The sequence below is a fragment of the Candoia aspera genome, chromosome 6, assembly GCF_035149785.1.
Source record: "Candoia aspera isolate rCanAsp1 chromosome 6, rCanAsp1.hap2, whole genome shotgun sequence".
NCBI lineage: Eukaryota > Metazoa > Chordata > Lepidosauria > Squamata > Boidae > Candoia > Candoia aspera.
The window spans coordinates 53,177,719-53,321,897 of NC_086158.1; the positions used below are offsets into that span (position 1 = coordinate 53,177,719).

The 144,179-nt window shown below is 38.1% G+C and overlaps 1 protein-coding gene across 4 annotated transcripts; it reads left to right on the top strand.

The window, feature by feature from the left end:
- Positions 1-12,036: 12,036 nt before the first annotated feature.
- ADD3 (adducin 3) lies at positions 12,037-108,186 on the top strand. Of its 4 annotated transcripts, none has more exons than XM_063307136.1 (15): positions 12,037-12,139; positions 84,752-84,960; positions 92,005-92,143; positions 92,814-92,965; positions 93,114-93,194; positions 93,428-93,577; positions 94,416-94,559; positions 94,642-94,740; positions 95,142-95,315; positions 97,277-97,534; positions 99,646-99,765; positions 100,886-100,975; positions 102,778-102,901; positions 104,777-104,872; positions 105,609-108,186. In XM_063307136.1, exons 2-15 carry the CDS (start codon positions 84,766-84,768, stop codon positions 105,902-105,904), a joined length of 2,118 nt encoding a protein of 705 aa, XP_063163206.1. In that variant the 5' UTR covers positions 12,037-12,139; positions 84,752-84,765; the 3' UTR covers positions 105,905-108,186. The 4 variants fall into 4 exon arrangements, with proteins under 4 accessions (XP_063163206.1, XP_063163209.1, XP_063163205.1 ...); XM_063307135.1 differs by lacking the exon at positions 12,037-12,139 and adding an exon at positions 14,430-14,564; XM_063307137.1 differs by lacking the exon at positions 12,037-12,139 and adding an exon at positions 81,850-81,946.
- The last annotated feature ends 35,993 nt before the right edge of the window (positions 108,187-144,179 follow it).

A 144,179-nucleotide genomic window follows, 5' to 3' on the forward strand; every position in this document is an offset into this window, starting at 1 on the left:
TTACAGAAAGTTATAGAGAAGAGAGACAATTTTTTAAGTTAATAAAAGTATATTTACATTGGAGAAAGGATTTAAAAGTAAGCATTCACTGCAATATATACCATTCATAAAAACAACTAGAAATAATAACTTTCAAATCCAAATTAAGGGGAAGAAACTAGTGTTTTTCTTTCCATATTCACAGATTACAATTGCTAGTCCAATCTAATGAAAACAATCTAATGAAAAACCAACACTGATGTAAATTCAAGATGTACAGGTTTTTAAATGCCCTGAATGCATATACTGAATGAAAATTATGCTATGAAAAAAAATAAAATATCACATTCCATGATCCTGGGAATCATTCCATGATCCTTAGATTCCAAAATATTTATTCTCTTTTAGCTCTAGTTCTTTTCATTCCTCTGGAGAGAGCTTTCCCTTCCCATCAACTGAACTTATGACCACACAATGTAGTTATCTCCTTTCAAATTCTTTAGGCATTTACTATTTAAGAGTGATCTCATTTAGAAAAGATTAATGAACCAAGAACTGACATTCTACAGCTTGAGATCATCTCAAAGCTAACAATAAAAGCTACAGCATGGAAAGCAAAAGAGGTGAGGTTTTATACTGTGAACAGTTGTCACAGCAACCTGATATGTTTTAGTGAGTAAAACATGCAGGGTGCACATTGTTAAGAGACCTGGACAAGTTCAAAGCTGGTGCCTTGCTGTAAAATCTTGTTGCCAAGGCAATGCACAGAAAGCTAGACCTGAAATGAATACTGCAGATGGCGCATGACAGTACAGTCACGTATTGGTTGAAAGAAATGTGTGTTCAGAGAAGTAGTGAACTAATAACTAATAGGGAGCACTAATAGACTTCAGAGTAAAAATAAGGCAAAGTATTGTAAGACAAAACAGGGTCTATAACCTAGCATCAAATGATTGGGTTCCTATTTTGCTGGTATGATCATTTTGTGTTTTTAATGTCAGATGATGCATTAGGGGGAGGAAGAGAATTAACAGATTCTTTTAAAACATTTAAAAGAATGTTTTATGCAGAATTCTACATTTATCTGAAATGTAGTAATTTTTTTACATTTGAGGTATGATATGGGTATTGGGAGGAATACTCCTTGATGTTTTTTTGGAGAACTTCATCCTGATAATTGTTAAGTACAAAAAGAATACTGTAGGTTTTAGGTGTACAATAATTGGTAGAAAATGCCAACTCAGTTTTGCTTAATGAGCAAATCTGAACAGTAAGGCCAAAAATTTTTACAGTAAATCTGGCTCTTTGTTTTAATTAATTAGTCAAATTAAGGTACTAGACCAATGATGGCAAACCTTTTGGACTCAGTGTGTCAAAAATTCGGAAAATGCCTAACCTGACTCTGCTGGTGTGCCTCAAACACACCCCTTCACTCAAATGTGCCCCTTCGTGCCAAGGCATGCCCCTTCGCACAAATTGCAAGCCGCTTCTCCAGGAACCGGCTTTGCACGAAGGGGCAATAACAACAACAATCAGTAGTAGTAGTATTGCCCCCTCATGCTTCTGCAGGAACTGGCTTCACACAAGAGAGAGCAAGAAGATGGCAAGGTGAGCTGGGGCGGCAGAGGGAAGGGCAGCAGGGGTCTCGGAGGTGGCGCGAGCGACTGCGGCTAGGAATAGGCTGAGGCAGCTGCGGCTTCCCGGGGCATGGCAAGATGTACTAAGCTGTACTAAGTAAGCTAGTTCAGTGTGCCAGTGAAGTTCATTAGCAGTCTGTACTGTAGAACGTTTCTCCTGCAACTGTTTTTAGTGGCCACCATTGAAGAGTGTGATCATCAGAGCTGGTTGTATAATGAAAGAGATATTTTGTCCTATATAAGCTAAATCCAGAGAGCCAGTGATTAATGATAATGAGGAAGAGGACAAAGCAGCTAAAGTAGTATACAAGTAAACAATATGAATAGTTCATGGAAATTCTGTTAGACAAACAATAACTCCACTTTTTCTGTGGCTGGGAAAAATAAAATAATTGCACATGGAAGAGAGACACATTCTATATACACACACACACACTTTTTATTGGAGATTTTTATGTAAGTAAAAGATAAACATGAAAATATATAAAGAAAAGTTAAGAAAAAGATAAAAGAACAAGTGCAAGGAATACCGAAGTGACTGTATTAAAGAGGCGACTTCCAATCTTCTTTACAGCAGTTACAAACTTACTCTCTCTCCTCCCTCTTTACAATTACATTACGTGATTCCCTTCTTCCTATATTCAACCCTTTTTAATCAGCAAATCCAAAAATCAGCATTTCATGTTTTACATTTTCAGCAAAAAGTCCATAAAAGGTTTTCAGTCTTTTATAAAAGTACTTATTGTTTTATCCCTGATCAGACAGGTCAGTTTTGCCATTTCTGCAAATTCCACCATCTTAACAATCCAAGGAGAGAGAGACATTCTTAACAAAGTGAATCCCAATAAAATAAATTGGCAAATAATAATATACATACATATAAATACATAATGGCAGTGGCAGAAGTTGTGAGCTGCATCTGCTTAGATCAGCTATACATGCAGACTAACAAACATTTTTACAGAGAATGATAAACTTTTGCAATATGCGTACTCACAATTCATGTTTCAAAAATAGCATTGTTTTGCCATCTATCTCCTAAACATTATGTGTGGAAGTAGTTATTTTAATCATTTTAATTCAATATACTTCCATATAAGTAATTAGGTTTTTATTCCAGAATCATATTTCTAGCTTTTACAATTTAATATTAAATTTTATAATTGCAATTGCTATTATTAAAAGTTTCATACATTTTCTATCTCACATTTAATATATATACATGTTTCAGCAAGTGGAGTCCCAACCAGTGATCCTAAAAGTGCATTTTCCCCATCATTGGGCATCTTCTGTAGCTACAACATTGCAAGAATTATCCAAAAGTTTCAAATGACTTACCTAGATCACTCCCTCCTATTATATGCAGATAAAATTAATTGCAAATTCAATAAGCTGTTTAGTTAAAGATTCATATTGTATGGGTGATCCTGGATAATTTATCCTTTCTTTTGTAAACATGGAAAAATCAGAGAACTGGATCTTCAACACTTCCTCTAGGACAGTAGTTCTTAAATTTGTGGTAATTTGGGCATATCCTGGGAGTAATGGAGCAAATTGCAATTGCTTGTTTGTCAGTTGAGGATGCAGTTTGGGACTACCAAGATGCTTATGCAAAACAGCAGAGTCTGTGTTTTTTGTGGAGGTAATGACATTATTTGAGCCTGGGAAAAAAGGCAATCGAGTCAAACATTTTAAGAACTACTGCTCTAGGAAGTTACAGAATTATCAGAATTACAGAATTATCCAGCATAGGATTTCAGCCTGGAACTGCTGTTTCTATCTTCACTTTCATACTATAACTGCATTTTTCACTCATTAGATCTCTAGATGAAATATTGCATAAAACACACCCTAAACTGTGGGTGTTGTCTTCTTTCACTACCAGAGATAACACCAGACTATTTTCACTGTTGAACACATATTAACTCTCTGCTAAGCTTCTGTGATGCTAAGGGTTATAAACAAATTCAGAAAGACCTGTTTTCTTCTTATTACATTTATGTAATTCAAATCCATGATTAGAATTCTTTTCTTTTTATACCCTTCCAGATTGATACAAGTCCCCCTCCCCAGTATTTGTTATTCAGCTTATATTTTTTTAAAGAACAGGATGTTCTATCCTAAGGGGGCTAGCAGGAAATGAGAACTAGTCTTTCTGGCATAATATAAGATGTAATACTATTGGGACAATAATAAGGGATGATATATGCTTTATTATTTTCATCATCCTGGAACTTTATTTTCAACCATTTTTGCTGCCTGCATTTCTTCTGTGGAAAATGGATAGTACAATCTCAATAGGGTATAAATTGCAAACTGAACCTTATCAAGCTGAAAAAGATTTAACATTACACCAGTGACTTCTGCTTTTCAATTGCACATTGACATCTTTAGATTTCAAAATAAGCAGCAGATGCTTTTCCTGCCCACAGGAAAGTGATTAGAATATAAAGAACAAGGGAGGTCTTTAACCATTGCAGTGTAGCTTAGTGGTGGGCAACTTTTGGTGGCTAAAACCACACTTACCATTTATGGGGGGCTTAGGGTTCACAATGGCCGGGGCCACAATGAAAAGGTGGAAAGAAGTGTCATACTTGAGAAAGAGGGTTGAATGCTTCCATTTTTCTCAAACATTAGGAATGTCTGTATGTATATGAAACTGTGTTAAGCCATTTTTGTTAGAAAATTACTGTGTATAATTTCCAGTTTAGTTTACTCTTAGCACACTCCCAGTCAATCTCTATATCCAGATCAGAGCAAGCATGCATGCTAGTTAGTTCAGCTAGCAAAAATATAACTTGATGTTTATTTATTAAACATCAGCTAATGTCAAAACGGTTAACTGGCAAAATGAAACAAAAGGCAGGCAAAAGAAAAAAGAGAAACATACATGTCAGGCAAGAGATAAAAGGGCATAGGACTTAACAATAACAATCTACATTATCTGTATATCTCCATATAACAAAAGCAGAGAACTTTCCAGAGCCACCAGAAACAATACTGTGAGTAATTAGCATGGATGTGCCAAAGGGAGTGGTCTTTGGTTATTCCAGCCTTAACCCTTTTATGTACATAACAGTAGAAGAATAGAGATGGAAAAGAGAACTTCAGGTGATCCCTCCTCTATTCTGCACCATGAAGGAAACAATTTGGTGGATGGGGATGATGCATCCAACAATTTTAAGACTTACAAAATAATTCCATGTTCCATGTATTAAGGATCTATATTACTGACTTTTAGCAAACTTTAGTCAGAAGGTACCCTGGGACCCTTCCATGCACTTATACTAGAAGGGTTCTGGGGCATAAGGGGTCCTGGGCTAATGATGATCCATTCTGCTGCTGTTTCCTTTCAGCAACCCCCACCCCTGCCCTTAATCTCAGTGGTACTTGGGATCCTAATCCTCTGGCCTTGAATTCATGGGGTATATTGCTAACTTTTGCCACAACTGATCTCCCTTTCTATAAAAAGACAGTGCAGAGAACCAGAATTAAGAATCAGAATGAAAGAGACAGATCAGAACCCAGGAAAAGAAAGATGGGAAATAGATCTACACCAGTGTAATACCTACTTCACTCAAGGAACCAATAACTTGTGTCAGTCTTTCTGACACAAATGGCTTCCTTCCCTTCCTTTCGGTAAATTAGATTTACTTACTGGATTTTATCCCTAATGTAACTTAAGAAAAAGAAGTTTCACCTGTCTGGCCATGATGGAATCTTAAGCTTTTTGTTCACAGAAGAAACAATATTCTTGTAATATTGTCTTCATGATTTCAGTTACAATAGGTATTTAGAGAACTGTGATGGCAAAACATTGTGTTTCAAAACTGTGGTACGATCAGTTTAATTTATGGGACAATGGTAAAGGAAAACACATGCTATTTGCATAAGCAGGAGAAATCAAGTCAGGTGTTTTTCATCTGGCATTGTGAAATTAAGGCGTTATAAAAATTGACTAGTATTTACAGATAAGATAGGCTCATGAAATTGCTTACAGAACAGGCACAGCACTCAGGGAATAAATCTGCCCCCAATCTCTGCTTTACCCAAGGACTGGATAGGCAGATAAGATTTATTTTTTAAAATGTACAACAGTGAAGGAGCCCATGCTTTATGGCAGGTTCACAGAAATTGCACTAAACAAGTAAAGCCTGCTGCTCCAGTACTTTGGGCTGCCAAAACCACATGGCATTGCTAGCCCTTTCTACTTCTCCCAGAGTTATGAGAGTCTTGTGTACACATTCTAAATGTAGTTGTATACCTATTGAGATGAAATTGTACTTTGTACCTTGTGCTGTGCCTCACAGATGAAAGGGATTCTAATATAGATCCTGTCAGGAATCCTTTTCTTCCATGTATCACTGTTCCTTCTCACCACGGGACAGGAAGATGGAGGTAGAGGAACATCCAGCTGAGTTGTACGCATCTGCATTGCCTGACGTAGTGGCAGGAGCTATGCTTCTCAGGGTACGAAGGCTTAGAAGAACCCTAACCATTTTTTTCCTGCCCATGGAAAAGAACCAGTATTTAGGAAAGGCTTGTGAAGACTGCCCCAAGGACGAGGACACACTTGCATTTTATTGATAGTACCTTCCTATTTAGTTTCCTCCTCTTCCTTGCAGAAGATTCTATCTGTATGTTCCATTAAAAAAAAAGTAAGGTTCACTTAGCTGTCTGACCATTATGGAGTCTTAAACTGCAGTCGTGTATTCCCCTAATGCTAAACCTTGGGATTTATTTCTGAATAATTATCTATAGCGTTGTTTTATTAATCAGCTAGCAGTGGACCTTCATACCTCCAGCCAAACCATAATATAGTTTGGTTGGGGCTTCACCAACACATGAACTAATCTATGAGTGATAGACACAAGGCCTTCTAGAAGTCATTCCTTTCCAGGGATTACTGTATTCTCCCATGGAGCATACTCAGAGGCCCTGCGTATACAGTACATGTTGCATATAGGAAAGGAGAACAACAAGTACCACTTGAAAGAAATACTAATCAACTTGCTCCATTCACAAGCTAACAAACAGTTCTTCTTACCATTGCTTTTCCTCAGGTCAAGAAGAGAGACAAAGAAACACTATTTCTCCTCAGAGAACATGTAAGGCATTTTCTTTTTCAGCATAAGCTTAATAATCAGCTGCTTGTAACTCAAATGGTTTGACAGGCAGAACCCATTTCTTTGGATGGGGAGGGCAGATCCTGTCTCTCAAACCCCACACCACTGTGGGCATTGTCCTGATTCACTGCCTGTCTAAAACTATGGCAAAGGATGAACAGGTAAAACAACGTAAAAATTAACACACATGAAAATTGTTTTATTACTTACATTTAGGTGGAAGTTAGAAACTATTTCTCTACGTCAGATGTACACACACACAGCTCACCCAAGGGAATTCTATTAAAGAAAGCTATGGATGAAGGAACTTGCTCCAAATAGCTGGTGCCCAGAACACATATAGAAACTTACACTAAGACACATCCCTATAGCTCTATCTTCATTCCTCAATTCCTTCAAAGCTGTTTGAAGCAGACCTATCATCTTCAGTCCTGCTGACTTTGGATTAGTATGCTGAGCATACAGTGAGCCAGTCAGTGCCCTCTCCAGCTTAATTAATAGTAACTTGCATAACATAAATCAGTCAATGCTCTGCCCAGGCTATTGCTACTCCTCAAGCCTGAAAAATTCTTTTATCTCCACTCCATGCAAAAAAGAAATAATTTTTAACATATATACTACATATTCAGTACATGTTATAGTGTTTTGTCTAGTGCAGTGTTTCTCAACCTTAGCAACCAGAATTCCCCATCCACACATCTTAAAGCTGCTAAGGTTGAGAAACACTGGACTAGTCAATCACCATAATATCTGAATGGCTGTAATAGAATGAGACTGCCTGACTACTCAGCCACCATTCTTCATGTATTAAAAAGTCCGTTCAGAGCTGTGAAGGTGACATGAGAGCCAATTAATTTTCAACCAAGCACTTTTTCCAATGCATCTAATCATGTTTATAAGCTGCAGAAGTGGTTAAAGTGATAGGGGCAGCAGGTTCTTACCTCCTGCTCCCTCCATCACTTTAACCACTGCTTAGTGATTAAAATGCATTCTTTTTAGGCCGCAGCAACTGGAATGCATTGTAAGGGCACTTCCACTCTACTAGAGTAACCCTCCTCAGTCCATGCAAAAGAAAAAAAAAAGAGGAAATAAAGAACTAATGCAAGATCCTGCACATATATCCTCTTCCTCAAGAAGAAACAGAATTCTTGTCAATTTCACACTTCATTAATCCAACCCAACATTTCTTTTTAAGAACTTCCCAATGGCTACTTTGGTTGATAAAAAAAAAAAGGCTAAGCAGAGTCTGACCTAGTTAACACTTAAATGGAAGAGCACAAAAATTACCTGGACAGGAGGCTAGACTGGAGAGTTTTAAAAAACATGGAAGAAGGCAAGTTATGTATTATTGCCAATAAAACTACAAGGCTATGGACATAAAGGAACCAGAAACTGAAGGAGACTTTACCTTTATTTTTTAGAGAAGCTGCATCTCAGAACGCTAGAGAAGCGATGAGGCAAGAGTTCCCTCCAAAGGGGCAAGAGACTGTCCACAAACTCAGTAGTGTTTCACTCTTGCCAAACAAAGACTGCTTTTTCCCCAGTAAAGGTTACAAATGTACATAATTTGAAAACTGCAAATGTCTTCTCAATGGTTAACATACTCCTCAATCCTTAAAAAAGAACATCTTGTCTCCATATGCAAACACCCAAGTAATACCTGTTTTAAAACATGACATGCCAGGACATCATAACTTCTGTATCATTCAACTGTGGTTGGATTTACTCATCACGCTAAACCATGGTTAGTTTTAGCTATGGCATGTTAAACTACAGTGGCTAAATTTGTACATCATACTTTTCTGTACATCGACCCCCCAAGGTGAGGCTGGCTCTGACCCTATTAGCCTCCTGGAAATCTCTCAAGATGTGGTTTTTTGAGCAGGCCTAGGGATCCCTTGGATACAGGGATCCTGCAAGATGGATTTGAGTACTAGACAACTTGTCACCCATTTGGTTCAGGGTTCAGAGATATTTCCTTACCTAAACAGGGAAGCAGAATGGCCATGGGCAGGCAAAACAGCAGTGGGAGCAGGAGCAACTTCAGACTTCCTGCCATCTTCCCATTGACTTTCCTTGCGGAAAGCTGGGAGTATTAGAAATCTCCCTGCCTGCCTTCCCTTCCTCCCTCCTCTCCCTCATGCACCTCGTGCACCCTCCCCAACCTGCGCCACACCCCCACCCCAACCTGCACCACACCCCCGTGCACCCTCCCCAACTCTCGCTGCACCTCTTGCACACCCCCTTGCACCCTCCCCAACCATCCCTCACACACCGCTGCACACCATTCCTGAACCTCTTGCATATCCCCTCACACCCTCACACACTTGACAGCAGCCACTTACCTGCCTGCTGGCCTTGGACTTGCAACTTCCTGCTGGCTTCCCCACTGACTTTGCTTGTGGGAAGCTTGACAGGGAGCGTCAGCAATTATGGCCAAGTCTAGACTTTCTGCCAACTTCCCTACTGACTTGTGGGAAGCTGTCAGGGAGTGTTGGAAATGATGATCACATGGCCACGGCTGACCGCAGCAGTGCAGCAGCCAAATTTCAATCCCACAGGAGTCATGGGTCCTGGATTTTGGGACACATTCTGTAAGTTAGCCCATTTGAGGTACCTTGGTTCAAAAATTGTTGCCCTGTGATACACCATTTTGCCCAATCGAAGGTTGCAAACAGACAAATAGACACAATAGTTTTAGTACTATATAGATAGGAGGGGTTTTAGCACTCCCCCACATTTTATTACATGTATGTTTTATATTATTAATGGTTAAGATGTGTTTCTTATTGTTTTGTTTTTATTGTATGCTGCCCAGAGTCACATTCATGAGATGGGTGGCTATATAAATTTGATAAATAAATACTTAACAGTTTTGAAGGTATAGGTAGGATTATGTTGATTATGTAAGAGGAATACCCATTTTTTATGTGTTTGGAAGTAATTTGGGCATTTGGTTTCTAAATTATGTTAAGCCTATTTTAGGTCATATGGTCTAGTTTGTAAGCATTTCTTATATGGCATCTAATATTGTACTATCATTTTTTGGTAATAACAGTCAAAGGGACTGCAAAAACAAAGGGTTCAGAGGCTGTGTATGACTCTGGAGCCACTGGTTACCCATCTCTATATCAGTCATAAACTAGAATTTGCAAACCATAATGGCTGTCTTTACACAATACATAAGCACAAAGAACTTTTTGGCTTAAAGACAGCAGTGTTTGAATTCAGTTTTAACTCAGTCTTGTGTTTTGTCTCAGCTACATTGCTCTAACAATTTTCCTCCCTTTTCCAACAATATGCAGTATTTCTCACAAGCAGCAAAGTGCTGCCTCATCCATATTATTAGCTGATCCAAAACAGAGCATTCCTCCCAGGCATGTAAGGGAGGAGGAAAATTTGTAGCAGGTTTTACTCCATGTGACTCTAGTTGTTTCTGAATAGAAGACTCCTAACTCTACCAAAAGTCACTCTGCAGTATTCCTCCTCCTCCTCTCTCTCTCCTTCCTTCCTAAGTGTCCAAATTAATAATATGGAGAGGGATAATGGATTGCCTTCATAGTTGCTACTAACATTCTGGACATTTGGGAGGGGGCGCGATGTTTCAGAACACTATGCTAGAGACTGACAGCCAATAATATTGAAATGCTCTACAAATTTTGTGTTGTTTTATAAAACACTAGCAGAAACAAATGTATCATCTCAATAATGTCTGACAAATGGTCTGTATGTAAAACTTGTCAAGGGAGCACAGTCAACAAAGCAGGAAGGAATAGGATTGTATAATACCCAAGGTCAAGAAGATTGAATTACCTAAATATGTATTTTAAAAGGCCTCTGTTGCAGAAACAGGGCCAATTAACACTAAATGCTGCTTCCAGCTGCTTCTTAAGCCAACTTCAGAAATTTCAGTCCTGATGGCAGTGGGTTGGCAACTGGACCAGGCTAGTTCTCAGCCCAGACTATGGCCACCACAAAACTTGTCTGGTCATTCCCCTGCTTCTGGCCTTTCCCATCTCTGCAGCCAAAGCAAGTCTCACTGGCTGGCTGTTGTGTGGAGTGGTCTACCAGTGCCTGCCTTTTCCATTTAGGAATTAATCCCTTCTTGTTTGTCTCCATGGCATTTGCTTTCCCAGATTTGCATATATAGGTGCCTTCAAACTCCCTGCTTACATATTCTCCTTTGACACTAAAGTTTGGGAAACCCTGACTTAGAAGTTTCAGTTAGTCAAGAATGCAGATGCCAGGATATCAGCTGGCATTTGTCACCATGAGCATATTACACCAGTGTCTGGCCCCTGCATTGGTATGGTTTTATGGTTTTAGAATTTTATGTATTTAACTTGCCATCATATATATTTATTACTGAGAACTGCTGAAAATCTTGTGATTGTGGCAGTTTTAAATGATTTTTTTTTTGCATCTCATGTTATAAACATGATAAAACTATTTGTTTGCATCTCTCTCATGTCCTGTTGTCATTAACGGGCGGGAAACATGTATTTCATGTCACTGGAACTATATTTTAAGCTCTCCTTTTCAGCGAAAGACAAAATTATACTGTAGGGATCTGTCCTATGCTGTTTGCCTAGAAAAAGGCATATTGAACTCAGTAGTTGTTTCCAAGTAGGTATGCATAGTTGCCCTGAGCTAGTGTGTATATATAGTTCAGTGCAGATAGCACTGCAGTTCTGATTAGTAATAAGTAATGGAAATCTCACGAGTGGAATGAATTAATTTCCCATTCCCCTCCTTGCTTTCTATATAACTGTTCTAAATCCCACTAGTAATGCACTATGTCCTATTTACGGATTATGTATTTGTATGCTCGCTATACAAGATAATGTGTGAAAACTACATATACATTTGATATTCCCTATGCCTGCACTGCCATGTTTGTTTAGATTAATGCACATTTAATTAGCAGTAACAATGCCTCATGCAGACTTTTAAGGTACAGCCTTATTAGGGTTCTAAACTTATGCACATTCTTAGGAAGTAACTTCCACTGAACAAAGTGGAACTTCAAGTCTGAGCAAACATGCATCAAACACAATTTCCTTCCTTCCTTGATTCATAATCTAGTTCATTCTTATCTTTATAATTAGAATTTTATTATACAATTCTACCAATACGGTGTTCTGACAAGCCTTCCTGGACTCTAGGTGGAAGGAAACAGTGAGAATGACTCAATGAGTTTTAGCAAAAATGCCTTTTGCTTCAGCTGGCACATAGGGGCAATATAGAGCCTCTCTAGGAAGCAACATACTTTCCCGTCCTTTGGCTTTAGAGCTGCTGCAGTCTTTCCCTCCCTCCTTCTCTCTCTCCCTGCAGCATTGTGAGATTTAACACTCCTACAAAAGGAAAAGGCACCGTACAGGAAATCTGGGAAAGCTGGTAAGGAATTTCTATCAGTTTCTAAAATAAGGATGGGAAAAAAGCAAGATTACTTAGATTGGAATAAAATCTACTGCATGCTTTTATGTAAAGGTTGCAGACTTGGATAATTACATGATAGTCTGACCGTAAGAGACACCTCCCCGTTCCTTGCCCTCAAGAGTGCTTTTGTACAGTTAATTAATGCAAACTTTCATGCAAGAAGGAAGTAATTATAACTGTGTATTTTCTTTTTAATGATAGAGAAATATGCAACCTCTTCCTTTCCAGGAACATTCAATCACAGCAAATATCAGACAACATACTGTCATAGTGAAGTTAGCAAAATCCCCACATTCTAAAGCAATACTTCTACTTCTGAATTTAAAAACTTATGAAGATGATAAAATAATTTAAGTGAGTTGAGGTAATGAGACTGCAATCATGGAGGTATATATTTTTTTAAAGGATCACCTTGGTCATTCTAAAAAAATTAAGAATTATAAAAATATTTACATATTGGAGAAGGAAGATATATGTATGTTTATATACACTGTACTCCAGCGTGATATGGGTGTGCCTGATTAGGTGAGTGGCAGCTTGAAGGAAATAGAAAGCATCTTAAGTGTGTACATATTAAAAACCTAGAGGCTGTGTATGTCTAAAAAATAGAGAAAAAAGCTCTTGTGATTTTTGTTAATGAGAAATCTGGAATTTAAACACTGATTTACAATTATCATGGCACAAAACTATACATTTACTTGGAAGTAATTCCCATTCAGGTTAGCATAATTTACTATCAGACACAGTATATACTGATCACCAAAATTGCACTGAAATAGGTGGAATTTACTGTTCAATAAATATGGTTATGATTGGGTTCTACAGCATAGGTGTATTTTTTTTAAGGCTACAGTCCTTTGCACTACATACATAGGAGTAACCCCTTATCACAGTAGGATTTACTTTTGAGTAAACACATGCATGGCTTGGCTTGAACAGATGAAGCAGGTGATTGCAGACACCGGGGATGGGCTAATTTGAAGGAACCTTAAGTTTGAAAGGAGAGATTGCTATATTCAAGCAGTGAAGAGTTAATATGAACGCAAACTGATTGATTTTCAAGTCACAAACTGAAGTTGTCCTCTTGAAACCTATTTGTCGAAATTAGTCATCAGATAGGGAGAATGCAAAACATAGAGTAAGGCTAAAATTATGCAGCATACTTGTAGTTTCCTAAGTATTTGATATAAAAATGGATTTTAATCCACATTTGGATACCAGTTTGCTATCAAAGGAATGCACAAGGCATAGGTAGTAGTTGTTCAACTAAACAGCCCTGAGCAATGACTGCGGAAAGAAAAAGGGAGTTGAACAGATGCAGAGAGCTGCGTGGAGAATATTAAGAGTTCTTAAAATACTTACCAAGACTAAAGAGAAAAAAATATTTTATGGACTCCTTTGCTTTGGAATGGGATTATTTACAGGCACGGTGCTCGCCCGATGGACTTGGGCAAGATGCAATGCAGGCTGGCAAATTTCGGACTGCATGCAAGGCAGTGCAATGCAAAAAAAGACCCAAACTGCATGTGTGAACCCGCCATTATTCTAGCCATTTTGTTATAGTCGAAATCAAGGCGGCAGAACGAGGACATGGACCGCGAGTGCCACGTGTGGTTGAGGGAATCGAAGGTAGAAGGCGGTTTTAATGCGCGCTCTACCTCTGGAAGATTAACGTTCGGCGCAGAGATGCCAGAGCTGCAACATCCACCGCGCTTTAAAGATGTGCGAACATGTTTCCCCACCCCTGGTGGTCGATGTAGACAGATGAAGACCAGAGAGTTTCTGGAGAAAGAGGGCGGGGAGCTGGACTCCACAGCCTGGCGAAATCAGCGAATGAGGGACGCGGCGGGGAAAGACGAGAGACGTTCTGCGGATTCGGCGCGCCCGAAGAGGACCACCCTCAGGTTCGCTGGTCGCGGAGTCTCCGCCTCTCAGGCGTCGTCCGCGGCCGCTGGGAGATAACAAACCTCCGCTCTGGGCCGCTTCCCGCCTCCAGCTGCGGAGCGGGAGAATGTCTTGAAGCCCCAAACCTTTCATCTCCTTCGCCGGCTCCCCCGGTCCACCCCACCCCTTGGGGAGTAGGGCCGAGTCAGGCGCTGGCGGCGGTTCTCCCCGCGTACGAGGAGCCCCAGGCCGGGAACCGGTACGGACGGAAGGGGCGCGCCGCCCGGCCCGGCACAGCCCGCGAGCCCCTTCCGGCCAGACACTGAGCGGTCCGCTCCGCCCCCTCGTGGCTTTGGCCAGGCCCGGCCCTCCCCCGTAGGAGGTGCTGCTCCCCGGCGAACCAGCCAGAGCGGCACAGGCAGCAAGAGGGAAACACGAAGCACCGGTCGCCGCCGAGACGAGGCAGCCTCTGCACCCCTTTCAGCCGAGGGAGCGATAGGTGAGGCCTTCCGAGCACGGCAGGCGGTGGAGCTGGGTCGGTTTGGGTTCTGCTGTGGTTCTCGCCAGTAACCCGAGTGGGAGTTTCAGCGTGACGGTGGTGCTCTTTGTTGCGGTTGATTATTTTTGCTCTGCGTTTTGTTTGTTTTTGGAGGGAAAGGTACCTTAAGGGTGGGACAGATTTTCGGAAGCCATCCGAAGGGCTATGGCAATCAATCAATCAATCAATCAATCAATCAATAAAGATGAGGACAGCAAATAACGGAAGGCGTAGATTGCCAGAAGGAATGAGGATGTACTAAAACGAATGCAAGAGTTTCCATGGCAAATCGTAGGAGCTGCTGGGAGGCCTGTTGCAAAAATAGGAGCCGAACATACGTGGGACTCGATTTAACGCGACCAAGTCTGGTTAATTCGAGTTATATATATCCCAAAGTGATGAGACCTACTGAGTATTGCTTTTTGAGATAATTCCGTGTTTTTAAAGGATGGGGGAGGAAGGAGTAACTCATAAACCACCAGTAGAGGAAGAGCTATTTGCATAACTAATTTTGAAGTCACCTTTGCTTAGATTTTAGCACAAAGTCTGTCACAGCATTTAGGATGGTATATCTAGCAGAGACTCTTCTTATTCATGATTATTCTTAATATTATTTTGCAGAGTTTGGGAGAGTTCAATTTGAGGTCATTTTCGTCCAGTAGTTATGTGAGAGCATGCAGACTTTTAAGACTGGAGATGCTACTTAGATTTGGGGATATTGCTACTGCTGCCTTGATCACTATAATTTGGGCATTATGTGCTAATTACACTTGGAGTCACGTTCATAAGGTCTTATTCTATAACTGTGCTACAATGTTCCATTTAGTGTGGCTGCCAATGCAGCCAATATAGATTAGTGTTGTGTCTCCTAAATAAAAGTGTGATCCATACGCACTGAAACTTCTGTTAAGTTTACAGTATTCATCAGTGTCTTCTATGTTTACCTTGTGAGGTGGATTTTTTGCCATCTTTTGTGTTGATATTACTTCTTTTGTCCTACTGCAGGAAACTCTGGCAATTGATATTTTGCTCCTTATTTGTACAGAGTGCCCTGTTTGTGCTTTTTGTTTTGTAGGCTCTGCCCTGAACTTCTGTTTCTGGAATGCACTGTTAAATAGTGAAGGGTAGGATGCTGGATAATGTTAACAATTCATTTCTGTGGAAAATATAATTGGGCAACATACCACTGCACATATATGGCTGAGGTGCTGAAGCCTTTTTAGCAAAGCAGAGATAAATCCACTAATTGTTAAGTGGAAGCTAGCACATTTTTGTGCCTATCATTTGTAGCCTTGTCCCACACTCTTTCCTTGAAAGTAGGCCCTATTATATCTAATGGAGCATTCATATAAACAGAGCCTTCTGTAAACAAATGTGTCAGTGCCATTTGATAACTGTTACTATACTTCTGATTACAAATTGTGACATGCACATCTTCTGTATTTTTTATAAGTAATATAAGTAAAATATTTCACAATACAGTGTGAAAATGCTTTATAAATATTTTGTCAATTTGCTTGTTCTAGATCTCAGTAGTTGAATAATATACAGTTTCTTTTTTTAATATGTTATAAGGTACTGTACATTTGCTGGCATGTTACATTGGGTGAAATTTTGTAAGAGGCTGTGTTCTGTGATTTTCAAAAATATTCAGTTTTTTATATGCCAGAACTTGTAAGGATTACATTGAATGATGGGTTTGTTTTGTGCAAGAGAGAGTGCCTGATTTTCATTTATTTCCCACTTGTCCCCCTAAAAAGTCATTTTCCAATATTGGGGGAATTTCTGGAATACAGTGTAATATTGTGTACGGAGTTGAAAATAAATATAGAGCCTTAATTTAGGTGATAAAAGAGTATTACGTTCTGCAAAACTAATACCAAATCTAATTTCTCTTGTTTTGGTGAATGCCGAGATGGTAATTAAAAGTCACTGTTTCAAAGAAGCAGAACTCCTTAGTCTCTTTCCTACATGTTATTTAATAAAGAGCTATCCAAATTAAAGCTGCATCAGACTTACACAGTACCTTTCATATACTGTAACTTGCAAAGTATTTGAAATCTTACTTTTTTGCAATCCGAGGCACAAACAAAATTATTGAACATTATTAAATGATAATGATAATAGTGATAAAGCAAAAAAATGGCCACATCATATTTCAGTATTATAAAATACTGTCAAATCATATAGCTTAGCTTAACAATTAACATGAAAAAATAAATCAGTGTTTATCCTGAAGTCAGGTAATGGTTGTTTTAGGCCTCTATGGTCATAAGTTACTAAAGCCTGCTGTATAGTGACTGTGCTGCACTTACAAGATACATCTTAAATGTTTTTATTCTGATAAAGAATTTGCTATTTGCAAACGTTGTTTTTTCGACCATAATATGCATTATTACTATTGTCTTTTGACAAGCAGAATGTACTTAAAAAGTAATTAAGAAATTATCATCCATGTTCTACATTAAATATTATGTCTGTAGGTAAAACAAAAAAAGATTGTGTATATATATGTGTGTGTGTGTTTAATATCATATAGTGAAGCTATGGGAGATCAATTTTTGCACAGAAAACATTTTGGACTACATTTTTTTCCCCTATTGTATGGAAATGAATTAAGTTTGAGACACGTAGTTTTATAGAGTTGAACTTTGCTAAACATTTCCAACTTTTTCAGATGCATATAAACCACATTCATTTATTTGTATGCCTTTATGTTCTGCTTTCTTATAACTAATGCCTCTATTTGTTAAGAAAAATATGAGATTGTAATAAACACTGCCTAGCTGTAGACGGTGGTCCAAATAGGAATTGAGGATGTTGGATTTAAATATGAAATGTTAAGCTTCCATTTAACTGTATTGCATCCCCTACTATGGGACGCGGTGGCGCTGCGGGTTAAACCGCTGCGCTGCTGAGCGGAAGGTCGGCGGTTCGAATCCGCGCGACGGGGTGAGCTCCCGTTGCTAGTCCCAGCTCCTGCTCACCTAGCAGTTCAAAAACATGCAAATGTGAGTAGATCAATAGGTACCGCTTCGGCGGGAAGGTAACAGCGTTCCGTGCCGTCATGCCGGCCACATGACCACGGAAGTGTCTACAGACAAACGCCGGCTCTTCGGCTTTGAAACGGAGATGAGCACCACCCCCTAGAGTCGGACACGACTGGACTTTACATCAAGGGAAACCTTTACCTTTACCTATCCCCTACTTGGTCTATAAAAGAGAAATAGTGAAGATAGTATTTGTTTGCTTGTTGGTTTTCTATTTTTAAAATCAGCAGGCTGGATGATTATTAACAATAAATGTTTAAAGAATAGATAAATCAGTACATTTTCAGAAAAGAAATAGGTAAGAATCTTTATCTGCCAGCTAATATCATTGCTATTTTTTTTTGGTAAAATTTGGCATGCTTCCTTGAGAACAAACAATAATACATCTCCAGAAGTAGAAGACTAGAAATGGGAATTATAAAGAATTGTTGAGAAAATCATTTTGGATTCCTTCATAACAGTGCAGCCTTGTCTTCCCTATGCCTTAGTGGTTGGAAATAACCCATCACATATATCCCCATCACATAAGGATAGTTTTGTGAACCCTTGAAATGAAAGTGACAATATCCAAGAAAGTAATACTTATGTGTACTGGGTTACAATTCATATAATAGCATGAAGAACTCATTTCTAAAGAAAGCATTCATATCTATTGTGCATTGGGGCCTTCCATCATGGCATGGAATCTTGCCAGCAATAGCACATCTTCAAATAAGTCTCTTTAATGGCAGAGAAAAAAAGTGCTTTTAAAAAGAATCAGTGATTGCCATAGTTTCATGCTGCCAGTTTTTGTACTGTGATGAATCCAGATTCTTTTATTTACGTTGCAGTTACAATCGTGCAGATGTTCAGACCCCATGACACTGGCTGCTGGCCAAAATATGGCATTCATCTTTTCTCTGCAGGTGTCCACTATTGTTTGATGGAAACTGGGAGGGAATGGCAAAGGATGAATCATTCTGTGATTGTTCTGTTCCTGACAGGTTTCTTACCAGTATTTGTTACTTTGCTAGCATAAGAAAAAAATAACAGTTAAGCAGCTGAGCAGGCATAAGTGGTAGGTTGTTTAATGCATATCTTTGAACTTATGAAGATGGTTAAATATATATTTCATGGATGATTTATTTTTATATGATCCTGAGAATCTTACCTGTAGTGTGATGCACTAAAATAATTTCAGCCTTAAGGTTGGATAGTCTTTAGAAAGCTCTGTATTTTCAAATAAGTTGTAATATAAAACTTGAAACATTTTCACATCTTAAAGTGTGTAGTGTGTGTTAGCATGGTACAGAACTCAAATGTCAAGGTCTTTCTTAATTTTTTGGAAATCTTCAGGAACAATACTGTGTCAGTTTTACCTGTTACTGTTGTTTGCAAGTGGGTAGTTCCCTTAGTATCTGCTAGGCTTCTTTCCCCACATGACTTCTTACATTTTTAAAAAAAAATGTTTAATGGAGAAATAATCAGTTGGCATATGACTTCTCACTGTTATCTTCCTCTTCCAGTTATTACTTGAATATTTGCTCCCAGGCCAAACCATATTCCATACTCTCCCATCCTTTCCTAGACACATCGCATAACACCAACAAAAAAAGAAGTGATTCCTTTGTAGAGTCCATATTCTTTCCAGAGTTCATTCATGAGACAAATAGGACAATCAGCGTGCAGGTTGACACAATCTCTGTGCAGAATGGCTCCAACTATAAACTTCTTCAGTGACTTAAATTGGGTTCATAAACTATGGCCCGTGGGCCAAATCTGGCCTGCCACATGTTTTTATATGGCCCAAATGCTAAGCATGGATGGGTGGCAGATCACCAGGCCCGAGCTTCAGCCAAATTCCTGGGGTGAGGGGCAGGGCTGAGGCATCCTGGGCAGCAGCCTATTAGCTTCTTTACTGGCAGGCTGGCACTGTCCAATGGCTGCCACGCTCTTTGGTGTGCAGACCTGCTAGCCATGCCTGTGGAGACAGAGAAGGGTGGGATCTGGCTCTTTACAGAAAATGTTTGCTGACTGCTGATCTAAATCAGTTACTGATTTAATGATAGTTGTAGCCTATTGTGATGTTCAAGCAGAGCTACATGGTTTGTCTGTGGTTTTCTCATTTATACTGGTTTGTTTTGTATCCCATGAAAGCTTCCAAACAATCTATAAAAGTTCAAGGCAGTTAAAAAGGAGGGAGATAAATGAGGAATTAGCTGAACTAGCTGTGATTACTCTGCTTGCTTACAAGACTAACTCTGGTGTTACTCACAAACTCTATTAAAATAAGGCATTTTGTAGTATGATAGGTGAGCACAATCTAAAGAAGGACTTCATAATCTTGAATTGGGCTTGAAATGTATAGGCAACCAAGATAATTTTGCAGATGAGTGTAATATTGCTGTACTTAGGCAAATTAGGAACAATTTTAGTTGCAGAATTTTGCACTAGTTTTAAGCTTCTGTACCGTTTTGTAGGCAGGTCCTCACAAATTCATTACATTACAGCAGGGTTTCTCAACCAGGGTTCCATGGAGCCCTAAGGTTCCTCAAGAGGTCACTAGGGGTTCCATGGGAGATCACAATTTATTTAAAAATTATTCAAATTTGGGCAACTTCACATTAAAGAGGGAAGTTTCATTCTTTATTTTTAGTTTAAGAACACAGTGCATATATACAGGCCTACACACAAATTTAATAACTTTGTAACTTCTGGTCTATATTTGAGCCTGAATGTGCAGGGGTTCCCCGAGGTCTGAAAAATATTTCAAGGGTTTCTTCAGGGTCAAAAAGTTGAGAAAGGCTCATTACAGTGATGTAACCTGAAGTTTATCAGGGCATATATTACTATAGTCAGGCTATATTTATCCAAGAAAGGTGGAAAATGATGAGCAAGATTTCAAGCTCAGCAGGGCTTGAAGAAGATGTGCATTCTTTGAATTTGAAGTGAGAAAAGTGCCTTGGTTCCTGCATGGGTATGCGAGTTGCTAATCAGTGGCTCTTAGAGAAACTGCATTTTTCCTGTGCTCTCACAGTAGCTACATGGTCCCTGGAAGATATGTTCATCAGTTAAAGAAGTGTTGACAGCACTGCTAAGCTGTGCACTTGCTTTGAGGCAGTTGTGGCATATGCAGAACACGTTATGTACCAACTTTTCAGATTTGGAACCTGGGCAGCCACAATGTCTTAATCTCACCCGCTGGTATGCAATTGGTTTTGGTGTGGACGGCCAGTCTTTATCAGGAGCCCTTATATGATGTAATGATGAATGACCTCAAGGCAAGATCTCAAGATAGGGAGAAAGAGAAAACTTTTCTGCTAACTTCTTCCACTAATAATTCAGCATTTGCTGTTTCATCTTGGAAATAAAGTTACAATCTCTTTGTGTATTTCATAACTAGACTTGCTTGTGAAAGAAGATAACTTTTTTTTACAATAAGAACCCCAAAATATATTATTCATAATGGATTAGTTTAATAAAATATACTTTACTCATGCAAATTTCTTCTTACCTCATTAACTTAAATAGCCTCTTTTATTATTACAGAGGAGGAGGAAGATACATGAAAGCTACTGTTTTCCATGTAATGCATATGTTTAAGGTTTGATACACTTTACTTACATTGTGAATTTGCTTTGAAAGTTAATTATGCAACTTAAGATATAAAATAGATTGAAAGGATGACTTTTTTTCAGAACTCTCCATGTATGTTTGATTGGAAATAGAAAGTGTAATTCTATGGGAACAATGCCTATTTGTGAAGGAATCTCATTGAGTAAAGTAAAATTCTGGCTTTTTCCTCCTCCTCATGAAAGTGTGTACATAATGGGATGGACAGGAGATTTGTCATCCATCCATATGTCCTCTGTGGGCCAGAACAAGAAGGTAGGGCTGAGTTTAGATATTGTACTTACCATAGTTTAAGGTTGTTGAATAAGATGTAATGGTTTATTTCACACAATGCTAAGCTATAAACCATGGTTTATGAACCATATTGCATGGGTTTATACTTCACATTAAACCAACCCCCCCCCCCACTATATCTTAATGTGAATTATTAATCCACTCTACATTTTTAAGGAAAGATGCGGTCATAAAAGATTGTAGCATTCTATATATTATCCATATTTTCAGCAATATAATATGTTAAAAAGCTGCAAAGATACTTGAAGTGATGTTCATATTATATGTCTGTTATAAGTGTCTAGTAGTACCCTAAATGACATTCATAATTGCTTTTGATCTTTGAGATTTTAAATATCATTTGTATGTGTGTGAAGAAAAAATATTGTGGAAGGCTTTTTATTGTAGAAAGCTGCCTTGAATAAACATTATCAGTGTTTTAGGCTATTAACATGTTTGCCTCAGTATTAGAACAAAGACATTGACTTCTGTAAAATTAAAATGGTAAACACTTCTTTAAGCCCACATAGCTCAGCACTTGGGGACTTCTTGAAGCTTTTTTGCAGTTACACAGAATTAGTTTGCATTGCCTTTTTTTAGTTAAAGACAAAATAGGAACTTGAAGCTTTGTTTCTGAGAGATTACCATCACGTAGAATTCCAACATAAAACACACTAGAGCAGATAATCTCATTTTCCATTTCCATGTAATATAATTATATGCTACTTCCATTGCCTATGGTTAAATAAAATTGTATTGAATTCATGCTACTTGAGCTAAGATTTTTCTAGAGAAAATAAATCTCTCTTTTATACAAGGCGACCTTTGGATATATTTTCGCTTCAGGTTTCACAAGAACCTGCTGTACAAAATATTGGTTAACAGTGTCACCTGCCTGTAATAAGCTAGTGGTTAATTGTCAGAATATGTTTGAAGTATAAAATCAAATATGCTCTCCTTATGTATTAAAGTTTTATATGGAAATAATTCATGCTTTTCACTTTTTATATTTGGGCAATCCTTATTTCTATTCATTCATAGTGTAGAAGGTGTCAGATATATGCCTTATACTAACACATGTCAAGGATGATTTTATGAGTGCACAATAAAAATAAACCCAGATATAATTGATTCTTATTGATTGACTTGAAGGAATGTGTACCTTGCTGATATTTCTAAAAATGAAAAGGACAGTTGAAGATGGTGGTGGGCAGCATGAACAAAAACTACATTAAAGCCAGAGGGCTAGTCAAATTTCCATAGAAATTGTTAAATTCCAGGGAAATCTTGAGATCCTTGATAGCTGGCCGACAATTTCACGGTTAGCCCTTATCTTGAGAAATATTTAGAAATCATGAGATATATTAATATAAAAGTTCTAAGACATATTCATATATATAGATATACTGTATGTCTATACAGATATATATGTGAATGAATGATTAAATGTTGGATTAAGCTGTTGATAAATTAGAACATGATTTCTGGTATCAAATTATTTTTCAAACTGAGTTCTAATGTTTTCATGTTTCAGTTGATGGAGAGGAATGTAGCTTAAAAAACTGGTAGTCTTGTGTTGCTGGGATATTTGTGACTTCTATCATATCATAAACTAAAATCAGAAATGGGAAAGAGGTGTTGTTTAACTGATGTGTATCAAACTGACTTTTTCTCATCAGCCACCTCTTAAAATTCACTACCCTGCCTAAGAGAGAAAAAAGAGGCTCATTTTGTACTTTAAGAACAGACAAGTAATAATAAGCCTATGATAACAGTATTTTAATTTAATAATCAGGCTAACATAAATATTGAAGAAGAGAGGATTTGTAGACTGTGGTGACATAGTAATATTTATACTCATTTGTGTTTAATTTTTTCAAAATTAATACTTTAATTTTTAATACTTTAATATTTTTTTCAAAATTAACTTATATATAAAACACATTTCTCCTAGGAACTGTTGAAAAAAGTCCTTTCTTTCCCTCCCTCTCTCTCTCAAAGATATTTAACTTTTGTGTTTTTTGTAGAATATGAACATTTCAGTCTTGGTAGCATGGATTGCTTTTTGGTGGATTTGAATCTGTACTTAAAGTTTTAATTGATCTGTCAAAACTTGGAACTTTCTTGATTCAGTTACACCAAATGTTTTAATGGAGTAATTTTATGTAATTTGTGTGAATATTGGTTAGTTTCACAACCCTGTTTATCTCACTAGTTGGAAATTATTTTACAAAAATAGCCATTAACAAATAAAACTGTACTTATTACAGGACTCGTCATGTTTGTGCATTTCTTGAACAAATAAAATATTTATTTATTTTTAATTTTTAACCCGCCTTTATTATTTTAATAATAATAATTATATAACTCAATAATTTAATAATTCAAGGTGGTGGACATACCTAATACTCCTTCCTCCTCCTATTTTCCCCACAACAACAACTCTGTGAGGTGAGTTGGGCTGTGAGACTGTTGTGCTTTTAAAATTTTGTATTTTCAGTGCCATGTTAGAATCATACAATTGGAAAGAGCCATTTAGGCATTTGACTGCAATTACTTGGATGATTTATTATTCCAATCAGAATTAGGCTTTGGAGTAGTCCTTTGTGTTGTGGAGAATTGGAATTTCAATTGCAAAAAAAACAAAAGTTTTGGGAAGAAAAAAATGCTTTTTCTTCCCATGTGAGTTTTGTGTGTGCAGTCACAATCTGTGATAACTTTTGCATTTCTTTTTCTCTTTGGAGGCAACAACAAAAAATATTTATTGATGCCAAAACTTTAGGCAGTACTTTCCATTATTGTCTTGACTGAGTGGAAATCTTGTGCATTGCAGAAAATTCATAGAACTTTCAGCTTATGTGGGATGTGGCCAAGCCTGTTGGGTTTGGAGAGTGCATTAAAGAAAATGGCCAATACTAATCTGCATCAATGCAGGAGGGAAGGAAGGGACAATATTGGGAATAATGGGGGTGTGGGCCAGTGGGATATGCCTTGCTGGGATATTGATAGTAACAGTTGATAGAAGAGAAAGAAGAAAAGGCATAGGAAGTCAGGTGGTTCAGTTGAGTATGTCATGCTGGGATACTGGCAGGTGAAGGGAGAGAAGAAAGGGAAGGTGCTTGAAAGATTGGGGGCAGATGGGGAAGTAGGATACACTGTGCTGGGAGCCTCAGCAGGGAAAGAGAGGTAGTGTACATCAGCCTTGCTCTTTTCTCCCTCTCCTAAGCTGCTGCTGATGTTGGTGTTCTTGGCTCTTTTTTTATTCTTCCAGCACCCCACAAACCACTGGAACAGCCCAATATGGTTCATGTATGGACTAAAACAGTTATAACATGCATGTTTTGATTCGAGCACAGACCACTTGAAAATAGCTGTTCCATGCATGGACCATTTTGCACATCCTAGTTTATAAACGTCTTTAAAAGAGAAATTTATTTTTATGAATTAGACTATAAAATTTATGTTGTAGCATCACAGTTGAGCCCATAAGGTGAAAAGCTTGACATCTCAGATGTACGGTCCTAGAAGTCCTCTTGCGTCTACACAACCTATCCCCATCTACTTCCTTGATGTGGAAGCTTGGTAATTGTCATTGTCATCAGCAGCCCTTTATCTAACATCCTCTCTCCTAACCCTTGTATGTGAGAGAGATAGCCTGTGCATTTTACTAGCTAGTGAAAGAGGAAAAGATTAAAAAATGAATTATATGGCATATCTCCTGGCCCTTCAGTGTGTGACTAAAGAAATCAGCTCTTCTTTGTGGAATGATAGACCAATCTCTTGAGATAAATAGAATCAAACTATGTTTCATTTCCTTTTTTAAAAAAAAAAATGTAGAAAATTATTTTAAACTTTAAATACTTACTAGCCAACATTCACTGGTAAAGGACATTTTTTAAAAGTTATTCAAATATCTGTTAGTGATTTAAAAGGATCTCCCATCGAAAAATATACAGGAAAATAAAAGACTCCAAAAAAACAAACAAACCCCATAAGCAGATACCGTACTTCCCTTAGTTAGAGGCAGCCCTGTTATAAGGAGGTTCCAAGTTGCATAAAAGCACACAGTGCTGAGCTTAGATAGAGAAAATAAATGACAGGCAATAAAACTCAAATAGGAACAGATATTCAAAATAAAAAGTAATCCTACACAATATTGCTAACAATAGCTACTTATTTCCAGAGACAGACAGATAACTGCAACAAACATTTCCTCCTTGCTTCCCTGGAGTTTTAAGATTCTTACAAATTACAACCTTAATTCAGAGGCTTGAGAGAGCAATATTTCCTCTCTGCTTTACCTCACCTTAATACCCAACTTCTAAAACAAAACAAAAATGTTCCTTCTAGGAAAAAGGGAGAGATTTGCATGATCTTCCTGCGTTTTGCTGTCTGATCCTTAGCCATGTCTCAGTTGGACTGAATGTTGATTGATCATCTGAGCTTGCCTGGCTTGAGGAGTTCGGACAGGAATATCCTTGCAACAGGTCCATGCATGCATATTCAAAATATGCATATGCTTTTTTTGAGCAAAATACATTTGCTCAAAACTTTTCTCCATATCCCTAGTTTATAAAGGCATTTTAATCAAAAACAGAAAGATTGATAGTGATGTCATAAATTATAAAATTCAAGCTGTAAATCTCAAAATAAAACTTTTATGAATTTCTTCCAAATTTTACTATTATCAGTTAACTTACATATTGGCATACTGTACAGATCACTTGTGGGCACAAGATTCTCAAAAACACGTTCCTTAAATTTGTGAACGCTTTATTCTATTCTTCAGTTTGAATTGACTTGCTAATAGCATGTAATTGTCATAAACTTTTAATAATTGACTCATATTTTGAACCTTCAGGGAAGGAGATTGCTAATCACAACACTTTTACTTGTTATGATTCAAATGTGCCTGTACCTGTTTATTTTTATCATTAACTTCCTTGTGCTTAAAATACTACAGTGTGTTTTTTTACATAGCCTCAACAGGTGGCAGTACCTTGTTGATTGGTGATCTTGGAAGCTAAGCAGGGTTGGACTTTGTTGGTAATTGTATAGGGATCCACCTAACAATTCCAAAAGAGTGGGTTAGACTAGGAATTAGAAATAAACATCCTGGAAGCATCAACAAACCAGTTGTACAGCGCAGCCAAGAAAACTGAACAGATGTGGTCACTAGGAGTTGACTAGGAACTGATACCTTCTTTAACTTGGCAAACTTTTTATTGAAGTAGCTACTGAACCTATTCCTGTTGCCTCTGGAGAGAACTTGCATCTCATTGTTTGATACATTTCTTTCAAGTGTAGTGAATCAGTTTCAAAAAACAGGTGAGGCTGTGTGAAGTTCTTCAAGTTTCAGTGTGGGATCTTGCAGATTCCAAAATACAGACTAGATAGATAGGAAGTTGCGAGGAAGTGCTCGCTTAATGACCCACAATCCTCGCTTAACAACGGCAACAGGGACTGCAGGGATTGCCATCGCTAAGCAATGCAGACATGTGACATTGTGCTTTGTGGCAGCATTGCTTAGCAATGGAAATTCCAGTCCCAATTGCTGTCCTGTACATAGACACAGAGATAGATAATACTGTATGCTTACAATCTGAGGTCACTCAGAAACAAAAAAAAAATTGATCAACTAACATTCCAGTGCCAATTCATAAAGATGGCCTGGAAGTTATCTCATACTGGATTCCACATCTCATATACAACATTTTGTGACATTTTATGTAATAAAATTATTTTTAATCTGACAGCAGTAGTGAAATATACACTTGCTGTGATCCATCTGGAAAAACAGGAAGGTTGGCAGTAGTTTGCAACAATGATGGGAACTGTAATTTAATTTTTTTATTTAGATTATCATGTGTACAATGAAGGCAAAATGGCATTGCTCTAGCAAAAGAAGGAAATACCAGAAACTTTAATTTGAACTTGCCCAAAAATATTTAGGGAAAATTGTGGAATGGGGGTCTATAATAACTCAGTGGCACAAAAACGTGATGTGGGAATATTGAAATATGGAGTAGAATAGTTGAACGGGGAGGAGAGTTACTGAAAACAATCTCACTGGCTACATAGGGATTTCCTGGTTGATTGTAGATAGACTTGGCCTCAGGAGCAGAGTAAGAGGGCTGAGAATGCTCAGAGGTATAAGCATAATACCTAGAGGAGGTGGATGTAAATGGAATGTAGTTGCTAAAACTCTTAAGCAGAAGCTTTTTACACTGCAGCATTGTGTTGCAGAAAACCAGTTGTGTAAATGTTGTTTTCTTTTAGAGAAGACTAAGATTGAAATAGTACAAAAGTATTGTATTGATAGATGTAAATGGATCTGACTGAATATCATTGGAAAAATCCTTTCACTTAGAATTCCTTGAGGAATTTGAATAGCATGGGGGTGCATGACCTCTGGAATCAATGATAAAAAATGCTACATTCTGTGCTTGCTCAGAAGATAAGTGTCCTCAAACAGAGAACTTTATTCATAATGTAACAGAAACATGAAATAGTAAAAATGTGATGGTTAAACCTGCATATAAGTAAATATATGTGCTTAAACATGTTGCAATGAATGGTCTTAAGCACATTTAATACTGTGTAACTTGCTATGTGATAATGTGACACAGCATTGCTTATTATGAAAGTAAAATAATGTCAAGGTTGACTTCTGACTAGACAAACACATCTATGCGGTATATTGGCACCAGCGTGGGAGTAATTTGCCTTTAACTTAAACACTACAAAATACATTTTTCTGCTTGCCTATTCATCTTTTGAATTTGGGTGAGGAACCACTGTAGAAAGTAGAGCTATATTCTTTTCAGTCTGTTATGTCTTTGGGCATCATGGTGCTTATGGGTGCTGCATGGGGAACTCCAGCCATAAGAGAATACAATTTGAGTAGATTTGGGGTGGATTTTTCTTAGTTCCTGTATATGCTGTAAGAGCTTTCCCAAACCTCCAGACTTTTCTAGCCACTATGGCCAACAGTTTTTTTTAAAAAATCCATTCAATCGTGTCCGATTCTCAGAGACTGCCTGAACAAGTCTCTACAGTTTCCTTGCCAAGGTTTGTCAGAAGTGGTTTATGGCCAACAGTTAAAAGGGTGTTAATTCATAAAAATTATGTTCCCTAATAATAGAAAATTGTTATGACCAGAATTGAGAAGATTCTTTGTATTTTGGAAAAATGCAGTTTGGAGGACCAAGAATGAATGAGAATAGGGACGGTTTGGTGAGTATTTGCTTAGAAAAAGATACATGATTTAAGCCTCTGTTCCTGTACAAACATAGCAAAAGAATTAATACAAATACAAAGCAGATTAATTTGATTGTTTGTGATACAAAGTTGAGAGAATTTTTGAAAGATACAAGGCATTTTGAAAAATGAGAAGATCTGAATATGGGACAGACAATTATTTAGAAGTGTCAAAGGTAGCTCTTGGAACATAGACACAAGAAAAGGAAAAAAGTGAAAAGTTGAGTGAAAGTAAAAAAACAGTGAAAGTAAAATGACTGCAGGAAGAGAAAGGATGGATCCTATATGAAAAAGTATTAGAAGATAGATGATTCTATGAAAGGAAAGTGGAAATAATAAAAGAAGACCTGGAAGCTCCTTGGAACAAAATGAAAAGACTTACGTTACAGACTGCCACAGAAGAACATGTGGTTACACTTTGGAAATATGAAAGAGGATGCTTGATGGAATAATGAAGTGAAAGGGGCTGCAGATGATAGGAAAATGTGTATGAGAATGTATGAATCAACACCTTTATTATGATAACTGACTAGAATTATATGTAATTCTTTGACAGAACTTAACAGAGCTTAGATAAAGATATATAAAAATTTCTAAGTAAATTGGGAGACTCAAAATGAAGCAAATGAAGATACTCTAAATACAAGTACTAGAATATTGAAAAAGATATGTGGACTTTAAACTGAATCACTAAATTATAAAACTACTTTGTGAGTAAAATATTAAAATAGCTAAATTACTGAGTGAATACAGCAGCTTACCACTACGCCAAACTATTTAGCACTTAAATACTGGTTTGATAAGGTACTGATACAGATGTGGTAGCATAATTTAGCCTTTTTTTTTCTTTTTAGTTTTTATTGTTATTGAGAGCAATGTATGTCAGACCAGAAACACTAATTCATCATTATATTAATAGAGAGGAAGCTGGTAAAATGTAAACGCCACCAGGTGGAAATTGTATTATTCCCTGTATGCTAGAAAATAAACTTTTAAAACATAATTGATGGTAAAATAATCCTCTGTTCTTCAATACATTGGAACTAAAAGAAATTGAATTTGTTAGAAACATTACTCTCCTGATTTATGAACTGACATTTGATTATCCACCTCCCCTCAACCTTAGATATTTGTAAACAAGCTATGGCTACTTGAAAAATCTTTGGATTAATGAAATTTGCTTTTGTATTCAATAGACAGTTTTACAAATAAAATACAGGATTTACTGAGGAAAATCTGTGATAGCTATACAGAATTACAATAGAAGAGAGTATATGTAGCTCAGGGTTGAACTGTGGAGTCCTTGATGCTCTCTGAGCTTCATTGTTTGCTTGCAGATATTTCATTACCCGATTCGGTGACATCATCAGTGCTAGTGAGTGTGGGGTTTGCTCCCTATTTATATACATTAACTTGCCAGTGTTGGTGGGGATGTGGTTTTCTCCTTGTTAGTTCCTTGATAAGGGTATTGTTTTCTGCTTGATTGTTTGTCTGGTGTCAATCCCTGCTTATCTGGGTGTAGGCTGCTGAAGAGGATGTGTTCTGGTCTTTTTGTTTCCTTCTTAGCCTTTTTATTGAATTCTCTTTTGATTCCTCATCCTCACCAACACTGGCAGGGCATGCTACTGTATATAAACAGGGAGCAAACTCCACACTCACTAACACTGATGATGTTACCTAGTTGGGTAATGAAACGCCTGCAAGCAAACAACCAAGCTTATACAGAGTTAGGACATTAACAGTTAAAATGCCTTATGTGAAATTCTGGTTGGGTTGAGAAATGTATCCACGGTACAATTCTCATATAAGTTGAAAAGAGCAGGTGCATCAATGCTTTCTTATTCTATAGAGCTTGCTGACAATAAAAGAATGGCTTAGTTTTCTCTGTGCCATCTCATTAAATAAAGTATGTTTTCTACATTTGCATGTAGCTTAAAGGGCGGCTGCAGGATATCTGCTGTGGCAATTGAATATTTAATATCTCTCTGGAAGTATGAAAGCAATTGCTCATGAATTCTTGGCATAATGATCAGGCACTATGATGAACAACACATGTGCCCCTCCTTGGTTATATTTACTTACAGCCTAGAATCCATCTTAAATATCAGGCTTCCTTTCTTTCACTCTGTAATTTGTTTGGAACAAAATTAGGATTAATCCTGTCTAGATCACCTGATACATATTGTGATATTAGTCAAGTGGTTTTCTGATAACTAGCAGTATTTTGACTGAGGGTGATGGGAGAATAGGTTGGTAATTGTTAGGCCACTAGCACAGTAGAAACATTTCATTCTATTTAAATCAGTGGGTTTCAGTAGGTTCTATACTTTGCTTTATGTCCATTGTATGAATTGTGTCATACATATGGATTATACTGCTGTGACTCATTCTAAATGTTTAGAACTTGATGTAGTTGAAATTTTATATTAAAGTAGATAATGGTATAATTTCAAATTCAGTCTGACAAAATGTGAAATGCATAAGTAAAAACATGGAAAATTGTATAGCAATTGTGGGGAAAAAACGTAGTGTGGGAAAAATATAAAACTGGTGTTGGTTTATGCTTTCAATATTACTTAAAATTTAGGATCTGATTTTGCCTAATGCAAAAGGGTTGAAAGGACTCCCTCCTGCTGTAAAGCCATATAAACAACCTTCATCAAAACACAATAAGTGAGAGTTTAAAAAAAAAAAAAAGATTAGAGGGAGAGTCAAAGGAGGGCAAAATCATGGCATGATTACAATGTTGCTTGGCTTTGGTTATTTTGGCCTGTGTAATTTCTGTCCATCCATCCCCACTCCTTTCTCAAGGCTAAATAGCAGACTTTTAAAAAACTTGCATATATAAAAAAGAAAAAGAGCAAGAAGAATGCTTCTCTGTGCAAATGAAAGCAGCAACTTCATTTCAGTTACTAAGGGATCTTTCACCTTTTCAAGGATAGTTTGAATTTCAATGAAGTGGAGCTATTGTTCTATAGCATCTGATCTTGTACATCAGTAGTTTATGACCTAGAGTTTGAAGGACTTTCCACTAAAGGGTTGTTTATTGAGATACATTGTACTATTCAAATTCTGGAGAAGTTTCCTCCTATCTGAGGGAAAAATCTATAGAAAATCTATGATCATCAGTTAGGATCTGTCTTATATATAAAATAAAATACATGGAACCTAATTTTGTGGTATGCAGGAGATCCATAATTGAATATTCTGGTATCAGAATAATCCCTTCCTCTTGAGTGTTCTTTGCCTCTTGGCAAACTAGCAAACAGCATCTAGGGGACAGAATTTAGGAAGGCGGGCAGGCAGGCAGGCTTGCATCCAATACAGATTTGAGGCCACACTTCATTGAGATTGAGTATTGTTGGGTCAGAGACTGTGAAATCAATTTCAATAACTTTGCAAGGATTAGGCCAACCATTTGTTCTTATGACTCTTAACATGGCTAATTAGATATACTGGGCAGGATTTGATTGATTGTACCTGGAGATTAATATTCTTGTGATGAAGAATTATGCCCAGCATTTTAAGAATGAAACCCTCTCTAAACCACAAAATACTAGACCAACGCTGCCCAATCACAAATATCCCTTTGTTAACAGAGACATTGATGTTTAGTCACTTACAGTTAGGTTTGGAGGATACAGATTTTCTAAACTCATCTCACTTTGGATTCAGGTCTGGGTACTGAAATGAGACAGCCTTGGTTTGTTTATCTGTTTATTTATTACTTGGGGTTACATGTGACTAACAGATCCCCAACACAGTATATTTAAACAAACACCAAGCCATAATGAGACAGTCTTGGTTTGTTTCACAGTGCTTCATTTCCTTCTAGAGTCACTTTTAGAAAGTAACTTTTTTGTGATCAAAATCTACATATATTATGCGGTGTTCAATAGGATTCCATCACATCTTGTTTAAATTTTAAGCCCCTGGGAGGGGATTTGGATCATGTATGCTAATGATACATGATCCAAATCATGTATCATTAGCATAATGTATGCTCTTGCATGTTCTCTCTCTCTCCTGTTTGAATCAGTAAAAGCTGTCAACATAACATAGCTTTCTTTAACAAAGAACCCCTTGGTTAGTATGTGCTCGATGGCATTACATTTCAGTGCATACATAACTGGCTTGTGAATTATACTGAAAGAATCCTCATCAGTGGTTCTGCATCACACTGATGTGAGGTATCAATAGAGTACTGCAAGGTTATTCCTGAGTCTACAGTATTTGTGTTAATGGCTTACCTGAAGAGGTATAAGGGACGCTTATCAAAATATTGTTACACAGAATTAAGTGAGAGAACAAATAAGGTTGGACAATGTTTCAAAAAGTTGCCTAACTTCTTAAAGCACCTGTACTTTTTTGTGGGATTGCCTTGTGCTGGCAAAAGGCAGCTTCTTTAGTGTGTTGCTAACAGGTGCTATGTTGATGATCTGAAGCACCTTTCTGAGATCAGAAGATCATATCTGAAGTACTACATAGCCCTAATTGCTAATCTTTTAGAAGTAAGAAATAAAACTCAAAACAATTTTTGTAAGTTAAAAAAATGGGCTGAAAATAAGAGAATGAAATTTAACAGAGATAAGTTCTTCACTTCAGAAATCAAGTGCACAGGTATAGATGGCCAATACTTGAGTTAGCAACAGATTTGTGAAAAAGATCACAATAAGAGATAATAAAATGAGTTGTGAGCTTGATGTCACAAAAAAGGTAAATGCAGTTTTAGGCTGCATCAACAGAAGTGTGGTTTAGAAATCACCCATGTCCCATTCTGGCCATCATTCTTTAAGAAGGAGCCAGACAAACTGGAACAGATAAATGAAAAGCAACAAGGATGATCAGAGGACTAGAAACTAGACCTTAGCAAGAGAGGTTGAAAGATCAGAGCATGGTTAACCTTGAGAAGACGATGTCACACTGAAGAAGGTTACAACCTTTTCGGTAGTGTTCCAGAGTGTATGACACAAAATAATAGATTCAAGTTACAGGAAGACAAATTCCAGCTAAATGTTAGAAAAGGCTTCCTAACTATTAGAGCAATTCAAGAATAAAACCATTTACTCAGGTCTCACTTTCTCTGGGTGTGTTCTGGTAGTGACTAAACAGCCACAGGGGATGTTTTAATTTGGATTTCTGCACTGAGCAGAATATTGGACTCAGTGTTGGAACTTTATGATTCTATGACTGGTTCAGCTTTTGCTTGCCAATCTTTTCTTTTAGGTGGTGACTTGGGACAGGGTGTTTTTTGTATAGTGATATGTAATTAAATGAATATAATAATCAGCTAAATACATATTTTTGAATAACTATAAATTGATTAATTTCAGATTAGCTTTGGTTCATTGGTCATAGCTTTAATGAAATGCTTGGATTTAAACCTATAGTACTATAAGTACTTTGTTGATTTTTAGGAAGGAGCTGTTTCTAAAATTTACTACTAATAGATTTCAAATGTAGGTTGATCAAGTGACTATGGATTGAGCATCTGATGCTGGCTTCCCCTCTCTGTGCTCTAGAAACGTGTAAATCTCTCACTGCTGCATCCAGCAAACCATTACTTTCTAATCTGATACTGATGGGAATTATAATCACAACTAGGGAACCTGCAAGTTGGGAAATATGATATGCTTCTTCCTTCTAGCAATTAAAGAAGTTAAATAAACAGATATTCTGTATATATTTTCCCCTTCATTGCAAATTTTGCAAAGATTTCCTTGATTTATATACAGCTGGGAAATGCAGAGTGGTCTGTGTGTGTGCATGCTTTGTTTTAAAGAGTTTTAGTTCTTACTCTCATTGTTTTTACTTAAAACTGAACTGGACACTTTTTTGGAAGTCTGGATACTTTACTAAGATATCAAGCCTTTGCTATGGTTACTCAGTTGAAACCAGCCATGGGAATGTTGAGTAAGCCAAGTTCTAGGGTGGATGTTGAATTTGCACTGGAGAATCACAAAAAACTTTATTGATGGGAGTGTGAAGCTGGCATACCTTTATATAACACCAAACTGTCTTGACAGAATGTTTTTGAGCAACCAAGGAATAATTGATAATAGGAATAAAGTGTTTTAAGCTAGAACCTGTTAATGCTGGAATACAGGCAGTTGATAAGATCATGCAAAATAATGGACATTTATTCTTCATATTTCTGCTTTTTAATCTATCCATGCATATTATTATTAATTAGTGCTGACCAAATTACTATAGGTGTTTAGCTGTGAGAATTGTAGAGCTCTGCATTAAAATTCTTAGTTATGAAGTACTGTATCTTCTTGTAAATTATTTGTAATTGCTTAAAGTAACTGGGATATTATCTCTGCTTCTGTATATTGTCTCATAAATAGTACACAATTTAATGCTGTTTATTTCGTTTTTCTTTCTCAAGAATAATAATCTCAAAATGGCTTCAGAAATTAGTAGGAAATTCTTTAATTTTGATTTTTTTAAAACAATTGTTTTGATTTACAGGTAGTAAAGTGACCACTGGTCACTTAACAACCGTTCCAAGTAATGGCCATGGAACGGGTGCTTTACCACCTGTAAAGCACTTCCAATTGTCGCAAAATGTCCCCCCCCCCCCGTCACGTGATTGTAGTCTGGGTGCTTGGCAACCTGTTTGCAATTATGACTGGTTGCCAAGTGCCCGACAATCATGTGATCACCATTTGCAATCTTCTCTGCTTCCTTTCCTGAAAGTCAGTGGGGAAGCTGGCAGGGAAGGTTGCAAGCTGCTGCTGCCTGCAGAGAGGACTCTCTCTCATGTCTGGGGGCTTCTTTCAAGAGCTCCCTGCCGAAGGATTCCAGCTCTGTGCAAGCATGCATGGAGGATTTAGCTGAATCCTTCGACAGGGAGCTCTTGAAACAGCCCCCAGACAAGAGAGGGAGCTGTGATCGAAGCAGGATTCTCAGCCCCTGAGTGGAAGGACACTCACGAGCATCCTGTGCTGGGCTTCCCGGGGTCTCCCCCACCCCACTGAGGCACCTCGTGCTCCTTACCTGGGACTCCATCTGCTTAATAACCCACGAGATTGCTTAACAACTGCAACCAGGAGTGCTGATATTGCAGTCATTAAACGAATCAGTCACGTGCTGTCTCGCTTAATGACAGCTTTGCTCAACCATCAAGATTCTGTTCCCAATTGTAGTCATTAATTGAGAACTACTTGTATTTTCTAACTGAAGGCGAGTCCTTGTTTTATACGTAACCCCCCTCCCCCTCTTTATTAGGCTGGGAACTGAGAGAAGGGCAAAGAATGACCCTTGCAGTTGTTCTGTGCTTACATGATAACAGTTCAGTTACTGGGGAAAATTTTTGCTTGTACAATGACAGGCTTAGATGGAGGGCTAAGGTTTTCTATATTACATTGTGGTTCATAGAATTTCAGAAGTGCAGCATTATGTGGACAAGCTTCAGTCTTTCTCAGTGTGGAAGAAGAAAACATTCTGGACCAGGCATTACGCTTTAGTGCTCTGAATATCTCAGAAATTCAGGCTTGCCTCCACTGTTTGGGGCATAACTACATGTATGTGGTCCCATTCCATAATTTGCATTTCTTGTTTGTAGATTAAAAGAGTTTGTAAACTTTCTTCTATTACCTTTTCTCTGAAGATTGAATGCTTATTAGCCTTCCTTCCTAGGTTCACAAATCCATTGTACCTATTTAAGGGAATGGCTTTTTGGACACAGTGGTATAATTAGAGAGGCATTTACTAACTGGATTGTGCATAACTGAAGTAAGCAGTGGCATATTTGGCCATAAAGGATTGTTTCAACAATTTATTTGAATGGCCCTTGTGATGAAATGTCATTTTAAAGTATTAGAGCTTTGTATTTTCTTCCAGCTCTGCCTTGGCGTGTTGATAAGTGGGTCCTGGAAAGAAAATGTTGTGCGGGAAGAGAAGGGTGGCAAGGAGGAGCTGCGCTTGACAATTAACAGTGACAGTTGGGCAGGGAGTCTGGCTGGAAACAGTCACATAAAGAAGCTTTGTATAACTCATGATAATTAAAAAAAACAAAACAAAACCAAAACAGACTGGTGTGTAGACTAGGAGATCAAAGGAAAATACCTGTTTTGAATTTTTCTAAGTAGAAATACCCATTGGAACTTAAGTTGAAGTAAAGCATTTCATGTTTGCTTTTTAAAAAATAACTGGTATAAAGTTATTAAAACAAACTGTATTCTGTACAGTAATACTGTAACATAAGCAAGATCATGACCCCTAGCGCTACCTAAGCCTGGGGTGGGTGGATAATCTGCTTGTTTACAAATAAATATTCTTGTTTTATTTGTTACCTCTTTGCCTGAATGACTGCAATTAAAGTCTCCTTAAGCTTGGTGAAGCTATGCTAACCTGTGAGAAATGATTACAGGATCTCTATTACTTGCAGTAATTATGGTGGTAGCAGTTATATGGGTTTTGACATTTTTGCCAAATACCTAAACAAATTATTTCACAAACGTAATTGCCAAGACTCCATTGTCACAACAATGTTCACTTCATTTTTGTTACTGTTTCAATGTAATTTTCATACTGAATTGGACTAATTTGAGAACGGAATGTTTTGTTGCTGAATAGCCAAATTTTGCATATCCCTAATGTTTCAATAAACTCCTGAACATGTAGATACAGCCTCGATGTCTAATTCATATGGAAGCATTGTATCTGTTCTTAGATGCCTAGATTTCATGTAGATTAAAAAACTATCCATATTTTTTTCCAATGGAAAATTTAAAATTACTTTTATATGCATTTTTTTAAACAAATCCTAAATTTCCAATTTTAGAATTTTGGAAAGATGTTACTTTGCTATAGAAAATAAGAAAAAGCTTCTTGATATGGTACTTTTTAAAATAACTGTTCCCTCAAGAGTCATTTGAGCCTGTATTGAGTTAGCCTCATTGTCCTAACTCCACAGAGAATAATATTGGTAAAGTCTGAAAAATTGGCAAGCCACTATTAATACAGTATTCTAGCTTGGTCAGATGGAATGCCCAATTTGAACTCCACAGTGGTGCATTGGAATGGTAGAAAATGTTGTGAAGCCTTAGGTCATCTTTTGGTAAATAGCTGTGTTGTGACTGTTTAGTCCCACCCTGGTAACCATTTTGTGCGTACACCCACTCATGCTGTGAAAAATTTAGAAGATAGCCTACCCTTGTGTTAGACAATCCTTTTTAGCCCATCCACTTATAAATAAGAATTTACATGATTTACATCATGGAGTCAAAAATGAATGCTCCTTAGCTATAATATCCCGCTGGGCTAAATTGGTTTGAAATATATGCGATATTGTCTCTCCAAAGGCTTTCTATATGTGATAGTATAAAAAAGATAATCGAAGTTGACTGTCCTAAATAACTATGTAGATAGTTAACCTATTCTGGGAAATGTAAAAATGCCCAAAGAGTCTATAACTGGATGGTTGAACTCTATGCTGTATTTCCTCCCATAATTTTAAGGATCCAGATGCCAGAGTGAAATATTTTATTATTTATTTTATTCATTCATTCAATGTTGGTGTCAGCTGACTCCAGACAGACAGTCCAAGAAATTTTAGTTTTGCAGCCTAAATTCTTAAGCATAGCAGTGCTGTATTATTATTTTTTAATTATTTTAATTATTTGGGCTATAATGCAATGCATCTCCTTTTTAATCTTGCTATTGCCTTCATCTTCATGTTGCTTATGTCTTTATGTAGTATTAATCTTACAGTTATCTCCTCACACTTGGCACCTAGTATACTATTAGTCTTGTCACTTAAAAACTGGTACAGTTTTCTTCAGTAATGAATTATTGGACTGGCTATTAGAAATCTACTTAGATTTTCTGGGAGATTCCAGCCTTTCTAAATTTAGGTTTCAGATATACCAGTACCAGATTTTCCTTGCATTGGGAAAGAATGTGGCTTTCTGTACCATGCCGTGTAAATTTATGCATATTAAGTCATAAGGCAGTGCCAGTGTATTCATTGAGATTTTTCCTGTATAACAAGCATGAAGCCTTGTTTGCTCTTTTGCATAATAAAACAAGAATTAATGTTATTATAAGCCCCATTGTATTGTATATCGTTTAAGGGCTATGATTAAGAATATCATAAAACTTACGATTTTTCATTGTTAGTTTGACAGTATTCCAGAAAGCGCTTTTCCAGTTTTAAAAGTAGCTTTCTTTATTGCTACAAAAATAATTACATTTAAATAAACAAATCTCATTTTTGATTGAAATGCTAAAATTTTGGGTATATGCCTCTAGTAAGTAATTATATTCTTAAAAGTTGAAAAATAGTAATTGTTTTTATTTTATACATTAGGTCATAGAATGTCATTATGACAATATAGTGACATAGTTACAACTATATTAATAGAGTTAATAGCTTTGCAATGCAAGCATGGTTATACTGTTCTAAGCATGACAGGATCTCTAATCTAGAGAGCAGCTAGGAAGTACATACAGTGTACTATTGTACATTCAGGATACCAGAACGATGCTGGTTTATTTCTAGGGACCTTTAGAACAGTAATTTAAACTTCACTATATCTGTATAAATTTTAGCTTGTGCAAAGAATATGAAAGAAATGCTTGCTGTACACATGGCCTCTTCATAATGTTAAAGAAACAAGTCTCAGAGTTGTTCAAAACCTGTCTCCAATTGTAATTTGTACTTTGGTTCAGTTCTGATTGATTTCAAACTGATATTTGCACAGATATAGCAAGCTAAAAAGTGTCAAAACTGGCATATTTTGGGTTTTTTACTCTTCGTATTGGAAAATTATATCCTGAATTTCCATAAAATAATGGTGACTGAAACCTATACCTATATTCTAGCGCAGGTGCTAGAAACAGATTTATTGTACTTCATTTGCTTCTCCTACTTTGTTTGCTTAGTGACAAAGTAACTAAGTAAGTACTTACAGTGTGAATGATTGATTTTGTTTCTTCACATTAATAAATAATTCTTGTCAGCAAATATTTCTAATTTACCATTTTATTCTGTTTATCGAGTTTTAAAAGTGCTTTATGAATGATTTTTTTAAAACTCTTTCAACTGTACTGCTTATATATATAATGGTTTATTAGTTTTAGACTTAAAAATAATAGCAATCAATTTATTCAAGAGCCAAAAATTCTTTGCTTCTGCTATTTACAAGAAAGTGCTTTCATATACATTGGGGAGGGGGTTACCATGTTAAAAAATTCATTTCAAAAATCGAAGTCTAAAACTATCTCATGCTGCTTCAAGCTTAACATATAAATAAATGGGAAGCTGAAAATGAAGCCTTTATTGTTATGTTTCATAAACATGCAGTATCACAAACTGCTTTCTTACCGCTTGCTTTCTATGCATTCAAAGTTTTGTTTTTTGTAAACCAAGATGGAAAGGATGGAAGGCTTCAGACCATCAAAGTTTCCTCCTCTCCCCCCCATAACCCCCAAAAACTAGTATTGACTGTTTTGCTAGAGGAATATTACCCTGATACAGACTTCAGTTTTAAACTAGCAATTTTTGTAATCAGTATATATCAAGGCATATTATCTTCTGATGATGGCTTCTGCTCTGGGCAAAGTTGAATATTTACTCTGTGGCTTTTGATTTGTTAGTTTTAGGGGTCAGCAGAGAAACTCCTGGAGGCAACAGTGATTACTATTCCTTTGAGGACCAAGCCAGATATTCATAGTTAAGCATGGGTAAAGCTATCTTCATTTCCTCTTTGGTCCAGAAACCCATCCAATTCCAGTTCTTACTTCAGAAATGCTTTTCAAGGGAGTATAATTCAGTAATAGGTGGGGCAGAGACAAAATTCTTTCCTGTCTGTTCCTTTCTCCAATTATTTCCCACATGGCCTTTTTCTTAAAATACTAAAATGTTTATCTAAACATTTCTAGGAACACATCCCTGGGATTCAAAAAACAGAAAAACAAAAGCAGTTTCCTCTTGTGTTCAATTCTCAGTTGCATCTCCCCAAATGTTCCTTTAATAAAAATGAGGAGAAAGGAACTGTGAGTTCTAATATACATCTGCACAAATTTATACTCATCTTTTCAATATGAACAGTTAGAATTCTAGGTCAACAACAAATAGGGTACTCTTCTGAGCTACAGCTTGAGGGGAAATTGGTAGAAAATGTTCTATAGATGGTATATAATTCCATCAATGATTGCCAAGGTGGACAAATGTTGCAAATGCCACAACAAAGAAGAAACATTTTATCATATGTGGTGGCTATGCAAAAAGACTCAAAAGTGCTGAAAAGAAATACACTAAAACATCCATGTTAACTCCTGACAACTGCCTGGGCTAGTCCCTGTAGTTTCTTTGGCAAGATTTCAGAAGTGGTTTGCCATTGCCTCCTTCTAGGGCTGAAAGAGAGTGACTGGCCCAAGGCAGTTTGTGCCTAAGGCAGAACTAGAACTCACAGTCTCTTGATTTCTAGTCTGTTGCCTTAACCACTGCACCAAACTACTTTCAGAGGAAAAGAATGTTATACAGCTAACAGAAGTCTGACTAATTTATTAATAATGCTTACACTCAAATGTCAGCATTAAACAGCAAAAAGGCAAAATGTTTAGATTTTAAAAATTCATTTTTTGAATTAAATTACATTTTTAATAATATTACAAGCTAGAGTGATATAAGATATTTTAGTGATTACACAAATAATTAACACAAAGATGAATAACCAATATTCATGTACAGTAAATTGTTATTAAGCCAATAGTTTACTCTCTTCCATCTGATGTATGAAATAGACAATATAATTCATCATAGTAATTCACAACCCAATTAAGTGCTTTTGTGTGGGAGTCATGACTCTTTTAAAGATATTTGTAACTTGATACAGCTAGAAAGTCTGTACTACTGAACAGGTATGGCTACCCCTCAGAGAAGAATTTTTTGTAGCTAGTATTACTAATGACTTAATGTGTAACATAGGAGTTTATAGTTGAAAAAATAATTTAAATATTTGCTGCATACTGAGACTTTTTTGCAACAAACTGAGATGTTTTATATTGTTACTGCTACCTTTGTTTTTGGAATATCTTTTAGAGCCATGTTCAGTTTTTGAATCTGTGCAAGTACATGAAGGTTTCCAAGATCTAAGAAAAATCCTTAAATCAGTGTATGTAAAAATGATGGCCAACATTTTTTTTATCCCTTGGGTAAAGTCAGGTTTATGTAGGTCAACTCTTGCATTATGCAAGAGCAGTCTATATTGGCCTTTCAGTAGATTGAAAAAACACTTTGGATCAGACTGTGCAAATCAAAGAAGTATCGACATATTACATGGCTTTGAACAATTATAAATATGAAATGAACATTTTCATTTTGATATTTATTATCAGCAGCAAGCAGCTTAATTTGTTACACCATGTGCCATACAATTGTACTGAGAATCACAGTATTCTAGTGTTATGACAGTGTAACTTGCTTCTGAATTAAAATTCAGTTCCTTTGCTGAATCAGGGCCAGTTGAAAATACGACAGAAATATCTGTCTTATTGGCCATGTTCTTCAACACAAGGCCCAAAAACCTATTTATTGTTGTTCTAATTGTGCACATTATTGAGAAACATAGCTAGTAGATTTTTTAGAAAATGTACTGTCTCACTGCCTTGTCTTTAGCTGTCACAATTTGTGTAACAATATATTATTGTCTCTTCTAGAAATGTATGAGCAGTTTTTATATATATATATATTGCCAATTACAGAAAGTGTTTCTTAGAATGATGTATGCAACATCTCTGGCTTATGTTGATTCTGCTCTTCCACGGGAATTAGTGAAAAGCAGAGCTGACCAAAGATGCTGGTTCACAACTAATATGCAACAATGTGAATTCTAATGCAAATATTTTGTCCCTCTAAGATCTTTGTCATTGGACTAGATTTGGAATTAATATTGTATTTGTAAATATAGAGGCATAAAAGAAATATGTTGTAATAGTAAGAATCAGTGGGCTAGCTTACCTTTGGATATAAATGTTATAGGTAATGCCTTATATAGCTGATTATGTCAGACAGTGTAGTCAGTTTGGAACATGAGAAAGTGCAGACTTTTCAGATACCCGTTATAGGTAACAATGCCAGACCCCAACAGCATTTAGTACTGAAGACATGTTTTGACTCCCTGGTCAAAATGCTCAGGGTGATTTTGAGATAGAAAATGAAATAAGGCAAAGTAGGACATTACTATTAAGGGACGCGGTGGCGCTGTGGGTTAAACCGCTGAGCTGGTGAGCTTGTCGATCGGAAGGTCGGCAGTTCGAATCTGCGTGGCGGGGTGAGCTCCCGTTGTTAGTCCCAGCTCCTGCTAACCTAGCAGTTCGAAAACATGCAAATGTGAGTAGACTAATAGGTCCCGCTTTGGCAGGCAGGTAACGGCATTCCTTGTACTCATGCCGGCCACATGACCACGGAAGTGTCTACGGACAGACACCGGCTCTTCAGCTTTGAAACAGAGATGAGCACTGCCCCCTAGAGTCGGACACGACTCGACTTGACTTAATGTCAAGGGAACCCTTTACCTTTACTTTAGAACATTACTAGAGGAATTAGGAAACAGTATCAAAGAAAATGAAATAAGGCAAAGTAGGATATTACTAGAGGAATCAGGAAACGGTATCAAGGAAACTATGGGGCTGAATGGAGGGAAAGGGTCTAGGTAATGGAAGTCTTCACAAACTTCTGTAGATTATTATAACTGAACATATTAAAATAATAGAAACCAATAGACATATGCAGTATTGCCCTGACTAGATTTGAGCATTTGCAGATTCTTTCATAAGCAGTCTGAGACTGGATTTAGAGACTATTTGCCTTGCACTGAATTGAGAAAGAGGTGTCGCCATTATCCTGACTAACATTGGGTGAGCCTTTCTTATCCTGGAACAGGCACTCCTACTTATCAGAGAAAGCAGATGAAACATGGCATAGCAGCACTGAAAACAACAGCTATTGCTCTGCCATTTAGCAGGACAGTGTATGTGCATGGTGCTGGCAGCTGCTTTTCTTTAACATTGGGGAGAGGAACACAAGTCATAAACTAGGTATGGAACCCTGATGTTTCCCATTGTATTATCTGCCATTGAAAAGGGGATCAAGTCCTTTTTGCTCTTTTTGGAAAGTAAGTGTGAATGACTTTAGCTGTCATAGTTGAGAGGAAATATATTTAAATATCCTTTTTTCTTGCTTACAGTACTGAATTTGTCCAAGGGATATACCGAACAGTTACGCACTTATAAGATTCCTAAGCGTTGAGATTGCTCGAAACTATTGCCTCTTGAGGAATTTAAGGGTATTCACTAATGGCTGCTATGTTGCTTCTTAAAGGAAACTAAATGTATATAGTGCTTATGGAGGTTAATTAGGGTCAGAAAGACCAGATTCAAGTTCACCCTCAGCACATAAGCTCATTTAGTGATTATAGGTCATAACTGATTTCAGAATACTGTGTCACAGAATTGTTTGGACATGCAGGGTGTAAGTGCATGCTGGGGTTTGGGCATGGTTTTGCTCCATACCCACCCCAGTCCAGTTTGTTCCAGAAGAGGCAGCTGAGCAAAGTCTTGGAAAATATAACGAATTAAAATTACACAGAAATAATATTGCAGAGAAGTTTGAACCTATTTTTTTATGTTTCTTCCATTTATTAGAGAGTTATGTAGTGTTTTCATTTGTTAGATTAAAGGGAGCTGCTGTTGCCATGCAACAATTAATAATGTGTAAAGTCTGCTGGTAACTACTTGAACAGCAAATCTAAGAGCATAATTTTAAAAACAATTGTATATAAAGTTTTGCATCTCCAGGATGGATTAAATGTACAGTATACTATTTGGATATTGCTCAGAATATTTTTGTTTGTATAAACTAATGCCTACTTCCCATCCACAACAGATTCTTTATGGTTGCTGGTTAGCTTTATCCCAATCAAGAACCTGGAAGCTAGCTTTTATATTATAGATTCTTTGTGATGCTCTGTTCTGAGCACTGCCTTAGTAACCACGGAATCCTGTGTTCTAAGATACTGCCCTTGAGCTTGTTTTCTTTATTTCTTGGAGCCTAGCATCATCATGTTCTTTTTCTCAACTCTAAGACTGGCCCATTTTTTTTTAGTCTTTAAGATGTTCTTTCTTGGCAATTTTTTCTTGCTATCTAATCCACATTTCTAAGGCCAGAGTGTGCTGGTTTTGTTTGTCTTGTTTTAAAGCACTTTGTTGCCTTGTTTATACAAAGAGATAAGTTTTCCTTAAGACTCCAACTCACAAGGAAACATTTTTTAAACAAGATGTATCATGTCTAAAGTCTGATCCAGAATAATTCTGGAGCCCCTACTTTCATTGTTGGTGTTTTGCAAGAGAATGTACTCTACACATTAATCATTTTTAGGCTTATTGCAGCTTTTCTGGGTATGTATGAAAACTACTTCCAAAGTTAAGCTAAAAGCAATCACCGAAACACTTATTTTTCAGTACCAAATTATTTTGGCTCATTGGTTTATAAAGCTTTATTCAGTTTCTTCATTATTGCCAAGTTTCTGTTGTTTCAGAACTGCCTTTGCCTTTGTTCCCAAAAGGCATAATACTCAAAATTGCATAAAAAAAGATTTTAAATTAATAAGAACAAGCTGAGCAACTAGTCCAGCCTTTCCAAATCCCATGCCATTCATTATGTTAGACTGCTACTCTCATTATATATATATATATATATATATATATATATATATATATACATACACACATACATACATACACACACACACACACACACACACACACATACACACACACACACACATACATACATACAGTGGTCATTATATCTGAATAAGATACTATTTGTAGTCTAACTCATCTGGAAGGCAGTAAGTTAAGAAAGGCTATGCTAGAGGGTAGTTTGTGCCTATAATCTTTTTTAACATTGTGTGACCAACTTGGAAATGAGGACATCTTCAATCTTTTATCCCTCTAGTGACTCACAGTCCTCCAGTTCTTCTGATGTACAACACCCATGCTAAATTACATATTGTTGTCTTCTACTCTTTTTTTATCTGTCTTGCTGTAGTTCTGAGTTAGAGTACTGAAGCAAAGACATTGACTCAAATGCTGAGATACTGATGTATTGCTGAAGCTGTATTTCTATTTTGTAGCATTTGCCACAGAATAATAGAATCTTAGACTTGGAAGGAATCACTAGGATCATCTAATCCAACCTTCTCTAGTATGCAGGAAAATCATTTAAACCATCCATGAGAGGTGGCTATCCAGACTCCTCTTAGAAACTTCCAGAGATGGAGAACCTACAAGCTTAATAGGTAGACTGTTCCACTACTGTACAGGGTTTTTTTTTTTTACTATATTTAAATGAGATCTGGATAGCTCAAGCTTTTAACTATTTTTTCTGTTCCTAGTTTCTGGGGCCATGGAAAATAGTTCATAACTACCTTACCTGTAGTTTCCCTTACATACCTGAACATGGCTATAAAGTCTCCCATAAGTTATCTTCAGACTGAACATAATACAGTTCCTTCAACCTGTATACATAGGGCATGTTCTCAAGTTCCTGCATTATTTTCGTTGCCCTCCTCTGAACCTTCTCCAACCAGTCACCTGTTCTCTAACTTCATTAATGCTGATCCCCAAGTATGGTTAGCCAGCCAGTTGTAGTCCACCTTACTATAGTCCTATCCAAGCCACACTTTAGTAGCTTGTTAATGAGAATGTCATGTGGAACCTTATCAAAAGCTTTGCTGAAATCAAGATAGATTATTTGTACAGTATATACTTGTATTAAAAATGAAATATGGATTCAGCCAGATTTGTTATTTTGTAAGCATAAAGTCTCCAGAAAGAGTATTGTTTTTCATATGGATTGGGGGGAAAGGCTTTTATTGATTCCTCTTCTCTGTCCTATCAAAAATGCTCCAAAGAGTTGGAGAGGAAGTATCCTTCTTTCTGAGTGTAACTCTATTTGGTGGTGTTCCTAGCAGCCAGATAAAAACTCCATATTTAGTCTAGAATTTAAATTTGTGCTTGATTTTTTGCTTTAGGTAATTATTTTTATTTTATTATTTATTTATTTATTTTTATCCCACCTTTATTATTATTATAAATAACTCAAGGCGGTGAACATACCTGATACTTCTTCCTCTTCCTATTTTCCCCACAACAACCCTGTGAGGTGAGTTGGGCTGAGAGTGACCGGCCCAAGGTCACACAGCCAGCTTTCATGCCTAAGGCAGGACTAGAACTCTCAGTCTCCTGGTTTCTAGCCCAGCACATCTTTTGAGTCCTTTTGGTCCTACATATGCTTATATATCTGTATACATGCAAGTTTGTCAATACAGATGAAAAGACACACAGTAACAACAGAATTCTTAATGAATCTTAAGAAATCTTATGCTTTATTTAACCTATAAATATATATTCCTGTTCTCTTTCTCATAAAACTACAAAAACTATGTCCATCAACCCTTCAGCTTTAGAGTAATCATGACTAAATAAGGATGGTACATTGCTTAGACCTTACTTTTTACTCATTTACTTTAATGTTCTTGCTAATGGAAGATACTCCTGGGGAGACTAATCTATAAAATAAAGGTTTTTTTATGTTTTAAAAGATTGTTCAATCTACCACTTAACATCAAAGGGTCTAGTTTGTAAGAGGTTGTCTATTTTTAGCAATAACATCTGAAAGGGAAAGTGTAATTCAGACAGTAAGATGTGAGTGCTAATGACTCAATCATGACTTTACTACTGGTTTGATCTGCCCTGTAATGGGATAGTTAGTGGATACATTCAACTTCTGTCTTTGTTCATACTTAAGGAATGCTTTCATAGTTTCTAAAAGTTTTATTTCTATGAAAATGCTGTATAGATGCTACTGAGGGAGCTTGTAATAGTAATCCATATGAAAGACACATTAGGAAAGTTGGAATTCCATATTGTCCCACTGAAGTGTAACATACTGATAATGAGAACTCCTTCTTTTATTTTCTATTTCTATCTTTTTAGCCTCTGAAATACAAGATAGTATGAAAGGAATAGGGTATACTGTAGACTTCTGCATATATTGAGAGTATCTTGAATGTTACTTCAGACTCACCCAGCACCCTTTATGAATTGTGCCAAGCTCTGCCAGCCTCTGGAATGATACAGGGGACACTGAGGATATGTTTTCCATTTTCTTTTAGATATTTTAACAGAGAGATGGAAGGATTACTGTATAGTTACAGAGATCTCTGAAACATGTTCATGTACACAGTGCCAAAGGTCCATAGTCTATCATCAGTCCTGGATAGCTGATTTTATTGTCTTAACTGTTCCTGCTTCACCCTAAAATTTTGCAGTAGAGACAGAATTTAAGAAATGGATGTATTGTTAAGAAATTAATATGAGGTTGAGCTGTAAACTGGGAAGACCTCAGTTTAAGAGCTTCATGATAAATCTACTAAATATCCTTCAACAAGCCATTTTCTCCGCTCTAATTCTCCCTTGTTGTTGTATTGTGGAGTAATTATACTGACCACTCTTAATAAACCTGTAAGGATTACATTAAAATGCCCATGAAGCTACTTCCAAAGGTGAAGCAGTACTAGTTCATAGATATTAAAAACTATGAAGCTAAATTGTTAGTTTTCAACATGGCATAATAGTTTTTTAAGAAATAGCTTTGCTATTTCTTAAACACTATGAATGTTTGAAAATATTTGATACTTATAAAAACTTGGTTAAGGCAGAGATTACAATATGTAACCTATTATTATTATTATTATTATTATTATTATTATTATTATTATTGAACTTGTATGCTGTCTGACTCTCAGGGACTCTGGGTGGCTCATAGCAATCAAACAAATAGCCCAGGTAAACATATTTCTCCTTAACATTTATATTTAAAATATTCAAATTGAGGGTTTTGCCTCATTGCATAGTATATAATGAGAGTTCTCCCCATATTTATTTATTTATTTATTTATTTATTAAATTTATATCACTGCCCATCTCCCCCAATGGGGGACTCTGCAAAATTTGCATATGCAAAATTTTTCAAAAATTTACTAGACAAGATCTAAACATAGATTTCTGAATGTTACCAGGTTATAGGGTACAGCAATAATTATCCTACTTTATAAATTGAATTGTATCCTGAAATAAGTCCTAGCATATAGTTGCAACTATTAATCCTTTCCCTCAGCCACCATTCTGTAAATAGAATGTTACCACCATCATAGCCAGGTTTCTTTAAAGTATGTGAACAAATAGAATCATAGGGTTGGAAGGGACTTTGAAGGTCTTCTAGTCCAACCCCCTGCCCAAGCCAGGAATCCTCATACCATCTCTGACGAATGGTTGTCCAATCTTTTCTTGAAAACCTCCAACAATGGAACGCCCACAACTCCGAGAGGCAAGCTGTTCCACTTCTTAATAGTTCTCACTGTCTGGAAATTCCTCCTTATTTCCAGATTGGATCTCCCTTTGACGAGCTTCCATCCATTGCTTCTTGTCCTACTCTCAGGTGCTATGGAGAATAAATCGATGCCCCTGTGGCAGCCCTTCAAGTATTGGAAGACTGCTATCATGTCTCGTCTCAGTCTTCTTTTTGTTAAGCTAAACATACCTAGTTTCTTTAGCTGTTCTTCATAGGATTTAGCCTCCAGACTCCTTATCATCTTTGCTGCTCTTCTCTGTATTCTTTCTAGGGCCTCAGAATCTTTTTAGTATTATGGTGACCAGAACTGGACACAGTATTCCAGTTGTGGCCTAACCAGTGCGGTATAGAGCAGTACTATCACTTCCCATGATCTTGATACTATCCCTCCATTGATGCAGCCCTGCATTGGCTTTTTTTGCAGCTGGGGCACACTGCTGACTCATTCTTAAGTGGTGGTCCACCAGGACACCCAGATCTCTCTCACAGGCACTATTGTTGATCCAGGTACTGCCTATCTTGTATTTGTGCATCTGATTTTTCCTGCCTAAGTGTAGGACCTTACATTTCTTGTCATTGAACTTCATCTTGTTGGACAGGGCCCAGTGCTCAAGTCTGTCAAGATACTTCTGAATCTTGAGTCTGCCTTCCAAAGTGCTAGCAGTTCTCCTCAGCTTTGTGTCATCCACAAATTTGATGAGTGCCCCTTCAGTCCCCTCATCTAGGCCATTTATGAAGATGTTGAAGAGCACTGGGCCCAAGACAAAACCTTGAGGTACCCCACTGCATACTTCCTTCCACATAGATGTAGTTCCATTAAGAACCACACACTAAGTGTGGATGGTCAACCAACTGCGAATACATCTGGTAGTGGTACTGTGTATCCCACATTGTTCTCTTACCAAGAAGTAGGCTGTGGTCTGCTTTATCAAATGCCTTACTGAAATCTAAGTATAATATATCCACAGCATTCCCCTGGTCCACTAATTTAGTCACTTTATCAAAGAAGGCAATAAGATTTGTTTGACGTGACCTGTTCTTAACAAACCCGTAATGGCTTCTAGTAATCACCTTGTTCATTTCTAAGTGCTCACAAATCCTCTGTCTGATTACCTTTTCCAGGATTTTCCCAGGTATTGAGGTCAGGCTGATTGGTCTGTAGCTTCCTGGATCCACTTTTCCCCCCCTTTTTAAAGATTGGGACCACATCACCTCTTTTCCAGTCCTCTGGGAGTTCCCCTGTGCTCCAGGAACTCTCAAAGATTTCATTCAGTGGTTCCGAGATCACATCCACCAGCTCCTTCAGTACCCTGGGATGTAAACCGTCCAGTTCAGGAGACCTGAATTCTTTCAAAGCAGCTAGATGTTCTGTTATATTTTGACCTGCATTCCTCTTTTGTCTCCACAGTGCTGCTTTTGACAGGTTGGGCTATTTTTTCCTTTTGCGTGAAGGCAGATGCAAAAAAGGAAATTAAGTAGTTCCACCTTCTCCCTGTTTCCCATCACCTTCTTGCTATCTTCTCCCACTAGTGGACCAACCATTTCTTGCTCCTTACATACCAAAAGAAACTTTTGTTTTTGGCATTTGTTACAAGTCTTAGCTCATTCTGAGCCTTAGCCTTGCTGACTGTCCCTGCAGATTTGGACTATTTGCTGGTATTCTGCTCTACTTATAAGCCCATCTTTCCATTTTTTTTTATACTTGTCCTTTTTGTCCCTCAGCTTGTCAGAGAGTTCTTTGTGCAACCACACTGGTCTCCTCAGGTGTCTCAGTTTTCTTTCTCTGTGGTATTTTTTGTTTGGGCCTTTATTACCTCATTTTTTAGAATTTCCCAAGCATCCTGAACTGATTTCCCCTCCAGGATTTCCATCCATGGAATCCTTCCTATTCTTCCTCTTAGTTTGTTGAAGTCAGCTCTCTTAAAATCTAGAACACTAGTCTCACTTGATTCAGTTACCATTGCCTGCATTATGGTGAATCCTAGTATGACATGGTCATTCTCTTCCAAAGTTCCTACAACTTCTACTTCCTTAACCATTTCATCCTTATTAGTAAGTATTAAGTCCAGAATAGCTGACCCTCTAGTTCTCTCTTCCATCTTTTGGATGATAAAATTGTCAGCTAGGCACGTCAGGAACCTGTTTGATCTCCCACCTGCTGCAGAGTTTGCTTCCAAGTTGATGTCAGGGTAGTTAAAGTCCCCCATTACTACAGTGATGTATTTCCTGGATACCTTAGCTAACTGATTTGCAAAAACTTCATCTATTTCCTCTGCTTGGTTGGGTGGCCTGTAGTACACCCCTATGACAATGTCATTTCTTTTTCCCCTAATATTCACCCAAATGCTTTCAAGAAGGCTTTCATCTTTTGTATCATGTATTTCTATAGACATGTAGTAATTCTTGACGTACAATGCCACTCCTCCTCCTCCTCTTTTGTTGGGTCTGTTTCTTTTGAACAAGTTATATCCTTCTAGTAGTATATTCCAATCATGGGTTCCATCCCACCAAGTTTCAGTTATACCAACAATATTTATTTATTTATTATTCAAATTTAATTACCACCCATCGCCCCCAAAAGAGGGACTCTGGGCGGTTTACTATAAAATCAAACTTTAAAATCTCATAAAACCAGACACATTACAATTATTATAAAATGCAATAAATAAATATAAAATCCAAGAGGGTATACAATTCCAAGGTGGGAGGGCCTTTAGGGTGCGAGCCACCCCCAAGAATGGTTACCCACTTTCCTGCCTCAGGCAAGATGGCAGAACCAAGTCTTCAGGGCCTTCCAGAAGGTCAGGAGTGAAGGGGCCTGCCTCACCGCTGGGGACAAGATGTTCCAAAGGGCAGGGGCCATATCATACCTGCCCTCATGTACTAGGACTTCAAGTTCTCCCTGTTTGTTCCCCATACTTTAAACATTAATGTACAGGCACCTGAGCCCTTTATGGCTAACCTTGTGTTTGCTTGCTGCATCTCCTGTCTTATGCTTGAGCACCCTTTCCTTCTCACCACTTCCTTCCCCATTGTCAAATTTGTTGTCACATTTGTTGTCAAATTTGTTGTCTTGGGGCTTAAGGTTTGGTCCTAGAAATTGGCCTCCTTCCCCCCTCCAGGTTTAGTTTAAAGCCCTTTGGATGACTCAAGCAAGATGTCTTCCTGTAGACCATGGTCCAGAAATCCAAGGTTTTCTTGATGGCACCATCTCTTGAGCCAGCGGTTTATCTCTAAAATCCTTCATTCCCTCATTGGATGTAGACCCTGCATTGGAAGTATGGATGAAAACACCACCTGCGCTCCTAACACTTCTGCCTTCCTGCCTAGCTCCTCACAGTCCCTTGATATTTCTTTCAGGGTCTTTTTTGTCATTCATCCTAACGTGAAAGAGGAGAAAGGGATAGTAATCGGACTTGATTAGCTGGGTAAGCCTCTCATGTCTTTGATCTTTGTACCTGGGAGACAACATACTTCCGGTGATAGCTTGTCTGGTCTGCAGATTGCTGATTCTGTTCCTCTGAGAAGGGAGTCACCAATCACCACCACATGCCTTTTCGTCTTCGTTACACCCAGCGGACTCCTCTCCTCTGTGACAGTTGGAGCTACTTTTTTTCCTGTCACTGGAACACTTGATGAAGACCCTTCTCCATGTGTCTGCATGTCTTCTTCCGGGGGGGGGTATGAAATTGATTGTTCAGGTTCAGTGGCAGGGATAATCTTCTTGTTTTTTTGGTCCTCCAAATGACATGCTGCCATCCCTCCTCCTCTAGGGCTCCCTTTTTCCTGGTAGTTGTTTCTTCCTTGCCGTATTCAGTTTGTAGACAGGCTTCTGCCTTTTCCAGGAATCCTCATTTATGACTACCTGTGCTACTGGATGGCCCAGACTTTTATGAAAACTAAATGTTTTAAAAATAGTTTTTACAATATTTGAATACTTCAGAGGCTAAGTATACACTATGGAGAAGCTACCTTAAGTAAACACATTTCTTAAAACCCACTTGGGGAGGAATTTATTGGTAATGAGAAGTAAAAAGATATGTTTAATCTTTTCTCCACCAAAATTTATCTCTCCTGAAGCAGTTTTTATGTGAACAAAAGAGTAGTGAAGCTTTTTAACATTCCCAACATTAAGTAAAAATCAGTGACAGTAACAACGGTGATGAAAAAGTAATTTTGCAACCAATCCTCCCATTTATGAACTTCGCAGGTCTGTAAAGCAAAGGAAAGCTAAAGTAATATAAGCACAGTTGTGGTTTCATTTAGCGACCACTTTGCTTAACAACCAAGTTGCTGGTCCCAATTGTGGTCACTAAACGAAGACTACCTGTTCTGCTTAGGAATACCAAGCATGTACTATAGAAATAAGCACAGAAGCAAATAGTACATGCCACTTACGACTGTGTTCATGCAGTATGCTTAATGTGGTTGCTATATTAATCAATAAGTAAAAGAATCAGAAGTCAAGAAATATACCTAGCACTTGGAAGGATAGCACTGAAGACCATGGAAAAAATGTAGCTATACTTACAAAATAAGAATCATGCCAATGGTTTTATTTTTACATCTGTGGAACCAAAAGTTGGACTTTGAAGAAGGATAGAAAGAGTATTCATGCTTTTGAATTTTGGTGTTGAAGATGACACCTGAGCATACCATGGATAGTCATGAAAACAAACAAATGGATAATAGAACAAATCAATTCAGAGTTCTTGTTTGGGATGCAAATGACTGGGCTCAAATTGGTGGTTGAACTTAATTACAGCGGCAGTGGGTTACCATGAAGGCCCAAGTTGGGGACAGATCATCTAGAACAAGGTCTATCTGTGGTTGCTAAGGCTCAACACTGACTTGATGAAACATTATGCTATTTTAATAAATTGTAATAATGCCTGAAATAAGACTGAAAATTAGTCTTAGTCATTGTCTTCCCCTTTCTATTTCTTTTCACAAGTTGGTACAGTTTATACAAAAATCCAGTTATATTAGATCAAAATAAACAAGTGGGTATAGAATGCTTAAGATTGTCTTTGAAAGCTTTAAATTAATGCTGAAGGTCTAAAGCTTTACGTGACCAAAGAAATCTGTTGAAACTTGCCTTCATTTCTAGCATCATAGTAATTGGGGAAATAGGTATAAAGGTCTTTTGTTTTTTAGGTATGCCATAAATCAGTGAAGTAAACAATAAAATAAATCAGTGAACTAAAGTAAATACTCAAGTCTACGTAGGCCTTTCTTCATCTTTCTTCCTGCTAAGACACTCCTGAACAAATGCACATTAACTGAGCGCTGTTAACAAATCAAAATATGAGAGGAGTTCTGTTCAGGCTGAAACTCTTAAACAAAATAGCAAGTGAAGGAACAAGTTTATCTTTTTTTTCCATTGAAAATATCAGAACAAAGACAGCATTTGTTAACAGGCATTTAGATGATGCCAGAGATGATCTTCTTTGCTGGTATTCTTGCTTGGATGAAAATGAATCAAGTATCAAATAGTCTCAGTCTTTATATTCAGTTAGGTTCACTGATGTCATTTTGATTAATTTTAATCTGTATTATATGAGCTAAATTATATATTCCAGAGACAGCACAAAGTAATGTAGAAAGAAAGCTTCCTTGTAGTAGTTTAATGAAAAGATAGAAACATTTTCAGGTAGATGCTAAAGATAAGCAGAGATTGCCTTTCCTACCTGATAGGCTGCAACTGGAAATAGTTCATCCTCCTATAGGATAGCCTAAATACAATCTTGTCATAGTTTGTTTCTGCTTTCAAAAAGTTATTGGGGAGGGGGGATTATTCTTTCATAGATGATTCTTGAAACTGCATCCCCCTTGTTGGTTGCTGCTTCTGCTGTGTCACTGAAAATGCTATCGTAGTCTAAATGATGCAGTGCAGTGGGGCCCATTTTAGTCATGTCTCTCTGAGTTCTCTTGAGCAATTTTGTACAGACAGTCCAAGGTAAAAGAATATGGAACTTGCCTTAAGTCTCTAGATGTGATGGAATGTTGGGTTGACCCAAAGAAGGGGAGGAGTGTGCAAACTGTTACAGAAAATACATTTTAGTCCTGGAAAGGTAGAAAGCATGACAAAACAAAAAAGCCAAAACAAATCCCCCTCGATTGTGTTAGGCATAAGTTGAAATATAGTAAATTTTATTAGGTTTCAAGAGAAGAATAAAAACTACCAAAAAAAAAAACACCTTACAGAGAAAGAAAAAAACTAAAAAAAAGTGTGGAAACACAAGAGAAATGTTTTTCAAATTTACAAAAAGATGTGGCTTCCTATTTTTAACAGCAAGGATATACAAAAATTTCCATAATTAATCTCTTACTCTATATTAAACCAAAACACCACATTATTTCTATGTCATTCCACTTTAACACATAATAAAAATCACTAAGTACAGTTACTCCTCCCCCTTATATTAAAATAAAGAAAAAAAGTTCATATAAACCTCCTAAACATTTTTCCCCTCCAAAAGATAAAACATATTTAATTATTCCCTTCCTACCACTATTCTACACATTTCTGTCTACTAGAATAAAAATCAAATTAAAAAGCACATAAGTTGTCTGCTATTATACTTAATAGCAATTTTAATAATCCCAATCTTAATAAACCCCCCAAAAAAGACAATTCAAAACAGTAATTCCATATCTTTAAAAGAGAATAATATCAATCAAATCTTTAGAGCAAACCAGATTAACGTTCTTTAACCCTAATACAACAGTGTTAATAATTTTCATCTTAATAAACCCGAAAAACAAAGTAAATTCAAAACAGTAAATCTAAATCTTCAAAGGCAAATAGCATCAATCGAATCCTTAAAGCAAACCAGATGAACATTCTTCAATCCTTATCCCACTTCAAAATAAACCAAAGCAGTTACATGTCCCCACAATGTGCACAGAGCTTTCCTCTTGAAAGAAGCAAACAGCCCAACTGCCCCCCTCAAAGATTCCAGGTTCTTTTCATGGCATTCCACCAGTAGGTCAATTTTACTTATGGCTTGCAGATCACTTTCTCCCTTAGATTTCTCCAACTCCATTAACCAGTCTTCATCCAGCATCTCTATAAAAATCCCAATCTCAGTCTTTAAAAAAAACCTTTTCTATTGCTCTTAAATTCCTCAGTTTCAGCCACCACATCCCCAATCTGATGGCACATTTTAGATCTCATATTTTCCAGTCTCCTGGATATCTTCCATAAAAGTTTGATAGAAGAAATCTGTTTAAAATCCTGGTGAAAGTCAGAAAGAATCTGTTTGAAATCCTCCATGTCTCATGCAGTAGATTGTGGTGCCCCCAGGAGCTTAGCCAACGAAAGTCGAATATATGGAAGAGTTCCAAAATGTGTTTACATAAAGTGAGAGTGAGATAGCAGACAGTTTGCAAGGAAAAGTGAGAACAGAAAACTGAAGGTTCAAATCAGCCAATTCAACATGTAGGAAAATGCTAATATCTTCACATTTAATACAAAAATAATAACAGGAAGACAATTGTTTACCCTCAATCCTCCTTTATATTTGGAAGGAAAACAAAATCCAAAATTTAAGAGAATTTTTTTTTAAAAAGTAATCCCAAAAATAACATTAAGCACCAAGAGAACCAGCTTCTCCTCACTGTAGAAAGCCTCTCTTGGGGTACATATACTTAAAAGAAAAATACACATTGGTGATTTAGAAATGGGATGGCCGGTCTTAGTGTCCCTTTAAGGCTACAGCGCGGCTTGGAAAGTGATGAAGTCCCCACCTCCCAGCTGGCTCTTACCAGTCAAATGCGAAACGCTGTTTGCGATCTTCTGGCTGCAAGCAGCCATCCGGAAAACAGATGGGATGATTCCAGGTATTCTCCTTGATCTGGATAATGTTTCTGGGCTCCAGGAAAACCTGCCTGAGCCTGAAAAAAATTACCATGTTGTCAGCTCTGCCCACTGAACCAGCAGGCACAGCTGTTCAGTCCGCCATTCCCCAGGCATAAGTTGAAATCGAGAGGGGCTATGACAGGCTTTCAGGAGAGGACAATATCCAGGTGTCTCTCCCAGCAGCCTCCCTGGGGAGTGGAGTTTGAAAAAGGCAAGAATTTGGACCTGGCAGTGCAAGGCATGCCCTGCCCTTTTTGTACATTCGTAGAAATTTGTAGTTCCATTTGTGTCAGATTATAAAGTAACTCTAATAAATATAGTCAGATTCTTCAGGCTGTTAGAATGTTCTATACCTTCTTGCCTTTTTTTTTTTAATTATCTGATTCTCAAATGCTGCCTGGACAAGGCAAGGTTTTTCAGAAGTGGTTTGCCATTGTCTCCTTCCTAGGGCTGAGAGAAAATGACTAGCCCAAGCTGGCTTTGTGCCTAAGGCGGGACTAGAACTCATGGTTTCTAGCCTAATGCCTGAACCACTACACCAAACTGGCTCTCTTTTGCATCTTAGACATGCTAATTATAATAAACTTTGGACTGGAAATGCAATATTACAATGCTACCATTTTGATTATGCTTATTGTAAATAAAGCTAAACCATTGAATTAGTGGAGAATTGAGAGGCAGGAAAACATCTATTTACATTTCAGTTTCAATGTGTGGGAGAGAGTACCCAATGAAACTTTGAGAACTATTATATATGTAAACTTTTATACATCATTTACAACTTAGTTTAACAAAATGTATTTTCTGCATGTGGATTTAATCTTCAGATACTTGAAAGGATATCACACAGATGATCAGGACATACTGTTTGTCATTTCAGAATGCAGGACATGGAATAATGCATTTGAGTTACCAGAATATTAGAAAAACTTAACAATAAGAGCAGTGTAACAGTAGAACCAGTTACCTAGAAAAAACAGTGGACTCCCCTTTTCTGGATGCATTCAAGCAGAGGCTAGACAGCCATGTGTCAGGAATTCTTAGATTCTGTCCTTGAGAGTCTAACTCTGATTCTACTTCTGATACCCATCCCTAATATGCTGCACCATGGTACGTACGCAGATTGAACATTTTCTGTTAAATAAGCCATATTCTAGGTAGTGTTTTCTAAAATTAAATAAAATATCATTTAATATATGAAAGAAACATACTATACCTTTCTAGATGATTGGCAAATGCTACTGTAATTTATAAATAAGCAAATATTACTGCTCAGATAATTTTGTATACTGTATTATGTGTGGAGCAGTTGTATTTGTGTGTGTGTGTGTTTAGACAGAATAAACAAAAGAACTAGTAGATTTCATGTTGAAAGTAGTACCCATAATGAAATAGGTATCATTTTTATTTGCCTTTAAAAAAAAAGTATTTCATATGCTTTGCCATTACTTTTTTTTCTTTTTTTTTAAAGATGATGTCCAGGTAGGTTGTTTAGTTTTAGCTCCAGGGGCAGTCAGTTAAGAATGGCTTATTTGTAGGCTTAAAAAATGTGGGTTAGTAGACTAATAGGAATAGATAGAAAAAGGAGAATGCTAGTAAAATTGAGAAGAATATGACTGTCAGTTTATTATTATGCGATGGAATTCAATATCAAGTGAAATTGTATTTGCCATGAATCATCTTGTTTGGTTGGACACTTGGTTCCTATAATTTGAGTCTTGCAAATATGAATGATCATTTTCTAATGGATTGCAGTCCAAAATCTTACAACTTCTGTAAATGTAAATCTGATATTAAGGATTGTAGAATGTTGAATTAGAGCTTGTGATTAGTAATAGTGCTTATTTCTGCTATATTTTGCAATATATGGTTTTACATATTTGCTTTAGGAAACTTAGGAAAAAACATGATTTAATGATTTGCCTCATCTGGAAAGGAAAGAAGCACTGGTTTCACAGTAGATGGTGTGGGCTATTATTTTCCTGATCATCACAGAAAACATCACAGTAAAATTATTCATCTTTTGATTGAGTTCTGTATTGTAAAGACATTATTTATCTGACCTGAAGTTACTCTTTGGTATTGATTGTGCTAAACTTTGTTAAATTAGAACACAGCCTATAGAAAGCCTAGATGTTAATATTTATTATCTTACATTGTAGTTTTACATCAGAAGTAATTTAAGAAAATGCATGAATTCATGAAAGATCCCCAGGGCCTCAAAATCTTCTCTTAGAATATTAGTCAAATCTCCCAGTACAGATTTGGAGGAGATGCAGGAAATATGGAAAAAGTACTTATTATTTTTATGAATTTAGGTTAATTTAATTAATATACCTTTTAATTAAGGACAAAATTTCCTAACTGTCTAAGCAAAGAGATCCATGCACCTTGCAGATGCCATCTTAGAAGGAGGTTTTCCCTTCTCAGTCACATGTATTTTGAGAGTAGTTTTCTTAATAAAATGTTTTATTAAGAATTTTAGAATAATAAAAACATTTTAATCAAATTTTCATAATGGATGACATCTATTAAATAAGCTTTCTTTATTTCTGATCTTAACACTATTGTATTGCATTCAGTATTATATCTGAATACAGAGAATTTCATGTGTGTGTGTGTGTGTGTGTGCTAGGATAATCTTTTGAAGATAAATCTTTCATATTTAAAACCTGTCAAAATAGCTGTTATTTTGCAATTGTTCGTATAGCACCATAATGCACTTATCTTATAAACTGTCTTCCTCTTCCAAGTACTAACATGCAAGCAATTTTCTGACAGTAGATAAATTTCTGTATCACTTTTTCTGCCAGATTCCTGAGCCATGAGCTAAAGCAGTTTAATACAGTAGAAAAAGGAGATGGTTAAGCTTAATGTAAACTTTCAGATTATACTCTTGGGTAATAAAAACATAACTATTACTTTGAAAAATACGCAGAAGTAAGTACTGGTGTAATTTAAATGTGGAAGGGAGTGAAAAGGTTGTGTTAGTTTCTGAAATACGTTTTCAATTGAATTATTGGGTTTTTAATTCAGGGTAAGGAACACAGATTATGCTTTTTTTGTTTATTTAATTGCACAAATGCTATGTTTCAAAGAAATACCAAGAATAATTCACCTATAACAACTGCATGTTGAGGTTCTGAGATGTAGGTTTTCTGAACATCTTCAAAAGACAGTGATATTTACAATGCAAAAGCTGACTTGGGGAAAATGAATTATTTGTTCTTTACTAATATTCGTAGCTGTTCAAAGTTAGGAAACTTAATTTTGCTTAATGTGGGGGGGGGGACTTGCGACATATTACGTTTTGCTTGTTCACAGTATTTCTTCTTGAGTTTAGTGTAGTCAACAGTATCTTATAATTTATTACGGCTTATGGTCTTTATTAATTGAGTAAGTATGGAGATACATATGGCTATGAAAAAGAATGTAGTGTTCAGTTAAATGTAGCATTTAAGGGAAGAGTTCTTAAAAGCAACCCACCACCCCTTTTGGTTTCATAAAAACTTGATAAATTATTATATATGTAGGTAACTATTGTAAACAAGTAGTAAACAGTGCCAAATAAAGTCTCTTATTCTCTGCCCCATTAAACTGTGTAAACTGCTGTCAACCTCTACTGTAAATTTAGCAATCTGATCATACCATTTTGATAACATTAAGATTTTTTAGGTTAGTGCAAAAGCCTTTTAAAAACAATAAAAGTAAAATAGATTATTTATTAACAAAACTTTAATTTGTATTACTCAAAATATCATGTCAGCAGAAACTGTTGTCATTTTATAACTATTGTTCAATAGATTAACTCACTTCCTGCTGGATCTCTCACAGTTCCTAGGTTGTTTTTTTCCCCAGAAAGTTACCATCCCTGTATACTTATTTGCTTTTTTATTATATTATTTCTACATTGTTTATGTTATTTGCCAAAATTTATAGCCTACTCCATTGTCAAAACTCTGGGTGGCTTACATAAAGAAGTCAGAAAACAACATAAATCCTAAAAACAACCTTTAAAATAGTCATAGAACACCATTAAACATTAAATCATTAGGGGGGGGAAAACATGTTGAAATGATAAGAAAGGTATATCATCAATTTTACTTAAGTATAAAATTTATGGAAATCAGATCATTCACATGTGGGAAAGATCAGTTTAATTTGCCTGCAGATAAGTATGATTCACTGAACCCTTTGCTGATTAGTACGTTCTGATTTATCTGTACGAAGAGAATAAAGAATTATCTTATGTTTATAGTTGACTTATAGGCAAACTGATATGTTCACTGGTTGAAGATAAAGTTTTATGTAGAAAGAGGGCAGGTAGTTTTTTTGGTGATTGTAGCCCACACTTTAAATTTTTATTTTATTTTTTTATTTGACCACCAAGGGCTACAACAGATTTATTTGTTTATTATTTGTAAACAACCCATTAAAAAGACATTTTTTGTACATGTGTCTGAGTGTGTACAAAATCAAGCATCCTGAAAACAATAAGTCCCACAATAAAAGTAAAATAAGTTATTTAAGATATTATTTTTTAAAAAAATACTCATCTAGCTGTAGGTTACGTGGATAATGTGTTTTTAAAGCCTTCCTAGAAGCCAGTGTGAATGGCAGTCCCCATATTCTTCTGGGAAATGAGTTCCACATTGGCAGTGTCATCATGGAGAAAGCCCTACCCCATGCTGTAGATGGAGAAAGCCCTACCCCAAGCTGTAGGCTGCCACTGAGAATGGTGGACATTACAATAAGGATGTTATCTGAGATGGTAGAATGCATCCTTTTTGTGAATTTGTAAGATGGTGGTGATTACTACAAGAGGCTGTTAAACCTGCCAAAACCTAACCTATTTTACTGTGCTTTTTCATACACATAAAACTTTATTTTTATCCTGCCTTTATTATTTTTATAAATAACTCAAGGCAGTGAACATACCTAATACTCCTTCCTCCTCCTATTTTCCCCACAACAACCACCCTGTAAGGTGAGTTGGGCTGAGAGAGAGTGACTGGCCCAAGGTCACCCAGACAGCTTTCATGCCCACGGTGGGACTAGAACTCTCAGTCTCCTGGTTTCTAGCCCAGCACCTTAACCACTAGACCAAACTGGCTCTCTTTATTCCTGTGATTCAGTGGCATGATGTTGGCAGGTGCGTGAAAAGTTCAAGGAGTTAGAAAGCTGCATGTAGCTTATGAGTTATGAGCTTATGAGCCATATTTTAGGTTCATAAGGCTGCCTATCCTCCAATATAGAAATATAGCACTAGGATGTGTGGGGTTTTTTTAATGATGTTGAAGTATTAAGCTAAAGTTGGGCTTTAATCATATTTTTAAAATTTCAGATCAGCATGATTGATTCTACATGATGTAGCTGCTCATGTCTATCAATCCATAGTAATTCATAATGACTCCAGATCTGTCTTTCACTTTAAGATCTTAACTGTGATAGCCCCCAATTTCTGGAACTTTTGTCCCCTGCATGAATTTTGAAGGCAGGTTAAAGTAGTCCTGTTTCATCACGCCTTTGGGCTGAACTGATTGAGGGATGCCATTGTAGGATATTAAAAGAAATCGGTTGCAGTCATTATTGTTGCTTATAGTTCATTGTGTGATTTTTTTTAAGGTTCTCCACCCAGATCTCTTAAGATTGGGTTGGCCTAAAAATGTTGTTAAATAAAGGAATAAAATAAACTTGATGCTCTCACCATGTTGTCATTGCTCATGTTTCCTAACTGGGAACTACACCAGATGTTTGGATGAACTTCCAAAATTCCAGAGCTAACACGGTGATCGTTGAGAATTCTGGGAGTTCAAACATCTAGAAGGTATTCATATTGAAGAAAGTTGGCCTAACGTGTGTGTAGCTTCTCAGCTTGTTCATTGTCTTCTACTTTAATGGTAGTAATGGAATAATTGAATAATATAGTTGATTCTTAATAGAAGATTTGAAAATAAAAAGAATCTGAATTCTTTGTTGGTTGCACTTTTCTGCATCTTTTTCAACTATTCTCTATTCTTTTTAAGATGCAGTCAACAGAATTGAACTTAGTATTTCAAGTGTGATTACACTACAGATGTATGTACAGTAACTACATTTCAAAATTGGTCATTTTATTTTCCCTTCCTAGTGATTTCTGGCATGGAATTTGTTGGTTTTATTTCATAGTTTTATTATCCCCTGAAACATACTGGTTTGCCATTTTATTAAGATATCTGCTATGAGTCCAAGTTCTCCTTAGTGTACTCGTGGTTCACTGAGTTAGTTTGCATGGGATTATTGAATCAACAGAATATCTTGGGGAATGCAATTTTTTCCAATTGTCTCACATTTATTAAATTTTTAAATTTTCTTTTAAACTATTATTTACAAATTTAAGTTATAGCTTTAACATTATTAAAATTAACCCCAAAATATGAACAACATATATTTCAGTTATATGCATTTCATATGAGAAATCCCTGTCAAAAAGTATACTCGTCTGTTCATTTTTCTGTCTTAATTCAGAGTCAGATCAGTGCAGCAGAGCACGTATGTTCATTTGTCTGCTTCATTTATGCAGTTGGTCTTGAATCTGAGTTTTATGACACAATTGTGTTTATTTGGTATGTTTATGTAGTGCCAAATCTAAATGACTCACAGCAGTTTTCAATCTAATACTCATAAAATACAAAATCACAGTTAAAAACAATCCCAATTAAATACCCAAAATCAAAATCAGTAAGACATTATTGGTGCCAACCCCATCTAACCAAGCAACAATTAAAGCCAAAGGCCCCATGAAAGAATTCTGGTTTGGCAGCCTTGTAGAACAAACTTGCGACAGCCAGTATGCAAAAGATCTGACTGAGAGCTTCCTCCTGGCTCACATGCTGTATGTGGAAACCAGAAAGCATCTTCACCCAGGGAAAGCAACAAGACAGAGCAGCTCTACCTTGAAGAAACAGTCCTTAACATACCAGAGAATTTTAAAATCAGTACTTTGAATTATGCAAGGAAACCTACTGGAAACCCACGCAGCACACACAATATAGGTGTTCCATGGGAAAAGCAAATCTCAACAGCCAGCATTCCAGCTGCTGCATTTTGAACCAACTGCAGTTTCTGTGTAGCCTTTAAAGACAGTCCCATAATAAAGTGCATTGGAGTTGTTTAATCGAGTGGTGATGAGGTAGGGAGAGCCAGTGTTCTCCTTCACTCAACTGCTTAATGTAGATTTTTTTTTAATCACTCCATGCAGCTGTGTTATCAGAATCAGGAATTTTAAAAAGATAGAAAAAGACCACAGAAAGAGGTCATGGACACAGCTTCCCAACATTGACAACCACCTATATGTACAAGTATATATGTCAGTGCTGCAATCCATGAATAATGAAAGTGATATCCCTCATTATATTCTGTTGTTTTACAGAATGTCCATGCTTTTAGGGGCAGCTAATATATACAGTTAATAGGTAAAAGAAAATAGCTTGAATTCTAGCAAGTTTTCAGTAATTATAATTTAGTCACATCAAATTAGGAATAATGTTGCATCTTTGGGATCCTTCATACATTATAAGGTAGATATTTTTCTAGGTACATATGTTTTGGCTGCTTTGAAAATCAAAATGCTTAAAAAGAAGGCCTGTACTGTGAAGTGTATAGAGGAACAGCTATGATTCATCTGTAGACTAAAACAGTCATATTTACTCATATTTTTACTGAAGTATAGATAGCAGCAAGGTCTTAATTATAACATCCTAAAATAGATTTTGGTGGTGGTGTTGTTTATTGTATTTTAGCTGCTAATCACTTTTCTGATGCATACATCAAAACATCAAATCAAAATGAGTACCCAGCTTGCTGGGGAAGGTGATGACTGGGGAAGGCAATGGCAAACCACCCTGCTGTAGTCTGCCAAGAAAACGTCGCGAAAACGTCAGACATGACTCGGTGCTTGCACAGAGGACCTTTCACTTTTCACTCACCATCACATCAAAACAAGAATTTGCATTCCACAACCTTTATTAAGTGTTAACCTTCTGATAATTTAGAAGAAACTCTAATTTATACCCCCTTAGGAGAACTGATCATTTTAATTCGGCATTCAGGGTGGAGGGGTATTTGTTTATTTATCTGTTTGCATGTTTATTCATTTATTTGGAATAATGTACGTCATTTTAGTTTATACAGCTTCAGATCAACAATAATAACTGGTTAAAACAATCATGAGTCTAAAAAATTAGTGGAAAAAATTAAAGCAAGCAAAAAGCATGAGTACAGGTAAAAATTATAAAAGTCCAGGAATATTGAGCAGAGTAGGGTTGAGAAACCTGAGAATCAATTTCAGGCACAGCTGGACTGTGTAATTTAAGTTAGGATGGTCTGACAAATTTGTTCCTATCTCAATCATATTGTGAGGGCAGGAAAATTGAAAAACTGTGTTGGCAGTATTAGAAAATAAAACAATGAAATCAAATGGAATAGGTTTTCTCTGAAATTGGCAATTGTTATACAGAATGTGCGAATTATGTATATCAAAAGCATATAGCCAATTTATTGTCCATACAATAAGATGTGACCATCCCAAGTTAATATCTGGAAGTAACTGTTCTTCACCATACTACGGTTGTAGACTTTACTGATTTGAATAAGGGTTACTGTGAGACCATTTTCTTGAGGGAGTATGGGACTGGCAGAATAGAAGTCATATTGTGGAAAATAATTTTTAGATTCTTCTGACATATGGCTACAGAAAGCTGGTGATAGATAATTGTGTATCCCTCTGAGTTGTATTAATAATAGTGGTATTGGCATAACATGCTAATTTCCTGTGGTGCTTGCCTTAGCTATTCCAGGCTGCAATCTTGTGCTAAAGAGAAGCTTTGCTTCACCTGCACCAATTTATGTAATCTCTAAGGGGGTGTCCTGTTTCAAACAAATGATCAGTTTAAAGTTCTTAGTATACATTCTCTTGCAAAGGTACACAAGTGAAGAGCTCATCATATTTGTGTTTGAATTAAATATTAACTATTAAATAATATAAATAATTAAATTTAAGAATATGCTTGCTTTTTTTTAAAAAGGAAATAATTGTATGTCTGTCTTTAGTATTTATGCTTGCAGATTATGTAATAGTTTAGATTCTGCTTCCATAATTTTGTCAAAAAGAACAGATATTTTAGAAGTTGTAAATTCACAAACTGGTTTTCTTGTCATTTCTTAGCTTAGTTATTTGCCCTTTGAACCAATCTTTGTCATTCATCACATTGCTTGATTTAAAAAGATGGCTTGAAAACAACATGTCAAACATCACACATACCGGTGTAGAACAATGTAACATGAACTCAGGAATGAGGCAATTTCTGTGATCTTTGGCCAGTTTGGTCTAATGGTTCAGGCACCAGGCTAGAAACCAGGAGACCGTGAGTTCCAGTCCCGCCTTAGGCATGAAAGCTGGCTGGATGACTTTGGGCCAATCACTTTCTCTCTCAGCCCAACCTACCTCACAGAGAAGTTGTGGAGAAAATAGGAGGAAGGAGTATTAGGTATGTTCGCCACCTTGAGTTATTTCTAAAAAATTATAAAGGCAGGATAAAAAATCTAAAAAAAAGTATTCAGGCCAAGATCTGTTATGAATCATCATTAATAGGTAGTACAGTGCTATCCTCCAGCATTGGTTCCCTTTACATCTATTGTTTACAGAAACAAAGTCAGCAATATATAAATGGGAGGGTTATGATTATTATTTATGCTGATCTCAGTGACATGATTGCAATTCTTTTTTAAATAGCCAGCATTATTCTACACTGGATTCTTCATTGGGAAGTTCTGGCATTTTCTGTGTGAAGAAACTTATAGCTATACATGTAGTTCCCATTTATTCCTAAGTAAATGTTTTATACAGCCAGGGCATGCTATATATATGGTTCTGAAAAACAATTAAAGCTTGTTACAATTACTTCCAACAGTTGTGTGATTTTGAAGTGATGGTACTATACCATCAGAATACTGATGCTCAACTAAACCTGTCAGTTAAGAGTCAGGTACATTCTTAAGTATTGTATAATGATGCTGACATACTGGTATTAGTTTTTCAAATGTAAATATACCCAAACATGTGTCACATTTTACTCACTGATAAAATAATCACTTTGAATTGTTCTTGACTCTGAAAATGACATAAACCGACATAAAGTATACAGTGGGAATACATGTTGCCTTATTTTGTATGCATATTGTCATGATACATATTCCTTTTCCTGATGGGCTAAAAGCATTTTTTTTAACTTGTAAAGATTTGTCTCATGCTACTAGTTGGCAACTCATTGCTGATCTTAGCTGATCTTGAAAGAATTGAGCAGGGCCAGGTTAGATCTTGGATATAAAACCCATCAGAAGATCCCAGAGCTGTGCACTAGACAAGGAAGTAAGGAAAACATCCCAGAAGAAGACAGTAACAAATCACTTCTATGAATGTGTCATGGACATGTTCATGGAGTTACCAGAAGTCAAGCTGTACTCCGGGGACTATACCTTTACCTTTTAAAAATACTGCTCTGGATTAGTATCATTTTCAGATTCAAAAATAGACCCAAGAGTAGAGCCCCTTCAAGTAAGGAGCTGAAAGAACACTCGTCTCTTATAAGTGGCAACTGCAGCAGTACGTTCTGCTTCTGCCATACACTTTTCTGTGAACTAATGCTTATACCTGCTGGTTCTGTTGAGCTTTCACTTCAGAACCACCATAGTCCAGAGGACGAGGATAGACGCAGATACAAGTATATACGGTTGAAAAAAAGCATTTTACATTATGAACTACTCTTTTATACCATGCAACGCTGTATTTGCATTAATAAATTGTAGTATAATTTGTATAATTTGATGAGATTTGGGATTTATTTCTCTTTAAATTGATTCTAAGCATAAATTATTTATGTCAATGTTACTGTGTCTCACATTTGTTGAACTAAGAAAAATTGCCAGCAGTTTTAAACACATAGCAGTTCTTCTCAAAAGACGTACTGAGGCTTCTCAAGTGTATTGACATTATTTTATTTTATTTCTTTTTTATCCCGCCTTTATTATTTTTATAAATAACTCAAGGCAGCAAACATACCTAATACTCCTTATCCTTTTTGTAATACATTAAATATGTCTGGCTCATGTGCTGTTGGGAAAATCTTACCAGTATCTAATTCTGTATTATAGGCCATTATATTCATAAAGTTATGGAAGGTAAGAAAATCAACAGGGTCCTGTGACAAGGAAAGGTATGTGAAAAGCATAGATATTTTTGTATAAGCAGCCTTGGTGGATTTAAGATACTCCTAGCAGAACACTGCATTACCACAAAGACAGTGTGCTACTCACAAAAACACTGATATCTTTTAATATCTTTGTTTTAACTTAGGGTATGGGCTAGAGACTATGGAAAGCACTTCTGCAGGCTTGTTCACCACAATTAAAATGTGCCTTGTTAAGTTTAATGACATTTATGAATGTTGTAGTGCTCAGAGTTCCTTCATGAAACCTATCTTGGTCATTTATTTATTTTGACCAGCATCTTGTAACATATTAATGCCTTATTTTATTAAGTCCCAAGAATGTCATACCTTCCTTCCTTCAATAAAACACCTTTCTTCACTCTAGATTCATAATCTGATTGACCTGGCAGTTATCCATTTTTATTAAGAGAATGGTGAGGAGGGAATAGACTTGATCTCTTAATTGAGATACGTAACACAAATTGCAAAGACATCTGGATTTGAGTTCTTCATCTGCATGTGATCAGTGCACATTCCTAACATGTTATAAGCAGCTTGTGCCTCTGAAAACACAAGATCAGTTTTCAGTTGCAACTGCCCCTAAAGGAAACAAGCTGATTCTTTTATGTGCAAACATCTGGTCCATTATAAATGGAATTAATTGCTGATCTGTGCTTGCCTATGTTGTTCTTCTCTTGTCATTTCCTTTGCAGCTGTGGAAGGCAGGTTATAAAACTGAAAGCAGCATGAATATATCCAGCAGTAGTAATTACACATATTATTGATTCACTCATATTTAAATGTAAATGACTCATGAGTCATCTACAACATACAGCCACTATCTAGGATAGACAGGCAGAAGACTATCCATGAACACCAACTAGCAGTCAGAAGACATGAAAACTCAATCTCACAACACATGGACAGACTCAACCATAGTTTCAACTGGGAAACTGAGCATCCTAGACCAAACTAAATCCAAAAACGCTAGGGAATTCCTGGAAGTTTGGCACTCAGACAAATCAGCCCATCAACAGACACATTGAAATAAACCATATTTATACACCATTCAAGAGAGACAATAAAAAAAGCTAAGAAGGAAACAAAAAGACCAGAGCGCATACTCTCCAGCAGCCAACACCCAGATAAGCAGGGATTAACACCAGGCAAACGGTCAAGCAGAAAACAATGTCCTAATCAAGGAACTACCAAGGAGGAAACCCCAGCCCCATCAACACTGGCAGGGCAAGCTACTGAATATAAACAGGCAGCAAACCCCACACTCACTCACACTGATGATGTTGCCTAGTTGGGTAATGAAATGTCTACAAGCAAACAAGCAAGGATTCCACAGTTCAATCCTGAGCTACAGTCAGGACCAGAAATTTTGGAACAAGGATAACTGTTTTGGCATTTGGCCTCTGTACTAACCATTCAGGAAGTACAGCCAGTGGCATACACACACACCCATTGTTGGTGGCTCATAAGTAATGGAACGAATGGCTGACAAGCAGCTGCATGGCTAGGTGTGGCCTGTTTCCTGGGTACCCCATGACCAATCAAGCAGATAAAAGGCTTGGAGGTGGTTCTGAGTGTTTCATTTGCATTTGGTAGCTGTTCACTGGAACTCTCAAAATGAGGTCCAAAGAGGTGTCCATGTGAGTGAAGGAGGCTATCATTAGACTGAGAAAACAAAATAAACCCATCAGAGAAATAGCAAAAACATTGGGAGTGGCCAGTACAATAGTTTGGAACACCCTGAAAAAGAAGGAATTAACTGGCAAGCTTAGCAACAGCAGGAGGCCTGGAAGACCACGGAAGACAACTAAAGTGGATGACCGCAGAATTCTGCTCATGGTGAAGAGGAACCCTTTCACAACATCTAGCCAGGTCAAGAACACTCTTGAGGAGGTAGGCATGTCATTGTCAATATCTACAGTCAAAAGACGGCTTTATGAATGTAAATACAGAGGCTTCACAACAAGGTGCAAACCACTGGTAATGCTCAAGAACAGAAAGGCCAGATTAGACTTTACCAGCAAACACCTAAAAAAGCCTGCCCAGGTCTGGAACAAGATTCTTTGGACTGATGAAACCAAGATTAACTTGCACCAGAATGATGAGAAGAGAAAAGTATGGAGAAGGAAAAGAACAGCTCATAATCCAAAGCATACCACATCATCTGTCAGGCATGGTGGAGGCAGTGTTATGGCATGGGCATGTATGGCTGCCAGTGGAACCGGGTCACCGGTGTTTATTGATGACCTGTTGGGCCTGAGGAAGTGGACAGGATCCTTATGACTGTGACCTTGGCCACCTGCTCTTTAGACCCATGCTTCTGCTGGTTGGCTGCCTGGGGGGTGATATGTAGGTGGGTTCTAGCAGTGGTAAATTCTTCCTTGACAGAGGAGGTTGTCCCTTTGTCTCTTAGAGAGGCATTGGTTCACCCCTTCCTCAAGAAGGCATCACTGGATCCAACCATACTGACAACATTTCTCCAGTGTCCAACCTTCTTTAGGGAAGATTGTGGAGAAGGTAGTTGCACAGCGGCTTCAGCGGACCCTGGGTGAAGCAAATTATCTGGATTCCTTTCAGTCAGGATTCAGGCCTGAACATGGGACAGAAATGGCATTTGTGCTTTTGGATGATTTTTGGCAGGAGCAGAATGGGGGTGGTACATCCATCCTAGTGCTCCTTGACCTCTTGGCGGCTTTTGATACCATTGACCATGGTATCCTTCTGGATCAGCTTCAGGGATTGGAGCGGGCGGCACTGTACTGTGCTGGTTCACTTCCTTCCTATGGAGCCAATACCAGTTGGTGTTGATCCAGAGTGAGAGGTCCCACCCTCCTCCCTACTATGTGGGGTGCCACAGAGTTCAGTGCTCTCTCCTGTTTAACTTCTACATGAAACCACTGGGAAAGACCAACCGTCACCATAGGGTGAGGAATGCTGATGATACACAACTTTACCTCTCTGCCCTGGCAAACTAAGCAATGCTGTTGATGTCCTGTCCTGGTGCCTGGAGGCTGTGGGGGTCTGAACAACAGGCTACAACTGAACCCTGGGAAGACTGAGTGGGTTTGGGTTTTAGGGTCTTCCGAATCTGGGCCTGTACCATCTTTGGTAGTGGATAAGGTTGCACTGCCCCAAACAGACCTGGGGTGCAATCTGGGCTACTTCTGGACTCACAACTCCTGCTCAAAGAGCAAGTGGTGGTCATGGCCAGGAGGGCTTTGCACAACTTCATGTTGTACACCAGTTGTGCCTGATCCTGGATCATGGGTCTCTGCTCACAGTTACACCCTGGTCATCTCCCAAATGGACTCCTGTAATCTACTCTACATGGGGCTGCCCTTGAAGAGTATCTGGAAGCTTCAGCTGGTGGGAAATGCAGTGGCATGGGCAGTTATATGTGCCCCTAGTAGGACACACATTACACCTCTGCTCCATGAGCTGCATTGGTTACCAGTTTGCTTCCAGGTGCAATTCAAGGTGTTGTTTTGACCTTTAAAGCCCTACATGGCATGGAGCCAGGTTATCTGAAAGACCACCTCTCCCTGATTACATCTGTTCATCCCATCAGGTCCAGCAGGAGAGGCATACTGTGGGTCCCATTTGCAAAAGAGTTCCATCTGATGGGACCCAGGAGACATGCCTTTTCTGCTGTGGTAACTGCCGTCTGGAACATCATGCCCCCTGAGTTGAGGTTAGCCCCAACCCTTATGGCCTTTTGGAAAGCCCTCAAAACATGGTTTTTTCATCAGGTCTTGGGATTCCCTGGCAGCAGAAAGTCCATGCATTGGTTGCACCACATATAACATCTTAATTTAACCCTCTTGCAATCTTGTTTTTACTCATGTTAATTATTTAACTGTTTTAACTGTTTTTATGTTCTGTTTCAGTTGTTGGTTTTATTGTACTCCACCCAGAGTCACCTTGTGTGAGATAGGTGGCCATATAAATTTGTTAAGTAAATAAATACTAAAATAAAATTTATGCTGAAATAGCAGTAAAATTTACTAATATGTAGTGGCCTCAAATATAGATAAGATTGTGTCTGAATTTTATTTTAGCTAAAAAAAATATAGCTACATCTGGATAGTGAAATCTTAAACTGAAACTTTCTGTTACAAATGTCGATGTCTCATACAGTAGTTGACCACTTGATGCTGCAAAATAGAAGGGAAAACCAGGAGCAAAAAGTATTCTTGAGTGTAATCCCATGCTAAGAAGGATTTTATAATGTATTTTTCAATTTCTGTTACTCTGTGCAAAGAAATCATGGTTTTATCCCAATGAGACTAGCTCATGAGATAGTAAGGGAAAAAACACATCTAGATACGAAGTATTTATAGCAATAACTTTAACCTTTTTTGATGCCAAACTTTGCACTTGAAGCGCAATTCCTTCTCTGGAAAAATGTTTTTTTGCAGAAAGCCTGTGACAAACAGTAGGAATTTATTTCCTATCAGGAAATGCTCTTTTCAGTGTTTTATCTTGTTGAGGCAACTGTGGGAGAACAATAAGATACTTAAAATAAGCATCCTAACTAAGCCAACATTTAGTTTAGAGTACTGTCCTAAAGTGTGGGATGTATTTGTTAATGTGGTTAGTAATTTGCAGTTGGATTTAATTTAGGAAATGTTCTCATATTTAGCCAAAAACATAGTACTGCATTGACATGCAAATTTCCCATCCTATTTCCTGTAATATAAGAGATAAAAATAAATTTGATACTTCTAAAATAGCTTCATGGTTAAAATCCTAAAATAACCTGAGTTGAAAACTTGTGTGAATTAACTATATGCCCAATCAACTGAAATAATAACAGAAATAATTTCCTTGCCAGAACTAGCTAATAACTTCAACCTGAATTATAATATGAATTAAAATTTAAAACCTTTCCACCATAGATGAGGATGAACATGTGTTGGGTCTTTGCTTTGCTGGCCATATTAGGAGTAATTAGAACTGAATTGTGTGGCTGGCACCAGCTGATAATGTTCATCAATTCTCACAAAAGAATTTTTGTTCAGAATCTAACATAGCAAGAAAACCTTCATGCTTGAAACTTGTTTCCATGACAGCTTTGTAAACTGATGTCAATGGATAGAAGGACTACTTTCATAATGATGGAAGTTGTCTATTTATTATTCTGGTTCTGCATAACATATTGTTTAAGACATATGAGTAACAAGCCTGACTCTGGATAAATTCTAGTTCAAGCAAAAATATTATTTTTCATTTTCAGTTTGATTTTAGTAAAATTTTAGTTAAAATTTTAGTAAAATTCCACATTTTCCTGTAATGAACCACTATTCCATGTCACTATTTTTTCTCTATTTTATCAAACATTTGAAAGCACAATCAAAAAGAACAAAACAAAACAGAAAAGAGATTCACAAGATGTATAAAACAGAACAGGAGTTTTCATGCATTTAAAGGTGATCTTATATCAATTTAGCAGTTTAAAACCATTATTAAAATCAAATCAATATTCAGTAATTAACAGAGCGGACAAATGTAATAGGGATCATCAAACAGATAAAATAATTACAGGAATTTCTAATATAAAAAAGTATGGCCTTATTAAAACAAATTAGGCAAAATCTAATATTTTTAAAAGCCTTATATTAGGAGAAACCAAACTTCAGATGTGGTACAAATCTGTGTGCAGAATTATGATCCATAAATGAATTCCAAGTTAAATTAAGTATCAGATTTATTTTTTTCAATACAAAGTTATTTTTGACATTAATACATGTTCCTTAATCTGTTATTCTTCCAAGGAAGGAATTGTGTGTAATTTCCAATAAGAAAGTACCCTACTAGCTGATATTATAAACAAAGCTGACTCTATATATCGTATTGGAATATAAGTATGCTTAATAGGAAAACAGCTGGCAGAAAAGAAGCTGTTTAAAATTTGTTTGATTCTTTGATTAATCATCTTCCAGAATATCTAAACTTTGTGACATTACCACCAAATGTTGGGCAGGGGGAAGAGATCCAACTTAATTATCTGGGGGTATCTGGGTGTACAGATAACAAACAGTCTGACTTGGTCTCTTAATACTGCATCTTTGGTAAAACGAGCACAGCAGCGTCTGTATTTTTTATGCCGGATGAGGAAGGCACATCTTCCACCTGCCATCCTTCTTACTTTCTACAGAGGCACTGTAGACAGTGTATTGACCAACTGTATTTCTACCTGATTTGGAGGGTGTAGTGCCTTGGATAAGAAGCCTGTGCAGAGGGTGGAGAGGGCAGCAGAGAAGATAATTGGGATCTCACTTCCTCTCATTCAGGACATAGCGCATACACGCTGACTGTCCAGAGCCCGAAATATTGTTAGTGACCCCTTCCACCCCCATTATGGCTTGTTCTCCTTGTTGCCCTCTGGGAAAAGGTTCTGCTGCATCCAATGTAGAACAGCTAGATTAGGCAACAATTTTGTCCCCTGGGCTATTAGATTCCTGAACTCTTTATAATCCCTTATCACTCCATGGGAACGCATGCTGGGTGTAGGACTGATATTTATTAGGATAAAGATTAGAGGAGTGGAATGGGTAAAGAATATATATTACATATTGTAGTAATTATGATATTCTTATTTTATTGCTTGAGCCAATGCAACGAAATTTCATTTTAATGTACAATAAAACTATACATCTTTGGTGTAGAGTGAAATGACAATAAAAGCTTCTCTTCTCTTCTCTTCTCTTCTCTTCTCTTCTCTTCTCTTCTCATCACAATTCCAACAATTTTTTAAATATGAATTATCTGTTGAGGCAATCAGCGTTGGCATTTTTTTTTTTACCTTCACTTCTTCAAGTCAATGTTGACTCCTGGCAACTGCCTGCACAAGTCCTTGCAGTTTTCTTAGCAAGTTTTTTTGGAAGTGGTTTACCATTGCCTGCTTCCTAAGTCTGAGAGATAGTGACTGGCCCAAGGTTACCCTTTACTTTGTTCAAGAACCAGTGTCAGATTCTGCTTATGTCTTAATTCTGATTGCTCCATTTCTTTCAACAAAATGTTGTTTTTGTATCTCTTTCTATTTGAAAGAAAGAAATAATCCTCTCATAAACTCTTTACTGAAATACCATATTGTGAATAAAGAAACATCAGAACTTAAATTATCTTGGAAGAACTCTTAAATTTATACTGGCACTTTAGTTTAATATCTTCTTGCAGTAATAAATAACTATTCAATCTCTAACTTTTCAAAGTTCTCATGATTAATCTTAATCTGGATTATGATCTGGAAAAGGAAGTGCTGCAATTCCCATGTCTCTAAACTTAGTTAATAATGAGCAGGATAGACATCCAACATAGGTCTAATCTTACTCAAGTTTTTAAAAAGGGCATCTCAGAGGAAAAGTAATGCCATATAGTATAAAATAGTTTGGGGAAGTATCCCATATCACTATTAATATTCAGCATTCACAGATTTGCAACAATATCTGTGATTTCTGCATACATTTCAGAATGGTGTGGATTATAGAAATTACTGCAAATTAGATTAATTCATGTGTGATGTTATCTAAGTGCTTCATCAAAAAGATCTCTGGTGGTGGATGAAATGCTTTTCTGGGGTTAAATCCATATGGTATACTCAGATATTTTGACAGATAAATATTTATGGCCTTAACAAAAAATTCATGTTGCCTTCCATCCCACAAGAGCCATTTTAGTCAACCTGTTTTTTCAGTTTATGAACTGCTATGAAGTTGCATTTTAAAAAATGACCAGGAAGAATATATGTTAATGGGAACAAGCTTTAGAAAGCCAAAAAGCTTTGTATTAATGTGAGTTTTATTCCCCAGGTTTACAATTAAGTGAGGAAATGACTTCTTGGGGTGAGTGTGTGTGAAATAGCTAGATAGATAGCCCTTTATTTTAAACTGAAGAGTGCTAATGACAACAGTTATAAAATAGTGCTTGCCCCTTCTCTTTTTCATTGTAGGGATGGGCTGTATTAATGTCTTACTTGCAAATAAATATTACATGAACAAATACATCATATAATAACTTTTGAACTTCCTCATTGGATCTGTGTTTTGCCAGGTGAGTATGAACAGTTTACAGGGTCTTTGTACAATTCAGATGTTAACTAATTACTTGTATTCCATCACTTTGAGTTCACATTCGTCTTCATTAGCAGACAGAGCAATCCTATTGTTTCATCAGAGTGCTTTGATCTTCATTATTCATGAAGCCCAGCTGGCTGTAGGCAGACAAGGCAAAAGTAGGAAAGAGCATCATTCACTGGCTTTTCAGGAAGTTTGTGTTTTGTTGTTGTCGTAAACTATGTGTGAGATGGAGGAGCTCTTCCCTGGGTTCACACTTTCAGAGGAAATGAAATAGGTCAGCCATTACTAGGAACTCAGGGGTGCCTACTTTCCCACATGTAAATTTAAAAGTATTTACTAAAAGTAAATAATTTACTACTTTTAATTTATTAAAATTAAAAGTGTTTACTAAAAGTAAATAATCACTTTTTTAAGTATTCAGAAACTACATTTTTATTACTAAGTTGTCAGTATTTATAAGCTTTGGTGGACTCTGTCTTATCTCATACTATTTATCCAGTATATGACTAGGAATGAAATTTATGGTTTTAGACTTACAAAAAACAGACTTCAACAACCTTGACAGCTATGCTCATAAAATATATTTGTGGTATTCTTTGGCTTATTTGGTGATAAATACATCTATAACCAGTTATATAAAAAAACCAAAGACATTTGTTTGTATGCGTGTTTGTTCATTAGATTTAGCACCTGCCTCTTCATTCAGGAGCTCAGAGAGGGATCTATAATGCTCCCCCCTCTTGTGTGGTAGGGTGGGTTAGTGAGCTTCTCTGGTTAAGGTTGGACTAGAACCAGGTCTCCCTGGTGCCAGTCTAATATCCAACATTTGAAGTGTTTATAAATATAAACATAATAGAAGCTTTATTTCAAGCCAGCAGTAAAGGACTGCATCATTAAAGCTCTGTGGGGATTTTGAACGATTCCAGAGGAAGGGAGCCTCTTCAAGAACTTGTTGGTAGGCCTATTACATGTTGAAGCATTTTATCAGGTTTCAAGGGATGAGCACTTGTGCTGCATTAGATCGTGTACTTATGCTGTATTATTAGTGTTGAAATCGTATCCAGTTTACCATGGATAAGAGAATTGCTTATTTCTTTTACGGTGCATTGTACAATTAGTGTAGTGGACAAAATACTTATGTAAATTTTGGGTCCAGTCTTTATTCACCTTGAACAAATCAAATATTTATGGGGCACCAGACTCTGGGTGACTGGCATTAACAAAACTCACAAATTTAGTGAAATTGTTTACACTAAAATTATTCTGTGTGGTTATTTGAACACTGGGATTCCTAAAGTAGGAAAGGGAGGGACCCAAGATTGAATAGAAAAACTAGACTGGTACAAAGAAATAACATTCCCAGTGTCCTTATTACAATATTTTGAACATGAATATGGAAGCACCTTCCTAAAACATTTGAAAGGTTGCCTAGTGCTCACAGCAGTCCTGTCTGAAACTTTGTACAGTCTTGTGCCTGCTACTAATAATTCCAGCTGCGTTGACAGTCACTACTTCTGGCCTTCAAGATGACATATTGTCAAATGCGCTCTAGGTGGCAGTATTGTGGTAGACATTTTGTTTTGATAATAACACAGTTGACTTGAGAGAATTAAATGTTATATGAAGTGGATAAAGAAGAAGAACTCCAAGGTCTTGCACTATAAAAAGAATTGTGTAAATAGTACAGCAATGTTGTTTGAGATCAGTTGTTCATGTGAACATTTGTAAAATCTGCCAGTTGCTGTGTCTGTCACTTCAGTTACTTGTCTTAAATATTGAATTTAGACTCTGAGCAGCTGTTTTTGCTTTCACATTTTTAAGGAAGAGCACAAGCACCATAAAGTCAAAAAAGTTTTCAGAAATTAACTCAGTAGTGATTCTACACTTACGAAAATAATGAGAAAAGGTATGGCATTCTTTGATACTGCTTTTACAGCAGTTCTCAGATATGAAAATTAAATAAGGTGCATATATAAAAATATGTAATTCTTGATGAATCTCATATACCCAAACAGTAAATTTACACCTAATAAATCATTTATGTTTCTTAGCATCAAATGGAAACTGTTCCTTCTATTGCAAGAGGAGGCTTTGTAAAGGATGAAGTAGACTAATCTTGATTATGTAAAACTGGTTAGGAGCTGAGAGGAAATATTTATACATTGCCAAACTCTTGGCTTTCAAAACTGTCTAATTAAGACCAAATGCATTGTACATTTTTTTAAAATACTGTGTCATAGTTATCTCAGTGGAACCATAGAAACAGTCTATTGCTCATAAAAAAAGTTTTTTAAAGAGCTCTATGACTACAAGCTTATATACAGATGAACACAAACAATTACAATAGCCAGCTGAAAGCAAATACAGGGTATCACTGGACATTTGTTTAGTTTGTCTAATTACATGTTTCAGAATACTGCCAAATTAGAACAAAAAATAAATATTTTTAAATGCTCAGTAAAACAATACAGCATATAATACAGTAGGACATGTATTACCAAATGCAGTGCTAGTATTTAATATGGGATGTTAAGATCAAAGCCCCAGCTGGGTTCTTCCCACTTCAGACTTCTTTTCTCTTCTCCATCCATCTGCTGATGTTTACTTAGATCCAAGCTGAGTTAGGGACAGTGAGCATAAGCTAGGTCATGTAAACCAAAAACTGCAACCAGCAGTTTCAGTGCAGCAGCACTGCTTATGTTGCCAGCACTGCAGCAGAATCTTCCTATCCAAGGAGAGGAAAATGTCATATCTGAAAACAGTTTTTCATCTCTTTGATTTATAAGTATCTTTAAGGTACAATCTGAATCTTCAAGTGTCTTGTATTGCTGCCACATCATAAAACTGATAGCTATGTTGTATGCATAAGTTTAAGTATCATCTACAGTCTTTTCCGTGGTTAGGAGGGATTTTTTAATGTAAAGATCAGCACAAAAATGACAGAAATCCTAAGTGTATTTATCCCTCTTTTCCTGTATTTCATTTATCCACAGTTGGGGGAAATATAAATAACTAGAACATAAGACACAGGGACAGAAACAACTCTACAATAGTACATTGAGAGGAGCAAATGAATGGCATTTTGGAATAAGGGAACAGGGATTGTATATTTTGGAGGAAAGAATAGGGGTTGTATATTTTGCTACATAACACTAATTATTTTCTTAGTATTGCAACTTGCTATAAAATTACTGGTTAAAAAAGAGAGACAACTCTATTAAGTAATTAAGTGTACATTAAATATTACATTAGTAATGCAGTTATTTGGCTTTTAATTGGATGCGCATTTTTGTGGTAATTCACAGATTTGCATACAATTCATTGCAGATGCCATAGTTGGACAAGGTTTTTGTTAGTAGCTTAAGATAATCAAGTTATTTTAAGTATTCCATTGGCATGTAAATTATTCAATAATCTTTCACCTATCAGTGGAGAAAAAAATAAGTTGATTACTTTTGCACCTTCCTCATTGCATAGATGTTCTTCAGAAAGAGACAGGCCCTACCATTGGAGGCCACAGGTTTAAGAAACCAAGAAAACACTTGGGAGAGGCTAGATGCAAACTGAACAAGAATAGATGAGAATTCAGAAAAAAATCTGGCGTATCTGCCAGGCCCAACACAAGACATTTTGTTTCCTAAAGTAAAGATAAATAGATGCCCCATATTTATCATTCTTCAAGTAATAGCTGAGTAGAATAATTGTATGATGTTACTTCGTGCTGACTCTTAAATTGTGACTGTGATCTCTCAAAGAACATACACCTTTCTGAAACCTCAACTGAATCCCCTTTCCCAGTTAGGGAAACTGCCTTACTAGAATGGAGCTTTAGTTTATTAAACCTCATGCAACTTTCAGCAGAACTCAAACAATTTGGTTTACCTGCTGCCCTTTCCAATCCAATTTAGATAATACAGAGAAACAGATCTAATGGCTATTACCCAACCTCAGGTGTCCTCCTCCTGAAATTTCTTGCAAATATATAGGACCACATTCCATAAGCCACCCAGAGTCACTTGTTGAGATGGGCAGCTATAGAAATCGAATAAACAAATAAAATAAGTACCAGTCTGAGTATTTCTCCTGTAAATTTTTTTTTAAATCCTTTGGTATCAACTAGAAAATATAAGTAGAACAACCATATTGCTATGCTGAGCTTCTAATTTTTAATGCTTGTTTTGTCTTAATTTGTCTCTGTCCTGGCATTTATGATGCTAATGTAAGCCGCATCTCCATTTCATGTTTAAGGTATTATTTGTTTAATGTTATTATGTACATTTGAAAGCAAGTCTTAAAACATTTTTGCTACAAGTAAAGGAGTTGCTTTCTAATAAGTGGGTTTGAAGGGCTTCTTTGTATGTAGAGAGCACTCAAGAGAAATTGAATAGCCACTTTATTTTTATCAGAAACAAGTGCTATTAGAAATTATGAAGTACTTCTATATATATTTGTAGAGCAACTAACATTGAATTCCTTTATGGTACTAGAATTATAAATCTATTGGTTTTAGCTGAGATTAATTAGTTGAAATTGACATAATTAGCAAGACAAGTTCTATTATGTAGGAAATCAAGAATCTCTGTTACTGATGTGCCAGCTGAAGATAGGGAACATGGATGTTACCAAAGAATAAAACAGTCTGCTAGCAATTTTTTTTTTGCTTAACCTGTTTATGTGAACAGTTTCATGAAGCAGTTGGGAACAGATTAAAGTACTTTCATGATTGATGCTGGAACAGAGTTTTTGAAAGACTTATCACCTGTTTGATGGAATTTTGTAACATTATGTGCTATGGTCACGATTCTAAGGTGTGTTTGCTTGCCTTCTCCATACTTAAAGGTCTTAAAGGTCCATACTTAAAGGTCCATAAAGGTCATCTCCATACTTCTCTCTATTCCTGCAAACATTTTTCCCCTTCATCAAGTTTGCTCAGCATGCACTAAAACTTAAAGGAAAATGATACTGAAACAAACTTGATGAAGGGGAAAAATGTTTGCAGGAATAGAGAGAAATATAGAGATGACCTTTACATTTCAATGTATTTGTCTTTTCCAAAGTGTTCTTATTGGTTATGATCTAGTTTATATTTATTTTGTACAATAATCACAAGTTCTTGATTAAGAATGTTGACTCTGTGTTTTTAAAAACCTCTGTGCATTTTTTTTTAAATTGACAGTGCTTTCTTCCTTTGGGCAGAATTTGGGACTGCATGGATGGACCAAGCTTCCCATGCCCAATGACCAAGCTGAAAATCACTAAAAAACAACACATGTATAATAGGGAAGCTTCACTGTGATTCACAGGCTTCCCACTTCCAAATGGAAGAAGTGAATTGGAGTTGCTGAAGGAGGGGAGTTGCCTTTGTTCCCACTGGTATTACTTCAAACATTTGAGCCAGTGGAAGAAAAGGTTTCTCCCTTTCCTCTCTGCAATATAGCAGTCTTGAGCAGAATTCCTGCAAGAGAGTGGGGAGCTTCATCTTTTCCTTCCCAGTGATCCTGAGTGAAGAAAGTATGGAATGGATTATATGATTTTGCAACATGCAAATACATTTCATATGCACACACTCAGAACTGATCCTGAACTACCATTGGGTAACCTGTGTAAACTCAAGGGCCAAAAAAATTTGGTAACACTTAAGTGATTGTCTAAAAGCTCAGCAATCAGGAAAATATAAAATGCTTGCTACCTAAATCTCATAGATTTTGAAAGCATTTGAGGAATTTGCATTTATAGAGTATTATTAATTCTGAGATATAACATAGGAGTAGTAAAAAATCTAAATCTGCCTTGATTTGGCATGCAGTTCTTTTTACAAAAAGAATGGAAATCGTATTGTTGGATGAAAGAAATTACATAAAATAGCATATTAAATGTATCTTTAATAGATAATATGTTTCCTCAGTAGTGGAAAATTTATCCACACCCAGATTCTGCCAGTAAAAATATTAACAAGTTCAAGGCATGGATTACAAATAATTGAAAACAGAGAATAAAAGTAATATGTATTGATTTTCCAGTTTTTACATAACATAAAGAGCTTTTTTTAAAAAAAATGAGTCAAACCATTGTTCCATCTAGGTCAGTATTTTCAACACTACCTGGCAGCCGCTTTCCAGGGCTTCAGGCAGGAATTTTGCGCTGTTAATTGGAGATATCAGTAACCTTCTTCACGTAAAGCAGATGCTGTTTCTTTGACTTAACTAAAAAAAACTTCATTTATGTTTATTCATAATTCGATACAAGCCTTTCATTCCACACTGTAAGTAAAGATACGCTTTCTGAAATTAGATTACTTCTGATATACTCCTAAAATAAAATATGACACTAATTTGCAATCAATCTGTATTGCTTCTATCGCAAGAGTCATTCTCATGTCATCAGTCCATAAAACTTTTGAAAAATCTGTCTTCAGATATTTCTTGGCCCAGTCTTGCCGTTTCAACTTACGTGTCTTGTTCAGTGCTGGTCGAGTTTCAGCATTCCTTACCTTGGCCATGTCTCTGAGCACTGAACACCTTGTACTTCTGGGCACTCCAGGTAGGAGGATAATGGTTCCTGGTAGCTTCACGTTTGATTCTTCTCAAATCTTTGGCAGTTAATTTGCATCTTTTTTTCTCAACACATTTCTTGCGACCCTGTTGACTATTTGCAACAAAACATTTGATGGTTCTGTGGTCACGCCCCAATATCTTAGCAATTTCAAGAGTGCTGCATCCCTCTGAAAGACTTTTTACAATTTTTGACTTTTCAGAGTCAGTTAAATCTCTTTTTTGGCCCATTTTGCCTGAGGAAAAGAAGCTGCCTAATTATGCACACCTTGATATAGGGTGTTGATCTCCTTAGGCCACACCCTCCCTTATTACACAAATACACATCACCTGATATGCTTATATCCAATAAGCATTTAGGTTTATACAGCTTGGAGGTGGAAAATATGCATAAAAATGATGATATGGTCAAAATACTCACTTGCCTAATAATTGTGCACACAGTATATTAGGATTGCCATTATTTAAGATTGCCACAGCCATGCTAGTTTTGTTCCTAGAGAACTCAGGTAGAGCTGCTCTCTTAGTTCATATTAAACATTAGAAAGACACAGTAGTGATACAAGCATCCCATACTGCTAGATGAGAAAATAAGGTACATGCACATTTCAGAAATACAGTCATCTCTTCTGTAGCTGAGCTTTGAATGAAAAAAACTCACTGCCTCTAACTGTCCACAAATGGATGTTGTTTTATGTACACTTCTGTTGACATTCCAGAAGATGCTGGAGAGAGAAAGAATATGTATCTTGCTGTTAGATAATTCTTCCCTTCAAAATTATCTATAGTACATAAAAAATATAGGGGAAAATTTTTTACTCCCCAAAGAAAGACAAATGATTTTCACTGAAATTCAAATTTTTAGATATTTGGTATAAAGAAGATCTAAATTGAACAGATCTAAAAAAATCCCTGGAGTAAATGTACAGATCTGGTTGTGGCGCCTCTTCTTACTTAAAATTGGCTTTCATGGACAGTTACGGCATTCACGTAACATTTCAGTGATGCCTAGTTTATGGATTTCCAACATATTTGGTCTGGTAGTCACATAGTAGAATTTTGAGACCAACATTGTAAGCATTCTCACCAAAAATTGCTATAATGACATAAAAAGCCCTTTTAATTTTGAGATTGCTCCCTTCTTTAGTGCTCTACCATAGTCTATAAATCCCAGCCAGGGTGCCCCCCCTAAGGATAATTATGATATTTGACACATCTTGAATTTTGAATAACTTATAGGCAATAGACTGAATTAAAACAGCAATTAAGGTTTGTTGAAATAGCAGAAAACAACAAAAAAGAAATGGAGATAAATTAGACTGGGCTGAATTGTGATTTATGACATCATTTTATAGGGCCTGCCCCTTCCAGTGTCCTGGGGGAGGGGAGGCTTTTGAGTGTCAGCTGACAAGGCCCATTTCTGGTTTTATAATACGATAGGGCTTCTAGATGCCGGTGTACAAGCTTCACCCCTTCCGCTGGGGGCTAGCTCTGCCCCACCCTTCCTCGGTACATAGGATTCATAGTGGGTTTACTGTTGCTAATGTCCAGCCCATTCACATTTCTTTGGGAGTTTGAAATGTTTCTACCTGTTGTGAGTAATTTTATACATACATCATATTACCATAAATGTATAATTTAAAAGTTAGTAATTATATTTTTTAAGGATATCCTATTTTTACTTTCTGTTTCAGGGATTACATTTCTTAATTAGATTACTTGTTCTTAAATTACCATCACATTTTTATGGTTTTTATTACTCTAGGTGAAGATTAAAGCATGAGTACTGAGATCAGCCAGGGAGTAATCACAACCCCTCCACCATCCAGCATGCCGCACAAAGAGAGATATTTTGACCGCATCAATGAAAATGACCCTGACTACATCCGTGAAAGAAATATGTCTCCCGACCTCAGGCAAGACTTCAACATGATGGAACAAAGAAAGAGAGTCACCCAGATACTGCAGAGTCCTGTGAGTAGGATTCAGAGTACAGGAAAGTTCCCCCTCCCCACAAACCTGCATGTTTAAGCGTTCATGTGATGTGTGTGTGTGTGTTTAAAAGCAAAAAGTAGACTGTAGAAAGGAGGGAAACCTTATGGACTACAGGAGAAACTATGTCATGATTGTAACTTTTCATAAGCGGATTGTTTGTTCAGTATTTGTTTGGGTAGTTTTCCTCTGCAAACAAACAGTCCTTTATCCAGAGTTTGCTCCCCCACCTCCTCTTAAGCTATGCTTCATTAACACTGCACAAAAGTAGCTTTCCAGCTAGTTTCATTTGATTGCTGCTTAGTCACAAGGAAGAGAAGGAAATCTTTAGTCAAATACAACCTATTTGGACATTTTCATGTAGATTGGCATTCCACTCACTTTGACGTCTGTATTGAAAAGCTCCCTCAAATGCTGTTACATGATTTAGCTGGTTGGGAAAAAGTAAAATAATATTGAGATAAAATAATCCATCTTAATCTAGGTCACAGGTTTTATAATTGTATCAAGTCTGAATTGTAACTTTTAGGGGTATAAGAGAGATTGTCAAATCTAGTTTAATATTTCTCCACATAAAGCTCCTTGCCAAAGAAACAGGGATAACATCAAACAATGTTACAGGTAGTCCTCATTTAGCAACCACAATACGGTCTGGCAATTCGGTCATTAAGTGAAGCGATTGCTAAGTGAAACCTTGCCTGTGCATATGTTCTTACTTCAGCTTTCCTTTGCTTTACAGACCACAAAGTAACTGCAAATGGTGACTAAATGAGGCAGTCGCTAAACAAGGACTACCTGTATGTCGTTTATTTAGGTAGTCTATGTACTACAGTGGAATCCTATAGATTAGCTCCTGGATAACATACAGCTAAACTAATCTCTCTCTGAATCTTTTAAAAATGGAGTTAGGGAAAATGTATATGCTATTTTTCACTTCAGGCATAATTATCTAATGCTAGGATTACAAGGACTCCAAATTGTACATTAATTTATTGTAAACAGTACATTGCATTATTCATATGGAATTAAGATTTATTCAGAATTTGTGCTTCAAATAATAATTAAAAGATAGTAAGTTTATATATAATATCAACCCATACTGTCCTTTTTTAAAAAAAAAACTTAGCATATTGTGTGAACCCACCCGTATGGCTTAGCATTATATATAAACAAACCACAATGGTTTGTATAACATACTATGATTATAAAAAGTCTGATTTAGAATTATCTTCAAAAAACATAATTTCTACTTTTCCAACTTTCTCTGTCAAATGATCTCTGTCTCTCTGTGGAACCATTAGTATCTCTGCTCAACCTCCACTGGTTGATTAAGTGTTCATGTAAGGCTAAATCCCATATTACCAGTAGAAGAGAACTGGCCAGCCCTCCAACATAAAATTCCTCTTATAAGTGTATTACAATCTCATAGGGATCAAATAACTCTTATGAATTACATTAAAATCTAATTCCCTATTTTTTTTAGAAATAGATTTTAATGGAATAAAATAAAATACCCTTCGTTGGTTGAGTGATTGATTGATTGATTGAAGGATTTGTATGGGCTGCCTAACTTGCAAAATGCCCCTCCAGGTGGCATAGGAAATTTGTGCCTTCAAGTCAGTTTTGACTTCCCGCAACCACCTGGACTAGTTTCTACAGTTGTCTTGGCAACATTTTTGGAAGAGGCTTGCCAGTTCCTTCTTCCTAGGGCTGAGAAAGAATGCCTGGCCCAAAGTTATCCAACCATGACAATATTAACTTAATAATATTAATGTCATTATTGATTTTTTTAAGAAGTCAGTAGGAATAGTTAATCTTAAAGGTCTTATGGTCCTTCAGTGCCCAACTGGATATAAAATAAGTTCATTCTCAATGAACTTATTGAGGGTAGGGTATAAAACTGGTTAGTTGTCAGTAGATAAAAGACTATAATTCTTTATTGTGGCTCTCCAACAGAAGGGAGGCATCTTTACTTTTTGCAAATTTATTTAGGGGCCAGCATGAGAGCCAAAATATTGATTATATGTAATTCTACCTTTGGTGATTTTCTTGGATTTGCAAGGGAGTAGAGAATATAATGAGCAAATAAATCAATTTCACTGCTTATTTTTAATTGTGGTATCCTGAATTTTAGCAAAAATTCTAAGTTGGTGGACTATAAATGGTTTAGATTTGTTAGCAGTTTACTCTTATTATAGTATATAAATATTTTTTCATTTGCATTTTGTATAAAACAGTTTTTAATTAGCTGATTATATATTGCTAGTGAGACCTCATTATCAACTGTTTCCAGCCATTAAGAGTTCTGGGCACAATTCTGCTGCCATAGTAGTTTTGCCAAGTATTCCTGGGGGGTTTTCTCAAGGTTCTTATCCTCTCCTTTTTCCAAATTTGAAATAATGTACCATTTTTAGTAATACTGTATGTTGATAACTATTACCTTAAACTATTTTGTTCAGCATTTCCATTTATCACCCCATTATTGGTGGCTTTTCTGTAAACGTATTTTATAATGCAATATTTATAACCTGTCTGATTAGAATATTAAGCCTTTTAGTGGAATACATTTTCTGAAATATTCTTTAGATAGAAAGTTATGACCAATGAACCATAGTTTCATTTATGTTAAGGCGCACTTTACAGGAACCTAGAAATCCAGAAAGAGCCAGCATAAGCTGCAAATATATTGCCATGAAGGGGAGAGAAATTATAATTCTATTCAAGTATAAACTGCTAGATTATAAATGTAGACATCTATATCTGTGTGCCATTCTCTGTCAGTGTATGCTTTCATATTGGTGTTTCTGTTGTCCAGAAAGAGTGAAATTTGCTAAAGCTAAACAGAAGAGCAGAACAAGCAGCAGTCTGAATAGTAAGATAGTGAGTTGTTCTCTCAGGCCTGTGTTGGGAAAAAAAGAAACTGTGTTAGTCCAGTTAGATTCCATCGTTTAGCTTGATCAAGTGAAAAATTTGTGCCCTGTCAGACCTAACATTCTTAGAATTCCTTATAGCATATGCAGCAGAGAGACAGCAGATGGGAAGGACAAAACATCAGAATAATCAAAGACACTGATCCCAGGAACTTTGGGAACTAGTAGTGCTTTGGTATGTTTAGGCTCAACATGCATATGTCAGAACATACTTGGTTCATGTAAGGTAAATAAAGGTTCCCGTTTAGTCATATCCGACACTAGGGGGCAGTGCTCATCTCCGTTTCATGGCTGAAGAGCCAGTGTTGTCCGAAGACACTTCTGCAGTCATGTGGCCAGCATGACAGTCATGGAATGCTGTTACCTTCCCGCCAAAACGGTACCTACTTATCTACTTGCATTTGCATGCTTTCGAATTGCTAGGTTGGCAAAAGCTGGGGCGAGTGTGGGGGCTCACTCCATCATGTGACGCTTGGGTCTCGAACTGCCAAACTTGCAACCTTCCGATTGACAAGCCTGGCGTCTTAACTACTGAGCCACCATGCCCCCTACTTTGTTCATGAACTTGGTTCATGTAGCCACACCATATTGCATTTTCTCATTTTAAAAGGAGGATTAGTTACAATTTTGAACAATACCAGTTTTATTCGTGCCACGTGAATACCTGTGTGCCTGAAACAGGATTATGTTGGGTGGGAGGTTGGCTTTTTTATTACTAACTTTTAGATAGGCAGTAAAGAATAGAGGTGCGTATGAAATAGAAAATGTGTTTTGTTTCAAAATCAGAATACAACCCCACCAAAATACCCTCACAGAATGTTCTGAGTTGGGTACATTTCAGTGGAACAAAACTCAAAGCAGCTCATGCTTTTAGCATAGGAAACTATGAACTTTGACAGTGCTCACACTGAGATCCTTGTTTGATATGTTTTGCGTATTCTTACAGAAAGAAAAGTCGAGACTTTGGTGTGGATTCCTGCCATTGAGCACACACTGTTCCACTGCAATCTGCACTTGATTGGAGATACACACAAAGGGCAAAGATGTTCCTGCCCTCCTTTCCCTAGATTACAAATTAGTGCTACAAAACTACTGCATTTATTGTCATTGCTAGGCTGAATAAAAACCATAAAACCTGCATTTAAGTGAATAACATTAACATTGCAACAGCAAAAAGTATACCCTACCATACTTTATTTATATTGTGTTATCAGGGAAATGGAAATGGAAAACTTCCATCTAAATGCACTCTAAAGCTCAATATCAACACACAGGGTACACTTAAAGCTCAACAAAGAAACCAAAGAAACAGTCTCTGCATTTTAAATGCATCCTGAAAGCTCAATATTAACATGACACAGGAACCAATGCTGAGCCAACTGATATTCCCTAAGCAAGTGTTTCAATGAGCCTTTGGTGCTTAGTGGTTGGAGGGTGTGTGTGTCACCTTTTTAATTTAATGTTTGGTTTTATGATTATGTATTTATGTATGCCACCCACAGTTCTCTGAGATTGGGGCAGGTTATACACATTGTAAAATAAACAAAGAAACAGTATAAAAATATACACTTAATTTGTTAAGCTTTGTGGGGGTGCACTTACCTCTGCACCTTGCCATGCTGTTGTATCTTCTTGTTGAGCTTTAGGATGCCTTCAAACATGTTTCATTGGTCAGTTACAACAAAAGGACACCAGCACACATAGAACTCACATATATACCAAAGCTCTAAACACCAATCTTTTTCAAAAATAGTAATAGTACCACTTGCCTACATCAGTGCAGTTAACAACATATGGGTAGAAGCCCAATACTGCATAGACACCTTTGTACTTACTTGCTGCCCTCTATCTGCATTTATCTAACATCCACATGCATGGTAAATTTTCTAAATTTTCATAGTAAGAAATTTTTCAGAAAGGTGTTCAAGCTCCACTTTTTCTATTATCTGTCAGTGGCATTTATTAATAGCTATATCTACCAATGATCTTACTTTCACTAGAAAGGGAAATTTCCCTCTAGTGTTTATTGTGTACCCTTAACATCTCCTGTAAAGAATGGGAAACCATCTAAGCAGTTTGGGGAATATATAATGTGGAGTATAGGTTCCATTGTGTGAATAGACTTGTTATGGAAGATTTCATCTGGAGGTCCACAGAGTTAATAATGTATATCTTTTAGCAAATATTGTGGTTTGCTTTCTTGATTCACCTTTTCTACTAAGAATTCCTTCTAAAGTTGTTCTTGCCTCTTCCAGTTGAATAGTTATTGCATGTATTATTTTTCTTTCAGGATTAATCATGAATATATACACATTTTTGAAAGTGATTGTGAATATTTCTGTATGTTTAAAACAGTAAAGTTCCCTTGAAGAATAATCTTTGTTTCTGAAATCTGTTGTCATCTCAGTTTTGGCTGAATGTTGATATTTATAAGTAAGGCTTCACATGCAAATTTTAATCCATGTCTTTAAAAAAATCATTCATTAGGCAACCTCTGACAAAACATTTACATTGCAGCCTTATACTCTTGTAGTACAAACGGAATTGGGCATGGGTGATACAGACTGTCATACTATTGGATGCCATGGTGTCTGTTATGGGTAGGGAAATGCAAAGGCAAGGTCAGAAAGGTCAAGTTGCAGTATTTGCAGAGCTGTGTTTACTTTGCTTTTGACCTTGCTAAGTGGCAAAAGGTCATCTTAATTGATTCTGGCAAATGTTCTGAATTGCCACAATGGCTTGCATCAGTAATGCACAATAATTCCCTACCCAGGGCCCTAAGTTAGCAAAGTTTTCTATGGAATATGAATAACGTGGAAAGTTTGTAGTAGCAAATTGTGTTGTTACAATTTTGCTTCATAAAAATATAAAGAATATATCTCAGAAAAGCGCACGTAACTTTCTGGCCTTGTATACCTTAGTGAAAGTATTAAGAAAAAACTATAATCAATTCCACAAAATTGCTAACTATCATGCCATAGTTTATATCAAAGAATGGATACATAGGTTTTAATACAACCAAGCAGAATATTTAGTTTGATGGTTTACAAGTGAATTTACCATAGCACGAGGGAAGATTTTTAACAAGTCATCCTGTTTGAAAGTTTTTTAAACAAGAGCCTGAGTTCATGGAGGAATGCTTCCAAGTATTTCATCATTTATTGTGTCTACGCTTTCTGCTTGAGACAGTGAAGTCTAGTATACTTTTTTTTTCTCTAGCAGCTGGTAAAAAAACAGGAATAGTTTTGTAATTCTGTTTGGAGAGTAGTGCATGATATAAATGTGTGGCATGCTAGAATGAGACAGGGTAGAAGAAGAAAAGATGAGAAAGGAACATTTGTGGGAGAAAATGACAGAATAAAAAGCAGAGAGATCTTCCCTCACCTCTTAGCTCACCTGATTTCATACCTTATTAAGATTTTCAAAATCTTCTGAAAATAATTTGTACGTTTTAGGAAACCAGATGTGCACACATGCATACTGTTTTCCTTTCCTAGTTTTCAGAATTCATAGACTAGAAAGCACGTTCTCTGTAGCATACTAAAATTGTTAGCTGATTATCCTTAGTCACTAAAATCCCATTACTGCATCGGGTGCAGAATAGTATAGGGTCTATTGGTTACCCTTTTTCTGATATTATCACAATAAAGAAGCAATGGTAAATACCATCATACATTTTTCTCACCCTGCACACATATACATTAACATCCTTTCACCTACTATCTCTTTGTCTTAGCTTTGTTTTTAATAGTTTTTAATTTTTTTAATAATTGTTTTAGATATTTATTAATTGTTTTATCTTTGTTGTACGCCACTCACAGTCACTTGTTATTATATAAATATAAAGTTATATAAAGTCACTTGTTGGATATATAAATTGGATAAATAAATAAAAATAAAATATACGTAGTGTACATACACCTGGACATATATGTCTCTCTCTGTGTGTGTATATGCGTCTATACATTTTGTATAGAATATCAGCTTTCAGAATATTTCAGATTTAACTTTAAACTAGTTTGACAGTAAGCATTATTCTTGGTTACTGGAACTACCCACTGTGTTTTATAATAGATAATACTTTAATATCTTACAGGCTTTTCGGGAGGACCTAGAATCTCTTATACAAGAGCAGATGAAGAAAGGAAATAACCCAACTGGACTGCTTGCCCTACAGCAGATTGCAGACTACATAATGGCAAGTTCTTTTGCAGGATTTTCTTCATCACCTCTAAGTAAGTAAAAGTGGTACAATAAAGTAAATGGTTAAAACTGTGTTTCTTACCCTTGGCAACTTTAAGATGTGTGGACTTCAACTATGTCTGGGGAATTCTGGGAGTTGAAGTCCACACCTTAAAAGTTCTCAAGGTTGAGAAATACTGGGCTAAAATGGCCGGTTTTCTTATTTCAGAGAATCACTCCCTGTCCCTGCAGTAATTTATGGGCAATATACCACCCATATGATCTTGGTAAAACATTTCAAATTTCCCTTGGCCCTTTGCGATTTGGTTCTTTATAAATATATAGAGATATATGATATCAGAAAGTCAGTGTTGTATATGTAACAAACATCCCTAATGCTCCTGTTTTGTTGATAAACTGTTTTATTGTTAGGAATCATTGTTAACTGTGATGAAAATATTAATGATAACTTTCAAAAGAAAAAGTGCCATTATGTTGTAGAGTTGAGATTCAAAGGATGTTTCAAAGCACTTTCTGACTTCAAAGATTTTTTTCCCAAAGTCAGAAAATTAGCGTCATTCAAACATAGTAATATTGAGCAGTCTAAACTGTAGTTGGAAAGATATTGAAAGTTGCATTATAATGGTTTTTGTGTAATCATATGATGCTATATTCTTTTTGGAAGAAAGCTTTCTCAGTCATTTTTTATCAACATTATTTTAGGCTCAGGACTGATTACACCTATTAATGATCTACCTGGGATAGATACCACTACATTTGGTAAAGGAGAAAAGCTTATTCGTTGTAAATTAGCCAGTTTGTATAGGCTTACAGACTTATTTGGATGGGGACACTTGGCCAATTCATATATCACAGTGAGTATCCTGAAGTTAACATTTCTAACATTCAGTCATTTCTACTATATTGAGATGTATTTCTAGATTTCTCACCTTTATGAACTGTATTTTTTCTTTGAGATTAAACATACAAACATCACCATAATTTTTTCCTCTTCATTTCTAGGTAAGAGTAAGCAAAGAACAAGATCATATTCTTATCATTCCAAAAGGCCTATCATTTTCTGAAGCATCTGCTTCCAATTTGGTATGTACTTGACCAAATGGATAGTTTTATAATGTTTTTAATTCTGTTCAGATTTTTCTTCCATTTTTTTCTATATTCATATAAATCCTTGATGGAAATCTATTTACAAATTGTTCTTCTTTCCCACTTTCCTGCCTGATCTGCTCTAAAGCCTATGCCTTGGCTATTGCAATGACAGCTGAGATGTATTAAAAGGAGCTTTTCTGTATTGTTTCCCTAATCTGTCTCTTCAGGTAAAAGTAAATATCATAGGAGACGTGGTTGACCAGGGAAGTACCAATCTGCGAATTGACAGTGCAGGATTCAGTCCTCATGCAGCCATTTACTCTATGCGCCCGGATGTCCGATGTGTGATCCACATACACACTCCAGCAACAGCAGCAGTAAGTCTCTTGCCAGTCTAGCAGGAAGATGATGATCATGATGATGATTCACCATTCATCAAAAGCTTACTTTATTATGTTCAGGCCTGGATTGGCTTGTATTGTGAAGTTGTGTAAAAGTTGGATTCAGCCCTCAATACCTGTGCCTTTAAAGATACACCTCTTTAACTGAGTTTTTAATTGCTAACTGTTTTTAGTATTTGCAGTTTTTATCATGTATTTTTGTATATTTTTGTTGTTAGTGTTATTACTGCATTGTGGTAAAATATAAATTGAATATAAATTGAACAGGTGGGGAGATGAGATGGGATGGAATGGAGAGACAGACAGATGTTAGTGGATTGTTATTCAAAATCTTTATCAGACTATCTCTTTTATATTACTAATTTACAGACTTGAAATTGTATTGTCATTTGATTTAGCTATATTAGAACTGAACTGAACAGTATTAAACTTAAATTATGCTGTTGTATCTTTAGTTTCTCATATTCCTCAGTTTGATTCATCTGTCAAGGTGGTTTTATTCTTACTAACCATAATTTATATAACAGTATAAAGAGAAGAACCACTATGGAATATAACCCTAGGGCCTCGCATATTTTAGAAATTGAAGATCAGAGTTGCTCTTGTATAGCAGTATTGATAGGAGATCCCCTATAGATGTTTTGGACTGCAAGTGCCATAATCTAATTCATTGTCTGTGCTAGTTGGGATTTAAAGGAGTTGTAGAATACTTGGAAGATATCAAGTTGCACACCTCATAGTGGCAAATATAAATGTCAATATGTCCATATTTTCAAATTTCCTCCACCATAGAAATCTTAAATGTTTCAAACAGGTTTCTTCCATGAAGTGTGGAATACTTCCCATTTCTCAGGAGGCTCTGATTTTAGGGGACATTGCATACTATGATTATCAGGGATCTCTGGATGAACAAGAAGAAAGAATTGATCTTCAGAAAGTTCTTGGACCAAGCTGTAAGGTATTCCATTCTAGTTAATGTTTTTTGAAGGTTTCTACTCCTTGTGCAATTTCTACCAGTTATGAGTATCTCCGTTTCTTAGGTACTGGTCTTGAGAAACCATGGGGTAGTAGCACTGGGAGAGACATTAGAAGAGGCCTTTCACTACATCTATAATGTGCAATTAGCCTGTGAAACACAGGTAAGGAGAAGTGAAACACTTTAAATGTTTTAAAATACTATATTTAAAAAGTTTAAGTAGATACTGTACGTTTTTAATGGATTCCTTGATATTAGGAGCAATTATTTCTAGGAAATTGCAGCAGTGAAGGAAAGACCTGTTTGTATTATCACTATATTTGTAATTTATAAAAATAAACAGTATATTAAAAGGTGGGATAAAGTGGTGGTGGTGGTGGTGGTGGTGGTGATGATGATGATGATACAGATATAACATAGGCCTAGTATTTAAATTGATACTGTTCTGTACAAGTTGGGTAGCATTTCTTTTCTGTGCTAATATACCTAGAAGAATGCTAATAAAAGTTTTGATTATGGAAAATGCAGGAAGGCTGCATATTTACTATGTCATTTATATCACAGGTACATGCCTTGGCTGCAGGCGGCATAGACAATCTTCTTATCCTAGACTTGCAGAAATATAAACCTTTCACACATCAGGTAGCTGCAGCAGCAGGACTTAGTATGGCCTCTCAGTTCAAGTGGAAAGTTGGCGAGCTAGAATTTGAAGCACTGATGAGGATGTTAGATAATCTGGTATGTGTAAAAAGAGTGATTTCTGAGTTCTGGAACTTGGAATAAGTGCACCCAGCCAAACCACACATCAAACACCCTACCCCAAGGCCTAGGAGAATGCCAAGTTTTTAAAAAACTTCTGGAATATCAGAATGGAACTACACAAATCCTGAGGTGGGTGGGTGGGTGGCAGTTACTATTCCAGAGTGCAGTGGTGCATCAGAAATGGTAGACTTCTTGAGTCCCAATATATGACCTTATTTAATCAAGGGAACCCAAAGCACAACAATTCTGCTCCATCTTACCAAATGGGTGGAAACCATGGGAGATAGATGATTTCTCAAATAACTTGGCCCTATGCTGTTAAGGGCTTTATAGGTGATAGCCAGTACCTTCCTTTTAAGTGCTAAAGTCACTGGATTATCATCTGAAAAAGTCTTTAGCAATATCTCCACTTTGTAAACATTAGTAGCCAAATTCTTAGAAATTCAGAATATATCAATTCTTGAAAAAGATCTGTCTTTCAGAAAGTAAGATCCTTTCAAATCATTTTTGTATTTCCATGCATTAGCAAGATCTAAATTGTCCATCAAAAAAGACTTTTGACAGTTTACTTTGCATTGCCTAATATCTTTTTTGGAGGTTCCATCCTTTTGTGGGCAAACCACTCCATTACAATCTCCCATTAGGCACCAATTTTCATATGGTAAGTCCATTAATTTATCCATGAGTCCTTTATAAAATGTTGCTTTATCTTCATTTGGGTCATAAATTCCTAATATCAATGTCTTAGCCCCATGTAAATTAACTTCCCCTCTCACATATATGCCATAATCATCAGTCAGTATCAGTTCTGGTTATAATTGAGGGTTTATATATAAAACAATTCCATTTCTCTTTTCAATTCCTGCTGAAATAAACTCTTTGCCTAAATTTTTATAAATCTAATATTTTTTATCTTCTAATAAGTGTTTCTTTAGACAGATTATATCTTGTTTCAATTTTTTCAAATAATAAAATAATTTTCTTCCTTTTTCAGGAATATTTGCTCCATGTATATTTCACATTAGACATTTAAATTCCATCTTTTCAAGAGCTCAACCACATAAAAAATGCTGTTTTTTAAATTTATCTTCCAATTACTTTTCCTCCTTAGTTACTTCCCACTCACCCTAGCTAGCTTTCACACCTCCTTGCTTTTGCCTTCCCCTGTCCAGCTCCCATTTCAGTTCATTTTGTCACCCTCTCCAGCCTCCAAGTTCACTACTGTGTTCTTACAGGCTACCTAAGAATGGCTTTGCTTTCCACATCATCCCTACCCCCACCCCAATTTGAGAGGGAAAGCTGGTTGGCCAGCAAAGGGTGGATCTCAAGCTACTCTTTGCCTCTTCCATTTATTTTTGGAGAAGGCTGAGGGCTTACATGAACCCCAGTGGCACCCAAGGGGAAGAAAAAGAAGATCGGGTGGCTGGAAGCAGGATCATTGCCGTATCTAAGCACTAGATAAAATGTGTCTAAATGTTTGTGATTAATTTAAAAACTTTTCTAAATTAGAAAGGAAAATGTCCCCCTAGTGTAACAAAAGATGCTATCTGGTAACACTGATTCAAATATTTTAGAATGAAATTATTAACTAGTAATCATGTTGCTATTTAAGTTCATTTTATGCACAACCTCAGAGTGTGTAATGGCATGTGGGAATGACTTTGGGAGATAGGAGGAAGAGCCACAGCCTAAACAACAGTCTGATAAATGAAATCTGAGTCCAAAGGAGGGATGGGAGAAAGCGTCTCAGAAGGAACGCACCCTAGATTTTGGGAGTAGAAGTAAGGAAGGGGGGAGGTGCTTTCAGACTTGCAAGATTTTGTTACTGTAACCTTACAATAAAGGTAGTGTTAGTACTCATGGTTGGTGCTTAAACTACCCCAAAGGGCTGACAAAGTGTTTTCCTACATTTTTACAAGAGTGTTTTCTTCTCGCAGGGTTACAGGACAGGCTATGCTTATCGGCAGCCCCTGGTGAGGGAGAAACCCCGGCACAAGAGTGATGTTGAAATCCCAGCCACTGTGACAGCGTTTTCCTTTGATGATGATTCAGTCCCAATTTCCCCCCTTAAATTCCTAGCACAAAAACAGCAGCGGGAGAAGACAAGGTGGCTAAACTCTCCAAATACATATTTGAAAGTGGATGTTCCTGAAGAATCCCGGAATGGAGAAACAAGCCCCAGGACTAAAACAACAGTAGGTAGCACTTGTCCAAAGAATGGGAATAGTTTTAATGTGAGTGTGTTTACAGCATTTATAGATAAGGTATCACGGAGAATCTATCTATATGGTCGTTAAGAATCAACAGTGACTTGATGGAATGTAATCAATTAAAAAAATAGATAAGGTAATTCTGTGGATAACTTCTCTAATAGCAATTTTAGAGGAACTAGACCATTTAAAGAAGCAAGAAACATGGAATACTATTCCATCCAGCATTCTGTACAAAAGCATTAAGCTCATTGATTCCTACTGGAATAATATGTGCAAATTGTTAATATTTCTTTATAGTTTCCATGCATGTAAGTGGAATTCCTACCTTTTTTTCAAGCATCTCCTTCTTTGCAAAGCTATCTGTATTCTTTCCTACTTGTTACTACTTTTTCATTGTCCTCGACTATTAAGTCTTTCCAGCTGTCTCTTTATAGCACCATAAATGTGCTGTTCATTTTGTTGTCAGAGAATCCTAACTCCTCCAAAAACCCCAAGTTTATACATATTGTATCACTTACACCCATTGCACAGTATAATCAGTCAGGTTTAGCACCATATGTGCTTCTATTGATAGATTGGTTAGATTACATGTTAAATCTGTTGCCTCATTTAATCCTAAAGCTTCCGGGTAGATTCCAACCAAAGGCCTGAGTACTTCTGGGCAATAAAGATTATTCTAAGCTGAAAGATATAGGTCAAGTCTCCTCTGAGTCAATCTTGACTCCTGGTGGCTTAATGGACATTTCCATATCATTTTCTTGGCAGCAATACAGAAGGGGTTTGTCATTGCCTTCTAGATTAAAGGTAAAGGTTTCCCTTGACATTAAGTCCAGTCGTGTCCGACTCTAGGGGGCGGTGCTCATCTCCGTTTCAAAGCCGAAGAGCCGGCGTTTGTCCGTAGACACTTCCGTGGTCATGTGGCCGGCATGACTACACGGTACGCCGTTACCTGCCCACCGAAGCGGTACCTATTAATCTACTCACATTTGCATGTTTTCGAACTGCTAGGTTGGCAGGAGCTGGGACTAGCAACGGGAGCTCACCCCGTCACGCAGATTTGAACCGCCGACCTTCCGATTGGCAAGCTCAGCAGCTCAGCGGTTTAACCCGCAGCGCCACATCCCATTTATTTCCAGAGGGTCTCCCTCTAAATACTAACTACATCTGACCCTGCTTAACATTTTGAGATCATCCAGCATCAACCAGGTGCTGCCAGCTAGCTGGACTGTTTTGAACTACCAGGAACCAGGGGTCTGCCTGGTATAAAGCAGTTTCTTGTGTTTGTTAGCTTGCCTTTTTTGAGAACTGCTGGCATGTAATGCAACTATAAATCTGTGCAGGACTGAGCACCTATACAAAAACAATTGTGGGATATGGGTAAGAAAGAAAGAATTTCATGTGAACCACTGTATCTGTAAATACCACTGAATTAGGTGATTGCTCTTGGTCTGGGATAAACAAGTATTCAGTTGTTTCTGCAGAACTCTTTTCTGCAAAGTGTTGTGGTACAAAGAATATTTTTGTCCCCACTGTCCTGGTACTGTATTTTCTCAATATTATACAGAGAACATAGATAAAAATAAGCTTCATGCAAGTCAGTTGTAATGCAATGTAAGTATACAGTTAGCTCCACCTGGTGGTGGTTTAACAATTCACCCATGGTTTGTTTTTATATTTTTTAATTAAGTAGCTTAATAAAGTATTGTTTTAAGGAAACAACAAAATTAAGAGAATATTAATAAATGTAGATTTTAGTGTCTCAGAATATCACTTTTCTGCTTACTTATTACAGAAAGCATCCTTATTATTTTAATATCCTAGGTTAAATATTTTACAGATGATTAAAACTACAAAAAATTATTCAAACTAGGGACCATATTTTTAAGAAATTGCTTATTGGGAAGATACTGTAAGTGTCATCATTCAAACCATTTATGTGTTGGGTTGTATTTTGCTTTCGTTTTTTTTTTTTTTTTTTGCATATTTAAATAAAAAGGCCATTGCTGCAAAAATTTCCATGCTTCTCCCATCATTAAACTGCACTCCTTTCCTTTTTCTAGTTAAAATCTTCTCTTTTTTTCCCCTTTTCCAAGTGGATAAAAGCTGAAGATTCATCTAAGATTACTGGAGGAACTCCAATAAAAATTGAAGATCCAAATCAGTTTGTTCCTCTGAATACAAATCCAAGTGATGTTTTGGAAAAGAGGAATAAGGTATGGCTCGTTTCACGACCACACTACTCATTTACTTCTTAAGAACAGTCATTACAGAGACTTGTCAAGTTGTCCTGTTTGTGTAGCATCGAGTTTTACTGGTTCTTCAACGGTAGCCTTGGAAGGCAGTGGAATACTCTATATTACTGTTCTGGAAAACCCTTTTGCTTTAAATTTCTGTCTTTCAAAAAAGAATAGAAATGTCGCAATGTTATTTCCTTATGCTCTGATTTAACAGTAAGCTGTTTTGGAGTTTCCTTCTCTTTAGTTTTCAAAGAAAAGCCAAGTAGTTTACACAAGAATAAATCTGTCATGGTAGCACATTCCTGTTTTTTTGCTTCAGTATACTTTTGAGTGGCAATGAGGAATAATTATAAGGGAATTTTTGTAAACCCAAATAGCTGGCTGCTTTGTCTAACTCTTCATCAAATTCAAGCTCCACCCTTGATTGTTCTGCCAGATACATGATGTTTCACGCAGAGGGTTCGAGAATGTTTTGTTCTACATCTGGTAGTAATAAAAGGGCTATACCACTATCCTGAGATTGTTGACTGGGTTCAAAAGAGGTTGCTGTCATACTTGGAAAGGATATCACCCAGCTATTAACTTAGAATCTTGTCAGTTTAAGATATGCAGGTTTCTTGGGCAAATAAGCTGAGTTTCAGGTACTTTTTGTGGTGTTTAAAACTGGCTGTTTTAATGCTATATAGCCAGAGCAGTTAGTTGCAACAGAGTAGTGTTCTGCTTTAAATGTTTTGTCCAGATTCACAAACGCTCTGTTGCAAACAGAAGACAGTTTTGCAGTTCTCAGTGGAGGACAATTAATGATGGCTTGCAGCAGTGCAAGCACCTGAGGCTGAAGTTGGTCAGACTGAAAGTATGCACTGAATGATGGGCCAAAACTCTGGGGCAGAAGAAATGCAGGAGTGATCATTCATCAGCATGTTGAGATGGAAGCTCTAAACATTACCTCAAGCCTCAATTTTTTCATTATTCATTCAGGATTTTAAAGAGATAGAAAGCCTCATGATATCAAATTAATCAAGTAATTTCATATAAATACAAAAAACCTTCTTTTGGCATTGGGTACATTCATTCATTCATTTATTTAAATCTCCAGATTCGAGAGCAAAATCGATACGACTTAAAGACTGCAGGTCCACAATCTCAGTTGCTTGCTGGAATTGTAGTGGATAAAAAGCCAAGTGCTGTAAGTGTATCCATTGTTGGGATTTAAAAATATGTTGTTAAATTGTGTTCAGTAATTAAAATACCAGACATCTACATAAGCCTGACTCTTGTTTTACAATAAAAAAGAACTAAAGCACAAATATTTTAAATAAGATTTAAATGATTAAAAATGAGAGCCAGTTTGGTCTAGTGGTAAAGGCACCAGGCTAGAAACCAGGAGTCTGTGAATTCTAGTCCTGCCTGAGACAAGAAAGCCAGCTGGGTGACTTTGGACCAGTCACTCCCTCTCAGCCCAAACCACCTCACAGGGTGGTGGTTGTGGATAAAATAGGAGGAGGAAGGAGCATTAGGTATATTTGCCACCTTGAGTTATTTATAAAAAAAAGTAGTAAAGGTGGGATAAAAATAAATAAATACATAGCCATCATGCAGTTCCTTTACAGAATAAGTAATGTTAGCCTATACATATATTTAAAGTTGTTTTAGAGAACCATTCATTTGTTCTAGGATGTACTATAGTACTTAAAAATGGACTTGAGAAATACATTTATTTTATTTACCAACAGGAACACAAGTTTTTTTCTCTCAAAATCTGTGGATTGTAAGGGTAGTTTTCTGTAAGGGGCAATATGGCTAGAGAATGTTAACCTTTATTCCAGTGCTTAGGGAGGGCTTGCTTGATCCTTCCTTCCTTCCTTCCTTCCTTCCTTCCTTCCTTCCTTCCTTCCCTCCCTCCCTCCCTCCCTCCCTCCCTTCCCCTCACCTCTTTGCTATCTAATTTTGTTCCCCTCTTTTACTTCCCTTTTCTTAACATCTCATGCCAGCATCTTGCCTTCTCATTCTCATTCTCCTTCCTGCTTTTTCTTTTTCCTTTTCTTTTCTGTTTTGCTGGAAGGACGGAGGGGAAAGTCTGTTTGCATTATATGTTTCTGTGTGAGGGACATCGCCGGTGTATTCAAGTGGGGGATCCCATTATTTGAAATTGGAGTACCTTATTTGAGCAGCAATTGCTTTAATCAATAGTTATTATTTTTTCCTGGCCCTTTTTTGGAGTGTGGCTTATGATCAGTTTATACACACAGACTAGTGTGACACATGGATATTTACAGGGAGTGGTAAATTGTACGAATGGTGTCAGCTGGAGTTGGCAACCATAAATTAACATGGTGAGGAAGCTGGGTTTTTATCTTTTCCTTGGTGATAGTGGGGGGGGGGGGTCATCTTAAATTGAAGATTGTCATCCTTTCAGGTCAATAGATTAAGTTTGTTCTTATGACCAGTTTCTATTTAACTGTCTGGGTGGATCTCACTTAGACATTACCATAGGAGATGCTTAAAAACTGCCATCAATTCAAGTCATAATTGTATCTGACTGTTTCTTATAGTCAGTTGATTAATACAGTCATTTTCATTCATTTCTCAGTTGCTTAAGGTATATAATTATTAGAAAGGTGTAGGCTTCTTAAGAAAAAGCTGGGCAAGCTTTCAATTTGGTGTTATAAATAGGTTTTGCCTTAAAGTTAGCATGCTGTGCTGATTAATATATTTTCCTTATGTTCGTTAATTAACCTGCCTATATAACTCTTTATGGTCATTCTGTTTCATTCTTTATTCTTATTTTGTGGCATGGTATCCTCACTGCAGGAACAGTTGAGAATAGTTGTCTGTGTGTTTTAGGTATATGGTTTTAATCTAAATACTGTATCAGCTATGCATGTTGCTCAGTCTGTTATGATTACAGTAGCATATAAGCCCAGTAAGTAAATAATTATATAAATATAATTTGCTTCTATATTTTATCTAATTAATTTTCTTTTGCAGCCCATGCAGTTTGAGGAAGATGAGCATACCACACCAGCACCTCCCAACCCATTCAGTCATCTCACCGAAAAGGAACTGGAAGAGTACAAGCAGACAATCGAACGCAAACAGCAGGGCACTGAGGGTGAGTGTTGGCTCAAAGTTTCCATCCGCAGGTTAAGCTTTAAAGGAATTAGTTTGAATTAAAAAATCAATACTCAGAATTACTAAACCAAAGCCATTAAATTAAATAATGATGTATGACAACTTCAATCGCTTTACCTTTCCAAGATCTTTTTATTCATTTGTGTTTACAAAAATTCTCATTTCTGGGTGAGTCTCATGTGAACATGGGCATGTAGGTATATTTTATCTTGGGGCAGAAATGGTGAATGAATTAGATTGATAGACTAACATCCACATGTTTATTTCCCAACATAGTACTACATTAAATAGGACTGAGTAGAAGAATTTGTGGGCTTTACAATTTAGATCTTCCTACTGACTGAGTAGAAGAATTTGTGGGCTTTACAATTTAGCTCTTCCTACTGTCCCATTTCCTAACAAATATTCCTTTGATTTCTCTATGTATATAAAAGATAAATGTCCCTCTTTGTTGGGCCAGGGTTCCTCCCTCCATGTGGGAGTACTCTCCTCATTTGTTCCTTCAGGCAAGTATCAAATGGACATTTTTCAGGAGACTTCCCTTCCATATTTATTCAGGGTTTTATATCCCATTTATTTTGTCATCAGTGCAGTCATGAACTTTATAGGAATTCAGATTCAATTTTGATCAGGGCAGTTAAAAATCAAAACTAAATAAATAAGAAGAATAGTCTTAGCTGAAACTTCAGTAACTTAGAAAACTTCTTTATATGTCCCTTACGTATAAATAATGAAATCAAATACATTAGTAAACCTATGAATCTCTCATACTGTTTATCCAGATAATTGCTTCTATCAGTTATATATTAAAGCAATTGATTCCATCTTTTTTACTTTTACCTTGTTCCTCCTCTAAAATATTTCTAGGTGAGAGGGCTACCCTACAGTTTATTTTTTCTCAACTCTTGGCAGCTAACTCCTCTATCATTTCATTCCCATCCTTCATTAAGTTATGATGATGCTTGCATTTAGATGCTTTCCAGCTGTAAGGAAGCATACTACAATTTCCTCCATTGGCCCTGACCAAAATCAACATTGCCTTTGATCTAGCCTTTCCTTCTTAATTGTCTGTTCTTCACTCCCACATTTTTGGAACATATTTCTAGTAATCTTAGGAGAAATTTAAAACTGTTTCCTCTTTCTGAAATCTGTGGAATAAACTTGGATAATTTATCAATTTACATAGGATTATACAGAAAGATATAACAATGGATACATGAATTGATATTACTTGTACAGTCGTATTGCTTTTGTATGTTATTAATATAAAAGCACATAAGTACAATTAGCAAAATAAAAGGTATTCTTGAACCAGTGTGTAAGTCTTAAAAGTCATCATTCCTGAGCAAAACGGTCTGATAGCTGTATGTTCTATTGCCTGCAGTCTTACAGCAAGCAATCTGCTAACTTACCAATTTCTTATTTTTGAAAGCGTAAAGATTCTAAGGTAAAAATCCCCTGTATTTCAGCATTTTTTTCACCCATTTTCATTCAAAGCATCTGATAAGGCTGTTTAATAATACAAGCATTACTAATTTACTGTTGTCTCTCACTAGCATTTTTAACACTAACACTGCATATATTGTTTTGACTACTTTAATCACAGTATTGTTACTTAAGAAAGTATGTTCTCATGGAATACTTTCTTCTAACTATTTGGATCCATCTTTGATATACTATACATTTAATAACCATAGGTTGGTAATAATACGATCTTATAATCTAATTCAGTGTTACCACATTTGCATGATCAGGCTAAATTGCTTGCATTTCTGTATGTGCTAATAGATACTGATACTTTTGTGTTGTGCTTATTTTGGCATGGCTTTTGCTAACTCAGGCTCTTGTCCTACAGATGCTGATCAAGAATTATTCTCAGATGATGGGTCCTCTGTTTCCCAAATTAACTCTCAAACTCAGTCCCCACAAAATGTCCCTGACAAATTAGAAGGTATATAATGTAATGTCATGTGCAATATTATGAGTCTGGAAGGTGTAAAATGCTACTTGCAATACACAATATTGTGAGCTTGTAAATCCTTCCTTACAATCTATTTTTAACTCCTGAGATCAGTAGTAGAAAATACAGTCAAACTGTTAATATGTGAAAGCTAATATTTATTTTATAAAATTGAAACCTGGTATATTGTCCATATGAATTAGATTATTTTGGTCTAATCTCATTCATCTTTCAGAGTAGGTCACCAGAAAGGGAAGTTTCAGCATTGTGTTAATTTATGTTCTAGCTTTAAGTACGGTTTCTGTTTTTGAAAAAAAAAAAACAGTATTGTTTTGTTCCCTGCATTATATAGTACAACTTGGATTACTAATGCCAATCTAACATAACAAACAGGTCATCATGCTGCTTGGCAGGGTGTGCCTTCTAGTCAGAGGTACATTCTGTACATCTAGTTGTGCCTGGGACTTGGCTAAAAACCTTGATTCCAGACATCCAAAGATTAATATTACTTAATGTCGCTCTCAAGTCAAGCTTTAGAAAAAAAGGAGAAATGCAACACTGGTGGGATAAAAAGGAACTGAAGCCCAGATTACCAAATTTACAAAGTCCCAGTTTTCTCCAAGTCCCAATCCAGAATTTATTTAGCCCTTTTTGGAATGGTTACACAACCATCTGTTATAATCATCAATGCAAGAAAGAATAAAATACCACTTTTTTTTTCCTCCAGAAAATAATGACAGTTACCTAAAGGATCCTAACCTCATCTCTTTGGAGCTCCCAGTTGTAGTCATGAATGGCAAAGAAGATGCACATGATGTGGAAGAGGATCTTGCCCAGAGAGTCAGCCAGTTAACCACTAGTACTATAGAGAATATAGAAATTACAATTAAGACTTCTGAGAAGATTGAAGAGGCCCTTTCTCCTGAAGGCTCTCCTTCCAAATCACCTTCAAAGAAGAAGAAAAAATTCCGTACTCCATCCTTCCTGAAAAAAAACAAAAAGAAGGAAAAGGTGGAGGCCTGAGGTTTCACTGACACTTTAATCATATATCTAATCAGTTGTTAAAATGGTCAAGTAGGGTTATGCAAGAAACTGGGCCTTAACCTAAGTACAGAACTGGAAACAATTGCATAGAAACTGGGTTTTTTAATTAATTAAATGAAGAATTCATCTCTTAATTAGTACAAATAAAAATTATTATGAGAGTTTTGAGTAGTTCCACCACAAACTAACACTGGCAGTTGGTCCAATAGAAGACCATAGTAATTTCAGATATCCTTACCTAGCAAGTTACACGTGAAGATTTTTGGTGATTAAAATATCTTCAGCAATTTCACTATTGAATGTTCAGATAGTGTTTGTTTTTTTAGCCTACTGCCACATTATATAATTAGGTGATGCTTTTTGGATTATGATCTTGATTATGGCATTTGTTTTGTCCCTGCCTCATAGGGTGTCTCTCATCACACCCTCTCAAACTTTGGTCATTTAATTATACAGTGGCACGTAATTTTAGAAGGGGAAACTGTAAAAAGAATTGCATTCAGAATTTTACAGACTCTGTAAAGGTTGCATTCATCAATAATAACTTTTGCCAAATATTCATTTGAGTAAGATAGAATTTTTGAAAACTTTTTTTATTCTATCAGTTGGGGGCAGGGAGAAAGCCCTTATTTTTCAATAAAGGGGATTTTATACACTTAACATTGATAACTTCGTTTAACTATGGCAAAACAGAAAAAGAATTTTATATGTTGAAATTTTTGTATACCATTCAATATAAAGTATTATAGGCATGTAAACCAAGCATTTAACAGTAGAATGTATTTAAGGATGCTTGGTGTAGAGTATACTTAAATATGATTCATGAATCCAGAACTTTTGACATCAGTCATTAAGAGCATATAAATTTACTGGATTCAATTCTAAATCTTATTATATTTTTTCTCATAATATTGCTATTGAATGAAGAAAAATAATCTTGATAACGTATCATCCAGAAGATCAGCTCAAAGTGTGTCCTAGTTTCATTTAGCCTTTCTGAATTATTTCTGCAGAAATTTCAGTTGAAATCTCAAGGTATAAGATAGAGTACAGGTGATAAGGCTACAAAATGGCAAAACCAGGGGATGAAAAGTTACATCACTGGCCAGCAAAATGTCATTGATAGTATAGTACTTGTGATGCTCATGAAATCACATTCTGGACATCCCTCTGAAAAGCAGTAACCGCAGTAGCTGGGAAAAGTTTATGTTGCTGGAATGACACTATTGTCATTAGAGTGCAAGGATATGTGGATCCTGTGAAATGATTTGGATGCAGCTGCATTTATGTTGCACTAGAAACTGATCATCTGGAAAAGACCATAACCAAATAAAAGAGACAAAACTGGAAAAGGGAAAGTGAGATGGAAAGAATAAGGGAGTAGAGAAATGAGTGGTAGTTTGTGGGTTATTTTTCATAAAATGTATGGCATGAAATTGGTATTTTTATTAAATTGATGGAACATCTGTTTTATATTTTAAAATTATAATAGATGTTAATAGGATCATTTTAATCTACATTTTACTTTCTCAATGAATCTTAGAGCAAATTAGTGCTGATTTCTAAGTGCTGATCCTGGCATTTGTTATTTTTGCTGGTAGTTTATTTTGCTTTGAGTTAAAAAGAAAACAAATCTGTAAATACACAGTAAACATGAAAATGAACTATGGCCTTTGTATATCAGTAGGCACAAGAGGAAGTACATCTCAAATGTTAATGTGACTCCCAGATTGCCAGTTGAAATATATTACCATATATAGGTGGTTCAATATGGCTGGGATGTGATTTGGCATGCAAAAATTGAGTATAGCATGTTACAGGGCTGGTTAGCTTTGACTGTGTAAGTGTGGCAGTGCAGCGCAGAAGTGAATCCGGAAATGATATTTTAAATATCTCAAAATACTGGAATCAGTGTGTTCTTTTAAAAAATAGTGGGACTCTCTAAGTTGCTTAACTTTTTATGTTCTACATTTTTTGTGTTGTATTACAACATATGTAGAAACAGTAACCTGTGAACTATGCTTTTCATAACTTTAAAATCTATATCTAAATGAATGCAGTGTGCATAAATATTTTTTAAAAATGCAACCGTGAACTATTTGCACCTTTTTTCGCTAATGCCTCTATTTACTTGCTTTGGCATAAGAATGAGCCAGCCAACTGTGTCCTGTGGAAAATGATATATGATAAATGTTGTTGGAAATTGCTTATAGATGTAATGCTAATTAATGTTAAATCACAAATAAACAGTATTTTAAGTAGATGGGTGGAAATTATATCTTTTTCACAGCATTCTTCAACACAGGAGGATATAACATGCAGCTCTTAAAAGATACAATTGTAACCAGCTAGCTTATTTTTTGAAAATGCTACAACATAGGCCTGTGCAAATTTCAATAATTATTCAGAAGAATTGCTTCAGACCTTGCCCAAGTGCAATACTTCTCTGAATTTCATTAATTCTATTAATTCTTCTGTGTGAGCCTGAAAAAAAAACGCTGCTACTTTAAGTGTTGCATTAACTTTAATGAGTGGATTCCTTAGAGCGTCTTACATGGAAGCCCTAAAAGATTGGGCTGCTTTAATGAATAATACAGAAATGCTGTGCTCATAAGTCAGAAACATTCCAAATCATTTGCAAAGCCTGTACAACCCTATTATGCCTAGACATTTTCATTAATAAATTACAGCATTTTTATAATAAAACGTTATAATAAATGCAGATTTCAGATTATATACTTAGAATTTTAGTTATAACAGGATGTTTTTTTTCATTGGTAGGCACTGTCAGAGAAAGGGAAAATTACTTTCCTATGTGCTTTTAGTGTAATCCCTGTCTTTGGTGTAAATTCCTAGCAGGCATTAACAAATTACAGAGCACCCTATCAGTGTAGTAATTGTAGTGATGTTTTTGTCACACAGATGCAGTTGTGTAATTCAGAGCTATGCAGTCCATGACCATTGGGTGGCAGTGGCTCCTGTTGTTGATTTTGATGTATGTGGGATTAATCCCTTGAAAGACAATTAGCAAGCTGCTTTCAAAGAAAGTATGTTGATGGAAGCTCTGTGGGCATTATTCCAGATGCACTTCAAATAGATGAAAGAGAACAGCTGGCGTTTTTGGATGTCTGTGTTTATCGTCTCAGGAACCCAGAAATGGAATATTCCTCTCAGAGGATTTCTTTTTCTTCCTACACCCATAGCAATATTTTGCTTGATGTCTTAAAAGATTATTGGGCTGGTTTTACTAACTTTGTCAGGTACCAGAAGAGAATATCAGTCTCTTGGAAGATGATAGACCTGACATAGTTAACATGCTATACTAGCCTCCATTTTAGGGCCATACTCAAAATACTGGCATGGAAGATACTAAAATTGAAAATTGAATTGAAATTCTGATGCAGAATGCTTGCATGTACTTGTGAGATACATCTGTTACAAAATTATTAGTTGGGATTATCAGTATGTATATATTGTAAAAGCATTTTTATGTGTGCTTTTATGTGTACATGTGTGCTACATGTAACAGATGTAGTTAAAACAGCTTTGAAATCAAATTCATAGATAATAGATAAATTGGGGGGAGACACTCATAAAAATTTAATACAGATTTTATACGAAGCTAAACAATGCATTTTTGGAGCAGGACATTTCTTTCTGGGGAAAAAACCCCTAAACATCTGTAAGAATGGAAAAGGACTTTATTATGTTGGTACTTCAATAATAAGTTCAAACTTCAATAAGTTCAAATTGTGGTGAGAAAACATGAGCTAGAAAAAGATATACCTACATATTGCCCAGATAATGGAAGGACATAGTCTATGACCATTCAAATCACACTATTTATTATAATGCCAAGTTTAGAATCAGTTGGTGTAGTGGTTATGGCACCAGGCTAGAAACCGGAAGGTCGTGAGTTCTAGTCCCTGCTCAGGCACGAAGCCAGCTGGGTGAACTTGGGCCAGTCACAATATTTTTCAGGCCTCGGGAAACCCCTGCATATTCAGGCTCCAATAAAGGCCAGAAGTTTCAAAATTATTATATTTGTTTCAGGTGTAGGCCTGTATATATGCAATAACAGTGTTCTTAAACTAAAAATAAAGAATGAAACTTATCTCTTTAATGTGAAGTTGCCCGAATTTGAAATAATTTTGTAAATCCCATGGAGACCCTAGTGACCTCTCACAGAACCCTGGGGTTCCATGGAACCCTGGTTGAGAAACCCTGATCTATCCTGTCTATCAGCAAAACCATAAATCAGTTCATTTTTTTTTCTGTTTTCTGCAAAAAGTCCATAAGGGGTTTCCAATCGGCAATAAACGTAGATACTGTCTTTTCTCTAATCAAATAATTCAATTTATCCATCTTAGTGAGTTCTGTCATGTTCACCAACCATTTCTCCATTGTAGGTATTACCAAATCCATTTTTGTGCATATAATAATATCGCTGCAGTTGTCATATACAAAAATAAAGTTCCATAACTTTTTTCCAGCTGTGGAGTCCTTGGTGCTCTCTGAGCTTGGTTGTTTGGAGACATTTCATTACCCAACTAGATAACATCATCCGTGCAAATGAGTGTGGGGTTTGCTCCCTGTTTATATAAAGCAACTTGCCCTGCCAGTGTTGGGGGTGCGGGAGTGTGGTTTTCTCCTTGGTAGTTCCTTCATTAGGGTATTGTTTTCTGCTTGATTGTTTGCCTGGAGTTAATCCCTGCTTATCTGGGTGTTGGTTGCTGGAGAGAATGTGTTCTGGTCTTTCTGTTTCCTTCTTAGCTTTTTATTGTCTCTTTTGAATGGTTTGTAAATGTGGCTTATCTCTATGTGTCTATTGATGGCTGATTTGTCTGAATGCCAAGCTTCCAAAAGCATTTTTGGATTTAGCTTGATCTAGGAGGCTCACAGTTTCCCAGTTGAAACTATGGTTGAGTCTGTCCATGTGTTGTGAGATTAAGGAGTTATCATTGTGTCTTCTGACTGCTAGTTGGTGTTTGTGGATGCACTCTGCTAGTCTTCTGCCCGTCTGTCCTACATAGTGGCTTACAGTATTTTTTTCTTGGGCTACTGGGTCTTTTGATTTACTTAAGATGATTAGGAGGGCTTTAGTTGGTTTGTGTGCCACAGTGATGCCGTGTGGTTGTAATAGTCTGTTGGTTGTTTCTGAGATGTTTTTGATGTATGGCAGTGTTATCCTTTTCCTAGCTTGTGTTGGTTGTGCTGAAGTGGGTTGAATGGTCAAGCACTTTTTGATAAAGTTGTGTAGGTATCCATTTTGTTGGAAGATGTATAGGTGAACTGTTCCTTTTTCTGGTGCTCTGGGTTGCTGCAGTGCCTTTGTACTCATCTGAATATAGTTGAATTTTTTTCAACTGTTTGTCCATCAATCCCAAAAGAAAAGCCTCAAGCATAAATTGTATATTAATCTTTAAAATCCTCTGAATCAGTGTGTGTATTTAAATCCAGAATTTTCTAGCTAGCTAGCTAGCTAGCTTGCTTGCTTGCTTATTTATTTATTTATTATTTTAATAAATAACTCAAGGCAGCAAACATACAAAATACTCCTTCCTCCTCCTATTTTCCCCACAACAACCCTGTGAGGTGAGTTGGGCTGAGAGAGAGTGCCTGGCCCAAGGTCACCCAGCCGGCTTTCATGCCTAAGGCGGGACTAGAACTCACAGACTCCAGGTTTCTGCCCCATTGCCTTAACCACTAGACCAAACATTTCCACCAAGCATGATAAAATGTTTCTCCTTGTTCACATTTCCAGCATGAATTTGAAGTGCCTTTATACATTCTAGACAATTTCTCTGGTGACATATACTAACAGTACATAATTTTATAAAAATTCTGTTTAAGATTATAACATAGTGTAAATTTCAATTCTTTCCTTCTATTTCTCAGCAGCACCCACTCTTTCATTCAAACCAAACAAAATACAATTTCAAATCAGGTAAACCCAATCCCCCTCCTCCTTTTGCATCCTGTAACACCTTATATTTAACTTGTGTTTTTTTCCCCCTGCCACACAATTCTAGATAATATGCTTTTGCCACTGTTTAAATGGTGCATCAGTTGTCAAAACAGATATTGTCTGAAACAAAAACATTCCAGGCATTTTATCACAGAAATTCTCCCCAGCAGTGACAATTGTAGTTTCTCCCATCTTAACATATTATTTTTAATTTCATTCCATGTCTGAACATAATTATTTTGAAATAACGCACAATTCATATTAGTCATAGTGATACCCAGATATTTTACTTCTCAATCGTAAAACCCGTTTTATTCATCAATTCTGTTTGATCCTCTATTTTCATGTTTTTGTTAACATCTTAATCTTCTGTTTGTTGATCTTAAAACCTGCTAATGCACCAAATTATTTTAGTTTTCCCATTAATGTTTCAATTCCCTTTAAAGGATCTTCCAAAACCAACACCAAGTCATCTGCAAAAGGCCTTAACTTGTAAATTTCTTTTTTAATCTTTACTCCCACAATTCTCTCATCTTGTCTTATATCTCTCTTCAGTATTTCAAGAATCAAAATAAACAAGAGAGGAGACAGTTGTCTGCATTCTTACTATTAAAGAGTAAACAAAAAACATTCTCACTAAGGTCTGGCTCATTTGTCTAGTTTAATTCCAATTTATTCAAAAGCACTTTCACCAAAAATAATTTTTTCAAAATAACTATCCCCTTTGTCTGTTTTAAACTTTCTTAACCTCCACTCCTTGTTAAGCTTTTTGCCAAAAGTTTTTATATCTTTTAAACCCTTCTTGTCCCTTCTTAGTCCAGAAAAAACATTGACTACCAAGTGGAATTCTCTTATCCTGCTGCTCAGAAAATGTCTCTTTAGCTGTAAATTAATTATATCTGAAAGTGGTTAAGAAGTGAGGCTTGGGCAAACTGTGTCCATATAGGCTGCATTACAGCTGTGAGCTTGGTTGAAATCCCTTGACTCCCAGCTGCTCAACTCAAGAGTCAACTGCAAAACCCTCAGTTCCTGCAGTCTACTCATGAGGAGCAGCTTTCTGAAGTGCAAGCAGGCGATCTCATGATCTCTCCTTTATCTAGAAAGACTGCGCCAGCCAGAATTCGCTGTCTGACCACCAATCTCCACCACAATGCCATCCCCGCTGCTTCAGGGACGTTTAGTCCACCATAAATCCTTACCTGGAAGCCTGGGAACTGCTGTACTCTTTTTGAAGGATTTTTTTTCTCCAACTGATGAATTGAGAAGAGCTGATTTCTCTGTGTTGAATTACAGCTAATATTTGAAGCTTTTTCCCATTTGTGTGTTGCATGAAAAATACCTAGTGAGATTGTGAATAAATCTTGAGCAAAACAAGATCAAATTTCAACCCGCTGTTTACTTACATTTACATTTAAAAAGCTATCGACCACCTTTGGTATTGAATAAATGTGTGACTTCCAGTGCTTCTGCTTGGCTAAGAAAATCAATATAGAGACAGTGAGGATAATTTTTTTAAGAACATTAAATTTTATTTTGAAATAAAATGCAGGCCAGAAAAAGGAAGCATGCCCCTTGAACAGCTTAAAGAGAAAAGGGAGATTAAAAGTAAAGCTCATTATTATCCAAATATCAAGGATATTAAAACATGCTGAAAAGAGGATAGCTAGGTACTGGGAGCAAGTATTTTTTATTAGTTATATTTCTGAACTGGGTGATGAAGACAGCAATTTATGTAAAATGGAGAAGTCCACTGCTTTGTAGAAAATCAGAATGGTCACCATTCTTTCTAATGTATTCAAAGAATTGCTGGGTATTTCCATAGAAATTGAGGAGAGGAATATTTGTTCTCAATAGCTTTCTGTAGGATCATACTAGAACTAAATTGGGGATTAAGAGAGATGAAGGCCAACACATCTATAAAGCACATGTTGGGGAAAACTGTGCCATGGAATACATTTTTCTTAATGTAAAATTACAGGAAATGTGATTTTACAATAAACCTAGGTGAGCAAAGTCTATTGTAAGGGAAGGCAATGCAATTTATCAGCCATCTTCCCATTTTAGTATCTGTGGCTTACAAACTGCAAGCGCTAGATTTTGAAACCCATTCAGCGGGATAGATTAGTTGGCCTGTGCAAATCAGCCCTGATTCAGTTGAAATGGGAGATTCAGGTTTCAAAAAGGGCATGATTTGATTGGATTTGAGATTTGATGGCAGCTCAGTTTGATTCAAGTCACTTTGAGATCCAAGTCTCAATTTTAAAAAATGCTTGCCCATAGGCTATAATGGGAAAACTTGAAAATATTTGAAGCTACTGTACTTCATGTTTGGGCCAAATTAAATGAAAAGAACAGAGATGGTAAACATTTTACAGAACTTTAACTGTCAGATTTCAGCTAATACTGAACTCTCCACGGTTTTCTCCATGCTCTGAAACGTGCACCCCCCGCCCACCTTACCCAATAAGTATGCTTGGCCCTTTTCCTCCTTACATTCCACAAGGTACCTTATGCCATGCCTTTGGTTCTGTGCAATTCTAACTAACCTTTGCACTGAGACTTATTTCTTATGTATCTGTTAGTGGTTTGGTTTTTATTGCTTTTCACTGTAAACTATCCAGAGACTTCATAGATTGGGGCAGTTGTCAAATATAATTAAATAAATAAAACTTTCCACAGAGATGCCGTAGCTATCCTGTGCTTTGCTGCCTCTGTTCACAAGGCTTCCTGGTGTACCAGGAAAGCTGGTAAAGGTAGTTGACAAGCTTTCTTCCTAGGAAGGAGCCCCTCATCATAGGCCTTGGTGCCCTGGCAGGTTGGAAGGGTTCAGCAACAAAGCTTGGCCTCTTTTGGGTAGAACTCAGGAGAATGCACATTGACTGACCCTAGTGGGGATAGTGTAATTGCTGCCTTTGATCAGTGGCAAGCTTAGTCCATCTTGGAAAGCAACCATGTAAGGGGTAAGGCAAGGATGCCCACAAGGCAGTCAAAAAAGACAAGATGGTGCTTCCTCTGTTTAACACATATCATACATATTGTGTGCACATAAAAAGAGGCATGGCTTGCTCAGGCAGTCATGCCCACCTTCTTGACTTTTATTATGCCCCTGGGTTTTGGCTTGCTGATAATAATCTGAGTTAAGAGAAATAGCAGAAATACAATGGCACAATGAGATACAATGCCACAGAGAAAGAAGCTGGCACAGAGAAATTCAGATACCCTTTCGGGATATTAAACTGGCTCCCATTCACTTTTTATTAAGAGATTTAAACCTGCCCCAAACACATAGGTTTTAAAAGTAAGGTCTGCCTTGAGCCCATATCAGAATGCTGAGAGCTGATCTGAGCTTCCAGTTGTGATGGACAGGACCAGCAGCAATGTGTAATATCCCATCAGTACAAGACAGAAGATAAGGCTGATGAAAGAAGCTGAGAGTTGAAAAAGTGAATGAAGTCAAAGTAATGTCCTCCTTGCCAGTCCAAAAAATCTCTGACAAGAAGAGACTTTAATGAGGCCAAATCACATTGGCTGGTTGCTCACGTCACTGTCAGAGAATCCATCACATCACTCAACACTAACCCCCAACATGCTGCATGTGTGGAAATGTAGTTGCAATATTATAGTTTGTATATAACGATCCCCCAAAAACTAATAAATGCACAACTAATAATTAGTGGGTACCAATATCCCACAGTTGCCCAGAGAGAAAGTCAAATGAAGAAGTGGTAGCTGCGATTCTCACTCTCCTTGCTTGTTGGCATTCTCTCCTTTGAAACGGCAGAAGCAAAGGCAAGATGATCACCAAGAAGGCCAAGGAACCTCTGGCACTCTACAGTAAACCCGCAGCTAGAGGTTCCAGAGAGGCTGTAAAAATCTGGAGAACTACTAGATGATAACAAAGAGTGTTTTCCATATTTCTTTGTGGCCATCTGCTAACCATCTGGATTTGTGCAGCCTATATTTGTGCTGACTGCTAACTTGTTGAAAGATCCAGAACCTCTTGCCTGGAAAAACATTAAGTCTACTAAGGTAGCATTGTAATAACGTAACCTGCCTAATTTACCTTTCTACTTGCAAGATGCATTGCAGTAATAAACTACACTTTCTCCAGTCCTTTACTTCCAGTATGAGGTATTCAGATATATTTCTATGTACAGGGAGGAGTAAGATATCCCTAGATGGAAAAGAGCTTCTTCCCTGGTTTCTACTTAGTTTTACTGTGAGTGAATTAAGATCTGGGTAAAAAAAATGCAATGTAAGTAGATGTATCGATGTGTCAGTATGTCCACGTTATTTTCTCTCTAGAACTTTATGCTTAACCATGAAAAAGTTGATTGCTTCTATATGACATGCAAACACTTTAAATTATACCCCCTTGAGGCCAACACAAACTTTGGTTTTACAGTCTCAAGTGCATTATGTTGGCAGAAGCCCCAGTTTCATTTAACTCAGAACTCTCCAGATGTAATATATTTAGGTAAAAATGGTCACGGTTACAGCTTGCATGCATGTATCTCACTCACGGTTAGTGTATGATTGCTGAAATCAACAGAGACAGGCACCATACAGATAAGGTGCTTGTTTACCTTGGTACTCAACTATCTGACTTAATTGCAATGTGTCTGCCCTAGCAAGATAATGCCACAGGAAAATGTATTCCATTCAAATATACCCATTTTTTAAATATATCTCTTCTGCCACCATTACCACAAGCCCACACACCAAGTCCCTGTATTGCCTGGCCAATCCCATCTAATCCATCCTCAAAAAAGTGGTTCTTTTTTCCTCGTGTTTGTTGCTGGTGGTGTGAAGGCAAAGGTCAGAGAAAGCTGATTGAAGTGGAGGCTATGAAATCTTTAAGCAAAGTTTTTGTCTTCTTACCCCAGAGGGTCCCTGGGCATTATATTATATCCTGTATGAAGTGCCAGAAGTACACCAAATGCTTTTATCCAGTCTTCTAAAAGTCCAATCCTCTTATCTGTTGGCCTCTGTTACTTAAAATACCACCATGTTTATCTAAAATACCAAAGGTTGATTTTAAAAACCTTCCCAAATTGTCATTGAGACTAAAAAAAGATACAAATACTACATTTCAAAATTAATTTTAAAAAACAGGTAATAACAAAATAAATACTTTGTTCCAAAATACTAAAAACCAGAAACCACTGCTGTTTTATACTGTAAAAGCGTAGCTTAAAAGACCACAGAAAGTAATTGGATCTGTAGGACTTTCCTAAAAGCCTATGCTTGTGGAGATAAAGAGGGCCACTGGAGAAAAAGCTGCCTGTCTGGCTGCTTAGAGTCCAATCTGAAAATTAATAAAAAGACAATGGAAGTTATATACTAAACACATGGAGAATGTTAAGCACGCAAGTGCACATTTTAAAAGGAAGCCAAATGGCTGTGGGTGAGCTGGAAGCACTAATATAACACTTTAAAAAAGTAGCTTTAAGCTTTCTTTAGGAACTTCAACTGATCTTTCTTGTATGTTCTCTGCTGGCTGACTCTGTTGTAAAACTTCAGTTTTTAGTCTGCAAATGGTAAAACTCTGGCTATCCTTCATTTCAGCCTCACATAGGATTATAGTTTAATGACTCCTCTCAACTCTGCTCAGCATGATCCTTGCCAGAAGAATGTGTCATAGACTTAACAGAATATATGAGGTGGAAATGACCTTAATAGTCATCTAGTCCAGCTCTCTGGTCAATTTACTAACCATCTCTGATAAGTGACTATCCAGTCCCCATCTGAAAATATCCAGATAATGAAAGTACATCACTGTCCTAGGCAGGCTGTTGGACTGCTTAACAGTTTTTACAATCCTTTAGATATTTGAAAACTGTTTTTGTATCTTCTCTTACTCTTCTCTTTTGCCAGCCAAATTTACCCAGCATAGGTTTATGTGGAATCTAGCAAATTCACCCAGCATAAATTAAACACTGCATGCTCATGTTCAACTGCTTATCTATTGTTATACTTCAATCTTTTTCACATGCACTGCTGCCAGTCTTGTACCTCTGCATTTGTTTGTTTGTTTTCCTCCACAGAGGGAGGACTTTACATTTGTCACAAATGAATATTATCCTATTGATTTGGCCCATTATTCAAGCTTGTCGATATACTTTTGATTTCTGAATTTGCCATCAAAGGTATCAGCTGATCCTCCTAGTTTGGTGTCATCTGCAAATCTGATCTATTCAACCTCCTGGTAATTATAAGTATGTTAAATAGCACTTAACTAAGGATGAAAGCCTTGGAGACCTCTCTTGATACTTCCCTCATGACAATTATTTTGGGTGTTCAACCAGTTGCAAATCTACCACAGCACGATTACATATAGACCAAATTTACCTCTCTTGTCCACAGAATATCTTGGGAGACCTTGTCAAGCAGTTTACTGAGATCTCACTTTACTGAGATCATGAGCACTTCTACAACATTTCCGTCAGGTCTACCAAACTGGTCACCCTGTCATTAAAAAAAAGATGTCAGTTTGTCAGGCTTCATCATTAGTGATAATTAATGATAAATGACAAGATTCCATACAAATTCTCATTGACAAGCTGTTAAAGTGTGTCTTGGATAGCACTGCCATAAAGTAGGTCTGCAACTGGCTGGCTAACTGCACTTAGTTAATCAGCATTAATAGCTCTAACCATCTATGACAGCAGTAACCACTGTTGTCCCACCAGGGTCTGTCTTGGGGCCAATATTATTTAACATTTTTATCAATAACCCATATAATGGGGTTGATAGGCTGCTTGTTAAATCAACAGATGACACAAAATTGGGAAGTCTGGCCAAAACCCAGGATGTCTGATAATCACCCAGAATGAAACTGCAATCTAATCTAGGCTAGATGGAAGACTAGACTGAAAAGAACAAGATGTTCTTCAATAGAGATCAATGTAAAGTATTACATTTAGGGCATACATGCTATATGCACTTGTGAGACCACAATGGAATATTATGTACAATTCTTGACATACATTTCCAGAAGAATACTTATAGAAAAGAATAGGTTCAGAGGAGGGTGACAAAGATGCTACAAGGACTTCAGAACAGGCTGAAGAAACTTCAGAACTTCAGTCTGGAGAAAAGAAGATTGAGGGGAACGTGGTATCAGTGTTCAGTACATAAAAGGATCCATAGGGGAAAAGATCAGCAACTATTTTTTAGTGCCACAAAAGCAGGGGCCAGAATTAATGGGCATAATATGCAGCTACCTAGATTAATTTAAATATGAGGAACATTTCCAGATGGTAAAATCTGTACCAAGTCTACCTACGGAGGCTATGGGTTCCTCATCTCTGAAGATTTTTAAGAAGAGAGAGGACAGCTACCACTCAAGAATGGTTTAAGTAGTTTTCCTGCACATATAGAAAGACTAGATGATCCTTGTGGTTTCTTCCAACTCTACAATTCTATGATTTGACTTTTGCTTATGATGAACCAACAGATATAAGTCTTGGTGACCAAAGTAGTATCACACAACTGACAAACTAGCTTTTTAGGTCAGTGGTGGCTATTTTTGTCATTATATGACAAATCATTCCAAACAACATTTTGAACATGGCATGCTTACATCTGGACTTGATACCTGATGGAAAGGCAGCTGTATGATTGATTGTGGGCTTGGGACCCAATGCCTCAAGTCTTCTTGGGCCTTTTTTTTTTTACAGCTGTCATCTAAAATCAAACCAGAGTATCTGTCTCTCAACTGGTCCTACTCATACACAGCTTTGCTCCAAAGTAACCTATATTTAGAAAATAACCACAAAACCTGGGTGATTCTAGACTGTTTTCAAAGACCATTCAGTCAGAATGCTCAAGAGACAATATTTGAAAGCCACACAACTCTCCTGGGTGACCTGAAATAACCTGCCAAGACACCTATGTTTACATGCTTCTTTGCTTCCTGGATCATGTGCCAGCTCTGAGGACATGGCTTTCATTTAAAGCACTGAAAGCATGTGCTAAATATATGCATGCCTATGCAAAGTTGCTTGTACAAGAAGCCTTCTCTCCCAGAATAGATCTTCTATGCTATTATTGTTAACTGGTATTCCCTCTTTTTGAGACTGGATTGAGAGAGAGAAAAAAATCATTTCCTTTAAAATGTGTGGAAATGACTCCCAATGATGGAAAAATTATGAAAGCAATTAGAAGCTGGATTGGCTCACAAAAGCTTTGCATTCAAGTTGCTCCTTGGCTAACAGTTTCTCTGAGTAGCATATGAGTCTGTTTCTTGAGACTACCTCATCTTCATTCTCTCCCCCCACCACCCCTGCCCATGGCTTTTGAAACAAGAGGGAGTGATGTTAGAATCTTCCATGGCTTTAGCAGTTTCAAGCAGAAGCTGGTGGTATCAGATAGATTCTGTTCCTTCATTTCATTAGTTAGTTGCTATAAAAAAATGGAGGGGGGGGTACTTTCTGCAATATTGTCCTGGTTTTACCAAATTTTCCAGTTATAGGGTGGTAAGTTCTCATTTTGGAAACATGTTTTGAAGCCTGAATCTCTGACCTACATCTTGGATTCCTGTGGTAACGTATGTTTTGGCACACAAATACATTTGGACTCTGATGAGCAAGGACTTCGCTCAACTCCAGCTGGATTTTTAAAACATTTCTTTATTCAGTAGATTCTCTTCTTGTAATAACACCCAGTTCTAAAACAAAGGATAACCAACTGTACAAGAAAAAACCTCAATGTCTAATTTTTGCTCATTAAGAGACTTATGCACATTTGTTTAATTCATGTTAATCTGGCTGCAAAATTATCTTGTGTCAAATTCAATTTATTTAGATCTTTTTCTTGTCCACCAACAAGAGGTCAGGACAGCTGTTAGCAATCAACTTAGTAAAACTTGGCTAGTGGTAATTTCTGACTGCCTTTCAAGGTTTTTTTTAAAGCTACCCATCAGTTTCTGTTAATCAAAACTAGGAGAGAAATGGACAGATGTTTTAACTTCACAGGTGTGCCTTTAAAATGTTCCACCTTGGACAAGAACACATGCACAGAGAAAAGTTCATGGTCAAGGAATAGGTGGCACTATTGACCAACTTCTGTCAAAAACCACTCCTCTTCAAATTTTGCCACTCATGGTTCTTGGAAGCTAATAATGTAAAGAGCTTAAGCCACAATGCAGCAGGATTATGCATCTTTCAGCCAACTGAAACCAAACGAACTTGTATCTGGAACAAGGTAGGTAAAAATGATTAGGCAGAAGTAGTTACAAAGAGAAAGTAGTGGACAAAATGAGGAACCTGTCCTACATCACATACTGATAAATAAATTGTGGCTTCTTTTGCTGCTAAATAACTGTCTGGTAGTGATCACATTTTATAAATCTAGCTAGAGTTTGCTGATCTTATGGGGAAGTACATGTCTCTGCATTGTTCCCTCTTGGGGCAAAAGCAGCATCAGCACCTAATTTTGATTAAACAACTTCTGCCTTGCAACTATATTGTTTAGTACTTCTAAGCTGGTGATATCCAGTAATTGCTATACTGGAATATACTGCATGCAGAATTGCAATTGATTATCTACATTTCAGGTAGTTAGCACTTCTGTATATCTCCTGACACAGGGTTAATTTGAGCATGTCATTTTTCCATTAATACTTTATTTTGAATTAAAGCAGATCTCTAGATATTATTGTGCATTTGCAAGAATAATCTTTTTTTAAAAAAAATTGCCCAAACAGTATTTTAGCATTACCTGAGTGTCTGGGGAAAGCAAATTGGATGCTAAAATGGCATTAACTGGAAAAACATTGCTTTCTATTTCCCTTTAATCAAAGTTTACATTTGTACTAATATGCCTGTTCATTAAAGTACTATTCAGTAATTTTTTAAATATTTATCCATGTTTTCAATATTGTCTAAAGTAGACATGCAGATAAAATAGTGCTAATAGGAAAGAAAGATAATGCTGAACCAGTAGCAAATTACATGTTAAGTCACCTGTTTGAAAGATCACTGCAGATAACAAAATGAAGCATTTTTAGAAAGAGAATAAAACAATTAAGGCCTGCCGGATGGGGATTTTGGGAGTTGTCTCAATCTATAGGGAAAGCCAGTGGAACCAGTTACCCAGAAAGATTGTGAGCTCCCCTTCATTGGATGATTTCAAGTAGAGGTAGAGAGCCATTGGCTTGGGATGCTTTAATTTGGATTCTTATATTGAGCAGGGAGTTGGTCTAGATGCCCTAAATGCCTCCTTTCAACTCTATAATTTTATGAAAGCTGCATTAACATACTCTTTACCTATCAACATTAGGCATCTATTCCATTCTGGTTTGCCTGTAATCTAAAAACAGGTGTTAACAGATGGTGTTAAAATAGGACACCAGCAATCTGATGAATGTCATTAGATGATACATAAAAACGAAGTGAACAAAGCATGGCTTTTCCACATTTTAAGCCTTTCAACTACTTTCTTTCTCCATTTCATTTTCGCCTTCTCTGCCTTTATCAAAATAAAAACTTTTTCTGGCATATGAAGTTCAGTAAAGCCTCTTAGGCATTAAAGGCATTAAATAAACAGGGAGGGAGACATCCTTTTCTGAGGTCAGTTTTGAGCCTTCCTCACTAATAATTTACAACATGGTAGTTGCCTTGAATCTTCTCAGTATATTCTTCTGTTTTGCTGATGTCTAAGCAAATACATCATTCACATCAATGAATGGCTAAATATTTTAAGTATATTGATTGGCTGATGAATAGCCAATAGCATGACTATCTCGTTCTACCCTCTAAAATAAAGGAACAGCCCTTACAATAATTTGACATAAACCACCATCCATCAGATCTGATCTGATCTGGTCACATGTATGGACTTTCCAGAAGAAGAAAAGCACTGTGAATTGCTGTGACAGGGCCATGGCAGCCTAAGGAGGAAGGATGACACTGAGTAGATCTGAATAAATTATGGTCTAGGGATGAGAGAACGTTGAGATCATGTGCCTAGGGAATAAAACTGGGGTTGCCAGGCCATTCATTGGTGAGGAAAGACTTCCTTAAAATTATAGTCCCAAGAGTCACTAACAGGCTGGTTAAAAAAAAAAAGACATACACTTAGAATTTAAGATTCCTGAGCAAAATAATTTATTTTGCATATCAGAACCAAAAGTGAGTCCACATAAAATTCCATTCCATTCCCAGAGAAACTCCAGAGTATCCTCATTTCAGCGACTGATTCAGGATTGGGGGATAATGCCATTTCTCTTGTTAAGCAGCTGGGAATCAAAATTCTTTGCCAATCAATTTCAGATTATCCTAAGATCTAACAGTAGATCCCAAACTACCTTTCAGCCATCCTAATATAAAATTAAATATAAATATAATAAATATATGTATATCTTCCTAAGGAACTTTGGATTAAATAGCAAGGCTTGGATTAAATAGCAGAACATCTGGTGGTTGTAATGTGATGTTTTTATGGTTTCTTATATCTTTTAAGAGCTAGTATCAATGACTACATCCTTCGTAGAGATTTCCAATCCACATTCAGATACAGCCTTGGTTTCTTGCAGATGGTTCTCAGCAAAGTTGATTTTTAAATACCCCTGACAAGTGGAATGCAGATTTCCCACTGTTACTTTTACTTTTAAAAATAATTCCAGTGAGACGGAAGAAGTCACTGAGGCCATGAAGTTCACTCTTCTACTCAGTACAGGATTCTAAATTAAAGTATCTTTGACTGATGATCATTCAGGGTCTGAATACATCCAGTAAAGAGAAGCCAGCCTACCACCTCTCCACATAACTGCTCTTATTTTAGGAAGTCTTTTCTAACATGCAGTCAGAATTTACCTTCCTGTAATTAGAGAGCATCAATTTATATCCTGCATTCTGGGTCTATAAAGAGCAGGTCTTGTGTTACATCCATACAGGTACTTGAAGAGTAATAGCACGTCCACCCCCTGAGCCTTCTATTCTCAAAACTGAATACATTGATCTACTTTTCAAAGGACTTGGTTTATAAACACCTAATAGATTTTACTGACTCTCTCAGAACCTCTTGCAATGTCAGTCAATCCTCCTTAAAGAGTGGTGTCCAGAACTTGACAGACCCAGGCAGAAAGGTATTTCTGTCAATTTCATGTTCGATCCTGCCTTGTCATCCTGCTTCTAAGAGTTGGTTCAGAGACTGATAAGGATTCAAGAGACTGTTACCGAAAGAACCTACAGTTCTGAGAAAAGATCTACTGTGCCTCTGCCATTATACCATAGAGCGATGAGGAGGCTAATATTTATTTATTTATTTATTTATTTATTTATTTATATATATCACGCCTTAATTATTTTTTATAAATACATCAAGATGGCGAACATACCTAATACTCCTTTCTCCTATTTTCACAAGAACAGCAACCCTGTGAGGAGAGTTGGGCTGAGAGAGAGTGAGTGGCCCAAGGTCACCCAGCCGGCTTTCATGCCTAAAGTGGGACTAGAGCTCACAAACTCCTGGTTTCCAGCCCAGCACCTTAACCATTAGACCAAACTGGCAAACTGATATTTTTTGGTTCAAAAAGAAATTTTTGGTTCAAAAAGAAATTTTTGGTTTATTTGTTAGACTACATTCTGCTTAATAAGCTTGCTAGTAAGGACTCTGTGAGATTTCTGCTTGGGGAAAAAATCTACTCTCAGTTCAAACATCTGCCAATGGCTTCACACTACTTTTCACACATGCCTAGCAGACTATATATCCTCTTGCTGGAGAAGACTGAGACCAACCTGAAGGTGAATAGTTCTGCCTTCTCTGTGTTACTTATTAGTCTTTTTCTGTTTTTTATGAGTAGCTGGAATACTAATTATCTAAAGAAATCCAGTTTGTTGTTTTTAAAATTCTCAGTCAATCAGTTCTCAGATCATTCTCAGCTTTAGCTTTCCTGACAATCTCTCTACAGTTCTGGGCTACTTTTATGTAATTTTTGTTGGCGATCTGGCCTTCCTTTAACCTCCTATGTGTGTCCTTTTTCGTTTTCAGGTCTTTACTAAACTTTTTGGATAGACACAGTGGCTTCTTCTGTGGTCCTCCATTTCTTCCCTCTGCAATTGTTGGGAAGTATGTCTTTAGTGCCTCCTTTATTACCCATTTTGAGCATTTTTTCCTTTTGATTTCTCATACTTTCATTGCTCTGAGTTTATGAAAATCTATTTTTTAAAAAATCTAAGATACAAGTTTGACTATATTCTTGTGTACTTTAAAATAAAGAACTCAAACTTTACATGGTAACTTTCCCCCAGTATTCCTGCTTCTGCTACCTCTTAAAGGTTCTTTATTGGACAGTGTCAAATCAAGGATATTTGACCTTGTTGTATCTTCTTCCACTGTCTGAGAGAGCAGGCTGTCAGCAAGACAAGTCAGGAATTTCTTGGAAAAAAACAGGAAAAACCATGCTAAGCAGAATTTGTTCTCAACAGATGTCAAGGTAATTAAAATTTCCCATTCCCAAAACTTCATGCTTCTTCAAAATATCTGCAGTTTGCTTTGGGAAGGTGTCATCCATAATGACTGTGCTGGCAATATTGTACTAGTGATTAGGAATTAGTGATTAGTTTATTATTGATTAGCCATAAGGTCATATCAAGGTACAGAATATAAACAGAAAATTAATAAGACCCTATATAAAAAGGGACGCGGTGGCGCTGCGGGTTAAACCGCTGAGCTGTCGATCGGAAGGTCGGCGGTTCGAAACCGCGCGGCGGGGTAAGCTCCCGTTGCTTGTCCCAGCTCCTGCTCACCTAGCAGTTCGAAAACATGCCAATGTGAGTAGATCAATAGGTACCGCTTCGGCGGGAAGGTAACGGCGTTCCGAGTCGTCATGCTGGCCACATGACCCGGAAGTGTCTATGACAACGCCGGCTCCAAGGCTTAGAAACGGAGATGAGCACCGCCCCCTAGAGTCGGATTCGACTGGACTTTACGTCAAGGGAAACCTTTACCTTTACTATATAAAAATTAATAAGACCCTATATAAAAATAGAATAAAAGAAACACATTAAATAAGAAAACGAATAAAAATGCAAATCATATTTCTGTATCACCCCTACAATTTACCCCAGACTCACATATGCAGATCAGAACTGTACTGTTTTTGGTCAAATAAAGGGCCGTAATATATGTAATTTTTGAGTTCTGACCACACATAAAATATGTTGTCTTAATTATGGTAATTGAGCCCGGAATTTCCATCGCTGAGCAATGTGGTTGTAAAGCAAGATGGCATCACTTAGCGATGGCAATCCTGGCAACTCCCCTTACCATCGTTAAGTGAATTTTCCTGGTCGTTAGCCTGAGCACCCACCCCAATCCAAGCCATTCTGGGCTTGGTTCCTCCCAGCTCTGAACACTGCCTTCAACTCCCCCCACCCACCTATCTCCCACACAATCTCTGTCTTTTGGAAGCCCTGCACCCTGCCTTGCAGGGTGGCAAGCAGACCCGGAACTGCATGGCTCTGGGGCTGCAGCCAGCTCCAGCCTCCCTAGCCCGCATTCGTTCACCCAGCTGCCTCCTCTCCCAGTTCCCCGCACTGACCTTTTGACTTTTTCACCCAGCTGCCACGAGGGAAGCAGAAGTGCCTTGCTGCCTTTGCTGGGTCATTTTCAGACCCAGCTTCTCAGGAGAATGTTTCCTACACGTGGCTCCCTTCTGAAGGCTATCTTCCGAAGCTTACGCTCCCTTCTCAGAGCCTTTGGAAAGCTGCTAATTTCAGGCACAGGTTGTAAATCCATTTTTTCAGCACCGTTGTAATTTTGAACAGTCGCTGAATGAATGGTCATTAAGTGAAGACTACCTGTATAGGGATCCCAATAGGTCATTTGTCAAATGTGCAGTCCTAGATACTGATCTTTCTCTTTCCTATGCAATTGACATTCATATAATAATGTGTGTTATGTCTTCTTTATCTATTGCTCTGCAAGTACATTCCTTATAAGGGTCTTGGTTAAATCTTCCATATTTAACCATTGTGACCAGCAACTTGAATCTTGCTCGAGTAAATACCACTCTAAGATGTTTAGGCATTTCTGTGTTTAAATACTTAGCAGTTTGAAAAGTACATTTGTAGTGGCTCATCCAGTTCAATGTGCCAACTTTGCTAAGGATAACTCTATCTTTCTGTGCTTCTCTATCCAAGATTCTTTGTGCAGCAATCTTTTTAGCTTGTTCTCCAGTTGTACAAGAGACAGGGAGACCACAGCTCCTAATATAATTTGTCCGTTGTACAATCCAAGAAATCTGTAATTGAGATTTTGTTTGTTCTAACAGACACAATTTGGGGAGCTGTCAGTTTCCATAGCATTAATTTTGCACCAATAATTGTATGCCCTGATTTTAGACAAAGAACATCTATGGCTATGTTGTTGTTTTCCAAAGAACAATAATTTTTTACTCTGATTTATTAATAATCAGAGAGTTATTATGACAGTAGGAGCCAAGTCTTCTTAACAGCCTATGCAACCCTACTTGCATAATATCATCGTCAGCATATAGCAAAGTGTTACAATATGCATTTAGCACCTTAGGCATGTGTACTTCAGGATCCTTCAGTAGTCATGCTAGTGGTTACACTGCAGTTTGAGAGAATCCTGGAGGAAACAGATTATCTGGACCCTTAGTTGGATTTCAGACCTGGGTACAGGAGTGAAATGGCACCAATCACACTTCACCCATACTTTATCCACGTCTGGCAGGAGGAGGATGGGGTGATATGTCCATCCTTGCTCTCCTTGATCTCTTGGTGGCTTTTGATACCATTGATCATGGGTTAAGGGTTCATTCCTCCAGGGCCAGTTCCAGTTGGTTATGATAGGAGAAACCAATTTAGCACATGGCCCCTTTTCTGTGGGGTCCCTCAGGGTTCAATGCTCTCTCCATTCCTATTTAACATCTCCATGGAGCCACTAGTGAGACTACCCAACAGCACAGGGTGAAGTATCATCAATATTCTGATGATATCCAGCTCTACATCTCTACCTTGGACCCACCAAGTGATGCCGTGGAAGTGTTTGGAAGCTGAAGGAGTCTGGATAGGGAACAGTAGGCTTCAGCTCAAAACTGGCAAGCCTGAGTGGCTTTGTATTTTAGGTCACCCTGTATCCAATGTTTTTCTATTTTTGGTTCTGGATGGGATTGGAGTACCTCAAACAGAATGGGTGTGCAATGTGTAGGTCCCCCTGGACTCACAGCTCCTGTTCAAAGAGCAGGTGGCAGTTCTGGCCAGGATGGCTTTCACAAAATTTCATTTTGTGTACTAGTTGTGCCTTTTCCTGAACTAGGAGGCACTTCTCATAGTCGCTCATGCCTTAGTCACCTCTCAAGTGTATTACTTCAACACTGGTGGATTTCAGCAGTGCTGCTGGTTCTGAGGGAGAGAGCACATTCCAAGGAGGTGGGGGAGATAAGCGGAGGCACAGTCTGGGAGGCAATGGTGGGAAAACAAAGACATTCAGGATAGCCCCACCCTAGAGACTCCCAGGTTATTTTCCCTTAGGTTAGGTAGAATAGCTTTAGTCTGGCAAGATTCTGTCTATATGGTGTGAGCAAATAAAGAACTGGAGTTTGAATGGACTGACTCTTCATTGTTCTTGGGCTGGGCCTGACATACTCCACATGGGCTGTCCTGGAAGACCGTCTGGAACCTGCAATTAGTCCAGAATCTGGTGGCATGGACAGTTATTGCTGCAGATGGGTGCATCCATATTACACCTTTGCTCTGCAAGCTGCTCTGACTGCCAGTGTGCTTCTGGGTGGAATTCAAGGTGTTGATTGGCAACTCTAAAGCCTTTCACAGCATGGGGTTGTCATGAGTGCCGTTGAGCTGAAGTCATCAGCGCAATGGCACACATGACAATAGCAAGGAAACAGGAGAAGGGGCTCAAGATAAGTAGCCATCAACTCACAACGACTAACGGCCAACAGACAATAACTAAACGGATCACGGAGCACACCCAAGCCATCAGCGCCAATACAACGGAGATCGCCCAGCTGACAGCAATCACCGGATGAATAGAAAACCCGATGATGGGCGATCCCGGAACGCCAGCGGGGCCTCACAACCCCTCACCCACTGGCAGGGCAACGTATTGGACAAAGGGGGGTGACGTGACCACGAGTGAGGGGGCGCTGACCGGCGCGGGGTATTTAAACCCCGCACCGGTGCGCTCCTGTCACTCTCAGCTTTTTTCTTCCGACGCTGTAACTGCGCTGTGAATAAATCAGAGCCTGATCCATCGAACCAGTGTCTGAGCCTTATTCAGAGGCAGGCAGCGCATGACATAAAGCTGAGAGTCATAAACTCAGCCTCGCCGAGCCCCACCGGACGACAACGAGCCGCGGGAGGAATAGACGGCGAGAAGACCAGCAAGATGAAGCTGGAGCGATGCGGGCAAGGAGGGCGAGCCGCACGGCAAGAGACAGAGGAGGACCGACCAAGGCCAGAGGCACCGCGGACTCCCGGAGCCATGGACGCCCACCCCACCCGACCCGAGCCTCAGCTCCAACCCCAAGGGGAGATGGCGACGGAGGCAACCCGACCGCGGGAGGGAGCAACATGCCTTCCGAAACCAGCGGAGGACCCCGCGCCCCACATCGCACCCCAGCAACGGGCGTGGAGCGACAGCCCAACGGCGGTCAACACAGAGGAGGACGATGGAGACACCCAGCAGACGACGGAGGAAGCGGACCAACGGCAGAGGGAGGATGAACCCCGCAGGCAACCCACCCCCGCCGACGCACCGACGGAACCGGCCCCAGCGGCGGCGCGGGCCGTGGACGAGGAGGCACGAGCTGAACTCGCGGCCATGCGGGCCCAACTGACGGAACTCCGGACCATGCTCCAGTCGCTTATGCCCCCCGCGCCACCCAACGACGTCCCCGCACAGGCCCACACCCCGAGCGAAGCACCGAACCCCCATGGGCCAGCGGAGGGTCAGCAGACAGCCCAGGCGGACGACACCACAGGCTGGGAAGCGAGAGGCAGGGCCGCGCAAAACGCCCGGGCCCCAAAGGACTTCCCCATCTTCTTCGATGGGAACCCCACGAAACTCTCGTTCTTCGTAACGAATGCCAGGGAGTTCATGGGGAGGCACGGACACTCCTACGACTCCGAAGCCGACAAGATCGCCGCCGTGGCGATCAAACTACAAGACAGGGCGGCGGACTGGTACGTCCAACTGTACGAGTCCAGCTCCCCCGCCCTCGCCACCTTCCCTGCCTTCATCAATGAGATGAAAAACTACTTCGAAGACCCCCTAGCCAAAGTAAGGGCGAAAGGCGCACTCCAAAGACTTAAACAGGGCACACGCACGGTCCCAGACTACGCCCTGGAGTTCAAAGCCCTCGCGGGGAAGGTCAGCGACTGGTCCGAGACCACCCTGCTGGAAATGTTCAAAAGGGGGCTCAATCGCGACGTTCTCCAATGGGCCCTCTACCGCGACGACCCAGAAACGCTACACGGGTGGATCCACCTTGCGGGGAAAGCCGAACACGCGCACCGCACCTTCCTCATGACAACCACGGAAGACACAAACTATGCCGGCAAAAAGGTACCCTCACCACACGTGGGGATGGCCGGCCCCATATACCCAAAAAAGAAATTCAATCGGGAGCCCTGCGGGAAGTGTGGCAAACTAGGGCACAGGACGGTGGATTGCTTCGCCAACCGACCGCCGACCAGTGCGCCTAAACCCACCCCGAAAATTAGCCCCAAACCACCCAACCTGGGACCGCCCCCTCACCGCCGAATGACCGTGGCCACAGCGACACCAGAGGAAGGCTGGGACGCCTACTGGGGGGAAGAGGATAACGTAGACCCCGACCAGCCGGCGGGAAAAGCTCCCCGCCTGCCCTGAAACGCGTTGCGAGGCAGGCGGTGGGACAGCAGCGCGGACCACCTCGACAGAACGGCGAAAGCCCCGTAATAATGGCGGCAATCAAACTCTCTGGCGGCAACGGAGCCACCACGGCCGCGGCACTAGTGGACTCGGGGTGCTCAAAAAACCTCATCCACCCCGACCTAGTCGCCAAACTCGACCTCCGCTGCTTCCCCCTCCCCACGCCGCTGGCATTCCACCAGCTGGACGGCTCTACAGCGGGAGGGAAACCAGCCACGCTGCAAACCGAGCCGGTCACCCTGCAAATGGGCACTCACACCGAACGCACATCGTTCGTCGTCACTCACATCGGACGGCCCATTGCAGTCCTGGGGATGCCATGGCTCGCGACGAACAACCCGCGCATCAACTGGGAGACCCGCACCTTCACATTCGGCGACGGCGAGTATTGGGCACCAGTTCCAGCGGGCAGAACCAACCCCACTGTAGGACGAGCGGAGGCGACTACACAGGACAACGCCGCTACCACAGCAGACCTACCGGAACAATACGCCGACTTCTCCGAGGTCTTCAGAGAGGCAGAAGCTGACCAACTACCCCCCCACCGCAAGACGGATTGCCGGATCGACCTACTGCCCGATGTCCCCTTACCTAGACCAAAGATCTACTCGATGACCCCGAAGGAGATGGCAACCCTCCGGGAGTTCATCGATAAAAACCTAGACAGGGGATTCATAGAGCCAGCATGCTCACCGGTCGGAGCCCCCGTCTTATTCCGGGAGAAGAAAGACGGCACCCTACGGCTCTGCACCGACTACCGGGGCCTAAACGCGGCTTCCCTGTCCAACAAATACCCCTTACCCCTGGTGAAGGACATGCTCGCCCACCTGTCCACGGGCAAAGTCTTTTCCAAACTGGACCTGCGCAAGGCGTACTATCGCATCCGAATCAGGGAGGGGGACGAATGGAAGACTGCGTTCAACTGCCCCCTAAGCGCCTTCCAGTACAAAGTGCTGCCCTTCGGACTTGCGGGGGCCCCTGGGGTGTTCATGCAGCTCATCAATGAGGTACTGCATGAACATCTGTTCAAAGGGGTCCTGGTCTACATCGACGACGTCCTTATTTACACAAAAATGCACGAGGAACATGTGACCCTAGTCAGGCAAGTCCTCGACAAGCTCAGAAGGGCGCAGCTCTATGCCAAGCCTACAAAGTGCGAGTTTCACAAAGCGCGCCTAGACTACCTGGGGTACCGAATCTCCGGGGACGGCATAGAAATGGACCCCACAAAAGTCGAGGCGGTGCTAAACTGGGAGCGCCCCCACAACAGACGCCAACTCCAGAGCTTCCTCGGATTCGTGAATTTTTACAGGTCATTCGCCCGGGGGTTCGCAGAGATAGCCCTCCCCCTAACGGACCTCCTCAAAACCAAAGGGGTGGGGGACACCCGACGCGCCAAGAACCCGGGCACAGTGTTGAATTGGACTCCCGCGTGCCAGACCGCATTCAACAAGCTGAAAGCGCTGTTCACCACGGAGCCAATCCTCGCGCACCCGGACCCAGAACGGCCGTTCGTGGTCCAAGCCGACGCCTCAGACTTCTCCCTGGGGGCCATCCTGCTCCAAAAGGACCCCACGGGACTCCTGAAACCATGCGCCTACCTGTCAAGGAAGTTCTCCGAGACAGAAAGGCGATGGCACGTCTGGGAGAAAGAAGCCTTCGTGGTAAAATCGGCGCTAGAGACATGGCGACACCTACTCGAGGGAGCCACCCAACCATTCGAGGTCTGGACTGACCACCGGAACCTCGAGGCCCTACGAACGCCCAGACGCCTTAGCCCAAAACAGGTCCGATGGGCCCAATTCTTCAGCCGCTTTAATTTCCAGCTGAAGTTCATGCCGGGCAAAAAGAACTTCCTGGCCGACGCCCTCTCCCGACTGCCCCAAGACGAAGAGCCCGCCCCAGACACCATTGGGACGGTCCTATCCGCCTCGCAACTGGGGATGGCCGTGACCACCCGAAGCGGCGCTCGGAGGCAGCTCGACTCTACGGCGCAGCCGACGGCGGGACAACCTGCGACCGGAAGAAGCCAACCGCAACTACCAGGGGGAATGCGCACGGACCTCGCCGCCGCCCTCAAAACCGACCCCTGGTTCCTGGCAAACCCCGACAAGGTAACGATGGCACAAGACCTGGCATGGGGGGAAGGCAGAATCTATGTCCTAGACTCGCAACGCCAGGCGATCTTGCATAGGTCACACGACGCCAAACAAGTGGGACACTTTGGGTTCCTCAAGACCCTACACCTAACACGGCGTCAATTCTGGTGGCCCGCGCTCAGGCGAGACGTAAAAGCATACGTAGCGTCCTGCCCAACGTGCGCTAGGGCCAAACGGGCACCAGGCAAACCCGCGGGGCTATTACAACGGGTGGCAGAACCCTCCCGCCCATGGGAGGAAATCTCTATGGATTTTATAGTGGACCTCCCACCCAGCCAGAAGAAAATGGCCATTTGGGTGGTGAAGGACTACTTCTCAAAGCAGGCCCACTTCATCCCCTGCACGTCGGTCCCATCCGCACAACAGCTAGCCAAACTCTTCCTCATCCACGTGTACAGGCTACACGGATGTCCCGCACGTGTGGTGACCGACAGGGGCACACAGTTCACCTCCAAATTCTGGCGGGCCTTCCTAAAGCTGACGGGGACCCAACAGGCCCTATCTACGGCCTGGCACCCCCAGACGGACGGAGCCACAGAGGTTCTTAATGCCACCTTAGAGCAATTCATACGCTCATATACTAACTATCACCAAGACGACTGGGCTGAACTGCTCCCGTTCGCCGAAGTCGCATACAACAACGCCGTCCACACGAGCACGGGGAAAACTCCGTTCGAAGTAGTCTCGGGGCGCGACTTCGTCCCCATACCGGAGCTACCTCAACCCCTGGAACCCCAGATGGACGCTAGCAACTGGGGACAGAAGATCGCGGAATCATGGCCAATAATCACGGCGGCGCTGAAGGATGCACAGGCAGCCTACAAAGAGCAGGCCGACAAGCACCGGCGCCAACAACCGACGTTCCAAGCGGGGGATATGGCCTACCTATCCACCAAGTTCCTAAAGTCACCCCAACCCTCGAAAAAACTGGGGCCTAAGTACATCGGGCCGTTCCGAGTCACCCAAATAGTGAACCCGGTAGCAATACGCTTGGACCTGCCACACAACCTACGGAGACTCCACCCGGTGTTCCACACCAGCCTCCTGAAACCGGCAACCACCTCTCGATGGCACCCAAGCACGCCACAGCCCTCACCGGTGATGATCGACGGGCAACACCACTTCGAGATAAGGGACATACTCGACTCCCGCAAGCAACGAGGAACTCTACACTATCTGGTCAGGTGGAAACACTTCCCCCACCCGGAATGGGTGGCGGCGCACAACGTTAGCGCGCCTGACCTGACCAGAGCATTTCACCGGGCATACCCCGACAAGCCACAACCAAGGTCAGCAAGCCGTCCCCTGCAAACCCCCCCCCGCAGCCCCCCCCCGCCTCCCGTGCCCCAAGGGAAAGGGCCCCCCCAAGCCCGCGACTTGGGTGGACCTCCCCCCCCCGGGACTCACTCCCCCCGCCCCGGGCCCACGAGGCGGTGACAAGCGTTCACCAGCACCCTCCCCCCGCCCCCCGGCCGCGGGGGAGTGGCAAGCAAGTCAACAGGGCAACCTGGGGGCAACGCCCAGGAGCTATGACAAAGGCGACGCACTTTAAATAAAAAAAAAAAAAAGAGAAGGGCCCTACCTGGAGCTGATAAGCACCCGACCAGCCACGCCTCTCTCCTCGCCGAACTGCGCCAAACAAACAGGGTGTGGCTGGAGCATGCGCACACCAGGACATGACCCGGACATGCGCACTATGGACACACCCTGGGAAGGCACGTGGTAGAGGGAGGAGCAAAGGGAGGGGCGACAACTACTCCGGCGGGAATTTCGGGAAAAAAAAAAAAAAAAGTGCCGTTTGACAGCTCCACCGGAAAAAAAAAAAAAAAACCCAGAAAACCGGGGGGGAGCACTATTCGGACAGGGGGCAGTATGTCATGAGTGCCGTTGAGCTGAAGTCATCAGCGCAATGGCACACATGACAATAGCAAGGAAACAGGAGAAGGGGCTCAAGATAAGTAGCCATCAACTCACAACGACTAACGGCCAACAGACAATAACTAAACGGATCACGGAGCACACCCAAGCCATCAGCGCCAATACAACGGAGATCGCCCAGCTGACAGCAATCACCGGATGAATAGAAAACCCGATGATGGGCGATCCCGGAACGCCAGCGGGGCCTCACAACCCCTCACCCACCGGCAGGGCAACGTATTGGACAAAGGGGGGTGACGTGACCGCGAGTGAGGGGGCGCTGACCGGCGCGGGGTATTTAAACCCCGCACCGGCGCGCTCCTGTCACTCTCAGCTTTTTTCTTCCGACGCTGTAACTGCGCTGTGAATAAATCAGAGCCTGATCCATCGAACCAGTGTCTGAGCCTTATTCAGAGGCAGGCAGCGCATGACAGGGGTGGGTTTTCTGTGGGACCACCTCTCCCAGGTAGTTTCTATCTGTCCCAACAGGTCTGCTCAATTAGAGAATGCCATCTGACGGGATCTAGGATATGAGCTTTTTGTGCTGTAATACCTGCCCTCTGCAACACAATACCCCCCATCGCCCCCCTTGGGATTAGATTTGCCCTGACTCTCTGGCCCTTTGGACAGCACTGAAGACCTGGATGTGCTCCCAGTCATTCGAGTCAGGAGGTTAGACGGCCTGTGAAATGTTATTGTTACTGCTGAGTGTTTATTGGGTTTGTTCTTGGCAACTATTGTAGATTGTTTTATACTTGTGCTGTCGCTGAGGGCTTTTTAAATTGCTTTTAATGTATTTTTAGCTGCTCAGAGTTGCATTTGCAAGATGGCTGGCCATATGAATCAATTAAATAAATAAATAAATAAATAATATTAGACAACCACCACAATATTCTTTTTATTCAGTCAGCTGCTTCCTACAGTGCCAAGTTTATTTACCTGGGTTTTTGACAGAAGTGGATACTTTTAATAAACAGTGCAACTGCTTAAAGTGAGAGAGATTCTTTGCTTCACTGGGCAGTCCTCCCAGCCACCAAACATATTCTGAGGGGCTGGTTTTGACAACAGGAGGAGGTTTTACTGGGCAATAAAGCATGTATGCATTTTGGGGGGTGGTGTTCTCATGCCATTTCTCCAATCTGAGTAATCCCCACCTTTTATGGTTATTCAGAGAAATCAGCCACACAAAGGATAAATAGAGTACCCACTGAGAGGGAACTGAGAATACAGAACAACACTACTAGCACTGTAGGAGAGAGATGCAAGGTTTCGGTGTCTGCTGCCTTTTCTATTTGCCAAGGTATTTTTAAGTTGAATGTCATATTTGAAATCTTTGCTCCCTTTGTTCTAATAATAGCCCTCTGAAGTCATTATTCCTGTACTTTTATAAATGGGGGACTTAAAGTTCTGGATGAAATATTCAAACAGCTCAGAACCATGACTGAGGGAAGACTGCAAAGTTTATAACTGTACTGGACCATGTGGTGATTCCTCTGAGTCAGAAGCTAGGACTGACCTATCATGAGGAGAGCAGCTGCCTCAGGCAGCACAAGATGAGGATGGGAAGGAAGTGGGCATGTTGTTGGCATGACAGAGTGTGCCCCACCCTGCTTTCTCTCCCACACCTGGCTGAGCTTGCCTGCTTCCCTCAAGTATAGTGAGAAACACTGCCACATCACCACTGTTGCCTAAGGCTCAGCTTCAGTCAATCAGCTTTGAGAAAAAAACAAGGTCTGCAGTTGGACTTCATCTGCCCAGAACTGGCACGCCAATGAGATTGCTTCCATGGCACTGGGTAATGATGGTCCCTTTTTTTTTCAACCTCAGCAACTTTAAGACATATGGACTTCAACTCCCAGAATTCCCCAGTCAGCATGAAGTCCATATATAAGTCCACATGTCTTAAAGTTGCTGAGGTTGAGAAACGCAGACCAAGACCTATGAGGTCACTGTAATCTCCTTGCTACATAAAACGATCTCAATGTAGGTGTTCACTAAGCAAAGCAAGGGGTGGAGGGAGGGGGTCATCAAAAGCACCAAGGGGCTGGGATTCTTTTCAAACGTGTTGGTGACCGCATTCTTTCTCCACTAGCCCAAGACTGGGCGGGAGGAGGGAGGGAGAGAAATGTTATGGGACAGCTTACTATTCCCTTACCAGTATATTGAAGTCTGTTAATTGATGGTTGGTAAGTATGGCTAAAAAAAGGCTCTGGCCATTTTGTATAAACTGGATAGGAGCGTGGGGAGGAGCTCACTCTAAGATGTCAGTCTGCCACACACTCTGAGAAGGGCTTGCCTGTTAATCTAGTTGCCTGCTTCAACTTTGCCACCAAGTTCAGCCAATGTCCAGACAAAGGCAGAGTGGTATGGAAGAAGTAGTGGGGAGGAAGGCAAATATCCCTCAATTGGGGCAACCAAGAGTCAGGTGGAAATGCATTTCTGCCCCTCCACCCATGTGATATGTCCAATGGTCACATTTTGTAGCATTTGGACTGAGAGGCAACATTAGCATGGTAGTCCTTAACTATTCTGGATGCTCTTTCTATCTTTTGTTTTTCAGAATTAAAGCATAATAAGAATAACTTAAGGAGATCTTTAAGGGACCTATTGGTTTTGCTGCCACTACAAAATCTTTTCCTGAGATAGCAATTACTTTGTTTTTCATTTCTATTTTCATTTATTTATTTTATTATTTCAATTTATTTGGCCACCCATCTCAAATTCATGATTCTGGGCAGCTCTGAACAATTAAAAACTATATAGAAACATAGAACAATATAAAAACAGACAAATACAACACAATACAACACAATACTATTTTACTTTTTAGCTAGGGTAAAAAAAACTGCCAAACTAACCACCAGATTAACACAACCACTGAACAGGCTCTGCCACATATCTGGATTGCTAAACCCAGTGACAAAATCACACCTTTAATGCTTTGCAAAAAGCCAGTAGGGTTGGGCCAATCTAGTCTTCAAGGAGATGATGTTAGGGTGCCACAACAGGAAAGGCTCTCTTCCTGTGACAGTCCCTATTAGACGAGTCTCAGGGCATGCCTCTTTTGATGGACATAATGGGATGGGGTGATGTAATCAGAGAGAGGCAGTCCTTCAAATAACCCAGCCCCGTATACACATGAGGCAACAGGAGTTGGTGGAATGTGAGAAAAGTATGCAACAACACATTCAACGTTTTTTTTTAAACATTTGGGCAAAGAATCAAATTAATCTTCATTATATAACTTCAAAAGGTTATGAACAGGCTCTCTTAAAATTACAATTTAGGTTAATTCCTTTAGAATACTTTCCTAGCTATCACAAGATGACTCTTAAAAACTTACAATATACCAAGTGTCAGGACACTCCTTGCCTTTCCTGGCAATAAATAGTGCCACTGACATTTGAAAATTTCCTTGGGCTAGCACTCAAAGCATCTCTCAAACAGACCCATGCTTCTACCCATACCTCCAATCTCTCTCTCTCTCTTCAGCACCCTCCTGCAGAATTTAAACTGGGAGTCAGCACCCTCTGTTACTATTCTCCGAGTGACAGCTCCAATACTCACTCATCACAGCTTGTCAGGAGATATTATGATGGCATAATTTTTTTCTCCCTCTTACTTTCCGTTTCGATCTTTTCATGTGTAACCCCACCCAATAAATTGCCCAAATTTGCTTTCTGCTTGGAATATAGGCTAATGCCATATACAGTGGATCACTACAGAATCTAGGCTTGTTAAAAGATACAAAATATCTCTTTCTGGAACTTCAGAATGACAGCTGCTTTGGGTTGGGACATCATGATAGTCTAGAGTCCTAAATTAAAGTACAGTGCCTAACAGGGAAGTGTGAACACACCCATTAACAACAACAACTCCTTCTCCTTCTCCTCCTTCTCCTAGCATGTAGTATGTTTTCCTCAGAATAAACTGAAAATAATTCTTTAGAGGAGTAATTTGAAACTGGCATACACTTTCATGGGAGAAAATACATTACAGTTTGTTTGTTTTAATCCTATGCATTTGTAGTCTACTAACTAATATAAAGGTTATTTCCTAAATTTTTGGACATACAGTATATGCTTCTTTTTTCTCTCTGTCAAAACATCAGTGATTACTTGCTTCTTTCCCAGTCCCACCTCTTATGTAGAAGAATAAATGTGTGTGTGTGTGTGTGTGTGGGCGCGCACATCATCTATCTATCATCTCCACCATCTCTCTATCTATCATCTGCCTACCTGCCTCTCTCCTCTGCAGGTAGTAGATCTGACATCTTGGATGAAAACAATGGCAAAACATTTATGTTCTATTGCAGGAAAACTGCATGGCTTTGTCCATGAAGTCATGAGAAGCTGATTTCAACTTGAAGGAGGTATATATAATTTTCTTATGCCACAAAAATGACATTTTGCAGGCTCTCATTTCTTCTTAGCCTCAGAAATGCAGAAAGTAAGGGAAGGGTTTGACTATGACAAGGCCTCATAAATGAACTCAGGAGAACAAAGACCTATTTGCACTTGCATATCCATCCCCCGATGACAGAAGCTTGACTTGTGAAGTATGAAAATACAGCCAACTATAAGTGTCTTAAAGGTAATACATTTTAATGGAAGTAGCTGAAATATTCACTTCTGAATTATAAATTGTGAGATTTCTGTAATACCTATGTATGTGTGAATCTATCTCAGTTCCTCCAAGACTGCTGATGCTGCCTTGTGACCAGACCTCTCTGCTCTCAGGCTCCACTGCATCACAACAAAATAATTGCCAGTTTGAAGTGTTACCTTCTCTCCCAATTATTTAGCAACATATCACATACTTTTCATTGGTAAGTATATAATCATATATCCAACCCTCTCATTATATCCAGTTGACATTTCACTTTACCACTCCACTTCACCCTGGATTTTGGCTTCAATACCAGTATTAAAAAGAAAGTAAAAATGTCCCATAATCTTAAAAACAAAGCAAAAACCTGCTTTAAAAAAATACCATTCATATATAGCAGGTTGTTATGTAGGTTGTGTTCACTGAAGCCAATTCAGTGGCCTGCTAGAACCACTGAAATGGAGCACAGCTTATAACACAGCTGAGAAGCTGGCACAGAAAAAGAAATTTATCTTAAAATAGCTTCAGTGAGCATGTCAGAGAAACACAGGTTATTGATCTTACACACTCAGCCCTCCCAAGCATAAAGAATCACACGCTTAGACAGATTAGGTTAAGATAAGTAAAAAGGAGTTTTACTGACTTTATTGTTGCTTCTGTTACATCCATCTTGGTGGAAAAGATGAAGTTCCTTTGTTCTTCTTTTCTTTCTAAATACTTAGTTTGCCCTAAACCCTCAGCCCTATTTTGCTGCCAAGGGCTGTGTGGAAGAAGGGAATTCCAGGCCCACCGCATGGTGCCCAGAATGGAGGAGAGCAGCACACAGCCGTGTGCTTGCTCCTGATGGAGAAGAAGGAAGAGAGGAAGTGGGAGTGGCAACAAACAGCTTCCTCAGAGTTGCAGTGTGGGACAACTCAATTTACATGCTAATTCACATGCTAATGAGGCATGCTGGATTTGCCAGGACCTCCAACATTCATAACTGCCCACTGTTATTGAACAGTTTGGAGGTTTTAAAGGCACAGCACTTTAACATTCATATGGAATGGGTATGTATTGGGAAGAATGTATAGCACCTAAAAAGATCAAAATTCTTGGGGTTCAATTTCTGAAACTAACAATGCTTATATATTGTTAGGGGGTGGAATGGTGCAATAGATATCCAATTTTCTATTCAAGATAATGTCAGGGTAGAAACAGAGCCAAAGGAGCATTGTGCTATCTTTCTGGGCTCCTTGAATGCTTCTGTGTGACTATTGCATTATTTAGACCATCTAAACGGCATGAAAATGCATGCAGGGTTTTAAGTCCTCAAGAACTTTTTATCAAATAGTCTGTCAGGTAAAGCAGGAAATGGCACCATCCACTCTATTCACAAAGAAGACAAATCCCTATTTTCATGGGTTTACTGTTTTTGTTTCCTTGTTTTTCAGCTTTGATAACTGAAGAACAGTATAGCTAGATAGGGATAGAACACAACAATATTTTAGTTATAACTCCTCAGAGATACATAATTAGGTTACAGTATTCTATCATTTTTCAGTCTGGTGCTGTCCAGAAATATTGGACTACAAACTCCATCACTCCTAACAAACATGGTGGGAAAGTATATTGTGGAAAGGGGTTGTATCTGTTCTAACCTGTCTGGAAGAAAGGTTGAATTGGATGCAGTTGCTGTTTCAAAAGATTACAGAGAAAAGGTAGGATTTGATATTTCAAATTTTTCTATCAATATTTCAGGGGAGAAACCATAAATACCACAGGACACACTGGGTGACTTTGTGTAATGGTCTCTAATATGACACAGGGTGTGGCTGTGGAAAAAGAGGTGATGCAACACTTAGGATCTCTTCCTTTCCTACATCTTTCTTTGTTTTAAAGTGCACGCCACAACAGACTTTAGAAGTCTGACAGAATTTTAAATATGCATCCATTTTTTAATTTATCATTTTGTTTATAGGCTGTCTTTTCTCTGGGAGCTAAAGGTGGCATTACTGGAGTCTCCCCTCATTTCTCCCACAGCAGCATTGAGTTAAGGTACACTGAGAGTGATTGGTCCAGAGTCCCTCAGTGAGCTTTGGGGCTGAGCTTGAATCTGTCCAGTCCCACTCTGATATCTTAACCAGTTCACTACACTGGTTTTCATATGTACGTGTATATAATTTTGAGTGCACGCTCCAAGTCTCTTGTCTGCACTTCTCAAAGCCTCCTCTTATATTCCATTGCTATATGGACGCAAGAAAGAAACAAAACTGTAATAAAATCCTGTTCCCTCTAAACGAAGAATCCTACAAACCTTGCCTGAATAAACTATTGTGTTATTTGCATTTTTTGTGTTCTTTGCCATAAAAATGATTGTCCAGCCCTCATTTATTATATAGATATGTGGATACATACCCACACACACATGCGCACACAGATTTATTGAAATAAAATGCATTTCAAATAGAAGCCTTAAATATTTCTATATGGTGCAGTAAACCATTAATTTTATTTATTTAATGGTGTGCAGATCAGTAAGGAGAATAAAATATTAACATGAATATATTAAATATTTATAAAAATAAAAATGGATATATAGTAATAAGTTCTAATTTTGTATTGGATGATCACATATAATTATTACACCTCTTTTGTGCTTCATATTCAGTTCCAGAAATGTGCATTGGAGCCTACAGGGTGTAAACATAGCATCTGCCTACAATTCTTTAAAGCACTCGCATGATGCAGCTGCTTTAAAAATTGCATAGAGGTGCAACATTTGTGCTCCTGCAAGCTCTAAAATACCTAGTCTGAATGCCATAAGCCATAATAATGACCCATTATCAGTACTGTATCTTGCTTTGATTAGAAAGGAGGATATCTCTATCATCTATGAATCATCTATCGTCTATCGTCTATCAATCAATCAATCAATCAATCTGTCTGTCTCTATCAGTGTTGTATGGTAGTTAAGGTGCTGAACTAAGAACTGGGACATTCAGATTCTAGTCCTCTTTGGGCCACTCTCTCAACCACTAGTCTGGACCAGTATGGAAGATTATGGTCCAAAACCTTCAGTTAAAAGGTCTTCATCCTGAACTGGATTTATTCAGATTGATAACAATAATGTTTACACACACATACAATTTTGTCATAGAAAAAAAGCCATTTTATAAAAGAAATCAGATCTTTCATCAGATTCTCTATACAGTAATCTTAACTGAACTACCAAATAGTCCTGCCAAAGATCAGTGGGAGGGAAGGTAGGGAAGGTGGCCATGTGCTCTACCTTACAATAAATAGTCCTGCTTACAAACCTAGAGTGGACAGGGATCAATAGTTTTGGCCATTGTTTTGTAGAGTTTGGAATCTGGGGGAGAGTTTAAGAGCAAGGTGATGCCTTAAGTCTGACACAGGCTTAAGACACTCAGTTTACTTCTTTAAAAATTCTTACATTCCCCCCACCCAAAAAAAACTCAGCCCAATTATTCTCACTGAGGTGATAGAAAGAAGTAAATGAGATCTTAAATCCTGATTTACCTCTTAAGTCCCCCAACCAAACACTAAAATACTAGATGAAATTTCTTGGTTCTCCCCTCCTGATCACTATTCCATACTTTCTAACTGCTTATAGGTGCTTAATACATTCAAGAGGGCTATACAAATTCAAAAATGATTTGGAAGAAGTGCTTTGGCTGACTTCCATTAACCTTAGTTGAGTCATCTCTTTAAAGCAGCAGGACATTCTTTTTCAGGCTTCCATGAACTCCAAAAACTTGCCAAATTATTTTCAAAGTGTACACTGCCTTAATGTTCAAGTTGAAAACAAAATCATCCAAAAATAAACTTTTTTAAAAAAAAATAAAGATTCTGAGCATGTATGTTTAGACTCCCTTGAATAATAGAACCATCATAACTACAGAAATAAAAGGGAATTTCTTTTTTTCTTTTTTTTTGCCCTGTTGTTAATGAAACTATCTGGAGAAAAGCAAAGACTCATATATTTTAAAAGTCAAGAATAATACACGATCATTTCAGGAGTGTAATTAAAAAATAAAAATCAAGATAAGAGGAAAAAAACTCCACTGGCATGACCTAGCCGGTCCCACTATTGACTTCAGATGTGTTTCCTGTAGTTCCCATCATCTGTCACTCTCTTGAACAAGATCAGGCTAGATTTTTAAAAAAGATTTTTCTTTATCCCACGTTTATTATTTTTATAAATAACTCAAGGCAGTAAACATACCTAGTACTCCTTCCTCCTCCTATTTTCCCCACAACAACAACCCTGTGAGGTGAGTTGGGCTGAGACAGAGTGACTTGCCCAAGGTCACCCAGCCAGCTTTTATACCTCAGGCTTGGACCTGGGGCTGCCAGAGACCCTTTTTGTGGCCCTAAGAACACCCCCTGCACACTATGATTGCTAAAAACTGCTAGCATATTTAACTGCTGTTCTGAGGTGGAAAATGTATGAAAACAATAATATAAGCCCTAAATAGGCATATCACTGGAAAAAAATCAAGAATCCTTTCCAAACATCCCTAAAGTCAGCCCCATCAACTTTGCAGCCCTCACTTCCTGACAATAAAGTGTAGCACTTGGTCTGCCACCACAAGTATGGAGGAAAGTGGGCATTTCCCCAACAAATTAACTCCACCAGTTTGGTTTTATGGGTTTTTTCCCAGTGTTCAGTCACAGCAGCCAGCCCCACTGA

Bases quoted from the DNA above. Each gene is read 5' to 3' on its own strand.
- ADD3 (XM_063307136.1), top strand. From the start codon at position 84,766: ATGAGTACTGAGATCAGCCAGGGAGTAATCACAACCCCTCCACCATCC. The intron at 94,741-95,141 runs GTAAGGAGAAGT...TTTATATCACAG, and splicing joins AATTAGCCTGTGAAACACAG to GTACATGCCTTGGCTGCAGG. The intron at 104,873-105,608 runs GTATATAATGTA...TTTTTCCTCCAG, and splicing joins TGTCCCTGACAAATTAGAAG to AAAATAATGACAGTTACCTA.